The following is a 133,886-nucleotide window of genomic DNA, read 5'->3' as shown; positions in this document are numbered from 1 at the left end:
CGAACAGGAACGCCTCCGGCTCAGAAAGACAAGGAGAAGAAAGATGAGTCCAGCACAAATGCTTTCAGGTAAGCCCATATGGCACCTCGATGAACCTCTGAAAAAGCTAACGGTGCCTTAGTGCTCTTGCCGCTCTTGAGAACGACGGGCCTGGATCACCGCCATCTAATCCCGCATCACCTCCTACGCAAAAGTCTCAGCCAAGCATCGAACGGGAACGATCGAGATCACCGGACAAGAGCGCCGAGTGAAAGCCACATAATCCGATCAAAAAAATGTGTACAACATAATACGATTCGATTACACTAATATCTGACTGACGGCCGCTTGTGGGGATGGATAGAAGAAAAGATGTGCATTGATACCCCGGCGAGAGCAAAGCCACCTGTTTAGCATTTACAGCGCCACGAAAAGCGGACCAGTTGTTTTTACCTTGATTCTCGACCATGCAAGATCACAGCGGATTTGGCAACCATGGATCTGAGAATCGCACTTCGAGCCTTCGATTCGAGCACGCGGGAACGCGGAATAGAGAGTGTGTTTCTAATCAACAGAATACAATATGCATAGGGTTGATTTGAGAATTCGGTGAAGGGCGGGTTTTCCATCTACTGGCTGGTTGGAATCATACTACGGCTTGGAGGAGTAATGGTGGAAAACCGCAAATAGATGTGCCACAGAGAAGTATCCGTCAGGAGAGGATGGCAGAGCCGACGGAAGAACGAGAACGGAGAACTAGCGCGGCCTATTGAGCTCAACCACTCTGCCATCAGCAGGCAACATTCATTTTGAGCTGGATGGGTTCGTGTTGAATCGTCGAGTTTCGATTGATGCATCGGGTTACTCTCATCAATGAGGTCAGTTCAGTGTAGAGGGGCTTCACGGTCGAGAGGGAGAGTTGTGTCGGATGTGTCTTCTTGTATTGTACATTGACGAATTTTCAAAGCCCTTTCGTTCAAAAGTTCCAGCCTGGTCTGCTGTTAGCGTGGCAGTGGTGGCACTATCAGCAGGTAGAGACTGAGCGGATATCTCGGGTCTACAACCTCTCACATTGTTATTGTCTCTGAACAGTACACTATACAAACACTAATGCTCAGTCCTGCACATAAAGTCCCGATGGATTAGCGCGAACCCTCTTCGATCGGACCCGACATCTTTATCCTCTTCCTTCGATCACCCTTTAGAACTGCTCCCCATGCTCGGGCCTCTTCTCCCGCCCGCTTTCTCTCCATCTCGTCCCTCTTGTACTCCTTCTCAATGACTTGTCTATGCCTTTCCTCCCTCTCTCTCCTCTTCACCTCGCGTGTCTTCCTCCTCTTGGCCCGCTCGATGTCCTCGTCCCTCTCATGCTGTGCCTCGTCGCGCAATTTCCTCTGTTCTTCCCGTGTCAATACCCAGGGTCTGGAGAGTGTGGAGGAGAGGAACTGGGTGCGTGAGGCGATCAGTGCCATTTCGTGGGTTGTGGTGGGGAGGATGTTCAGGCGCAGGAGGGAGAGTTGGCGGGTTGAGCGGAACGTGGTGATGGTGCCCTTTGCTTGAACGGTTGTGCCAATATCGAGAAGGGAGAAGGTGTGTTGAAGCTGTTCTTCTTCCGAGGCTTCTTCACCTTCTCCAGAGTTGGGGTTGGACTTTGCGTTCGACCTTGATCTCGAGTCCGACTTTTTCGCGGCGTCGGTTGCCCGCTTTGTCCCTGCATTGTTGCTTGATCCGGCGAGCAGCTCGGCTTGCTTCTTCTCCGGCTTGGGACATGTTACGTCAATAATCGCGCCGCTACTATCGTCGATTTTGAAGAGCCAGAACCTCTCGAAGAAATCCTCCAACGCAACGACCACGCCAATCACCTGGACAAATTGGATGGGATGGTTGAGGTAGAAGAGCAGTAAAGGGGAGTCATTTTGTCGACCCTGGGGATTGCGGCCATCCACGCCAAGGGACGTAGTAACCTGAGAATACTTCTCATGGTGTTCCAACACGGTGTGGATGTCGAGACAGGTCAGTTTCACCCATTTCGACCAGGTTGCCGAGGCCTTGAAAGCGTAGGCTGGATAGAAGGTCAAACGGGTATCGTGGTCCGCAGGCTTTGTTGTCTGGCCTGCGGTGGTGGGTCCGATCCCATCATGCCTCTGAGGTTCAGGTTGGGGAGGAGGATGAGGGTGAGGTCTCTGCATTCATTTGCAAGGCATCACGTAGGGCGCGGTCCGGATTTGTTGCGGATGTGTGTTTGGAGGGACGTGGCGGCAAGTGCGAACATCGGCGGTGACGTGCCGATATGCGCAGCGATGGGCGGTGAGGTGGCAGAAAAACGACTGTGGAGATAAGGCAGAAAGGAACTGGATGGGCGGGATGGGCGGGAGAAAGGCTGAGGAATGGAGAAGAGGAGGTCTAGCCAGCGACGGAGGGTGAGAGGGCCAAGGGGGTGCAGCACAGACCATAGGTACTCGGTACACGGGCCAAAGCACAGGCCTAGGTATACCTACAAGGCCACAAAAGGCCGGAGTCTGTCCGGGTCATCGGCTATAGCGGCAACCCACGAAGTGAACCCCCAATCACCCCCACTGTCCCCCACTGCGGCTGCCCAATTTGTAATGACAGTCTCAAATATGCCACATCTGGTAGAAACGTCACCCAAACGTCAGTCAGTGGGGGAGAATGACAGGCACAAATTCTTTCCTTTACCACCTCCCTCTTCCGGTCTTGCCATTTCCCACTTCCACAACACCAGCCAACCTGCATCATCATTCGGTGACCATCTTCAATCTCTCATCGCCTCAAACTCATGTACGGAGTCCCAAAATTTTTTTGGAGGCCCGCTAGGGCTGCAGTATGGAATTTCGGCCCACTGACTGGGCAGCCAGCCAATACATCCTCACACATTGGACGGTCTCCGTAACCGGCTATTGTGCCTGCGACTTTCGTCTGTCGATGACTTTATCGGCGACATGATGCTATGTTGAATTCTTAGACCTCTATTTCCCCTCTCGATTCCTCGTTCCCTCTCTGTCCTCGGCGTTGTTGAACTTTTGGTCTACGAGCAGAATAGATCCAAAGCCAAGGGACTTGCCATACTTAACCAAGGCAAGAGGCACGCCTATCTAACCTGAGTCCCAGATCCCCGATCGACCCCACCAAATCAACGAGAGACCCAAGCTTTGGCTCACGCGCACACACACACTCTCTCTCGCGTGCATACCGAGCGCCCCGGCTAGACTTGATGTCGGGAGGTGCCTGTTCTGCGGATCAACATGCCTCAAAGATCCCAGCATCACTAAGTGGCCACAGCGCTGCGTGCGAGATTAATAAACACCAACAAACACAGACTGTTCTTGCTCACTCCCAGACTGGGCATGCACCATCGCAAAGTGAGGCCTCTCACTTCCATGACGATGGCTCCCTCGAGAGGATACCCACTGCTCAAGACGAGCTCCCAGACACTGTCCAGGCCGAACGAACAATAACCGATGCAGCTGGTGGACCAATCTATTCCGTCTTCACAAAGAATCAAAAAATCTTCATCGTGTTTATGGCGTCGTGGGCTGGCTTCTTCTCTCCTGTTTCCGGCCAGATCTATTTCCCTGCTTTGAATGCGTTAGCGAGAGATTTGAATGTTTCTAATTCATTGATCAACTTGACCCTGACCTCTTATATGGTATGCTATCTTCTCTCGTAAACCCGTCGCCGAGGAAGTTGACTTGCCTCTCGTATAGATATTCCAAGGCCTTGCTCCTACGTTTGTTGGAGATCTTGCTGATGCTGCTGGTCGGCGTCCCGCATATGCTGGTACGTCCATCAATTTCATGGTGCATTAATGCTTCCATTAACACGCCACCAACAGTTTGCTTTACGATATACATCCTTGCCAACATTGGGCTTGCGCTCCAGAACAGTTATGGGGCGTTGTTTGTCTTGCGCTGTTTCCAGAGCTCAGGTTCGAGCGCCACTATTGCCATGTGCAGTGCCGTTGTGTCCGACGTGGCGACCGCGGCAGAAAGAGGCAGGTATATGGGTTTTACCCTGGCAGGATCTCTGCTTGGCCCAGCCTTGGGCCCCGTCATCGGAGGTGTCCTCGCTCAATTCCTCGGGTGGAGGGCCATTTTCTGGTTCCTGATGATCATGGGCTCCGCGTTCATGGTTGTCTTTGCAATTTTCTTCCCAGAGACAGGTAGGACGCCTCATGGAAGAAGCCTGAATCACTGTTTGTTGACCATTCGATAGCTCGTAAACAGGTCGGCAACGGTTCGATCCCTCCAAAAGGCTGGAATATGTCTCTCATGAATTACCTGGCAATACGTAAAGCCCGAAAACTGCATCCCCAAGATCAGATGTCAACGAAAGACAATCACCCCCAAAAGGAGACTCGTCACAAAAAGAAGTTCCGCTTCCCCAATCCCCTGCGGTCTCTTCATATCATCATGGACAAAGAGAACGCATTGCTTCTGTTCTACAATGCTTTCCTCTTTGCAGCTTTCTACGACGTCACAGCTACCTTACCTTCCCAATTGCAGGCGATCTTTGGCTTCAACGAACTACAGATCGGCTTGTGCTTCATTCCTTTCGGCTGCGGGTCCTTATGTGCTGCCCTGACAAATGGACAACTCTTGGACCGCAACTTTGCTCGTTGGTGCAGGAAGCTTGGCGTGAAGATCCGGAAGGGGAGAAATCAAGACTTGAGCAATTTCCCTATCGAAAAGGTGAGGTTGCAGATTGCCATACCTGCCGCGTATCTTACATCAATGTTGGTTCTTGCGTTCGGCTGGATTCTGGATGTCAATGGGCCCCTCCCAGCCCTACTCGTTGTCCTCTTTTTCACCAGCTTCAGCATGTCTATTGCATTCAACGTCACGAGCACACTCTTGGTTGATTTCTATCCAAGAGCCCCCGCCACAGCGACGGCGGCGAACAACCTCGTCCGGTGCGGCTTAGGTGCAGGCGCTACGGCCGCGGTGATACCAATGATCGATGCGTGGGGCAGAGGCTGGACGTTTACATTTTTGACCTTATCTCTGATCGCGACATCCCCGATGCTTTGGGCTGTCTATTTCTGGGGAATGAAATGGAGGACTGAAAGACGAGAAAGGGAGGCAAGGGCCAGGCAACTGAAAGAAGCAAGGCTGAACCGCCAGAGCTCCGGCGAAAATGGGAGCTTCACAAAGGGGAACGGCGATGAAAAAGTCCCTGTGGAAGGGGGAGCTGTCGAGATGGCCGCCATGGCCGAGAAGGATCAAGAAATGCGATTTACCTTCCAAGAGCCATGCAAGGACATGTCCAAAGCGCACGACGAAGATAAAATCGAGGATCTTGATGATGCTACGAGTCGAGAAGTGCAGGATGTCACGCTATCGAGATCGTTCTCATATGAGTCTGGGTATTGATATCAAACAAATCAAAGAATCCATGAAAAAAAAAAAACAAGGGGAATTTAATGACGCACCTAAACATCCTTCTTTGTTTGTCTAGACGGGAAATCCCGATCGCTTTGAAAGGGCCATGCACATATGCACGCCGCGCTGGTTCGGTTTCTAGGCGCAGGAATATCTACACAAGAAAATGATGGGGGGTGGTCATCCTAAACGAATAGTCAGCCATTGCATACCAAACAAAACTTGCGGGACCACTTCCTTTGGTGAAAGGACTTGAGAAGGCCTCTTCGATAACTAGGCTGACCGTTGTCTCGGTACCGAGTACCGAGAGCACCGAGAGAACAACACACGGCCGCAGGCTGCTGTCCCGGTTCAAATTGCAGTGCAGCGCGTTTGTGCCAGCGAAATCAGCGGCAGGGTGCCAAGGATGAGGCTTCTGGCCACAGCCTTGCCATGTGCAAAGCTAGAACTACCCAGGACGGTACATGGTCCTTGCTTCGTCCAGACTAAAAGTGCAGTGCAGGGCTGAGGACAATGTCTCTCTTTTCTCAAGTAGACTAAAAGTGCAGTGTAGGGCTGACGGCCCACTCCCGCGGAATCTGCGTCTCTTCTCCTCTAGACTATTAAAGGGGCAGTGCATGGCCTAACATTTGAGTGACTCTCAAGACTTTTCTGGTTCACTCCCTCCAAGCTCTCTTTCACGTACACTCCGTCCACGAGACTAAAATGGCAGTTCTCAGACCAAGATATACAATCTTCCCAGTATCTTGGGAGTCCAGGGCCAATTAAAAAGGCCATTCTGCCATGACGGACGTAGATACATGCACATAGATCGAGGGCGCCTCTTCATTTTCACTGAACATTCGGCTCTACCTTTGTAAACTGTGACGCTGTGTCCTTATCCATCGGCGCCCGCCAGCTTTGCTCGATGCACAGTGGGACGGGCTATTTTCGTCGGTGTCCGAGGCCTTTCATTCATTCGGATACATCATGTTCCATCAAGTACCCGCACGAGTAGATGCAAGCCTGCCTCCCGTATTCCCGTGTCGGAATGTGCCATACCTATCCATGCCTTTGTGTATGCCACATCGCCTTATGCCAAATGTGCAGCGCCGAGCGTGGCATGACTGAGCAGCGGTTATCTAGCGCGATTCTCCTGGCGCTCCCCCTTCGCCCCAAGATGCTAAATATGCACCGTTAAGTCAGTGGATGTCTATCTTCTCAACAGTATATACAAATAGCACTTGTGGATCCTGGGGGTTCTGTGGATTGATCTCCTAGAGCCGTTGGACTGGCGCACCTTTACTTGGCGGCTTTCCTTCGCTCCAAGAGACTAAAATTGCAGTGTAGTGTGGTGTGCCGCGTGCATTGATGCCAGCCCCTCTTCCCCTCTCCAAGACACTAAAAGTGCAGTGCCTAGGTCGATTGGAATATTTAGGATCCAAATTTGCCCAGAGACCACTGTGTTCCACTTCCTACTTAAGCAATCCTCCTTACGTGTACATATGCAGGTAGCCGTCCTCTGAGGAATTGCAACAAAGGTACGAAGTAGCTTCCCTTCCTCTCTCTTCGGTCGATTCTCTTGAATTCAAAACACCGCTCCGTGGAATGCTTCGTCTACGGACATCCAACCTGCGAGCGGGACGGGACTTATGATGGAATACGGAATACGGAATATGGGAGTCCTTGCATGCGGAATCTCCACATTTCCCGCTCTGGAGCCAGACTAGAATTGCAGTGGGAATCGAAAAGAAAAGAAAAGTAAAGAAAAAAACCACTGTGGAAACGTTCAGTATTCGGGAGACACATTCGATGCTTCTTTCTTCGTCTTTGGATGCTCTGGCAAAGGTACAGTGCTTTTTGATCTCCGGGGTTCTGTGGATCCATTCCATGCAGCCGTTGCCTGACGTGCCTCCGCCTGGCACTCCCCTCCCTCGCTGTAAGGCGCTAAAAGTGCAGTGCTTGTGATGCCTTTGCGGATCGTGCCCCTTCGCTGTAATGCGCTAAAATGTGCAGTTGTCCCCTGTGAATCCTTGGCACTCTGCAGCTAGACCAATAATCCGGTTGAGTCGTCCAGCCTCGTCGCTTGGTGGCTGTTCGACAGCCTAGTTGCTAGCGGCGGCATTCATATCGCGAAAAAGACACGTCTTTGTCGAAGTCCCCTAAGACTTTGAAGGTTTCCGAGCCTCGCATCTTGAGACCGTTGTCTGTATTCTCTGTTTCGATGGGAGGGCTGAAATGCTTCCTCAGGAAACAAAGTATTACACTGGCCTGATAATCGAGGAGGGTAAATTGTTTGCCGGAAGCTATTAATAGTAATATCCGTTTGACTGTGTTGCTAGTGAGTCAATCGGGGGTGGCGTTGATGCGTGTTGAGAACGTTACCCCGGTCTTTCTTTTGTCCCGACCGTATCCTACGTACTTGGTAGGCAGCGTACGGAGTAGGACAGACGGAACACGGATCGGAGTCCTGCTGAAAGTGCAAGGCTGGTGAACCGAGCGGCGTTGACTCTTCATTTAGCCCCCCAGCCCTGAGCCCTCTCTTTTCGCTTCAAGGCACTACAGGTGCAGTGCTGTAAGCCTACATTTCCAAAGTATACATAGAGCAAGCAGTCCAGGAACTCGGAATACCTACGGAGTGGAGTCCTTCTCCCTCTCCAGACAGACTGAAGTGCAGTGCAGACTAACACTAGCAGTCTGCGGGAACTGTTACCTAGAATCTAGGGCAGTCTGGCCGACTCCTACCGAATCACTGTGCAGACTGCAACATGTAGCACTACGTATGCAACTATGGTGCAAGAAATATTCGACACTGTTCGGGAGAAACATTCAAATCGATAAATGGTCTCCTTGTTCTTCTTTGGATGGCTCTGCAAAAAATAAAGCCGGGCAGATCGCACCACTATCTCCGCCGTCCCTCTTGAGGTTTTTAATCCAATCTTGCCCCAGCCTTGCCCCACAGCTCTAATATCGGGCCTCAGCTCAGCCTTGCCTCCTGGATACTATGTTACAAAGTCTTCAGTAATCCCCGTACACCGTAGCCAGACCAATCGATACGCCAATGTTCGCGGTGAATGACCCAATGACATTCCCTGTATCAAAATCAAGCTTGTCAGCTCCTCTGTCCTGTCCCACCCTCTATCACACTGATGGAATTCTCGTTGCACTTACCAGGCGGCGCGTAGTTGCAGACAGTAAAATACGCCGGAATGGGTGGGCCAGCATTCGCCAACCCACCACTGCTGCAATCCGCGGTATAGCATCCTACGCTGTTTGTCGACTTCCACACAATCTGCGTGAAATGCCCCCACTGGCTCAACGTGTTGAGCGGCGGTTCCATCCCGTAGTAGACGTAGTTGTTTACTTCGCCGTTGTACAGGCCTTCGGTGATGAACTGGCCGATCCCAAGAGGTGTGGCTGGGTAGCCGGCGCCGATGTTCTGGCCATACCCGCCGCCATTAACGTTGCTGAGAAAGGGAATATCAGCTAGGCCAGGCAAAAAGCACACGAAGGAGAGAGATGGAGAAAGAGCCCTTACGTGTTATGTCCATAGATACAGGTCTCAGCGATCACGCGCGCTGTATCGGCTAGGCTAGAGGACCAGACGAGCGGATCAGCCGAGTGGTTCGATCGATGGATGTTGTGGTGGCGCAGGGCTGCGCTGATGTATGCGTCATTGGTGACCACGGGAATTCCGGAAGACGTGGTGGTGGACAAGGTAGAGATTGGGCTCCCTAGTGCATTGGAGGTGGGCGAGGAAGTTATGGTCGACGAGGCTGGAGTGATGGTGTCGGAGGACGGAAGAATAGGTCCACTGAGAGTCGTAGACGTCGTCGTCGTCGTCGTCGTCGTCGTCGTGACAGGGGTCGTCGCTTGAAGGGTCGACAAGCCCGTTGTGCTCGTTGGGCAAGGGCATGTCGTGAAGGTTACGAATTCAAGAGCAGTCTCCGTGAAAGTTGCGGTGTACACGAAGCTGATGCTCTGCGCAGTTGCGCCTGCAGTGAGAAACAAGGGGACGAGGGGTCGCATTTTCGGGGCAAAGGAACGACTAGACAACCAAAAATCAGTAATGAATGATTGCGGTTGGGTCGGGATAGGTCAAGTCTGCAAGAGGGACGAAATCTGGGTGTGTGCAACGTCGTGTTGTATGATTCTTGAGTATCTGGGCCCACATTCCAGAGGAATCAACAACCCAAGGCGTTCCAGACTCGGCACGTATGTTGTCGTCGAGGCCCGCGACCCGCAAATCTTTGTCAAGGGTGCTTGCAATTTCCGTGCATCACAGGTAGACTCTTCCTTGCTCAAGACCATAGTTGATACCATTGCTGGAGCTGCAGACGCAGCGGACAAGGAAATCAGCGGATGCTAGTATGACACGATCGCCCTTTCCACGCCTCGATATTGAAATGGATACTTGCATTGGCACACCATTTGACAGTCAACATTGATTCAAGGGACTCTTAGGAAATGGAGGCGTGAAGTCGAGCCGGTAGACTGTAAACAGCGCATGGCTTTGTATCAAGATGACATAGCATAAAGCAGCCATGCAAATTTCTCATCCCTTGCTCTTTGACATGCTCTGCACAGGCCATCTAACGAGATGAGAGACATGTACTCATCGCCACCGGACTCATAGATTTTCATTCCGTTGTGGCTGCAAGCCTTGCGGTGCTATTTCGCCCGGTGAGTTAGTTGCAAAATCTTCCCGGACAGAGTCTGAGGATGTACCGGGGTCGCCTGGTATGCTGCACTCGTCAAAAATTGGTCATGCTTGTCGATGGTCCGTTCCACCCCAAGCTGTGATGGAGGACGCGTCTGCCTTGCCAATCATTGACTGGGCTTTTCGCCCCTATCTCGAGCGAAGAAGTCCCATCCCAAGGAAGAGGACAGGGTTTAGACATGTCCAAGGTGAAGGGTTTCTATTCTGAGGTTCCAGAGTTGAACCACCAACCAGTTGTTGCAGCGTCGTCGCATCGTTAGGATTGGAGGGCCAACCGTACCTGGGGGGAAACCCAGTTGGGGTCCAGACTCCAGACTATTTCGCAAAGCTTGGATAGTTTTGGGGGCATGGAAATGTCTGGGAACCTAGGCGCAATCAATGAAGCATTTCTCTGTCAAGGTTTGTTCGCAAAGCTGTACTCTTACCTTGAATGTGTGCTATTCTCGTCTTTCAGACTCGGCCACGCGGGCGAAGAAACTGCCGAGACTATGTATTGACATCAGTCTCGGCGACTGTAGACAGGAATATGTGATAGACTCGACGAGTGGTTGTCTTTTCTTCGCATCACCAAGTTCGACTGCGCCAACAAGGCCCAAATGGACTGTAGAGAGATCAATTGGGCATCGGAGCAGGGGCCGACACAGGAAGTTACAGTCAATCAGAACCAGGGGTTCGCATTTCCGGGGTCCTCCACAGTCGTTTGCACAGCTAACAGCCCTCTTTCGGGAAATGGCGCGACGTGTTCACACGGCGTGTTGCTCGTGGTAAATGATGGTGGGGAGTTAAGAAAGCTGTTGCTGTTGAAGCTGAAAAAGGCGAACGAGATCGTGAAGGTGAATGGATGATCGGTTGGTACAGCCGATGTCGCCAGTGCATTGTGCCAGGGGCACGCCATTGAAGCGCTTTAGTGTCGGCGGTCTGCATGCTAAGCAAGCGAGGGCTGAATTCACGGCCACGCTCACAAGCAGACTCAGTCACCGCGATCATGTCTTCGCAAGACCGGCCAAGCACGGATGCGTGGAAGCCGTGTCGGAAGTGCCAGGCGCATTATCATTCTCATCACCAACGCATTTGATGTGAGCGGAATCACAGCTGACGGCAACTGAGGTCCGAAGACAGGCTTTCAGGGGTTGCCAACGTCCAGAGCTGAGTGTGCTATCGTGACCGGATAGACTTTGTGGTTTCAGATCGTCCAATCTGCGTTTAGTCCAGCCTTGGGTTTGCCGTTAGTGCAAGGGGTATTGTTTGCGATCCAATGGCAGCAGCAACAAAAGATTGCCTTAGTGTTGAGAGCTGGGGTCTGTGTCGATATCAGATCATGCCGTTGTTGCATCTACACGGGATATCAAGTTGACTCTCCATGCAACGTTGTCACTGCCATCGGGAGCAGAAGCTCCCGTCCGTATGTGACTCAACGAGAACGTGGTGCCTGTGACTGGGGTATATCGGTCGCTAAGCCCAGAGAAGCAACTGTTCATGTCAAAAGGACCGGGCGGCTCTCTTGCAAGGTTCATATGCTCCATGGGTGAGATCGGTGCAAGATAGCCATTCAGGACGTATGAAGGAAGCAGAGAGACAGGTCCTACTTAGCCTCAGGTGTCAACCGGGCACTCCGACTACTTACCTAACGGGTTTTGAGGCTGAAATCGATTGCGGAGGTATGGCCCGGATCACGAGCCGTCCATCCATTAACGCGAAGAAAAGCCATCTAGCTATATCAGGAAGTCTGGAGAGCCCAGATAGAGACCAAGCGTTTTATATTGATCCTGTGGTGGTATTGACCTTCGCAGACCAATTCCCAAAGCAAGGAAGCACGTCGCAAGGGGTGACTAAAGAGGGGAAGTGACGACGGTATCGCACCAGCCAGCGGGAGGAGCCTGAATTGGAAACCCAGATCGAAGAACTGATGTCCAGATCTGGTTTAGCGGGACTGAAAAAAGGTTGCTATTTTTGCACGCCACATGTCGGAAAATTCCCCACGGATCAACAATCTGGAAAGGCGACTGTTCCCAAGATCTCTGACAATGTCCCGTTGACTGTGGAGTTGTCGGGCCAAGGGGGCCTAGAAGAGCCGGCCGTCGATAGACTCACAAAAGGGATGTGTTTGCTGAGAGTCTGCCTCACAGCATGTAACAGGTAGTGAAAAACGCCTGATTCGGAGTGAGCGCGCTGAGGAAGACAATAGGCCAGTCGGAATAAAGGTTAATCCAGTCCCGGATCGCTGCGCCCCGCCCAGGCGAGTCCCAGCCCCGTGGGAAGATGGAATATCGGTGAGCCGTCAGTGATCACATGTCTAGGTAGCAGCACTGGTACGGAGTACGCAGGAACTTGTCGTCGTCATGGTCGTCATGGTCGTCATGGTCGTCATGGTCGTCATGGTCGTCATGGTCGTCATGGTCGTCATGGTCGTCATCATCGTCATCATCACCGTCCCGATTGCTTGCCCAGACATGCATGGCCCGTTTGTCATGTGGGCTTGCTGTGAGTGCCAAATATTATGCATTCTGTATCGTCATTCGAGGCATTTTCACAGGTCGAGTGGAGACTCCCCATACTCGTATGAGCATGCACCAAGTACAGGTACATAGTAATCCACTCGCTGCGGGTCAGAAAGGCCTTTTCTTAGACGTACGAGATAGGTGAGGAGACCAGCTTCGCGTGGTATTGGGTGCGCGTAACGTTGCTCTTGCGATACGTGCTCACACTGTCTGGGCCTTTCACTTCGCGTATCGCATAGTAGCCTCCTCGCCCGCCAGATCACGAAATAAACCGGTGGATACAAATGCCGTCGGTCATTGCATTCCCGCGCTTTAGCTTGGTCGCCTACCCGGGCGAGAAATGACCAGCGTGATTTAGAATCCGAAGAGTTTCAACAAAAAAGTGAGTGTAACGGGATAGATACTACTGCATGAACGAAGAGACAAGGAAAGGTGATTGGGTCAGGAGACCTGGGGGACACTTTCCTCGTCCAAATGGAGAATTTCTCTGCTTCCTCAACTGCGCCTTTGGTGGGTGGTGTTCAAGTCTCGTGTGAATGGGGTTTGCGCGGAATAGGGTAGGCAGAGTAGAGACAGTGATTGGACGGCCAAGAAGAACTAAGCCAGAAAAAGTTAAAAATCCAAGAACTTTCCCCTTCTGCCGGACTGTGAGCACTAGCGCTGTACCGGCTCCACATCTACCGGGTGCTGGCCTATCCCATACCTCAGCCTGTCCCGCTAATGCATATCGAGGTTGCCTTAACCAGCTCTAAAAGCCACGCCGCCTCGTTGCTCGACTCAATCGTTGAATTTAGCACACCACCCAGATTTTGCGCACCGACTTTCTTTCGCTTGTCGTGCCACCCTCACTGCCCACTCATAAGTGCAACATAACGCCTCCGTCGCCTTTCTTCTCTGTGAATGGTTCCACTCCCCTGCTTAGCTTCCTCGTGTCGGGGCAGGGGATAGTGGACATCGAAGGATAGGGACAAGGGGGCAATGCAGGCCAGGCTCACCCTAAGGCCGTCAGGATCTCCAGGAGGCTGCCTGAGGACTCGGGATCCACAAGCCCCATTGTTTCTTTTTCAAAAGTCCATTTTCTCTGTGCTGGGCGGTCGTCAGCCCTACGAGCATGGCTGCGCTGCTACACAGTAACCTGCGACCCAGGGACCTTTGGTCGCCTGTTTCCCCCCTCCCTCATTCGCTAATGGATCGCATCTCAAGACAAATCTCGCAGCCCATGCACGGTGAGTGTGGACTTCGTCAGCCCCCAAATTTACCTCATCGCGGTCAGGAACCCGGATCCGTCCAGGTTCACCGATCGAATACGCCAACATTTCCTTGTCGGGCCCGTCTGCGTGGGTCGGGCCTACCAACTACCCATCTACGTCCACAAAGATATATATCACTGGCTTTCTCGTCCAAAGATTTCGAATGTTCACTCCTCTACATCAACACACTCCTTCAAGCCAAAACATCTCATTATTTCTTAATCTCTTTCCTTTGTACGCGCATTGCCAGGGTTCCCAGTTCAGCACACAGCCAACTCCAGATTTGAGGTATAGACCATACTTTCCTTATTTCTGTTTTATTTCCTATCTGCTTCAGCACAACAACAGCACCGCTACCGACAACAAACAACAACAGCCCAAAGCCCACTCCCATCTCAATCTATTTCCTTCTATTTGTTTTTTCTTTGTCTCTTATCTCTTCAGTCCCCCCAACTTGTCTGCGACACCCATCCATTTTCGCAGAGCCCAGCGCCGACAAAGCTTTCTCTCAAGCCCAAAGCACACGTCGACCATTTATTTCCTCGTGTTTTTGATCCCAACCACAATCGCACTCACAATGGCCATGGGACGAGGCGGATACAACACCCCAGCTGCTCCCCAGAAGGGCCGCGGTGGTTACAACAGACAGGGCCGTGGCGGATACAACAGAACCCCCGTCGTCCAAGGTCGCGGTGGATACAATCGACAGCAGGCTGCCCAAGGTCGTGGCGGATACAACTGAATTTCCCTCATGTTTCTTTCGTCGCCGATACGACAACCACCCGTCAGGAACCGCGTTCCATCGCCATGCCCATTCATTCGACCTATGACTTGCGTGATCCCGGCTTCGATCACCATCCACTCTCTTGCGACAATGTCCCAGCTCTTGATGAGCATCTGTTTCTCTCGGCAACTTCATTTCCCAACGCAGAACCTGTACAGCACCAAAAGTTCAGTCATCTGCACATATTCCTCATCGACATTTAGCGGCATTTCCAGGCGTTTTTTCTTCTTCTCTCCAATTTGGCATATAATCACACCACTTTGCTCTGGGAGCATGAATAATTCAACAAGGCGCAGGAACGCAAAAAACATTTGATCATTTTCGGGAGTTTCAGGGTACACATGGGATATTAATGGAATCCAGGAAGGGGCATTGCATTGGGGGCAGGTCTTGGCATCGGCGTTTCTTGCAGTCTTTCTTTTGGAACATATTTCCCCATTCTTTTAGAGAGTTGAGGTGGAATCAGGGGGGTTCAATGGGCGAAGCTAGCCCAGAGTGTGGATCAACAGAACAGATGCGACGCCAGAAAGAGCCCCAGAATCTATACAGACACATTGGGAGATAGATACCCCAGCATGAACATGCGATCACGAATGTCACAGTTTTGGACCTTGAAGACCGATTTCTTTTTGCAGAAAGTCTTCCCGATGCAGTAGAAGCAACGACAACAAATGGAAGCGAGAGAAAACCAGAAAGAAGTCTACTCACTTTTCGAAAACGACTCCAAGGATGTCCTCCACATCACCGGATTCTCCTTTACCCGTAATCTTGGCAAGGCAGTCCGCTGCGAAACGGAGATGTTCCGCCGCAGTCACAATATCGACCGCACCATCTGCAGGTCCATCTCCATTCACCTGTACTATATTTGGACCGACGTGGTCATCGTGGCGATCAGGGCGGTAATCACTGGCGGAATTGCACGAATCGGAGATTTCTGTCATTGCTGTATGCAGGTAAGACTGAGGCTGCGACTGGCTCAGGGCAAGGAAGTCCTCAAGATGATGTAAGCACTGCGACAGGTACGTAGTCTGCCGATGCGTGACCGAGAGAGAGGTGGTCCAGTAGGCCCGTGCTTCCACTGGAGTCATTCTGGCATCCGCAATGTCTTCGCCGGTGGATGCTGTCGTCAATTCCACGAAGGAGCTAGTCAGTTTTCTGAGAAATGTTTGGATACCGCCAGGGTCGGAGCCCACTGGGCTGTTTGTCGCACCTTTGCAGGATATCATGCATAACCGTCGCTCAGAGACCGTTGGAAATATCTGACAGATTCGTGCCTGCAGGGCTCTCATGCGTTCTTGTTTTGGACCATCATGCATGTCCAGCAAGTCGATCTTATTCAGAACGACTAGAATAGTCTTCCCGACAGCATTGCATTCTTGCACTGCCTCAAGAACTTGTCCGTTGACAGGGACTTGCGGATTCCCCTCTTCATCCATTTCGACAGACAACAGTACCAAAACAACATCGGATTGCAGGGCCCGTTCTCTTGCTCGACGTATGCCTTCTTGTTCCACCAAGCCGACAGGTTGTTGCTGCTGTCCATCAGGCCCAATGGCGCGGAGACCGGCCATGTCACCCAGCCTGCATAGCCAGCCATTGAGGTCGACCGAGACGTCGACAATGTCTCGAGTAGTCCCTTCTTCGGCACTGACAATGGCAGCTTCTCGCCCGACGATGCGATTGAGCAAGGAACTCTTGCCGGTATTTGGTGCCCCCAGTAAGGCTATGCTGATGCCATTGCGCAGCAGTTCACCCTTAGATGCATTTTGAAGGTGTAGCTCAATCTGTCTCTTCAGCACGCGGACTTGTTTTGAGATCGAGGCCACAAACTCTGCTGGCGACTCATCAAAGTGCTGATCTTCCGAAAAGTCGATCAGAGCCTCTAGCTCTCCTCGAGCGTATAGCAGCATGGTACGCCATTCCTCATATCGTTTGGAGAGTCCACCATCTGCACCGCTAACAGCTAAACGATGCTGTTGCTCTGTCTCGGCTGCGAGGGTTTCGCCCAATGCTTCGGCCTGCGTGAGATTCAATCTCCCATTATAAAATGCCCACTTCGTGAACTCGCCAGGCTCAGCATGTCTCACTGTTCCGCCTCTTCCCTGCGTCAAGCGCCCGCATTTTGATATTGCGTCCAAAACTGAGCGAACAATGGCTCGACCACCGTGGACATGCAGCTCGAGCACATCTTCACCAGTTACTGTGTGAGGAGCGGGGAAGTATAGGACGAGTGCTCCAGGATCAAGGACTCGGAGGCCTGAGGAGTGTGGGTCGTTGGGATCATAAAGTCTTCGTAGCGTCGCGGTGCGAGGTTTTGGTGGTGGACGACTCGGGCATAGCAGTCCGTAGATGTAAAGACATGCTGGGCCAGAGATACGAATGACTGCTATGGCAGCTCGACCTGGGGCAGTTGATAATGCATATATTGTGTCAGAGACGGTATGGTTGCTCGCCCTGGCGTGCCATTCTTCTAGATCAGGGACCGCCGAGAAAGAGGAAGACGAGTGAAGACGCCGGGAAGTTGGAGGCGCGACAATGCGAAGAGCGCTGAAGGCACATGTTCCAACACGATGTTGCCACAAAGCGCAGAAGGGGAGATGGTTTCTTCTGAGGCTTCGGAACCCAATGCGACATGGCATTCGAACGGCTCCCTACAGCTCCTCACTGAATCCGGAGTTTGTTGGAAATGGAATCACGGAAGATTGTACTGGGCGGATTGGGTACAGTCACGTAATAGGCCCTGTAGGGCAAGCCTTGGCACCAATTCGATCGTGTCTACTGTTACTCGGTAATTAGCATCGCCTATGGCTGGATCAGGCTAGTGCAATGCGAGGTAGTGACATTTGTCTCGGCATGCCTTCTAGCATTTCTGCGTCGAGCGACAGCAAGGACCTTTCTCCTCTCTTCTTCTCCTCTTTAGCTTGTTGTTCTTGATAGTAGCAACCCATTGTAATGAAATCGCATCCTCATTTCACACATTCACACCTTCAACATCCCGAGTCTTATTGAATGAGGCAGAGAAGTCAGCCAGTCAAGAACGGAATGAGTTGGCGGTGGTGCCAGGTAATGATGCGGGCGACAAATTGGTCAACCATTTCCATTTTCGTCTGAAGAGGTATGTACTGTACAAAGACAGTGGATAAAGTGACGAAAGCTGATGTTATTTAGCTTCTTGGATTCTTCGAAGTCGTCTAACTCTACCATCAAAACAAAGAATCGTGAATTTCAAAACTCATAAGATAGTCCTGTGTGGCCAGTCAAAGTACTTGTATCGCTTGTTGGATTGCGAGGAGAAGTTATGGCCGAATTCTGTTCAGCCATGCGGAGAACTATCTTGGACACTGACACATAGGCTCTAGGAAACTGTCGATAACATGATCGAGCTTAAAGAAGACGACCAGCGCGCCGTTGAAGCAATGCTCCGCTTTATGTATGGCTGTGATCGCGACAGCGGCATTAATTATGATGGCCCGATATCTCCTATGCTCTTCAATACGGAAGTGTACAAAGTTGCAGATAAATATCGAGTCTCAGCTCTCACACAGCTGTCAAAAAGAAGAATTCAAGTATTGGACGACTGAATGCTGGGATAAGGACGACTTTCCGCGTGTCATCAGAGGCGTCTACGGTCCCTCCCAATGCCAGAAGCCCCAGGAGACGATCGCTCACATTTCCCACGAGCAGATGAAGGTGTTGCAGAAGAAGGACAGCTTTTTGCGCGTTCTTCAGGAAACAAGTGGATTTGCGGCAGACCTCGTTCTGCTCCAAGCCAAAGCAATTACAAGCCAAACATCCCAAATATCGATGCCCCAATTGCGATGGACAGTTCGAAGCGAAACTTCTCGGTGCAAATTATGCTGCCTGATATGCGGCACAGGCCGTCTTGAGTCGGACTTGAGGTTACATTTGCTGTAAGCCAACACCAAGTGACAGATTCTCTATCATGGTACAACAAGTGTGTATCAAATACTTGTGTTCTGGAGAAGCAGGTCACGCTCAAACACGGCTCCTCGTCCATGCTTGCCAGCCATGCATCAATTGACAGGCTGCTTCGGTGCATTTGGCGACTTGACCATGCAGCTCGATTTAGGATAGGGCCTGCCCAAGGTACGATGCGGACCAGTCTTCTCCAGTCTCTACAGCACGATAAATCAATTTGCGTGAAAATCCACCCATCACAACTACCATGAATTCTCCAGATGACGAGATGTCCCGACTATGTAGATTCATGAAGAATCCGGTCAATGTGACGGCCAGCAGCGCTTATATGAAACTGGTACTGCTGCCGACATCGTCATGCTTGATGGAGTTGCAGTCGAAGTTGCCGCACAGCCTAGCGCGGCTCACATGAAGAAGGATGGTTGGGACACATGTTCTTAGTGCTGCGATATTAGATACCCTCCTCAAGACGCAACTTTCCTGAACCATTCTCATTTCGCCAGAGTGAGCATGTCTTTACCGTCCAACACACTATTCCCAAGTAAGTCGTTCTTCGTTTAGCACAGACTTTTCACCTACTCATCTTAGTTACGATAGTTACGAGTGACTCCGGAATCGTTCGACTCCCATGCTAATACATACGGTGGCGCCGGGGAGACTGATATTGTACAGATGGGTGTTGGCATCATCACGCACGTACCAGCACATTCAGAATCAGACTCTTAACATGATACGAGCGTCATTCTTTTATTACATACACAAAACAACCCTATCTCGCTGTCCAGGGTAAATGGAAAAACTGGGACGCCATGACACGTACGATCTGAGAATCAAGTTCGACCAAAACAACAAACACATGATCCAATGACTCTGTTTCGAGCGTCCCCAACTCTTGCCAATTTACCGACTGTATTGACTCTGCGATGTAGGAGGTATGTTGAAGGTGGGGATATAGGTAGAGAGGACGATATCAAGCTGTCGGGGATCGGGATCATGCACTAGTTCCTGTGAGACATTAGCATTCGCGCAGTGGAGTGGAGGTTTGACTGACAATAAGCCGAGAGTCAAGTCGCCGTGGATTTTGGCCTTGAGTTGGACTTCAATGTCCAGATTCAGGTCGAGTCGTAATCTCAGTTGCTCGTTGTCTTCGGAGTCGCCGCCTTCTCCCTCGCCTTCCTTGCCGCCTTTGCTGTGCAGCAGTCCTCCTAGGGCTTCGTGAGGTTTGCTCAAGGTCTTGCCCACGGTGTCGTTCACGAGATTTCCGGCGCCGTCGACGACACCGTTCACTGTGTCGCCGACCTCATCAACTGCGTCGAGTGGTCCGCCGCCGCCGCCGAGGAGGCCGCCCCTCCCTTGCTGTTGTGACTGGGCCTGTGTCTGGGCCTGTGCCTTGCCTCTGTTCCGGTTTCTGTTTCGTCGGCCACCTTTCTGGGAAACGTCGCTTCGATATGCGTTGTCAGCATCACTGGGTGGCTCACTTGAGTCTCGGCCGCGACCTCGGCTACCACGTCGAGACCCGGAGCGGGCTGATGTTGCTGCCTGCGAGTCCATCTTTGGTTGTGGTGTTGGAGGTTGGTCTGGATTGGCGTCTGCTTCGCCTTCGCCGTCTGCAGCTGCTTTTTCACCGTTTGCCTGACCTTTCTGGCCGAGCTTTTTGGGCTTTCGTCTTTCTTCAGACTGCTTTGAGGCGTTTGCTCCAATGCTCGCAGCACCTGAAGCAGATCCAGCGGCGTCAAGGTTTCCGCCGATATGGGTTTCTTCGGTGCTCTTCGTCTCTTGTTCGGATGACATGGTGGGAGATTGAGAAGAAAGATGTGCGAGAGAGGGTGAAGAGGAGGAGTATACAGACAAGGAGAGGACCTCGACGTATGACGACCGGGCTTATTGTCCAGTGAAGGGAATCAAGGTTGGCAAGACGCTGAAGTTGTAGTTGCAACCCCACACAGACGTCAGGGGGGAGACGGCTTGGGCAATGACCTACATTGCTTGTGCCTCTACAGGTACGCCTATGACGTTGATTGTTGCTGCTTTTGAGGGAGGAGCTGTCTGTAACGACACAGATCGGCGACACGATCGACAGAGGGGCTGGTTTTGGACATTGCAAAAGCCAGGTTTCAGCAAGTGGTCAGGCCGATGGCGGCGAAGGAGAATTCCTGTTGGGGGGAATGTGGCTGATGTTTGGCAGGGGTCATGGCAGGATAACGGGACGTCTAACAAACAAAATGGGAAGTGGAAAAGTCAGTAGCCACCAAGCCTTCTCAATCGGCGATGTTGGTGTCAGATTGTGGAGGTCTCTTTGTAGGCTGTTAGCGGCAAGCATTGTTCTTGTACAGATGGATGTTGATTAAGTGGGATTAAGCCGTCGGTGTTTGTCAATATGTTTGGTATAGTCAATCTTTACCTTCCAAGAGTTCCGAGTGTTGATATAAGAGCAGGATCCCCAGTACTCCATGTTCTGCCGCTGATCAGAAGTCCAAAGATGGTTAAGCCAGCGGGAGGACCGTCGACTCGGCGTCCTCCAGCCAGTGTGCCTGTGGATGTCGAAGCGTCAAGTTTGAGTTGCCCAAGGATGTACGGTGGGCAGCCTTCGTGAGATGATGGGAATGTTAGATGCCTTGCGTCATCTTGCAGCGTTCAGTGGCCGTTAGCGGTTGCAGGGCGCCACAAAACGCCACATCCCGCTTCGCCCCACATCCCACGACATCTTGGCATATTTTCAGCCAATAGGGGCGACGGCGCCACATGTCACCCGATCCACCGACCAGGATTCTTCCAAGTTCCGAATTCCTGCATTGAACCTGCTGATGCATCAGCGTCTGCCCAAATCTTGGCCAATGCACAGATCGATCACCGTTGTCGATGCCAGTATCTTCAATCGCGGCGCAGGTAATCCCGCTGCTTCAAAGCAAACAAAGTATCACGACTGAGGAGCGCGAGATAGAACAGGTCTGGGGGAAATCAGACCCTGGTCGTAATGATGTCGTCGTTACAGCATCTTCCCCCGAATGCCTTTTCCGACCTTGCCCTCCCCGTTCCAACGAACGACTCTGCTCACCCGTACCAGTTTCTTTTGGCTCTGATCTCTGTCACTCAATTCATTTGAACACTGTCCTACTTCCCTCCCATATTTTCTAAATCTCCTTTTCCCTTCCGTAACTCTGTGTCCTCCTCATCGCCCTGTAACCACCATGTCAGAGCCGCAGCAAACACCCACACCGGACAACACTCCTGGGGGGAAGAAGCCCAGCCGGCCGGGGCTAGAGCGCAGCAATTCTGATCAGTCGACAACGAGCGCTGACGATCAAGGCTACGAATCACGATCCAGATCCCAGTCCAGACGACGAAGACGGCAGAACCAACGACAGAGACAGGCTCAAGCTCGAGCCCAGGCGGGAAATGCTTCTGCGAACTCGATGGCCTCGATTGACGAGGGCTACGAACCCCAGCAGCAGCAGCAGCAGCAGCAGCAAGTAGCAAGACGAGCACAGCCTTCGAATCTGCATCCAGGAGAACAGGGTCAAAATCCGCAATGGCTGAAGAATCCTGACCCGCGCTCGATAACTGCCTATCAGCCGTTCGAGCGCATCAAACCCCCTTCCGAATCCATGCAGGGCCCGGTGACATACGCACGCATGCTTCGGGGTGAGATCCCGTGGCGAGGACCACCGCCAACCCAACCGTTGGAGACTGCACAACCCATCGACGCAAAGGACAGCAGTGGAAAGGACCCCATGGATCAAGAGTACGCTTATTTCCCAGGGACATTGTGCCCTTGCCTTTTTTTTTTCTTTTCTTTTCTTTTTTTTTTGCTGACGAGGGGAAAAAAAGTGGCTTGAAGCTCAGGCTAGAGCTGAATCTGGACATCGAGATTGAACTCAAGGCTAGCATCCATGGCGATCTCACACTCGCACTCCTGTGAGTACACAAACTCCCCCAATCCCTATCTTTTGTGGTGGACAATTTGGTCCTAAAGGCTAACGAAAGGAATTGATCCTCAGGGCTTGATTTATCTCTGCCGAAAGTCAAGCTGCCCAAACCGAAATTGCCCAAGTTGTTACCAAAAGCCCCGAAGCTGCCCAAGCTGCCCAAGCTACCGACAAAGCTCCCCGAATTGCCTAAGCCCGCCGGGCTCGCTGGGTTATGACAGGAAATGGACCAGAAAAGAAAAAAGGGGCGATAATGCAAGTGTGTACCTAGCAAGTTTTCAAAGTTTCATGTTCGTTAGTCAAACTATCATAAATGTTATGGCAGAACCTAGTCTGGACAGAGGGCGTTGGGAGAGACCGTTTGCTTGTCTGGGCTCAAAGCTGTATCTCTAAATGTACCATCCTTAAAACCCCTTTTCACCCATCATTTCTCATCATGCTGTCCAATAAATCATTGGAAGTGGTCGTCCTGTCCCTTGCCCTTCCAGAACTGAACCGGGCTGCGAGGACTCTTGCTCTCAGGCTCATCGTGGATGGCAGTGTCAAATTGTCCAAACTCGCCCCTCGCACGTTTGACCACCCTCTCAATACCATCAAGGCCCATCTTTAGCTGTTCCATTTTGGGACCATAGCTGACTCGGACAAAATGGTGGCAAGGACTGTCGAAGAGATCGCGTCTCTTTGCTGGGTTCAGGTCGAAGAAGATCCCTGGAACTACGATGGTTCGCTCTTGGAGCTGCAAATCTTTGTTAGCTTGTACCGACCAGCACTGAGGTCATGGCGATAATTTTGGCTAGAATCGAAAAAGTGCTGGAGAATGAAAGGACCGTACCAGTGCGTCAAAGAAAGAAAGTCCGTTGGAGATGTCAAGAGGACTGTTCTTTGGCAATGGCGGCTCGAGCGACGTCAAATCCAACCATATGTAAAAAGTCGATTGCGGGACATTTTGCTCTTTCCATCTGAATCCAATCTCTTCGAGTCTCTTGAGAACGTAGTCCCGCTTCATCTTGAAGTGACTTTGGAGGGCCTTCATTTCAGCCTTGACCTTCGCTTTTGTTCCATGCACGTTAGCGATGTCGTCGAGACGAGCGTCGGACGGTAGGCTTGATCTAGCTTTCATTTTGGTTCGCGCCATTGGGGGAGGGAGACTTACGAGGATCAAGCATTGCGACGGCAGCCTCCTGAAACGGTACGTTGCAGCCACCATCGAGATAGCTACCGCATGAGCTAAGCGCCTTGATGAATTCTTTCGGACCAACAATCCAAGCGACCCTCCACCCTCTGGCCGTGGTGTTAGTGTCGGAGACGAGGTCGGGAAAGACCGAGTTTTGGAACTTTCAAACTTGATTCAGGCATCGAGGAGACTTACGGGAGTCTGAAGCGCTTTGTGAGACCATCAATCAAAATTACATCGTCGCGATCAACGTCAATCTATCGATCATCATTAGGTTACTTTGCCATAATAAAGCTTGAGTGTCTATCAAGATTGACACTTACAACGTTCGATGCAGCAGAAATCGTACTACCGTCGCAGTTGGTGTCATACCTATCTTTCATTAGTGATGAAGAATCACAAGGGGAAGGACGGATATTGGAAAATATGTGCCTGATAAATAGTGCACGTTTCAAAGAAACATTACCTGTAACCGGCGTAGAATTCATCAAAGATCAAGGTCGCTCTGTCCCGACAAATGTCTTGGATCAGGGCAAGCTCTTCAGGATCCAAAGCGTGACCAGTTGGATTGCGAGGATTTGAGGTTAAGATGACACTGGTACCACGCGCCAGCTCGTCGGCGATTTTGTCGGCATGGCTGAACGGTTGTTAGCTTCAAACAACCGTTGCAATAGAGGTGACGTTTCTCCCGTGTCCTTACATATGATATCCATCGGCTTCAGACAAAGGTGTAGGTATGGCTACAAAGTTGCGAAACAGGGATAACATCTGTTATCCGTGTATTAGTCCATGTTGCATAGAAACACTGTTCTCGACCCCGTTACCTCATTGTATGCGGTATAATCAGGAATGAAGAAGCCGAGATACGCGTTGCCCAGGACGGCAGCGATCCTGATCAGCCCGGCTCTCCCTCCTGGCACAATGCAGACATTCTCCCACGAGTATTGGCTCTCCTTGCCCTGACGGTAGTTGTCGTCTTCCAATTCCCTCAGGTTAGCCTCCCCCCCGACTGATTTTGGGCAAGAACTCTGGGCATAACAGAAGGCCAGAGGACAATGTCCGACAGAGAGGAAACGTACTGTACAGCTTTGCCACGGCGGCTCGAAGAGACTTAATGCCTGCTGTTGGCCCATATTCTCGTCCATTGTTGGTCAGAGGAATCGAAGATGGGCGAGGAAAACAGCCTTCCTGCGCTCATTCCCGGGATGTTGTCAGTAACACAACAATCACAATTTCCGTCCAAGCACCGGTAACAAATTGCGGTATCGTCGTGGCTCCTGCCAGGAAAGCTGACAAGATGTTGAGAGGCACTCACAATATCATCGTCAACTTCGGGTGCGCCTTGGCCCAGGTTGGCCCACTTCTGGGGTTCGTCGTGAAAGCCATGGCGCGCTGCTTGCTCGGTGGTCCTAATTCGAGCGTCAGACGTTGATCTGTCCTTGTAGGAAACGAGTGTGGGTCTCAATCACCAGATCACCCCAGTCGAAGCTCTTGAAGTGTCGAGGGCGGCATGCGGTTTGTGGCTCGGGTGGTCACGGAGGGTTCGGTGTGGAGCGGAGATGTTTTCATCTTCAGGATGGATGGAGAATCGGCGACCATCGTGGCTGGCGTGCAGTGCCGACCTGGAGACTCGTCTCGCTGAGAAGCTCATTGTTCACAGGGAGAGTTTGGCTTGCTTGGCCCCTGAAGGGGGTGGAGGAGGTGAGAGGCAGGCGAAGTCTAGCAGTTAGTTAAACGAAGGGCTAGTGACGGGCATCAAACACTTGCGATTTGGACTGCGAGTACCAAGCAGCGGATTCTGGCTCTATTTATTTGCTGTGAGCGGCGAGACTAGAAGACGTGCATCCCGCAGAGACAAAAAGAAAAGAACGGCTTCTTCGTCACTTGGTCGATCGTCCACTGGATGGATTTAAAGGACCTTGATTGCATGGCTAATTTTTTCTGCCGGCGCACGACGTGTGTCTCTCACTCCATCACCAACCAGCCATATTCCCGTCGACAGTCTCGTCCTCAGGCTCATGTCATCAGCATCCACCATTGACTCGTTTGGGAACAACATTCAAGCCCGAGTCACTGGTCCAATCGACGGCAATTCGAAGTTCCTGCCACTCCTACCTTCTTGTCACTCTGGTTGAACTTGTCTCTATCCCCCTGCACCGCCGGGAGGAATGCACGCTGACTGGCACCTATTACTCGCATATCGCCCAATGAAACGGGGACATCTCCAACAGGGTGGGTACCGAGATCCAGCCAATGCAAGAGTCGCAGGGGCGAGCCCAATGTTTATCAATTGATCACAGGGCGTTGCACGAAGATATGTTGATACCTTCTTAACCACGTCCATTATTTAGCGCATCTATACCTTCTCCTGTTTTTCCTGCCCCAAATGAAAGTCGCTGTTGATATGATCAAGAGGCAGATTTGAGCTGTTGATTCTTTGTCGACTACCCTTGTCATTGTTATGGGTTCCTTAGCAGAAACCAGGCAAGTTGCCCTCAGTGCCGCCATCGTCCACGCCTACGGTGAATATGAGTCGAAAAACCCTCAATCTCGCAAATATCATGACGAAGCCTGCAAATACATGCCAGGCGGCAACACGCGAACAGTGCTTCACACAAATCCATTTCCACTGACCATTGACCACGGGAAGGAGTGCTATCTGACAACTGTCGACGGACACTCTTATGTAGATTTCCTAGGCGAGTATACTGCAGGCATCTACGGGCACAACCACCCGGCCATAGTACAAGCGGTCGAGTCCGCCTTGCAGGGTGGCTGGAACTATGGAGGTCACAACAAGATGGAGCCCGAACTCGCAAAGATTGTGTGTGAACGGTTTCCTGCAATGGAGCTGGTCAGGTTTGTCAACTCGGGCACTGAAGCCAATATGATGGCACTTGCTACAGCTCTGGCTTTCACTGGAAAGAAGAAGATCCTCATCTTTTACAAAGGTAAAACCAACGCTCTGACAGAGCCATTGAAAGGGCCTTTCTTTTTAACCCACATAAAACTCAGGATACCACGGTTCAACAATCTCGGGACGGACACCCTCGGACAAAACCTCGATCAACCTTCCGCATGATTTCATCGTCGGCACATACAACGACGTCCAGGGCACCGAATCTCTGGTCAACTCTCTTCCCAAGGATTCCCTCGCCGCCATCTTACTGGAACCCATGCTCGGGTCAGGGGGGTGCTATGCCGCGAGCAGCGAATTCCTTTCCACACTCCGCCGCCTGGCGACCGACCACGGCGCGCTGCTGATTTTCGACGAAGTCATGACTTCGCGCCTTCACTACCATGGCCTCGGCAGCCAAACAGGCATCACCCCGGACCTCATGACGCTAGGCAAGTGGGTGGGTGGCGGGATGAGTTTTGGGGCATTCGGGGGCAGGAGAGAGATCATGAAACTGTACGACCCACGGGATGGAAGACTCCAACACCCGGGCACTTACAATAACAACTGTTTTACCATGAGCGCCGGGATAGCCGGATGCAGACTATTGGACCCAGAGACGATCGACCGCCTGAACGCGCTGGGCGATCGTATGAGGACAGCAATTGAGGCCGTGCTTTCGAAACGGGGCATCTTGCAAGGCAACACGGTCCCGTCAGGCCCAGTCACCGACGACATGCACACCACGCCAGACCACCCGCAGCGGCCGCCCAAGATGTTCATCAAGGGCGTAGGCAGTCTCATGGCAATCCAGTTCGCCGGCCCTGAGGCAGGCACATTGCAAGACCTCTTCTATCACCACATGCTGGAGCAAGGCATCTACCTGGCGGCGAGAGGATTCGTGGCACTCAACATTATGCTCACCGAGGAGCACGTCGCCATGTTCGTTGCTGCCGTTGGGAGGTTTTGCGATACATGGGACGCCGACTTGAAGTGGTGATGGGACTATTTATGAAAATGCCGTGATCCTCGAAAGACTTGCTTGCGCATTCCATCTCGCGTATTATATCATATCGCCCCGGTTGCAAGTCCGTCGGATCATAAATAGCCAGAAGAACAATGAACACTTCTAATGTTTGAGAATAGCCATGGGGATCTACATGGGGTAATGACATTTATCCACGGAAACTGTTTGACACGGGATTATCATCCCTTCTTCTGCACCGTCGCAACACGAAGTGGCGAGACACAATATACCACATGCCATGACAGCGCACTTCATATCCGGTCTTTGGTCACGATCACTCTATGCAAGTTCGTCACCGATATCAGCAGCCAGCCGGCCGTCAAGTTTGTGCGTGGGCGCCTCGAGGAATTGCACAAGGAGCTCCAGAAGAAGTCGGACGGAATGCACATCGGGTAGGCGCTCTTTCCGCTTTCATTGACTACCAGGTACGTCATGCCACATCCCTCTGCGGCCGAAGAAGGGACAGAAAAGACAGTCTAGAGATCCTAAATGTTGGGCTTGAGGGGGAACAGGACGATATATCCGACTTAGGTGGACAGAGAAAGGGCACCCTTTTTCAATGACCACAACTTCGACCATGGTGTGCCCCCTCTACTATGTATCACGAACCTATCACACGGGCGGACGTCTCTTCTAAATATCCGTATGTGACATCAGGGCAATCGGGAGACCTTGATCATAGGGCGTGCGCCTAGTACAGCTTTCTGCGAATCGAAGATCGGGGGAGACATGAGAAACGGACCGTCGACGATTCTCCAGGACGATATTACTAGGTATCTGGGTACATATATAGGCGCCCATCTATACCTCCCCTTCCTGAGGGATCGCCCTCACTACTACGGATAGAAAAGGAGCTTAGCAGAATAGGATTTCACCAATCGACAAAAAAAATGTAAAAACAGGTCGTTGATCCTCTCCCTCATTAGGGCGACAGCAGGCGTCCTCGTCCCCCAATGACCGCCTTCACCACGTCAAGGCTCGATGGACGTCAGTCCATACCTACTGGTACCAACCTCCGTGCCCACCTACGTACTCTGTCCGCCAGTCTGTCTTTTTGTCCGTTTGTCTCTGAATGCAGAAGCTAAACCCAGATCTAAACTCAAACCCAAACCCAAAGCCACCCAAACCGAACAATAACCAGACGGCAAGCAAAGCGGCTCAACAAGGCTCGCACATTCCGTTTTCTCATCGTTCGTTTAAATTGATTGTCACCAGTATGCGCCGCAAGTTGAATCTGCTGATTGCTCGCCCTTGATTCCGCGCGTTTTCGTGGGTCACAATCACTGTGGAACTTTTTTTGCGTTGCTTGCTTGCGTTTGTATCAAAATCCCTTGTTTTTGAACTGCGGACAAACATGCCCTTCAGACACCGACCTATATTTGCCATCATTGCAACCGGTCCCCCTGAAGTCAGCAGACCACAAATTCTACAGCGCTCAAATAGGCCCTAGACGACTTTCATATCCTCGACGAACGGAACCTTGGTTAAATATCATCATCCGGCCATCCACAAAGCGAAACCCAAACAGCTGTCATCGACGTCCCCTGCCTAACCCACCGCGAATCTGACCAACATACAGAAATGAGCACAGTGCTAGGATCGCCCCGGCCACCTTCGTCACAGCCAACCTCAGCGACAAATGGAGAGCCGACGCCCTTCGAAGTCTTGATTGCCATCGGCAATATTCTAACCTGGCTCCTTGCGGTGTATGTGGTCTACCTCCACATCCAGGCAAGATGGGACCTCGACGCCCGTTACCGCGCGCACGTTGAAGCTGAGAGACAGACCTGGAGTGAGGCAGAGAAGTACTGGAGGGACCCCAGCCCTGCAGAGGACCGAGGGCAAGAGCAGAGATTGCAACAGATCCTCGAAGAGGTCGAAGGGGATCAGGATTGGGAAGATGAGATGTTGGAATGGCATGGTGAGATCGAGGGGCCAACGGCAAGGAAGGTTGAGACCGACATCATCGGTGAGATCGAGGAGGGGATGGAAGTTATGGAGATTCCGGGGCAGGAAGAGTTTGAGCGCGATTATGGACGGTTATGCAGATGGTAAAGAGTTGCGCTGTTCATTGGCGAGAGTTGTTGTTGGTAGGTTGTGTGCGCGGAGGCTCCCTTTTCCTCAATGTTCTGAGAGATCGAGCGATCGAATCTAGGGAGGTTATCTCTGGCCTGAAATCTTGTGCTCTGGCCTTTAAGCTAAGAGAGCGATGGTATACATCTCGGCGACTGTGGTGCGAAACAAATGCCGGTGTCAAGGATAGTGTCCAACGCAGCTGGGATGGACTCAATGTGGCGCTTCGATGGAGGATATGCTGCAAGCTGTTCCCCTCCCACTGCGGTACATGGAACGCAGTCTGTTGAATTGTCTCCGCTGGTCTCGATCGTCCAAAGTCGAAGGAGTTGCCGAAAGGCCTGTCGTGGACGCGGCTGTATGTGCTCGATGTCAGTCCGAGCTCAATGCTTTCATTCCGGTGCAGTTTCGATGACTGTGCTGTCTCCTTCCATGATCAAATCAGTCCTCGAATCTCTCATCACATTCATCATCGCCACCAAAACCCTCCTTTCGCTTTGGCTCCATCTTTCTCTCTTTTGCTTTCTTCCTGTTCCTTCCTCTTCCTCTCTGCCTCTACCCTTTCTTTTTCCTCCTGCCGTCTCGTCATCTCAATAACTTCCGTCCTCCGCCTCTCTACGGCAGCAAGCTCCTCCTCCCTCTGCTTCCTCCTTGCCAAAATCCCCTGGAACCACTCTTCCCTCGCTGCATCTTCCTCCGCCTTCGTGGCGTACTGGATCATGCAGCTGTTCATGGCCAAATGTTGGTCGCGGCAATGCCAGGCGACACTGATGGTGCGGCCGCGGGCGCAATCGGCAAAATCTTTAATCACGTCGGCGCATTTTGTGCGGACACGTTTGTGGTAAAGATTGCGAACTTCAGCTTCTTGAGAGGCAGATAGGGGAAGAGGATTATGCAGGTTATTTTGAGGCTGTGGTCTGCTGCTGGTCGGGGGAGATTGTCGGTGTGGTTCAGGGATGATAGACGGAGCCATCTCCATTGTTCAGGAGGCTCTGGATGACGACTAAAATAAGTCAGTCAGCTCTACAGAGTCGGCGGTGATCTGTCCATTGCAGGTCTGTTTTGCGTGCAATGAGGTAGTCGATGGTGAGCGATTAAATTGGTCTGGAGAGCTCCGAGGACACAAGAAGCAGGTGTGGAGAAACCTGCGCATGCGGACTTTCCAGGGTGCACGAAATTTCCCCAAGACATCTGAATATTTTGTTGACATACTACATACAACTACCGCCCTTGGTCTGCCTGCGACCGGTTCTTTTCGAACCCCCACTGTCCTCTTTCGACGACTGCGTGCCCTCCCAGGACCGAAAGGACAGGATGTCTTCCCTCCGCAACGCCGTCTCCCGGCGCCCACACAAAGAACGATCTCAACCCGCCTCTCGCGAAAAATGGGGCTTGCTCGAAAAACACAAGGACTACTCACTCCGAGCACAGGACTATAATCTCAAGAAGAAAAAACTTTCCCAACTGTCGCAAAAGGCCAAGGAGAGAAACCCAGATGAGTTTGCTTTTGGCATGATTAGTCAAGGGAGGGCGGGATTGGGAAAGCACAAATCCAAGCAATCTGGCGAGGGCAACGACGATGATGATAGTGCTGGGATTAAGAAACCAAGAGAAGGTGTCCCGTTGAGTCACGATGCGGTCAAGTTGCTGAAGACTCAGGATATCGGGTACTTGAGGACCGTGGCGGCCAAGGGCAGGAAGGAGATTGAGAGATTGACCCAAGAGGTGGGCATGGACAGTGTTACGCTCGGAAAGTCGAGGACAGGGACGAAGAAGACGTTCGAAGACGATCAAGGTGAAACGGCAGCCAGAGGGAAGAAGCGGGCATTGAATGAAGTGCTACAAGATCAATCTCGAGAAGAGGGCGAAACAGATCAACTTATGCAAGGAACTGAGATTACGACGACGGCGACGACACTGATCCACGTCATTGAGGACAAAGACGATCCACCAAAGCCAAAATCTAAGAAAGCTATCCGAGCGGAACAAGACGCCCTGAGTCGTCTGCGTGTCGAGCGGAAAAGGAGGAAACGCCTTCAGGATATGCGCGTGGCAAAGCTCGAGGCCTTGAAAACTCGACAGCGGGAAGTGCTTGCCGCGGCCGACCAGTTGGAGTTGCAGCGGGCGAAGATGGCGAGGACGGTCGGTGGGGTTAATAAGAATGGAATCAGGTTCAAGATTAGAGAGAGAAAGAAATAAGAACCGGAGGTCCAAGGCATCTCACGACACAAACGAAGAATCGAAATGAACAATGACCTCTAATGGGGCACGATATATTGCTCTCTTCTGGGACAAAGTCCTCTAGCGCTCTTCTATGTGAAGCAATACAGGAGACAGGACTGCTTCTGCTTACACACCAGCAGCCACAGCCTTGGTGATGACCTTGCTGAAATCGGCCTCTCTTCCCAGCAACCAACTCATGCCCTCGACTTGCTCTCGACGAAACTTTTGACTTGCCTCCAAAAAGGGGAAGAATCCCCAATGTCCATGCGGCTGCCCAGGGTAGATATACGTCTTGGTCTTGATCCCATTTTCTTCCCGCAGGACGCGCTCATAGATGATCGCCTCATCTCTCAGCGGGTCCATCCCGTCAATTTGGAACAGTGTAGGGGGCAGATCTTTGTGACCCTTGGGATGGTTGAAGGGAGCGTACCAGACACCATCGTCCTCGTCAGGCTCGTAACCCCGCATGAACATATCTATTGCCGCGACAGGCAGGACCGGGGCGTTTCGATTTTGTTGGTACGACAGGAAATACTGCTCGTACGCCTTTGGGACCTTCTTTTCAGGCAGGACCGCAGGGATTGCCAGGTATTGGCCTGTCAAAGGGGGCGACAATTTCTCGTCTCGCGCGACATGAGCCAGGACTGCCGTTATATTTCCTCCGGCCGAAGTTCCTCCAATGACAAAGCCGAGTGAAGGATCGGCGCCCCAGGACTTTGCGTTCGCCGCGGCCCATTTTAGGCAGTCCCAAGAGTCTTTGGGAGCATATGGAAATTTGAATTGGGGAGCAAGGCGGTACGAGGCTGAGATACAGACGGCACCGAAGGCCTGGACAAAGTTGCGACATGTCTGCTCCTCACCCTCTGGTGCTCCAATACAGAATCCTCCACCATGGTACATGACGATTAAGGGGCTTCCGTTCTTGGGTGGGTTCGCGGGTTGATAGAGCTTTGCACGCAGCTGGGTGCCATCTTCAGTGGGATATTGTAACTCGGTCTGCTTGACTTCTGGGGGAGGTTCGCCCAGGATTTTCATGGCGTCAGCGTTGCGTTTGTCCACCATAGCCTTGAAGTCGTCGAGACTGCTATAGTCTGGCGGAGGCAGATTGGCTTTCTCGAGAAACTAGATGGCTCGGTCAGAGGGGGGCCTCGCAGTGTCTGCTCGTGTACAAACCGCTTTGAGCTCGGGGTCCATCTGCCCCAGGGCGAGAAGAGACTCCTTGTCTGTGTACGACATGATGACCGGGGTTGAAGTCTACTCGTCCTTGGTACCAAAGGCAGCAGGGCTTGGGGAGATTGAAGTTGTGATTGAACTTCTCCTCTTAGCAACGAGGCTATAGCAGCTCCTTTTATATTCTGAGGATGATGACTCTCGGTAGGAGGCCTGTCTTATTAATGTACTTCGTACGTCGAATACTTTTGCAATCCTCCCACTTTGTTCAGCCGCGGGGCTCCTGGCAGTCTATATGACCGGTGGATCAAACCCCCTCAATGACCTCGGCATTTTGTGGCGGCACCGCACGTACTTGAGCCAGTTCATCGTTGTCCCTCATTCGAGATTCATGAGACGCTGCTCGGACATAAGAGTAACGGGACAATGCGGGGGATCTTGTTCTCCTACCCCGGCTACATCCCGATCCGAATTGGTGGTGGTTTATGCCTTCAAACAGATCAGGATCGGAGGCCTCTGCCTGATTGGCCTAGGGAATGCAGATGAATCATTCGATCCTGACAGCCAGCTGGGCATATATATGTTAGTCTTGTCAGCAGTATACATGAACATCTTCGGATCTCAGTGGGGATAAGGTAGTCGTCCAGACTGCGGACGTACGAGTATGTTTCTACCAGGCCCCAATAGCGTGTTCAATTAGATGATTCGAAACACGTCGAGACGCGACGCCAGGCACAAGGGGGGAAGCGCGAAGAGATGGCATCGTGATTGGAGACAAGGCCCTTTGGCGAGCTCATTGACCTCGTTATTCTACTCGTAAGTAGGTGCCTCAAACCTTATCAGGCCCTCAGCTTCCACTTCAGAAGCTTCGTCTTCGTACCCAGTACATACCCCCTGCCTTGTCACCTCCTGGAATGCTGAAACACGGCCTCGACCTAGCTTGACTTCACGTGGGCGTATCCAACGGTCAGCAATTACCTGCTTTTCGAACCCAAGCCACCCAAGTTCAGGTACTTTGAATATGTTTGCTTCTGCCAGGCCGATCGGCAATCCCAGCCATTTTTCATTGGCCATAATCTCCCATTATGAGGTAAGGAAGGGGGATGCGAGGAGAAGTACGGAGGAGCTTGGCCCTGACAGTTGTTGTAGCACGGCAAGCCACCAGATTTCTAGCCGCGAGCCACTAGAACAAGGTTAGTAAAGTTGTTAGGAATGGCCACTCTCGGGGAAAAGAACTGTGATAGCCCGCCCAAGCCCGCCTCGAGTTGGCATCCCGAGAAGCTGGGCGCCAACTACGGTTTTGCCGGAGTTGCCTCGACTGGATCAGGGAAGGGTGAGCAGTCGCGGGCACTGTTTGGGTAAGGACTGGCGTGTTTTGGCGGCGTGAATATGGCGGCGCCATCCCGCGGGAACGGGTCAAGGATGTCTCTGGGGGGCGTTCGGGGCGTTCCATTGTTTTCCAATCGTTCGAGCACAGCACCGGTGGGAAATGTGAGCAGGGGTGTTCAGGGAGACGAGAAGGGTGGGGTTTGGGAGAAGGAACCGGCGGCGGAAAGTGATTTGCGACTCGAGTACCTCGTAAGACGGGGGATGGGGGCTGGAAGAGAGAGTGAGGACAAATCTTGTACTGGGTACTTGAACAATGAGAGTAAGAGTAAGAGTAAGAGTGAGAGTGAGAGCGAGAATGCTTGTATGTTGTGGTGTCGTGGTATGCCGTGAATAAGGAGTAGGTACCGTACTGGGTACTGGGTAGCTCTACCAGGTTGAAGGGCAAGGTGCAGGCAGACCACGCATCACGCATGCGTATGTCACACCTCATTGCGGTTTGGCATCGATCTCGTCTGCTGCTTCTGGAGTCTGCAGCTGCACCCTGCGCCTGCACCTGCATCTACCTCCCACCACTTGCACCAGCAGCACCACCACACCGGGGGTCCCTTACTCGGTACAAGCCCTGCTTCCCAAATGCTCCACATCCTCTTGATCCTCTTGCCTTGTGGTGTGTGTGTGGGCTCTTTTTTTTTCGAAAACGAGAGCTTTTTTTGCTTGCTTGCTTCTCATTCCTGTTCCCTTTCCACACCTCACTGTCAATCCTCTCCCACTGGAGCAGAAATCCGCCACCACAAGCCCAAGCCTCCCACACGCATCACACACCAGAGAGCACAACTTGACTGTCTGTGTCTCTTGGATCTGATTGATTTGATTGCCCGTACTGCCGTACACCTTCCTACGCTATTGAATCTGGGAAATCCTTCCTGGGGGCTGTCCCTCTTGTCGCGCTTCCATCCCTTGCTCACGTCCCATTGATTGGTTCTCTTTGCACCGCAACCACCAACCACACTTGTCCCTTGCTACGGCCGCCATTGATTGAATTGATCAACAGCAGCCAACAATAGCAACCACACGCTGGCCCGCGAGCCTCGTACCATCCCGCCTCCTTCGCTCCCTTTCTGGCCGTCCTATCGCCGTCGCCTGTCTATCTGTGGAACCTGGGGAAGAAACAGAATCTGTCAATTCTTCTTGCTCTGGTGGTATGTCCAATCCCTCCCATTTGCCTCCTTGCTTGCTGCCGTTGCCTCTTTCTCCCTATTACAGACCTGACAATCTGCTCCCAGACATCTCTCGTTATCATCCTCGGCGCTGGTCCGCTCCCTGCTACTCTTCGAGTCTCCCTAGAACTCTCCCACGATCTCTAATCCCAACTTTGCCACGCGCCTTCCAGGCATTCTTGCACTCCCTCGACTGACGGCGTCCCCCTTTTGCTTTCTCAGCGATATCGACCGATCGAGTCCGCAATAACTAGATAATTTGCTCGATCAATGCGCTGACAACCTTACCTTCGAACCTACCCCAACCCATCACAATTTCACCGCGAGAAAGTGCTTCAGCGAATATGCTGGCGTCTCCGCCGGCAATGAATGGTGACCATGGGCCAATGTTGGACAAGAATAACATCATAAACGTAAGAGACGGAGAATCGCTCTACCAAATATGCATCAAACTGCGCCGGCGCTTGTCCGGCGTGCCAGGCTTTCGCCCGTATCTCGAGGAGATGGAAGAGCGGGAGGCAGATGGTTCGACAGACCCAGTGTCTTCTCTATGGCAGTGTTTCCGGAGCGGCTTGCCGCTCCTCACTATTTATAATGCTTCCAACCCGGAAGAAGGCGACCTCACTGTTGACACGAGCCGGCCCGACAGAGTAGGGAAAGAGGCAGCATTTCTGTTCATCAAATCATGCATGCAGCAGATGAACATTCCTGCGGCCGATACCTTCACTGTGACCGATTTGTATAGTGACAATACCACTGGATTTGTGAAAGTCACAAAACTGGTGAACCGAGTGCTGGATATATTGAGACTGAGTGGCAAACTCCATCCGTCAACGGACAGTGAAGATTCTCGTGATGGGACGGATGCTGGTTCGAACGCCCCGGAGCCAAACCCCAAGACAATGACGCGGCGACAATATATTTTGAGAGAACTCGTGGAGACGGAAAGACAGTATGTCCATCACTTGCAAAATCTACAGGCGTTGAAGAAGGAACTGGAAGAAGTAGGCGCTTTGACCGGGGATGCCATCCACAACATTTTCCTCAACCTCAACAATCTATTGGACTTTGCGCAACGATTCTTAATTCGAATTGAGCAACAGAATGAAATGCCGGAAGAGCAACAGAATTGGGGTAAACTCTTTGTTCACTACCGAGATCCCTTCAGACAGTACGAGCCGTTCATCGCCAACCAGAGGAGATGTGAAGCCACTTGCCAACAGGAATGGGACAAGATGGTTGCGACCGCAAGATCACCTCTGACGCAACAGATGCTTGCAAATCCGACAATCCTCAACGGATTTCTCCTCAAACCCTTCCAGAGGTTGACGAAATATCCGCTGTTGTTGAAAGTAGGTACTATCTAAATAACCTGATGGTTCGTTGCTGACTGGCTCAGGACCTGCTTAATCAAATTGAAGACCCAACTCTGAAATCAGATCTGACAAGTGCAATTGCCATCATTCAAGATGTGCTCATGCAGGCGGACGCTTCCATCGACAAGGAAACGCGAGACGACGCCCTACAAGACTTGCAAGAGCGGATAGATGACTGGAAGCAATTGCAAATTTCGGCTCTCGGCGAACTTCTCCTGCTTGGAACGTTCAATGTCATGAAAGAAAGCGCCATCCGATCGGATGAGAAAGAGTATCACATCTACCTCTTCAGCCGGATTCTGGTCATGTGCAAGGATGTGAATGCCAATAAACCGAAGAACAGGCTAGCGAACAACAAGCCGGCGCTCAGCCTACGCGGCAAACCCAAGATGAACTTGAAAGGACGGATCTATTTTGCCAACGTCACCCAGGTCATCCCCCAGACAAGTCCTGGGAATTATTCCCTGCAGATTTCATGGAAAGGCGAGTCAGGCATTGAGACGTTCAATATCAAATTCAAGAACGACGACACACTGCAAAAATGGCATAACTTGATCGAGACTCAACGGTCGGCTTGCATGCTGGAGTCCAAGACAAGAGGCATATCTGAAACCCATCTTCTTTCCTTGCAAGGGGCGAATCTAGAAAACCCGTACCTTGCACAGGACGAGGACGACGACTACAACAGACTTTCTGGCACGACCTATGGCGGGACTGATGCAAACGGTTACTCCGAGTTCAGCATGAGCAGAAACGCCTCAAGCACGAGTCTTCGGTCGCGTTCCGCCACAGGAGGCAGTGGGGGGAGTGGCCCTCAGATGTCGGCGAACCGCATGCGAGTGCCAGCTGGGGAAATAGGGGCTCTTTCCTTGAATACTCGAGGTCTGCCCCTGGCGTCCCCGCAGGAATTTAATGGTGGCTCATACTTTTCTCCCATTGACCGGGATACGCCCCCCGGGTCATCAATGTCTGCTCGGTCGAGTTCACAATCCGCATTTGCGGGATATCAACGAGGAACTACGCCAGTTAGCGGCGGCATGCACCCTCCAGAGTCACATCGAAATACTGCTCCCGCTATGGCTCGAAACCCCAATGGTCAGACAAGTGGAAATCCATATCTGGCCAACGGTCGAGGTCGGGGACAATCGTCCGGTCCAGGTATGGGAGTACCTCGCATGCGATCCGCAAGCAGTCCCGACGTGCACCCCATGGTCCAACAGAGCCGCAAATATACTTCGGCTGAGCATGTCCCCAACGTACCCCCTATCCCTCCCCACATGGCCAAACAGATGGCCCCTCCAAGCAGGAGTCAAAGCAATTCACCTAACAATGCGCCTCCGTCACGGGGAGGTACTCCACATCAACAATTCGGGCTCCCCTCTGCGCCACGGCCCGCCATGCCAAGTCATGGTTATAGTTATGATCAGTCTTATGGGCATGATCCCCGGCGACCTGGACATGCACCGTCCCTATCACAAGGTCGGGCCTTCTCACCCCCAATATCATCGCCTTCAAGTGACGGTGAGCCGTACATTCCAAGTCAACTCAAAGCCAAGGTTTGCTTCGACGAAAATTATGTCTCGATGATCATCGCCAGCAACATTCAGTTCAGATCATTGGCAGATCGGATTGACGCAAAGCTAGCACGGTTCACAAATCATTCGATCGCCTCCGGATCAGTTCGATTGCGTTACCGTGATGAGGACGGCGATTTCATTCTTATCGACAGTGACGAAGCAGTCCATGAAGCTTTACTAGATTGGCGTGAGACGCATGCCGCAAACTCGGCAAACCCGCAAAATGCAGAGCTATTGTTGTTTGCACATGCTGTCCATGGCGAGACCGTAGTGAATGGTTGAAGCAAGAGCGGCAGTCAGGACCACGCAACGTTGGACGGATTGAGTCTTCCACAGGGATGCATTTTCCGACCCCGAGAAGTCTCTCGTGCCTGCTCACCACAAATGACCTGGGTCGTTTTGACCAAGCAGCGTCTCATTCTCATACAGGCGTCTATAAGCCCTAGCGAAGACATTGACAGAGTCGGGCGGCTGATTATATCTCTGGGACAGGGTCAGGAGTACACTGAGACGAGCTATGATGTGATGGGTTATGATGTTGGACATGGTTAAAGAACAAGGAACTGAGAGGGAGTACAGAAGAACAGCGCCACCGTAGCGAGTGGAGGATATTGAAGCCCTGTAGAGGACAAGAGGAGGCACTAGTGGATGGAAGTGAAACTACTCGATATCTCTATCGATAGGTGTTGTCAGAAATTGGCACTATATTACCAGCATCTCTTTTGTTGCCAGGAGAGGATATACGCTGAATGCTTCCGAATTGATATGTTCAACCTTTATTGATACGTACATAAAGTCCCCTCATGCTGCAACGACTTGAACGAGCTCATTGCCAGCATCTGGAAACACCTGCTTGGCTTTCCGGGAACCTCCCTGACATTTCCGTACATGTATTCTGTACAATCCCTGTAGCCTATAATGGGATAGAAAGGGCTAGCGTTCTTTTTGAGGGCGCCGATAGAGACTATGTATTATTTCAGGCACAGTACTCTGTAGATCCTATGTAGCAAGGAAGGAAGTTGGGACGGCGAGCTAGCCGTTTATGAGGCTCGTTCCCAGAGAAAGAGAGAGGGGAAACTGGTAAGCGATAAAGTGGACTATCACAACTTCTTCTCTTCAAAACGATGGTGCACGTCGACAACGTCGTCGTCGCTGCGGCCCTCAGAGGAGCCAAACTTCCTTCCCTGCGCATCGTGCTCTCTGTCCCAAGCCTCCAGCCTGTCCAGCGGAACCTTGACGAGCTTGTGCGTGACCTCGCCGCCGTCCAGGAGCACCTTCTCGTGTCTGACCCGGTAGCCTCTCCAGCGCGGCAAGACGTGCACCCAGAGCACGTAGTAGACGGCGCAGGCGACGAGGATGCCGATGCCTGTCACGACGTAGGTCGCGTACCAGAAACTGACATCCCCTCCCGTCGCGCCGCCCGTCGGCGGATACCACGGCATGATTAGCATGTACAGGTTGACGGCGATGGTGAAGACGACGGCGATGTGCCATGAGCGGAAGCGGTATGCTTTTGACGGCGGAGGCACGTTGAGGCGCCTGCGCTGGTGCCGCACAAAGTAGATCCCGACCGCCATGAGGAAGTTGAAGAACGAGGCAGGGTAGTTGGCGAGGTCGACGACGAAGTTCTAAAAAGCCATTTTCAAGCATGGGTCAGTCAGACAGTTCAGTCAATCAATGGTCGATCCCCCCTTTTTCTCCGACTTCTCTTCGAGCTCTCAGATATGTAACGGTGATGGGAGGGTGTTGTTGCTTACAAAAGCATCGCCTGCGGGTGGTGCGAGGATCATGAGCATTGTCAGCGCCCATTTGACGAAGTAAGGGCCCAGGGGAGTGCCGAAGGGTCGAGTGCTGACCCAGAAATTTGGAAATGGAAGAGTGCCTTGGCTAGACAACTAAGTCAGTAGCTGGAGCAAGCTTTATGCCTGCAGAGGAGGCCGGGCGAGGAGTGAACATACCGCCCACACTCTCTGATCAGTCTCGACTGGCCCAACAACACCGCCACCAGATTGCCAAATGCGCTCAGTGCGATCAGAAAATTGAGACCTCGGACGGCTCCGCTCGACCCAAAAACATGTTGGAAGAACAAACTGGCCGCGACCTGCGATGATTTGACCAATTCTTCCTTCGGCACCGCGGAGAAATAGGCGACATTGGCCAGCACATAGAGCGTCGCCACAATAAGGAGTGACAGGCCACCCGAATTGCGAATGGAGCGGACAGGATTCTTGACCTCATTCACGACATTGAAGGCATTCTCATAGCCTGCGTAAGAGAAGATGATCTTCACCAGGGCGTTTGTCACGCCGTACGCCGAGGCTGATGTGCCTTCAAATCCAGAGAATGCATTGCGAAAGTTGGCGTGGGGATCTGGGACACGGGAGACGTTTCCACCTAGGACGACCAGGCCGGTGATGGCAACAAAGATCAACGTTAGAAGCTTGACAAGACCAATGGCGTTTGAGACACGGTAGGACCAGCGGGTTGAGAAGGCCACAAAGAGGAAAGCCAAAGTGTATCCTGCGACGGCCACGCCTTTTAGTTCCCAGGCCGTTGGAGTGGAGCCGCTGATACGGTACAGGTACTGTGCGAGAACAATCGCATTCGAGGCGCTGAACGAGAGCAACACGGACTGAATCGCGAAGGTGATAGGGAAAAGGTATCGCGGACGTGGGAAGGCCTGTTCCAGATAAACGACTTCACTGCCTGAGCGGTTTGGAAAGTAGCTCGCGAACTCCAGGTAGACCGATAGAGAAGCCCCAGCAATGAGGAAGCCGATAAACCAGTAGATCAGAGCGAGGCCGACACTGCCTGTACCCTTGAGAATGGAAGCCGGTGTTGAGTAGACGCCAGTACCGACCATCTTCGATAGGTTGAGGAACAGAATGGTGACGTTGCCGACATGATAGCCTAGAGGTGAACGGGTCTCGACTGGCGCGCCAGATACTTCTTGGTAAGAAGGCTCGTTGCTGTTCTCACCCTTTTCGACCGCATACTTGAGGTTGCCTTCCGCGAGAAAGGTAGTGGCAGTGAGATCGTTCTGACCGGGAACAGAGGTCGGCGAGTCTACTCGCTTCCTCCACTTCAATGAGACCATGGCTCCGAGAGCTCATATATATCCTCCGACAGCTGGATTGTACATGTCTTTACTTGGCTGGGGGAGGAATTCTCTGCAGGCACTTTATATAGACGAACTCTTGCTCGAAGGTACTTGCGCAATTGCATGGCGATATGCAGAAAGCAATCAACCGCCACAGATTACCACGACAGTACAACTCATGCATGATTGTCGTGCTTTGCAAGGGGTATGGCGTCGTTTGACAACCCAATGGGTCCCTGCAGCAGTTGTCAATCTCGGCATGCATCGACATGTGCTATATCGACGTGCTCAACGTAGCAAATGGTGCAATATGCCGAAAATTGATCTCCCCACCCTCCCATAGCCGAAACTATGGACGCACATCCACACTTCTACAGGGGTAGAATGCGCCGGGTATAGAGTGCGTAGTAGGAATCCGACTCGCTAAACGGAGCGATAGGTGTGGAAATTCTCTATTCTCTCTGCCAAAGTCATCCTAGGATCGTGGCATCGTCGATTGCCATGTGCTGGAGGAATCAATGAGCGACGTTCTATTGAGCGGCCTTCAGAGATCCATTACTAGCGCTTCGCACATACGGCTCCAATGGGAAGACCTGCCTATCTGGGGTCACACCATGGTACAATTGCGCCCATTTCGATTTCAAAGCACTCGGGGTGTCCCAAGAATACTCTGGGTCCCGAAGCCAGAGGCGAACGAGGTGGCGTCTGCCAGCAGCTGTTAGCACAGGGACCTCTGGAAATCTGTCAATGAGACTTACTGCCGCTCCGGGGTGTCCCTGAAACCATCACGAGCGTGAAAAACTGCCAAGTTATTCACGTACTGGATATCACCTTGTTGGAAATCCAGGTCGACATTGAAGCGCTCTCCGAGGAAATGTACCGCATCCAGCGCTTCAGCCTGTGGTTCTGTGATTGGAGGGATTGCCGTTGAACGAGGCAGCGCTCCAAATCCCGTGAAGTATCTTCGAGCATACTGCAGTACCACACGCTCGGGGTTCTGCGCCGTGGCCGGTTGATGAAACAGGAGGGGCTTGGTTACATAGGGCTGCTCAGAATTGCCAAAGTTGTCGGCGATCCAGTCTTGTGAGAGCGTCTCGATGAGATCTGGCCTGGTTGCTGCCAATTCATTGTAGACTCGCCAAGTGCTTGCTAGTCGGCTTTTGCCCCCGTCAGCGGCTGGGCTCAGGCAAAACAATGAGACAATGTCACCACTGTCGGTGTGGAACACTTGCTTGTCAGCCGTGTAAGCGGGGGCGCCAATGCTGGTCCCTTCTTTGCTTGCGCTAAGGTCTTTGATGTGACTGAGGACTACATCTGCCGGCTCACCATTGTACCGACTGTCTTGGCGTGCCCTGAGAGGAGCAATATGCGATGAAAGGCCAGCATAAAGAATGATGTTGTCCTCCCGAGAATACCGTGTGACAGGAATACCCCTGATAACTTTGAAGCCATGGCCGAAATGCAGTTCTCGTGAGATATCACGAAGAGCAGAGTGTAGTTTCGGCAAAGGGAAAGTTGTTTCGTCAATGTAGCCGGGAGGCTTGTTCAACGCTATGTCAAGATCAGTACAAAGCCCTAGGCTCCAGGTCGACTAACATTTAAAGTGTGCAAGGGCGTGTTCTAGTTCCTCAATATGTTCGGGGGTCAGGATAAAGTTCCAATCAAAATCATTTGCAATGGAGGCTCCCTCCCACACTAATTCTGACTTCAACTGTCGTGGGAAGCCTGCAGGCAGGTTTTTGGTGGCAAGAGCCTCCTCGGTCTCAAGTCTGCGCTTTACTCGCGCTGTATACTTGTTGAAGTCAGGTGTGTACTCAATGTCAGGCTGGCGCGCCGTTGCAATCGCTGCTGCTGCCATGTCGATGTTGTGATACAAACAGTATTCAGCATCAGCATGGAAAAGGCGGGTTTATATCGACGACTTGGATGACGCAATCAAACAGATCAATGGCGTGGGCGTGGCACGGTGGAGGCCTTTTGAGGCCTTTTTGTGGATCGTGACCACTGAAGCGGGTGCAAAGAGACAAGTACCGTGCAATAGATGGAGTGCACTGGGGAGCATCCGCAGCGCTGTTGAGACCGAGGAGACCTTGGCAACACATGTCCTGACGACTCGGTATGTGATGGGTTTGTCGAGGTCCAAGGATGCTCAAGATGCTTTCGAAGGCTATTTGTTAGTGGGAAGATTGGAGTTTAAAAAAGGCCTGTCCGCTAGTCCCGAAAAAGGTTGGGCTGACGGCCTTCTTTCGACACCTTCAATTGTTGACCAAGCTCGACCGCCTTCGTCCATCACTCACTTCCGCACAGACAGACAGAGCCTGCCCTTTGTTTCTCGGAAATCAGATTTGCAGTGTGCTTGATTTCACGCGGATAGGTCTACCATTTATCGTGAGGGCACAAAACACTGACACGGCGTCCGTTCATTGACTGAGCGGTTCATTACGATCAATATTGCTGTCGATATCGCAATAGAAACGCGACCTAGATAGCAGTCTCATATACAATCCCCGTTAGATACATCAGGCCACAATGTCCACGACCACTCCTCCAGCTGCCCTCGACATGCCCTCGGCGACGCCCAAACCAACAACGCGCGGACCTCTGGACTCCTCGGCCATGAAGACGCGCATTCTCACCCACATGAACGCAGACCACCAGCTCTCCCTGCGCCTCTACCTACAACACTACTCCCACGTCCCTTCACCCGGCACTCTCTCGGCTCAAATGCTGGACATCACAACAGAGCACATGATCATCTCATCCGGCTTTGGACGTCACATCATCCAATTTGAGCCGCCGATGAAAAGCCTCATGGAAGCCAGAGAGAGACTCGTCACTATGCATGAACTGTGCCTGAAGCAATTAGATCTGTCCGATGTTGTGGTGGAGAGGTACGTGCCACCCGATCGGGCGTGGCAGTGGATGCTGTGCGGGCTTTGTGTGTTGATTTCCACAACATTCCCTTTTCGTGAGTCGCTGAGACTGGAGTCCGGGTCATGGATCTCCAAACTATGGAGTCTCGATGGGGCGGCACCTTGGTTGGCCAGACTGAGCTATACGCTAGCACCAGCAGTGCTGGGTGTGATGGTCACTGTGCACTGCGGTGAGGCAATGTGGTTTATTCAAAGGAGGTTGAGGCGGCATTGGGTTGAATGGGGGTCGGCGACGTGGTGGTGCTGGGTGCTTGACTGTCTCCTTGAAGGAGGCGGGTGTCTCACGAGGTTCGATAGGGTGGTGAAGAGGATGGAGGGGGAGAAGAAGGGAGGAAGCAAGCATTGAGGGAATGGTTCTGAGAGCACATCAGGGGACAAGACGAGACCGAGGCTGCACCTTCGGTCAAGGGCGTAGTGGATATGGTCCATCCTGGGTCGCTGCGAGGCTTTCGCCAATACATGCCTACCTAGCAAGTAGGCGCTCAAGCTGTCCACTTGTAGTTATCGGGATCGCGGAGGGAGGACGGCGGTTTTGTACGGGGTTGTTCTCGGTACCCCGCTTCTCAACCAAGCTTGATTGACGCCCGGCATATGCCGGTCGGGCCGGGAATTAGCGGCTGCTTTGTTGGTCTTGGCCTTGGCAGGTACCTTGTCCGTGATTTCCGCCCTGCATCCTCAACCTCCTTCCCTCTTCCTTCGGTCCATCCTTTCGTGTCAGCCGTCGCCACCATCGCTGCGACCTTGTCGTTATCTGCTCTTCTACCCTTCAATTCAACTTGACAATGCGTTACGACAATAACCGAGATCCCGATTCGGGAATATCTTGAATTTCAATGGCGGAATTGCCCCTGCCAGACATCATGGAAAGTAAGCACTTTGGTGTCCGGATCTCCCTGCCTTTTCCGGACTTGCTGACCCCTTTATCACAGAACCGCCCTCTTCCCACGAAGCCGAGCTCGACAGGCCCAAGAAACAGAGTATCATCCGGCATGTCGCTGCCTTCTACCGCAAGCTTGTCCAACACCCATTCTCCGAGTTCTCCTTTATTCAATGGCACTACTTCTACTTCATCGTCACCTGTCTGGTGTCCAGCCTCATATTCTGGGGCTCATCCACCCCGGCAAAGTCCGTGACGTATATTGACAGTCTATTTCTTTGCGTTTCAGCCATGACAGAGGCCGGATTAAATACGGTCAATCTCTCAACGTTGAATACTTGGCAGCAAGTCATGCTATTCCTTCTCATCATCATAGGCTCCGCAATTTTTGTCTCCTCGTCCATCCTCCACATAAGGAAACGAGCATTTGAGAAGAAATTTGCCGAACTTGCCGAACGGCGCGTAAGAAGACGGCTTCTCAGGCCTCGGACACTTACCTTTTCGTTGTCAAGAAGAGACCACGTCAACGACAGCGAGCGGGAGGCTGCCGTAGCTTCCGGCGCCGTACGTGGACGCCCCATCCTGGATCCTTCCGAGGAGGATGAACAGAAGACTTCGTCTACGTCGCGAGGACGTCAAGGAGCGGCGGGAAGCGGAGCCGGTACACGGCGAAATTCAGCAGCGAATGGGACCGTTTCTGCTATCGATAGGACCACTTCCAGCGACCCAGCCACAAACCACATCAGGTTCATAGACCAGCATCCACCTAGTGAACTTGCTGAGACCCGGTCCCGAAATGTTCGGCGCAATCCAAGTTTCTTTGAGGGAAGGGGTGTTGGTGCTCGAACACTAGACAATCATCCGCGCAACGCCCAACCTTTGGGGTTCGACTCTTCAGTGCCAGAATCGGCCATTGAGGACGAGTTCTTTCCCTCCAGTCCGCTAGCGAACAAGCTCAACAAATATCTTGACACACTCCATGGATATCTTGGAAGGAACTCGCAGTTTCATCATCTTAGTGAAAGGGAGAGGAAAATGTTGGGAGGCATTGAGTATGACGCGATCAGCCTACTTTCCTGGCTCGTGCCCACCTATTTCGTGCTATTCCAGCTGCTAGGTGCCATCGGTGTTGGCGCTTGGATTACCGCTAACCGGCCAAATATGACCCGGAGAAATGGGTAAGCGATCCGAGGACCCGAGCGGACAGAAAATGAGACTCACTTTTGACATAGCCTCGACCCTTTCTGGACCGGCGCCTTTTTTGCAATCAGCGCGTTCAACAACAGCGGCATGGCCCTCCTGGATGCCAACGCAGTCGCTTTGAACAGGAGTTACTACTGCCTTCTGACGCTTAGTCTGCTCATTCTGGCAGGGAATACTTTGTTCCCGCCTTTCCTGCGAGGCATTTTGTGGACATTCAAAAAGCTGATCCCAGAAAACTCTTCCTCACCAAACTGGCAGAGACGAAGGCGCACCATTCAATTCTGCCTTGACCATCCACGAAGAGTCTACACGAACTTGTTCCCCAGTGCGGCAACATGGTGGTTATTTGCCTCGGTCGTTGTTCTGAATGCCGTTGATTGGGTTGCGTTCGAATTACTCAATATTGGAAATCCAGTGGTTGATTCGCTCCCCCCGGGCTTTCGAATTGTGGCTGGATTATTCCAAGCGTTTGCTGTAAGGAGCGGCGGTTTTTATGTTGTCTCCATATCAGGTCTGAGATCCGGGTTGCTGGTGCTGTATGTTCTCATGATGTACCTAAGCGCCTTTCCAGTCACCATGACAATCCGGAACACGAATGTCTACGAAGAGAGATCGCTGGGCATCTTCGCAGACGAACTTCCGGTGTACGAGGAAAACAACGGTGCTGCAGGGGAGGACAAGAAAGGAGGGTTCCTGAGTGGTCTCCGGCGGACCATCACAATGACCCATGGTGGCCAACCCCGCAGCTCTTCTGCCTGGAATCGACAGGATTTTGTCCGACTCCAATTACGTTCGCAATTAGGCCATGACTTATGGTGGATCGCCCTCGCCATCTTCGCCATCACGGCCATCGAGACAGGCCAGTTTGAACGTGACCCTGTCGTTTTCTCGACGTTCAATATCATCTTCGAGGTGGTCAGTGGGTACGGCTGTGTGGGCATAAGTGTGGGCGTGCCTTGGGCTGACTACAGCTTCTGCGGCACGTGGCACCTCGCGAGCAAACTCATCCTGTGCGCAGTCATGCTTCGAGGCCGACACCGCGGACTCCCAGTCAGTATCGACCGTGCTGTCCTCCTTCCAGACGAAAGCCTTGCGTGGGCTGAGGAAGAGGATGCTCACAAGAGAACTTCGAGCTTCCATTCCCCGGGGGTAATGCTCTCGAGAACGCAGACATCCGCAATGACTTCGAGAGACGCCTTGCCGAGGGGTAGGTCGGCGAGCCTTGGTGCGCCTGGACCGAGCGTCCAAGCCGACGACAGAGCGGACAATTGAACAGGTCGCCGAACCTACTAGGGATCACTGCATCTTCGGTTCGTCTGAAATGTGCCCCGATTCGGCCGGAGCTAGAGGCTCCATCTCGTCTGAATTCGAGTGATTCGGATCTTGGGTCTGGGACTCAGACGTACCTGACATTTCTGGTACGCCGGAAAAACGCCTTTGTTTTCTTTTGTTTTTGGCTTCATTGTACTGGGCAGCACTTTGAGCAAGCGTTGGGATTTTAGAGATTGAATTCAGCTTATAGTGTTAGCGGGCAGCACGCACATACATTGAAGGCACATAGAAGGATCAGTTGCTATAGAGGCAGTTGGATACTGGGAGAATTTTTCAGAGCAGTAACCCCCTGACGGAGCAATTCTAGTTCTTCGTTGCAGCAGCCTCTGTCATCCGTGCAGTGCAGGGGAAGCTTGGGTTACCGGCCCCGAGCCATCAGTCGGATTTTGTAGCCAGGTCTGACCCCTTCTATAGATGTCGAAGTTTTCTCGATATATTCCACTTTCTGTGCCTCTGACTTGGAAAGATTTCCTCCTTCTCTGACAACTCACAGCCGCGCCCAAATCTAGATGACATTCTTCAGCTCCTGGCCGGCGAGAAAGCGTCTCAGGTTAGTGGCGATCAGGTTCTCGGCGTCCTGCGGCCTGCCGCCGGCGGCGTGCGGGCTGACGACGCAGTTGGGGGCGTGCCACAGCTTGCTGTCCTGGGGCAGGGGCTCGGTCTCGAAGACGTCAAGCGCGGCACCGCCGATGGTTTTGGTGGTGAGGGCCATGAACAGGGCGTCCTCGTCGATGGAGGTGCCGCGGCCGACATTAATCACCCAGGCGTGATTCGGCAAAAGAGCCAGCCGGTCCGCGTTGAGCGCGTGCTTGGTGCTCTCACTGCCAGGCAGGATCATCACCAGCGCGTCCGTCTCCTTCAGCAGGGTTGGTAGACTGTCTTCGCTGTACACCTCGACGCCGTCACGCACGCCGGCGCTCCGCGCGACGCCCCGAACGTTGGCGCCTAGCAGGCGCAGCATGGGCACCAGTGTCTTTGCGATGTTTCCAAAGCCCCAGACCAGGACGTTGGCGTCGCGCAGTGTCGTAAATTGCCCCTTGGGCCTGTCGGGCTGCGGCCCGCCCAGGTGCGCCGGCCACACGGGTGGATCGCGCATCTGGAAGTCGCGCATCTCGTAGAACTTGCGCGCTCCCACCAGCAAGAGGCCCAGCGTGTGCTCGGCCACGGTGCGGTCGTGCAATCCCGAGCCCGTCGTGATGGTGACTTTTGCCGGGTCGAAGCCCGCGGACAGGACGTCGTTGGGCCCCGCGGCCAGCGACTGGATCCATTTTAGAGACTTCATGTTCTGCGCCGCGTGCTTGAGGTTCGTGGGCGAGTTCGTCCACGTCACCATCATCTCGGCGTCGAGCAGGTCCGAGGGGATCTCCTTCTTCACGTCGTACGCGTGCAGCGACACCGAGAAGCCCTCCAGCTCTTGCACGTTCAAAACCAGCGACGTCGGGTAGAGGAGCTTCATCTTGTCAAAGGCTCCCGCTCGGCTTTCTTGCTCTTGCTCTTTTGAAACGGAATCCTCAATCAAGTCTCTCCCCCAACTCTCGCTCCCGGGGAATGAATATAATAATCAAGAAGAAAATAGAAGAAACCCACCCCTCACTGTGATGCTTGTTGTCCGCGGTCTTTCCCAAGTCAATTGTTTTATTTTCCTTGCTGCCTAGCTCAGGACTTTGTGGTTGGTTGTTTGGGGAGTACCTATTGTTGAGACGTCGAGAGAAAATGATCTAAATATTTGACGACGATATCGACGGCGCAGATCGGCCCTCTTGCCGCAAAGATGCGGAGTTTGGCCGATGCTTTTCAATTGCCGACAGGCCAGTAAGACTTGAAGCCCGGGAAACTTTTAGCCGGCCGGCTTTTGGGGGAGCCTTGTCTGCTCTTTCGTACATGCTCATATTTTATATCTTGGCGGCTGCTGCACCGAGGGGTACGGGAGTTTTATATCCGGCATGCTCGCGGGATGTACTCCGCCCCCCTGTAGAACAAAACGAATGAACTTCACCCTCAATCAAGACGAGATATCCGACAACTCTCGCTAGAACAGATTGGGTCACCATACATATCCCATCTTATGCCTCCCCCAAATCAATCAGACCATAGCAAAATATGGCTGCGAACCTGGTATAACACAAAAGATAGCCTTGTGCCGTATACAAGGCCATTGAAATCCATTTGAAAATCCCCATTTCTTTTGCCCGCAGATTCCATCCACATGTCGCTCCCATGTCGAACTAGTCAGATCATGGCCGTCGTCAGACAGAGATGGCCGAAGAAACTTACAAACTCTTCTCAGACCAGTTTCCCGTGCATCCCTTCACTTTTTTTGGTTCCCTTTTTGGCTCTATCCGACGCCTGTGCGGACCTCACATGACCACACATCTCCCCCCTTTCTTTCCACCGCCTCCTCCCTCCTTGACGCCCCCTGAACTAGTTGGCATGGGCGTTTGACTTCTAGGCACCTCATCGACTTTCTTCCTCTTCCCCTTTTTCTTCTTGCCCGATTCCGCTGAGGTTGGGTCTGATAACACCCGTCTATTGCCGTTTTCGATGGGACTGAACCCGCTTCCAGCCCAGACTCGCGCTTGATGGGTTGGCATTTGTTGATATAGCTGTTGCGGTCCCGATTGGGTCTGCGATGTTAGGTATGGATTTTGGTGCGGATGCGGCATAGGGGGGGCCATCTCTTGCGCGACACTATGCGATCTCGACCCCGGTTCACCTGGTCCGTACGAGGTGGATACGCTATCAATGGTGTCGAGTCTGCCCATTCGCGGTCGTTGAGCCTGAACCGCTGGCGGCGCATGGAGATTTGGCGTAGATGCAGAAATTGGGATTGAATGGCCGCTGCCCTTGGAGTTATTTCTCGTCAGTCCGTTAGGCGTATTGATCGCCTTGTTGAAGGACGGAGATCCTGGCACTCCAGCGGCACCCCATGCGCCTCGCGGTGGTGAGGAAGGCACGCCGGTACTATCCCTAACGTTGCGTGGCGCAGTATTTTGATTGATGGACCCATGGGTGGCGACTTGTGGAACCGGCTTTCGTGTGGTATAGGAGACTCGACGATTAAGGTTAGCCATTTGATCAGCTGTCGGAGGAACAATATTGTAAGACCCATTAGCCTGAATGACGGGCGGTGGTGCGGGTTGCGACGCGACCGGCTGATTAGCAGGTTCGTAAGCCTGTGACAGACGCATTTCATCAAGAGAAGTCGGGGTTGGCGGGACAGGGTGATTGAGACGAGCCTGCAGATTTGCTCCGGTCAGTGTGACAGACCCCGACGACGATGGCTTGTGCGCTGGGGCCATATCGGAAAGATTCTGCACATGCTGTGCGGTATTTAGAGGGGACGGACGTTCAGCCGTCTGTGGTCGCTGAGAGACAGGAGTGAGGTGATAAGGGGACGCTCGGCCTTCATGCGACACCGGTCTCGACGAATCTCCCGACACGGAAGGGGCGAACGGCGCATTTGCTGGATGTATCTGAGAAACCGGGCTTGCACGTTGATACTGCTCAGGTACTGGAGCATATGATGATTGATCATCCGGTGGGGCCGACGCACCATACTGACCGACAGCATGCCTCGGAGCAACATTTTCCGGCATCACATGGATTGGTTGAGGTGTCAAGTGAAGACGCTGTGTAAACTGTGAATTCATGGGATTGCCATGTCCAAAAACTGGATGCACTTGCGGAGTACGACCGTTCTCAGGAATCCCTGTCAATGGGATGGGCATTCCTCCCATCGGACGTGCTTGGACTAAAGGTGAACCCAACGTCATCCCGGGTTGAAGGTGGGGGGACCCTGTGGTATATGGCGGAGGTGGTGATTCCCAACCATCCAACTGCGGCCCGGGCGGCCGCTGATAGATGGCATTCGCAGCGTCTTGTTGCTGCGCCAGAGGTGGTCTAGGTGGATATCGTGCCGTCGAGAAACCAGCAGCTGTGGCAGATCTGTGCAGGTTCGGCGAGGCTTGTGGTGGAGGGAAGGGCGTCGAGTTGGCCAATGCAATTTGTGCGTCTACATCCAACGGCGAGGAAGCCTGGGAGACACTTCTCAAGCGTGATCCATGTGTCGCAGAGGCCGTAGTAATGGAGCGGCCGAGACCGCCTCGCAACCCTCCTCTCATCCCTCCTCTTGCGCGATCTCTGACTGTCCGCCTCCTTTCCATTGCCACCTCAATATCCATATCACCCATTTGTTCTATGAGCAACTCCGGCTCCTTTTCGCCCACTTCGATCGTCAGTTCTCGATCTGCGTCTTTCGATGGCGAATAGTCAAAATCGAGTATAGAGAGGCGTGAGCCATCCACGGGCATGGTTTCGTCTCCGAGTTCTTCCATAAATTGATCGACACCGCCAGGGGCAACGACTACCAGTCTCTTGCCTGTGAACGCGCACGGTCTATCTTCGCACCTTTCCACCCACTTGGCCGCTGTGGCGCCATCAAGTGTCTTAATCTGTTGGCATTTGACGAACAGGCTTTCTCGCCAATCAACTTTTGCAGCCAACGAGTCATCCTCAATGTCCTCGCTGCTTCCAGATATTGAAGGTGAATACGCCATCAAGGGTTCAATATGGCCTGTCGCAGAGGTGAGCGGCACCCTCCCTTGCAGACGCTGTTCGTGCCGCTCAACGACCGATCCCATATCCGGACTGGAATCTAACTTTTCGGGAACGCCGTAAATGCACAGGCCACTTCCAGCAAATCCAGCCACGACAAGAGTCCCGCAAACAGTCGCAGTGGGCGCAGTTGACGGCGCCGGCAAGCTGAATCGTCTGTTCGTCGTCGGATTTAAGAAGTAGGCGACGCCGGTTCGAGTGTCATCAGTGCGGACGGCTCGGTAGGACATGAGGGTATGATCATAAGCAAAAAGCCAGTTCGCGTCGCCTTCTGTGTGACCCTGCAACAGTTCTGCATGACTGCAAATGCTGCTAATTTGTGGGAATAGAATCTGGGTGGTCCACATGCGACTGTGAACCTCCTTTGGTGGTAAATCGTTTTCCGTGTAGAAAGGTGCAGTAATGACAACCGCTGAAGGCTCTTCCAGACTCTGAGTGCTGCCTACAAGCATCGATCCATCGCCGGAGAAGCTTAACATATCAACCCCTTCGCTTCGTACAGCTCTTCGGTCCGTAGAAAGGGCATTTGCAGCAAGCGAAAAGACTTCGACCCCGCCTTCATACGCGGCAGCCAGAACCGTACCTTCAGGAGCCAAGGCGATTGTCCTAGGCGGATTGTCCATGATCAAAACCTGTACATGCTTCACCCCTTCTGGTGTCAACTGATATACGTTCGCTTGATGTTTCGAGGACAGGACGGCTAACGTTGTGCCATCGTCAGTCACTGAAGCAGCCAAAGGTCGTCTCATTGTCTTGAGTTCATGGCGCACGGTGATAGGATCGGTGACAGCGTCGATGACGTATATTCGTGACGAACTGAGCGCGAGAATTGTTTGGCCGTTTGGTGAGAAGGAGAAGCGGAAAGCTTCTGCCCCAGGCAGGGCGGCAGAGGAACTCGCATTGACAGAGATTAGATTGACGAGAGTCTGGCGAGGTCGCAAGTATGCCTCGAACAGATTACGGCGGACCTCCGCTGCGAATTTTGTCTTGAGCCGGTACAGGTCAAATTTCCTAAACGGACCGGTGATGACAGTGTTGGACAAGGCATATGATGGACAACGAGACAGATGATGAGCATAAAGTTCTCGATTTTGGGCAGCCTTGTACCAGTTCTTGTTCAGTATGGCTAACGAGGCAAAGCTGTTGGCATCAACCGTCCATAGTATTCTAGTTCAAGTTAGCAAAACCGTCGGAGATCGGACTAACCACAGTTCTATTTATGGGTGGCGTACCTCTCCAGTACCTGGATGGGGAGTTTGTGAAAAGCAACGGCATCCCTTCTCTCATTATTTGGGACAATAGTATCTGGAGACTTGGGCCAGTTGTCGGCAGCAGCAGGGTCACTGGTTTGGGATATACCTAGGCCTCCCTCACGGCTAGGCTCATGGTCGTCCAGGTCCAGTGGCTGAGGCGGAATATCATCCTCGTGCGAGACAGTCGAACCGGTGTTGGGCGGTGGATACACAATCAGTTGCGGCGACATTGCAGACAGACCGCCGAAGAGGTGGATGGCAGTGCTACACATAAAGGCGCGAAGAAGATGACATGATGATGGTGGCCTCAATATTGCATGCCTCCATGAACGCGTCGGGTCGCGACGGGGAAGAAGGAAAGCTTCCTTCTTTTAGGTCGCCGACGGTTGGGGAGGCTGATGCGAGATGTTGATACCGGGTGTTGTCCAAGTCGTCAAGTCGTAGAGATGGCAACGAGTTGAGATCCGGTATGATGGAGGGCGGCACTATGGAGATGTGAAGGGATGTTGATATCAAAGATGATTGATGAGAAGCGAATGGGTGGTTCGGGAGAGTGTCAGGGTAGTCAGCGTGCGAAGGGAATCTCAGGGCTACCGGGTAGCTAGCAGCGAGTCTAGCCAACTAAGCTGCGAGCAGTTAGCAGCCCTAGTATTGGGAAGGCCACGCCAAACGATCACTTGCGGAGTGCCTATTATTCAGTTTACTGAGCGCGGCCTGGGTACCCTCAGTGCCTCTGACCCCCCCCTTCCCCCCCCATGGCATCCCCCTATTATTCTAGGAGCTACCTGAATTGTTTGTTAATAGACGCAGTGCCAGCACGTTTGTTAGCGAGGCCAGCTGCCAATCGCAGGTGCGCTTAGGCCTTCGGGTCTCGGTTCTAGACAGACTGACCGCCTAACGTCCCTTAAACACCATCATACACGTGCCTGGCCATTTAGGGAGAACCTCCGCATCGAGCCTAGCCTAGCAGGCCATGCGCTACCAGCATCTTTTCTTAGAAAATGTTAAACGAAGATGCATCTTCACCATCACACGACCCCCTGCACCAGCCACAATACTGCGTACAAATACCTACTACCGAGTTCGTATCCAAGTCTGACCCGAGACCTTTCTATGGAGGACGCCCCAGGCACTCATAGACACAGTTCGTCAGACTGAGCAGTGTGACCTACCCCCATTGTTGCATTCACGTCAAACACCATCTACCTCATCATCGTCTTCCCTGTTTTCTCCTCTCTTAGATAGAGTAACACTGCCCGGATCATTTACTACTTCGGGCCATTCAGCAGTTTCAGCTTGACGCTCATCGACACTGACTCTCCACCGAACATCTCATCGTCTCTGGAACTACCCACCTCGCCACCACCCGCAGCGCTCGTTAACCGTTGGGAATCTATCTCACACGCCCAAGCCTCATCCTCGAAATTTGTACGGAGTACACGATGAGAGATGATATATTCTGAATTTGGACCCCCCAGCCCCCAGTCTCATATCTCTGACACGACTGTCACGGCTGTTTCCTCGCCTCAAGTATTTCCACAATTGTTTGTACAATAATATTCTAAAACCCCCGTCAGGAGAACGCAATGGCTTGCAAATGGCAGTCTCTCTCGCTCGGTCGAGAAGGTCAATCATGCTCAATCATGCTCACTTCTGCTCTGCTTCCTCTGCTTTTTTGCCGCCCGACAGACCTGAAAACCAATTACTGGGCTTCATGCTGTTGTACGCCTCTTCTTGGAATCTCTTCTCTTCCGCCTCTCGTTCGGCTAGAAACTTTGCACCTTCCTCTTGAATTTTCTTCTCCAGTTCCATGTATTGTCTTTGACCGCGCTCCCTGATTTGATCCCAAAGCATCTTACCCTCGGACATCCCCTCATCGGAGCCGTGCGCTCCTTCAGGGCTCGACAATCCCAGCATGGACGAGAGTTTTCCCAGACTCTTTTTGGGTCGCTTCTTGCGCTTTTCTGCTTCTTCGGCCTCAAACTTGGCCCGAAGGAGTTTCTCTCTTCGGGCGAACTCAGCAGGTATATACGTTCCTTCGAATGACTTCAAGACTTCTCGTACATCGTCAAATCCCATTGTGGCCAGATATTCCAGGAACGGAATGAATTGAATCAGCGTCTGGTCTTTGGGGTCGCCGTTCCACTTGGGCAGGATGATGGCGTTTTCAGGCTGATGCTTCACATGATGAGGATCAGTGTCCATGATGAGCACTTTCTTCAGGTCTCGGTTGAGATATGAGAGGTCCTATACCATTTAGTGCCGTCCTTCATCACTGCATTTGGCAAACTCACCTTGACATAACCACCGTCTTTGTATACTGTGGCTTCGCGAAACAAGGGCCATCGAATCATGGAATAAGGATCCAACTTTCGAAGCACCTGTTCCACCACTGCCATCGGCTGACTGGTAAAGAGGACTAGTTCATAGTAGCTTGAGAGGTATCGCAGAAAGTAATCCACTCCCGGTCGCTTGGCTATCCGCCAGCCCTTCTCCCGCGTCCACTCAGAATGGACGAGCATGTCCTCCAAGCTTATAACGAGAACAAAAGGATATCGGAAGTTGGGGTCGGGGTCCTCATCTGGCAGAAGTTTCGTCGTGACGGGATCTCGGTAATAACTCAGTGTTGAAGACAGGCGAGCACTAATTCTGTTGTAGAAAGGTCTGAAGCCCCAACCTGACGGGGCATCAGGGTGTTTCTTCTCCTCCTCTTCGTTTTCCCAGTTACGCCCCAAATAGACGGAGAAGCCGACGGAGCCCAACCCCAAGATAATATACATGTATCTGAAGGCCGCGTTCTTCTTTCGGTCGCTAGAAGAGACGTATTCTTCCCGAGGGATGTCGCCACGATCTCGTCCCCGCGCTCCGCTTGGTAGCTCTTCCGAGGGGTCCTCAGTGATGTTGAGGCTCGGGGGGTGATGAGTTTGTTTCGACCTGGCAGCACGAAGCTCCGCGTCCAACGTCGACGGAATGCCCTTGGTCAGGTCGGGTAGAGGTTGCTGTGGTTGGCCCTGTGCTTCCTGCTCTTGTTCTGCAGCAACGTTTTCTGGTTGGGGTACGGCTGGCTCATCCTTCAATTCCCGCTGTTGTCCTTCTTCCCTCAAAGATCTTTTACTTGCTTGGGCTACTGATGCTGAGACATCGTCAAGATCTCGAGCGGGATCGGCACCGAAGGGCGGACGTTGGGGAGGAATCTGCTGTTTCGGAGACGAAACTGATGGACTGGTAGGTGCGGAGTCTGAGGGAGTTTCGGCGTTCGGTGCCTGAGCAGGTTGAACAAAAGGGACTTTTCGCAGGGGTTCCTTTTGATGCGGCGAGTCCTTTGATGTTCCGGGAATCTTATAATCTGCGTCCCTAGTAGGTCGATCTCCTTTGGAATAGCATCGCAACTGAATCTGCGGCAAAGCTTGCGGAACCAGAGGCCAGATGTATCGCGGCCTCAAGAGAGGCAATGCTGCACGTCTTAGCATCTCTCAATCGACATATCCCCAAAGCGAGGAAATTGGCATGAGATGTCGATGAGCTGAAAGATACTTGCAGCTACCGTGGACAGGAGAAAGCGTTTCTGGGTGGGTTGTGGAAATCTGATGATGGTTGAGTCGGCGCATTCGCCAGCGAAATAAATTCTTTCGACTCCGAATCTGCTTGCCTGGACATCGACACATCTTCTCGTCCTTGGCGTCTTCGGGCACGGTTGCCTCCACCGCGGCAACTGACTCCGCATTGCCTTTACTCCTCCTCTTCTTCTTCTTCCTCCTCCTCCTCTTTCTCTTCTCTTCTCTTCTCTTCTCTTCTCTCACAAAGAAAGTTGATTTACACCCAGAATTTTTGACTCGCCGTCCACAGACATACCATATGTTCGAGGAGTTGTATTAGCTGGGCAGAAAAAGTTCGCAACCAGAACCATCGTTCTCCTCAAGAGCGCACGAGAGGCCAGCCCATGATCTTCCAGTCGCCCCGTAAGGACGAGACATCCCTTTTCTTCCTTCACAAAATCATCACGATGAGTGTGTGAAAGTCGCCGTCTCAAGAGTGGTGAACTACACGCGTACCAACATACATCTTGTTCTTACTTCGCTACCCCCCGAATCCAACCTCCGATGCCGGTGTCATGGAAAGAAGGTCTCGTCAACGCCTTTCCGATCCCTCAAGATCGCACGAAGCTGAGATATGTTTCGAAGAAGGACAAACATAACGTGACCATATCGTCGGAGCTCGTTTCTGTTGTGGATTCGTTGGAAACAGTCTCTTTGGAAGGAGACCCTTTCCCGTTCCTCGACCTACCAGGGGAGATCCGTAACAGGATCTACCAATTGGTCTTGTTTGGCAAGCCGGGTTACCGAGTCATTCATGGTCGGATGAGACCTTCTCGCATAGGTATCATGCTTGCCAACAAGCTTACGCACCGCGAAGCCGCCTACGTACTTTACAGCACTTCGAGCTTCCGGATCTTTCCTCTCCAGGATTTTACTCCTGCGCCGGTCATACAAGAGCTCCGGCCCATGTATCGCGACATGGTGACCTCGCTGGAAATGGTGGTCGGCTCAAGCTGGACAAGTCCACCCAAGACCTGGCGCGTAGGTAAACTACTGGCAAAGCGCCTGTCCAAGCTCTCCGCGGTGAACACTCTGAAGATTTTCGTCGAGCTTGATCCAAGCCTGCCGATGTTTGAGAAATATCGCGTCTCCCTGGACTTCTATACTGATTTCTGCGGAGACCTGTTACGAGATGTCCTCGCGTGTATGCCGCATCTGAGCCATATTGAAATGAATGGGAACCCGGGCATTGACACTACTGGGCCACTAGTTTCGAGGTTGCTCAAGGAAGTAGAGGCAAAGGGAAAAACATGTACTTTAGGACCAACGAAGGCGATAGCCACTCCGACTGGGGTGAAACTGGCATTTTGGTAACGGAGAACAAGATTAATACAGTACCTACGTGACAGTTCTTGCGGATCTTTCGGGCACCATTGTGTCTGGTTCATTCGAAAGACCACTTATGAACCTCTTGGTTCTTTCTGTAGCCCAACGCCGTGCATGCATGTCCTGATGGATAGATACAAGTTACAAGCCGCGCCTGCCCTAATGCCCATCTCTGCTCACAGTTCCTCATCCACTTCCATGTCTCCATTCTGCTCCATCCTGTCCCGATGAGTGCCGTTTGTGCCGTTCCCGTTTGCTTGCACAGCCTTCTTCGCCACACTTGCCTCTTTGTCGATCATTTGCCTGCTCACGGCGACAATGTTATCTTCAATCAGCCTCTGCCCGACATCTTCGATGTGTTTCTTCGGATCCACTTTTCCCACGTATCTCGTCTTCAGTTGTTCCGCAGTTAATTCGTTCTCCTCCCGCACGCGTTTCTCGTACCCTTCTGCGAGTTGGACGAGTTGTTGAAGGCCCTCTTCGTTTCTCTTGCGTTCTAAGCCAAAACTAGAGGGCAGTTCGAGGCCTTCAGTCCAGACTTCCTTGTGGAGGTTCATGAGCATGTTCTCTTCCAAGCCAGTCTTGCGGTATTGGATTCCGATGCTGTAGTAATGTCTATTCAAGCCGTGGATCAGCGCTTGTATGGAGGGTTTGTTCAGATGACCTAAATTCGAGGTGGTTTGCCGGGGCTCTTGGCCCATCATGATGGCTTGGGGGTTAATAAGCCGGAATGCGTCGATGACAACTTTGCCCTTGACGGATTGGATGGGGTCGATGACAACAGCCACGGCGCGGGGCGTCAGTTGTTCGAATGATTGTTGCGTGTTGATATCGACTGAGGACAGCCAGCATCCGAACCCTGGGTGGGAATGGTACCAACCCACCACCACCTCGGGCCGACCTGTCTGGCGTAGCATATCCATCATCTTTGTTTGAAAGACCGGGTCGACGGACTCGACAGTGACCGAAGTTCCTGACTGCGGCATCGCAAAGACGTCGACAACTCGGACAGTAAAGTCATCCACGAACTCGCCGAGCATTAGTCCCATTACTTCCATTGGAACACCTGCCCTGCCGTGGCGGAGCATCTTTAGGAGGGCGAGGGAGGAAATGTAGACGGTCTCGGAGTTGTCGACCAAGTTTGTGTCCTGTCCAGTCTGGGTGCCGCCCATGTGTGCGGCGGCGAGCATTCGATTAAAGCGGTCCATAATGACGGGTGGGCCGAGTAGATGTGAAGGCGGAGAGAATAGAAACGTAAAAGGGAGGGAGGAGGGAAGATGTCGAGACTGATAATTCCGATCGAAGTCAATCTGTGGCGGCAGTTTACACCAGCGGGAATCCGAACAGTAGAGAAGCCTGAATCGAGATGGTAGAGGTTCTCCGGGTCGCTGGAATCAATGTGAATTATGACACTCTCCAGAGGGAGATCAACACAGTGGTACGATGCCGCCGTCTCTTGTTTCTTTTCAAGCGAAAATGTGAAGCTGCAAGGCAAGCACGAACTGCGCGTTCACAGTTCATATTCAGATCCCAAAGCGGTTAGCCCGTCCTGCTCGCTCAGCCCGGTTGGCCCGTTGCGCCTCCGCAAATCGTTGGAGACGGAATCATGTCGATGGGCCCGTTTCTGCCCTTTCTGCGCTTTGCCTCGCGCATATGGAATAATTCACCTCCCGCCGATCTTCCTCCTGCTGGCCATTTGCACCTTTCATTCACTTTCCTCGAAAAGTTCGTTTCTCTTGGGCCAAGTGTCCATGTTCAAGGATATCCTTGCGCCTTCTCCGTCTCAAATCTTCCCCTCACTAGACGACTATTCCAGCCTCCTTGCGCCTTTCCCCCACCGATTGACAAGCTCCGTCGAAGCAAGGGGACGGAGGGAGTGGAGCAAGATACTGTGAGGACCTGAAAGGCGCACAATTCTATCCGCGACCCGAATAGTCATTCTTCCTGTTCAATCTATCGCCCTTCCTCTGTTGGCCCGACGGCTCGACAGCCTTTACGCCCAACATGGCATTCGCACCTGTTGACGTTCCGTCATCCTACAAGCGCGAGGACAAGAAAAGAGTTGCATACTTTTACGACTCAGATGTGGGCAACTATGCCTATGTGTCAGGTCATCCCATGAAGCCTCACAGAATACGGCTCGCCCACTCCCTGGTAATGAATTATGGCCTGTACAAGAAGATGGAAATCTATCGCGCAAAGCCCGCCTCCAAGTACGAGATGACCCAGTTCCACACCGACGAGTACATCGATTTCCTTGCAAAAGTCACGCCCGACAACATGGACTCATACCAAAAAGAGCAGCAAAAATATAATGTCGGCGATGATTGTCCTGTCTTTGACGGACTCTTCGAGTTCTGCGGAATCAGCGCAGGTGGTTCCATGGAGGGCGCTGCTAGATTAAACCGTCAGAAAGCAGATATTGCCATCAATTGGGCGGGCGGGCTGCATCACGCGAAGAAATCAGAAGCCAGTGGATTTTGTTATGTCAACGACATCGTTCTCGGCATCATCGAGCTTCTGAGATTCCACAAAAGAGTCCTCTACATCGACACTGATGTCCACCACGGTGACGGTGTCGAAGAAGCCTTCTATACCACTGACAGGGTCATGACTGTGTCTTTCCACAAATATGGAGAATATTTCCCCGGTACCGGCGAACTTAGAGACATCGGCGTGGGCTCGGGCAAATACTATGCCGTCAATTTCCCTCTCCGAGATGGTATAGACGATACATCCTACAAGGGCATTTTCGAGCCCGTTATTCGAGCCACCATGGATTACTATCAACCCTCGGCCGTGGTCCTGCAATGTGGGGGCGATTCTCTCTCCGGTGATCGTCTGGGCTGCTTCAATCTCAGCATGAGAGGTCATGCAAATTGCGTTAGATTTGTCAAGTCCTTCAATCTTCCTACTCTCATCCTTGGGGGCGGTGGTTACACCATGCGTAACGTTGCAAGAACATGGGCATACGAGACTGGGGTTCTGGTTGGCGAGTACATGCAACCAAATCTTCCGTACAACGACTACTATGAGGTCAGCTGTTCTTCGTCGTTTCCCAGGCATTGCTGACCCTTTCTATAGTATTACGCTCCCGATTATGAATTGGATGTCCGTCCTTCAAACATGGAAAATGCAAATTCGAGAGAATATCTCGAGAAAATCCTTGGTCAAGTGCTGGAGAATATGAAGAGGACGGCCCACGCCCCATCAGTGCAAATGACGGATGTACCCAGAGAGTCCCTAGGCATGAATGACGAAGACGAAGCTGCCCTCGACGATCTTGACGAAGACCAAAACCCGGATACACGCATCACTCAGCGCAAGGCAGACAAGTACATACAGAAGAACGGTGAACTCTCTGACAGCGAAGACGAAGAAATGGAAGAAGTGAATGGTCGCCCATCAGCCGCCCGAAAACGACGTATCATGCAGAATTACCGGCATATCATGGATGTAGGCGGCAATGACTCCGGTGTGGAAACGGAAAGTGGGACAGGAACACCACAGCAAGTGTCTAGTCTACCCGACGAAGCGGCAGATGAGATGAATGTGGACGAGGAGCTGGACGACAAGATCGGCCACCAGACACCGAGTCCTCCCAGCGGTGAACAGCGGGTAAACGGCTCTGCTGCCGTTTCAGGTCTCCAATCGCCCGATCATCACGCATCAGCTGAAACTGCTGATGGTGACGTGGAGATGGGGGATGCAGATATGCCGGACGGAGATGCTGCGCCTGCGGATGAAGCTGAAGCTGCCCGACTCACCGAAGCAGAACCAACCACAATAGTCCAACAGCAGCGTACTCCTCCGGATTCGCCACCCACGCCGGAGGCCGAGGAACCCTCGCCCACTCTTCCCAGTGCTGTGGTTCCAGGAACGGCGATGACCGACGCTGAAGATTCAAGCATAGTGACCGTTCCGACTATCGCCGCGGTGCCCACAAAACCCGACGCCACTGGGGTCACGGCCTCGGAAGTGGCTATCAAGGAAGAAGCCGTGGGTGATGACGAAGTCGCAAAGGCGCAGGAAGAAGGGCGCATAGAGAGGGAAATGGCGAACACGGCAGGGGAAGCCCGGACAGAAGCGGTGGCAAAGGTTGAGTCAGACAAGGCAGCCGAGGGCCAACATCAAGAGATCGAGACCACTGCGGAGACAGCAGCTGATTCACCACAAGGATCTTAGGAAGGATCTTGGAGTTTTGAGCTGCTTCTGCGACAACATTGAGGGGGTCCTTTCATCATGGTTGAATCGGGAGGATGTACACACAGAAGGAAGAAGTGAGGGTTTCGAAGCAAGGCGTGTAGGTGGGCATGGTCGGCGCTTCAATGAGGATAGGAGTGTGCAACGACGATTGGGGCTACGCTCGAGGGAAAAGGCTAGTGGCGTAGCATATGGGACAGGAAGAAGCTGGGCTGAACTGGTCGGAATCGATACGCGACGGGGTCTGGGGGCAACTGTCTTATTATTATTTCAAACCCGGATATGCATTGATAGCTTTCCCACGAGTTCAGATTTGTTTGCCTGGTATCTTTGGAAGCATCGGTGCAAGGGGTAATTTTGCCCACATGAGAAAGGAGTCCTCTGCGCTTTCCCCAGTTCTCACCTGCGTCTCATTATTAGAGAGCTCGATTACTGTGTCGCCACTCTCAAGACGACCTTCCCTCCGCCCTTTCGTCCCCTGGCTTCGGCAAACTCCATGGCCTCTCTGCCGTTCTCCAGTCCAAACGCCTGCTGCTGGTGGACGTGTCCCTTCAATTTGCCGGCCGTGACCCACCGCGCAAGGACGTCCAATTCCTCGCCCGATGGTTTCACGACGAAGAATTCGACTTCCTCCACGCCGGCTCTGGCGCAGTTCTGGTGGATCTGCGCGGCGGTTTCGGCGCCGTAGACCTTTATCGGCGCGACGATTGTGATCACGCGGCCGCCTGGGTTTATGATAGTGTTGAGTGCCGGTGTGTCGGTGAGGAGGAGCGTGGAGAGTGTGCTCCCTCCGATGCAGTCGACTACCACATCCACGGGTGGTAGGCTTCGAGAGGCGAAGGAGGACGGCAAAGAGGTGTATGCTTCGGAGGTGTAGTCGATGATAGTGTCTGTGGACACGTCAATGAGGGGTGTTATCAGAGGTGCAGACGCTGAGCTGCATGTTGCGATCACGGAAAATCCAGATGCTTTGGCGAGCTGGAGCGTTGGAAGGCCGACGGAGCCTGCCGAGCCGAGAATGAGCACCCTTTTACGCGGCGCCGACGACGACAACGGGAGCGGTGAGTCCGTCGATGGTAGGGGTAATCTGCCGTGTGTGTAAAGTGCTTGGTATGCTGTCAGTGCTGAGAGCGGGAGAGTCGCCATTTGTTCCACCCAGGCCTCCTCCGAAATGGCAGAGCTATCTGGGTTGCTCGGCGCAAGGCTGAGCTCCTTTTCAAGGGCAAGCGTATACGTTGCTGCTGCACCGTCACGGTCAAAGTCGAGAAGAGCCCAGACTCTGTCCCCGGGTGAGAACTTTGGTTCTGATTGGGCATTTGGGGATATGAGAACTCGATCCACAATGCCAACTACATCGTGGCCTGGGATTGCACCACCATATGGTTGAAAGCGCGACGGCTCGAGGATTTCTTGCCAGGTAAGTTCGCCTCGAGTTAAAGCGGTGGTCAGGACGCGGATCAAGTAGACGTGTTGCGATGGGGTTGAGGAATCGGGGCCGTGGACAGGGGGTTCGGGATAGTCTGCTGCTGTGTATTGAAGGTCTGATGGGCAGGCTGGATTGTCTGGGAAGCGGAAGGGTGGCTCTGCCCCATAGAGGACACCGGGAAGGTGAAGGGAACGCATTGCAATGGAGTAGACGAGTTGGTAGAGCGAAATGACAATGAGATGAACTTGGGACTAGGTTATTCCCCTTTCTCTTCCTTGATATGCCTTCCAGCTCCTGTGGTGGCCGCCCTCGGAGATGATCAAGACCGCGGAAGAGAACCGTTAGTCATCGGGGATGAATGATCAAGGAGTGTCTTCTTGAATTATCTATCACTCGCCAACCATGCTGCAGATGGCAGTTCGTCCCACGTAGAGGAGAGTGCGTGCTTTACGTTCCGTGCAAAGGGCGCATTCTGAGATTCCAGCAGGGACCTGATTTGGTGGAGATGATCTGAGGACGATGAAAGACTCGGGGGTATGGAGCACATGTTAGCCAAGTTATTAGTGGCAAGAAAAGGAAAGAAAAGTGGCTGCGCTGTGCTTGAAATTTGGCCCATCTGGCCCCAATCACCAGTTGTTGTTCAAGTCGTGTAATGCTCGGGACGGAGGACCTTGCACTTGGCTTTGCTGGTGCTACTCCGTATCAACCGTTCGTGTTAACATGGCGCAGCTTCACGTTTATTAGCCACGCAACGACCTTCTTCTTCCCCCATTGCCGGAGCTCTGTATTCCTGTTTTATTTCTTTCTTCCTGCATTTGGCCGTCTTCCATCGGCTCTCACGGTTCTGTTGTGGCCTGCGGGACAACTTTCTCCCTACCGACTCCGGCCTCCCTTCAAGTTCATCTCCACACGTCCGCCTATTGTTTTCTGCTTATCGTGGCCCATTGCACCAGGTTGACGCAGCCTATGTTGACCCGTCAACTCGACCTTGCACGACCTGAAAAGACTCCCTCAGCCTTCTCCGCATTATATTAACGCTCGTCCATCCCATCCGCTTTCGCTGAGCCCGGCCGCAATCTGCTTGTTCGGATCCCCAGGGATCAAAGTGGAGCGCCAACATGCCTCTCTCCGAGTACTTTACGAGTCCTACATCCCTCTATAATCGACAGTTCCTCGGCAAGCTAGTCGCTCGAGACCAGATGCCCTTCGCCGACGATGCATTGCAGGTCCTCAAAAAGACCGCTCCTCATTCGGGCCACCCGAACTTCGCGCACCTCACCCTTCTCGTTTTCGAAGCTGTGTTGGAAGTGGTCTGTGTCAGTCTACCAGGATATATAGTGGCAAGGCAGGGCATGTTCGACGCCGAGGGGCAGAAGTTGATGGCCAATCTGAATGTCATGCTGTTTACGCCATGCCTTATCTTCACAAAGCTAGCGTCACAGCTCACAGCAGAGAAGTTGGCTGATTTGGCCATCATCCCGGCCATCTTCGTCGTCCAAACCTTGGTTTCGTTCCTATGCGCTTGGGCCATTGGGAAGGTGATGAAATTTAAAAAGAGACAAGCCAATTTCGTGATTGCCATGGGCGTGTTCGGCAACTCTAATTCTTTGCCCATTTCGCTCGTCCTATCTTTGTCCAAAACGCTCAAGGGGCTGCATTGGGATAAAGTCCCTAATGACAATGATGAAGAGGTTGGAGCTCGAGGGATCCTCTACCTGCTCATCTTCCAGCAATTGGGCCAGCTACTGCGCTGGAGTTGGGGCTACAATGTCCTGCTCGCTCCACCAGACAGCTACACGGAAGCAGAAGGCGGGACCAAGAAGGAAGATCGCATTGAACGAGGGCGAGGAGAGTTTCGCGAGTACACAGATGAGGATGCCGGAAATCGTCGGCTGCTCAGCCCCAGCTATGATGGGATTCGAGATACCAGCGAGGACTTTGAGGAATACCAGGAGGACGAGGACGAGGACGACGATGTGACTCGAATAGGAACCGAGTCACCGACGACAGCAAAGTCCGACGGTCTCAAAACCCCGCGCACTCCACACAACAGGTCCTCGAGGACTTCCCCCAATAGACAACTGAACGGCTCCGCCCATGATACAACTGATCTCATACATACTTCTCCCAATGAGATGATGGGGCCTCATCACCATGTCGACTACCCTGCGTGGCTGAAATATCCGGAAAACAAAAAGTACGATGAGAATTGCGGAGGCATCAGAGGGTACATCAATCGTGGAAGAAACGCGGCCCGATACCAATTTTTGAGGATTGGGCATTTTATTCGGACAAGGTCGAGGCGGACCTTTGACTCACTTCCTAAGCCAGTGCAGAGAGCCATGTCCTACACCGGGGCAAAGATCGCCGCCTTTCTGGCTGGTGTGTGGGAGTTTATGAATCCGCCGCTGTGGTCCATGTTGGTTGCCATCATTGTGGCATCTGTGCCCTACCTGCAACATCTCTTCTTCGATAAGGGGACGTTCCTGGCAAATTCGGCCACGCGAGCGGTACAACAGAGCGGTGCCGTCGCGGTCCCACTGATTCTGGTGGTGCTTGGAGGGAACCTTGCCCGAAATACCATACCCAAAAATCAACCAGGTGATATCACGGACCCAAAAGAAGAGAATAGGCTGCTCTATGCATCATTGCTGGCGCGGATGGTGTTCCCGACAATTGTGATGGCGCCCTTCCTGGCGTTGGTCGCCAAATACGTCCCTGTCAGCATCGTTGATGACAAGATTTTCATCGTGGTCGCTTTCCTCCTTACCGGGGCACCGTCAGCGCTCCAGCTGAGCGCCATCACACAGACAAACAATGTCTATCCAAAGGTTATGTCGAACATCCTCTTTCAGAGCTACGTGGTTTGGATCCTCCCATCGACACTAATACTGGTTCTTTTGGCCCTGGAAACGGTGGAATGGGCAACGAATTGAAGTTCTGCAATGGCCATTGGGAAGTGTGTTGTGCGGGCGTGATTTGTCGATATCGGGTTGACTTGGGCACGGAGTCATGGAAATGGGTGCTTGTAGGTCGATTGGGCCGTCGTGGCAGCATTGTACTGATACAGCTTGGACGGACGGGTATGGGGATATGGACAGACAAACAACAGATAGGGCCAAAAAGAGACGACGATCAATATCTTCATGTACAATGACTTCATCCTATGCCATAATAGAGGATGGACAACTGACTGTTGGTGGGGGGTGGAGGCGAAGGGGTCTCTGGGCTATTATGTCACTGTGGCTTGTTAACGAGTTGTCATTTGTATTGCGCGGTGTCAATCTTGAATCACGAATAGGTCATGATCCATTAAGTCCATCTTGGCCCATCTTCGTTGGACATCCGCTGAAGCCTCATACGTATCCACTGATGTAGAATGACGTCGGCCGTGAGTGTCTCCTGGGGGGCCAGCAGGGGATTTGGGGGTGCGACGGAAGGGACTACCTGTAGGGGTCCTGGTTTAAAGCCGCGCTTCCCCGGGATACCGAATATGAGGTTTCATTGAAATGCCATACCGCCACACCACCATACCAAGCCCTTCTCTCCCGTTCTTTCTACCAGGTGCCTTGCCTGCCTTAAAGTTAGTTGACCTGCAGCTGCCCAGCGGTAAACAACCCCCGGAAGCTCCCCTACAATAAGTATGTCCGTACCTCTACCTACATGTAGATAATACCCAAGTAGAAAAACCCCCCTCTCCCTCGAGAAGTGATGGGTGCTATACTCGGTTCTATATGGACTAGCTAATGCACCGCAAGCCTCACTCATTTTGCTAAGCCTCACCCGTTTTGTTGTCCTCATGTACCCGCTCGTGTTGTATGGAGCATCGTAGAAACTGATCGACACGTTTGATAGCCACTATGAGCCTGGTCGGTTTTCTATCTTTTGCTTCCCTATCAAGTTCCATCATAATTTCACCTTAAAATACTCCAGACTCGTAGCACATGCCCACACTGCAGTGAGGGTTCGAAAAGTTCCAACCTCAGCTCAGTCTTCAGTCTTCTATCCTCAGTCCTCAGCGCTCGGTGCTAGTGCGCGGTCTTGCCTGAGCCTTAGCCGCTTCCTCCGCTTGCCTTTCCCTCGCCTTGCCGCGCCTCGCCTCCCTATTTGACCTTTATCCTCCCCCCCGGCACGCCAAACAACGCCGTGGTTGCTCAGCAGATCCAGGATCTTGCTTTCCGGGCGAATGAGACGTCGACAGACAGGAACAGCTTCCAACAATTCATTGCGACGACTTCCCCACCACCAACTCACACTCTCGTCTTCATCTCGCCTCTTCCTCTAACCGTCCTCACCACTGCACCCCCCCGTTACTCACTCCTCCCTAATCAAGTGTATAGACCTTGTCTATTGTCACAACCGTTTCACGTCGCATGCCGCCTTGACGAAGCCCCATATCCCACGCGCGACTGCGTGCGCACCGCAGCCACATATCTGCATCCACATCAACCAAGTACGGAACCCATCGCCTTCTTAGTCACCATGGACGACTCATCATCCCAGCAGCCGTCCTCTCCCGAAGCCTCAAATTCTCCTGAACAACCACCTTCAGATTCTACCTCGACCTCCATGGCTTCACGTACAGGCCCTGCGCCACAATCTCCCTCCAGACCTCCCTCGCTGGGCTCGGCAGGAAACAGCATGGCACCCTCAATGAACCCCTCCTCCGCCCCGCTGGGCCCTACCAACGCAGCCAGAAGACCGGGTCCGCTGCCCTCACGTGCAAGCGGGTTGAATTCTGATATTCAGGCAAAGATGAAGGCGTTCTCCTTATCTCGGCAGGGTGCGCCTCCCGCAAAAGCACAAGCAGGCGCGTTTACCGGTCAACAACATGGTGCTTTCGTCGGTGGCGCTCTTGCAGGAGCTCCCCCATCTTCTCCCAACTCTTCTGCTGCCAACCTGCGACTCCCCCCTGGTATGCAACGGCCGAATGCGCCGACGTTCGGCTCCTCGCCTTCTCCGATCACGGGCAGTCCTCGAATGATGAATCCTCACCCTCCCATGGGCGGGCTAGCAGCGAAACGAGGTCTGAAGCCAGGTGGCATGAAATTGTCAGATGCGCATAAGCCTGCCCCTGCTGGTCAGGAGGAGGGGGACAAGACAGACACCGGATCTCAGTTTAACAAGTATTCGAACATCATTGATACGAAGAAAGGCACTTTGAATTTCCAAAACAAGGCGGTTATCCACGGAAGTGGTATTGATTTTGCTGGCGGTAGTACCTTTTCAATTTCTCTGGATGAGGTCGACACCCTATCAGAGTTGGGTAAGGGCAACTATGGCACCGTTTTCAAAGTGAGGCACGCTCGACCCAAGATGAGGCGCCCGGGTTTGGGGTTGCGAGGCAATATGGTTCGGCATTCGTCAGCCTCAATCCCCAAGGTTGATGACGAGACAGACTCGCAATTGGACACGAAAGGGACAAGCGGGCTTGTCATGGCCATGAAAGAGATCCGCCTCGAGCTAGAGGACTCGAAGTTTGCTGCCATCATTATGGAATTGGACATTCTACACCGATGTGTATCGCCTTTCATTATCGATTTCTACGGCGCATTTTTCCAAGAAGGTTCGGTTTATATCTGCATTGAATACATGGACGGCGGCTCGGTGGACAAGTTGTATGGAGACGGAGTCCCCGAAGAAGTGCTCAAGAAAATCACATTGTCCACGGTCATGGGGCTCAAATGTTTAAAGGATGAACACAATATCATCCATCGCGATGTCAAACCAACCAATATTCTGGTAAACACGCGTGGTCAAGTCAAGATCTGCGATTTCGGCGTCAGTGGCAATCTAGTGGCTTCAATAGCCAAAACGAACATTGGGTGCCAGAGCTATATGGCGCCAGAACGCATTTCAGGAGGTGGTATGGCCCAAGTTGGTGCTGGCGGCGGCACCTATAGCGTTCAATCCGACATTTGGTCGCTCGGTCTCACCATCATCGAATGTGCACTGGGCCGATACCCCTATCCCCCTGAAACTTACGATAACATATTCAGCCAGCTTAGTGTAAGTTCTTACGTACCTTTCGATTCAAGGCAGTTGCTAATTAGACTCCCCCTTGATAGGCCATTGTGGATGGTGATCCTCCAGATCTTCCGGCTGATCAATTCTCAGAGGCGGCCATTGATTTTGTCCGAGGATGCCTGAATAAAATTCCCAGGCTCAGACCAACCTACGCCATGCTACTTCGACATGCTTGGCTTGCACCACTTCTGAAGCCACCCACGATTTCCGAGGACGAGGAGGGTGAGCAGGCGGCCGAGGCCGGCATTGAATCAGCCTTCTCAAATGGTGCGGCCCCAGACACTGCCGACAGGGATGTAGCAGAATGGGTGAAGAGCGCACTTGAGAAGAAGCAAGCGGGCAAGTTGGCGTCGCATAAGAAGCCTGCGCTCCATGAAGCGCCGCTAGACGCAGTCCCCGGTAGTCCTCTGGTTGCCCCCGACGGGACCACGCCACTGGCCGGGGATCCCATGGTAACTGATATCAAGGCAAACCTTGGAGTCAAGGTAGATTCACCGGACTTGTTGGCGGCAAAAGTGCAGGGCCTAGATTTTGCTTCATAATCACGCAAGTGTTTGTAGGATGGCAATGGTTTATGACCCAGGTTAGGACCGAAGAAAGTGTAACGATAGCGATGAATGATGAAAATGCATCACTCCCATAGAGAGGCCAAAATACAGAGATACGGAAAGAACTTCCAGTTTTACCTCCCTGCTATACTCGAGTCTACTTTGGCGGTCTATCGCTGGGCTGACACCCACATCAAACCTTGATTGCGTAGAGTCGAACAGGCTTATCGAGACACTCTTCTCTGTCGCATATACAAAACTTATTTGACGTGTGCTTGTGTGACGCCCAATGATGTCAGTGGTTTCCGGCCATTTGCGCGACGCCATGAATTTCTGACATTTCCCTCAACAAGTTCAGACACCCTCAAAGACCACCGACAGCCATCCAAGTATTCAGACTCCAGATAAGCCTGCCCATGGGCCAAGGCTTGATATGCTGCACAGAAGCACCTACGCTCTCGTTAAGCAAAAATGGGCCTTGTCCGCAGACTGCTGATCTGGGCAGCCGTTGATGGCGTCGTCCTTCAAGCTCATGGCTCTACGGAGGCCCCCAAGGCAATCCAGATCGACTACAAGAGCCGTCGGATAAGGGAACTTCAGAAGTCCGATGCATCAGCGAAGAGAACCGCTCCCTTGGAAGCTCACGGCATCGTCGGTAAGGACTCACTCACTGCTCGACAGAGCCCGAGTCGCTCAGACCATTGACAGGATTGCTTTCAATTGCCTCGTCTTCTTTCCTTGTCGCGATCACCCAGCGAGAGCAAGTTGCCCAGATATTTGGAAAACCGATTTATGTCATTACCGACGTTGCCATTCTCCCCCTGTCTTCCCAAGATGAAGCCACTCTAGCCATCACAGCCGCCCTAGAGTCTCAGACGTTAGACTCGTCCTCAACTGACACTGATACCGACGTGACCGATATAGAGGACAACAACACCAATCCACAGGAGCAGGAAGAGCCCGAGACTCCTGTGGAACATGAGCTTCCTGGACAACAGATCTCCAATCCCACCAGTATCGCCAGAGATGTCATTGCTAAGCGAGGCCAATATGGACGATTTGCTGCCCAATGGTTCTCCAGGCAGGGTTGGGGTGGAGGCAAGACCCCAGACACCACATCTGGGACTTCGACAAAGAGTGAAACCTTGAAAACGGCGTCCAGCTCGACGGCCGAATCAGACGCGGTAGTAGCAGCAAATCAACTCGAAGCCAGCGACGACAATGAAGCACAAGAAGAAAAGCATAGTAAGGATGCCGAGCAGCTCCTGAGCGACACCTCCATCACCGAGGCGACTTCCAAAATTCTTAGGAGGACCAAGATGATCTTGACCTCTCGCAGCTATTTCTTCTCGTACGAATTCGATCTGACCCGTAGGCTAGCTGTTATGGGTGGGAGCGCAACTCCTCCTTCACGAGATACCCTTGACCCTATGGTAAGTGTATACCGATCACCGCTCAGAATCGATACTGTCCTAATTGAATCAGTATTTTTGGAACCGACGATTACTAGGCCCATTCATGGACGCAAGACAAGATTCGTTCATGACGCCCATATTGCAAGGGTTTGTAGGTCAGAGAATCTTTACAGTTACGAAAGCAGGGCCCGAGAATCCTCAGTCCGCCTGTGTGGTAGACGCCGAGCATGGTGAGCAGTCAGCAGGGGTACAACACGCCATAAACCATGCCAAACAGGGCCTTGCCAGCATCAGTAATGACATGCAGTCCTATCTGCTAACACTGATCTCACGACGATCGGTTAAGCGGTCGGGCCTTCGATATCTTCGCCGCGGCCTCGACGATGAAGGCAACTGTGCCAACGCGGTCGAGACCGAGCAGATCCTGTCAGCTCCAGATTGGTCTCCTTCTCGGCGAATCCGGTCATTTGTACAGATACGTGCCTCTATACCTCTCTACTTCTCACAGTCGCCCTACTCGCTGAAGCCGACACCGATGCTCCATCAGTCACCATCCAAGAATGATGCAGCGATGAAGAAACATTTTCAGGATCTCAGGCGACGATATGGCGGTGTCCAAGTTGTCTGCTTGGTGGACAAACATGGCCCGGAAGTTATCATCGGCGATGCTTTCGAGAAAAAGGTCCATTCCTTGCAGGAATCTAATCAGCTTGAAGATGTCTTGTATGAATGGTTCGATTTCCATGCCGAGTGCCGTGGAATGAAGTTCGAGAACGTGTCCAGGCTTGTTGACAAGCTCGAAAACACTATCAAGAGATACGGCGAGACTGTGATCTCGAAGGATGGGATGGAGACAAGCCAATCAGGAGTAATTCGAACCAACTGCATGGATTGCTTAGACCGCACCAACGTTGCTCAGAGTGCTTTCGGACAGTACATGCTGCAAAGAGACTTGGGCAGAGAAGGGTTCGAGATCGATCTGCTGCACGACGACAGCACAACCTGGTTCAATACCCTATGGGCTGATAATGGAGACGCCATATCGCGGCAGTATGCATCCACAGCAGCGCTGAAAGGAGACTTTACAAGGACCCGTCGACGGAACTACCGTGGAGCATTGAATGATTTCAGCCTGACCTTGACTCGGTTTTACAACAATATGGTCAATGACTATTTCTCCCAGGCGGTCATTGACTTCCTCCTCGGCAACGTGTCATGGAGAGTGTTTGAAGACTTCGAGAGCAGCATGATGAGCAAAGATCCAGGAATATCAATTGATCAAGCTCGACAAGCGGCGATCGAGAGTTGTGCTAAACAAGTAATACAGGAGCAGGACGAAGACCTCATTCACGGCTGGACAATGTTAGCGCCGGCACACGAGAACACCTTGCGAACCATGCCGTTCGAAGAAGCGGTTGTACTTTTGACAGATGCGGCTCTCTACTGCTGCAGGTTCGACTGGACCACGGAAAAACTTGCCTCTTTTGAGAAAGTTGACCTGCGATCTATATCGAAAATCCGGTATGGAACATATATCACATCAACGTTCAGCGAACGACAGATGAAGGAAGAGCTCAATGCCGGGCTTGTAGTGATATATCAACCTGGAAAAGGAAGCACTATTCGAACAAACACGAGATCCTTACAAAACTATGTTGCACCCAAAACAGACGAATCCGAGAATCGAATCGACGGAGGAACCGGGATCCTGTCGTGGCTTAGTCCCGCTTCAGCTGCACCATCGAGAAAGTTAGCCATGAAGGTAATCCCAGCAGCGACGACAGATTCGGATGGTGTTGCGGGGCATGAGGAACAGGCACCATTGGCAGTCGCTGAGAATATTGCAGATGAAATTCGACGAGCGCTCACGGGGAGCACAGAACATGGTGAGCTGCAAGGCACTGACCTTGTAGAGCAGTCGGCCATTATCTCGTTGGAGGAAGCGAAGAAACGGGTTGGGTATCTCGAGCAGTTGGGTCATTCCATCAAGAAGATGGTCTGGACGTGAGACAGGACATGGAGCATAACAATGCAGTTCACCCCATTATGTCTTAAAAAGCAGATCGTGCACATCTGACGACAGTTCTGCTTCACAGCTGGTGTCTGACATGGCGCACTTTTGTCCCCCTTTGCGATTCTCCCAGGATCCCTGCCTTGAGGACACCAACAACGGGTACATCTTGGGATATTGTAATTCCGCTCCGGCTTAGTCACGATCCCGCAATTGGATGTGATTGGCGGGGAAGAGGGGCGCTAAAGACGATCTGGATCTGGGATCTCGCCATGCCGCAGAGTTTCATCCTCCCAAATCTGCTCTGCATGCAATCGTCCAAAATTCTCCTCCAATCCTACCCTGTCGTGTTGCGTCAAAGCATTGTTGGTGTTGACGGCTGCCGACGGGCTCGGCATGTTTTGATGGGTGTGCACTGTATGACGAATTCTCGGCACCCTGAACGATTTCTGAAGAGTCGGGCCAAGTTTCAACTCAACTGACTTTTGTTCACAGGTGTGAGGAAACCAGTCGGCTAAATTCACGAACAACCAACACCCTACCTCTCTGTGGCCTAGGTTTCGTTGAACATACCGTTCCACCTCGGACAAGCGAGAACGGCAAAGAATACCTGTTCTCTTCGTTTTCCTTCATACCCCTCCCCCGACCCCCAACGTTGGACACTTTTTTCCCCGATCGAAGAGCCTCCGGGCAACGGTGCCCGTCATGACGTGGCAACCGGAGGAGGATGGGTTGAGACAGTTGGCAGAGTATCTGAAGAATTCATTGAGCGGTCATGATAGGAATAAACAAAAAGAAGCTGAGCTGGTGCGTCTTGACTTCCTGTCGTCTGTCTCTTGCCCGAGACAGAAAAAATATCCGGGGTAGAAGATCCCCGCGCGGGTCTCTATCCCGAATCTTTCTGGAAGAGCGTGGTCACTAACGTCGCCATGGAACAAAACAGATGCTCATGAATGCTCGCAACAACAAGGATTATGTCAATTACCTTACCTACATCTTCAGCACCCCGCAGCTGAGCCAGACTTTGAATCTCGCCGCGCCCAGTCTCTTCCTCATTCGCTATGCTGCAGCTGTCAACCTCAAGAATCACATCAAATTGTTCTATAGCCAAATCCCCAAGGATCAGTTGGCTTACATCAAAGCAGCCACACTCAGCGTTCTTCGAGACCAGAATTCGCAGTTGCGCAGTTTCGCCGGAACTGTCATCACCGAGACGGTCCAACAAGGGGGTCTGCTGCAATGGCCTGAGATTCTGCAAGAGCTGCTTGCGCTTGTCAGTAATACCGGCGGAAATGTTGCTGGAGAGACCCAGGAAGGTGCGATGAGCGCTCTGGCGAAGGTTTGTGAGGATAACCGCAAACTTCTCGACAAGGAATTTCAAGGCCAACGCCCGATGACTGTCATTGTGCCGAAACTGCTCGAGTTCGCCAGCCATTCGAACCCCAAAATAAGGGTGTTTGCGCTTAGCACACTGAAATCATTTATTCCGCAAAAGTCGCAGGTCCTCTTTTCCGCGTTGGATGTCTATCTGCAGACCATCTTTCAACTTGCTTCAGATCCAGATGTGCAAGTCAGACGCATAGTGTGCCAATCACTTGTACAACTGGTAGATTCGAGACCAGACATGCTCGCACCTCATCTCGAGGGCTTGGTCAATTATATCCTCACCCAACAACAGTCGACAGATCACCCGGATCTTGCCTTGGACGCCGCCGAGTTCTGGTTGAGTATTGGGGAACAAGATCAATTGCGAGACCAAATGGGGCCTTATCTGGAAAAGATCATTCCTGTGCTTCTCGCGGGGATGGTTTACGGAGAAGAGGATGCTTTCAGACTAGGCGGTGAGGAAAATAATGCCGACGTCGAAGACCGCGCGGAAGATATCAAACCTCAATTTGCGCAGACCAAGGCGGGAAGAGGCGTCGTTTCAGCGGAGAAGGAGGAGAGTCAGCCTGGAACGCCACAAGCAAATGGGACATCACAACCCAAGAAGGATCTGAGCGATGGGGAAGTCGAGGACGAGGATGAAGACGAAGACGAGTGGGATGACGAGGACCCTGAGAACGCGTGGAGTTTGCGCAAATGCTCTGCCGCAGCGCTGGACGTTTTCGCAGTCAACTACCACTCGGCCGTCTTCAACATCATTCTGCCATACCTCAAGGAAAATCTTTCGCACACGCTCTGGCCAAAGCGCGAAGCTGCAGTCCTCGCTCTCGGTGCCATCGCAGACGGTTGCATGGATGTTGTCTCACCTCATCTCCCAGAGCTCGTTCCGTTCCTCATCTCTCTCTTGTCGGATGAGGAACCCGTCGTTCGTCAAATTACCTGTTGGTGTCTTGCGCGTTACTCCGAGTGGGCCGCTCGATTGGACTCCCAGGCTGATAAACAACGCTATTTTGAACCCATGATGGAGGGTCTCCTTCAGCGCATGCTCGACCCGAATAAGAAAGTCCAGGAAGCTGGCGCTAGTTCCTTCGCTTCTCTCGAGGAGAAATCTGGCGACAAGTTGAAACCCTATGTCGAACCTATTTTGCGGCAATTTACAGAGTGCTTTCGGCGGTACAAGGACAAAAACATGTACATCCTCTACGACTGCCTGCAAACCCTCGCCGACAATGTTGGTTCTCAGATCGCCAAACCGGAACTTGTCGACCTGCTCATGCCCGTATTGATCCAACGATGGAACAAAATTCAGGACGATTCCCGCGAAATGTTTCCCTTGCTCGGCTGTCTAGGGTATATCGCCATGGCTTACGGCGACACCTTCGCGCAGTTTGCGCCTCCCATCTTCGATCGGTGCATCAAACTTATTTACGCGAATCTACAACAGCACATGGCTTTCATGAGTGGCCAGACGGTCGATCAGCCAGACAAAGACTTCATCGTGACGGCATTGGATCTTCTTAGCGCGATTATCCAAGCCATCTCGCCAGAGAAGTCGGCGCCGCTGGTGCAGAACTCGCAACCGCAGTTCTTCGAGCTATTGGGTTTCTGTATGGAAGATGCCACCACGGATGTGCGTCAGTCCGCGTACGCGGTTTTGGGTGACTGCGCGATCGCACTCTACCCCAGCTTAGACCCCTACCTGCCCAAACTCATCCCTATTCTGATAAGTCAACTCGACCTCGACAGCATTCCGGATAGCGATTCTGAAAACGCCTTCAACGTCCTCGCGAACGTGTGTTGGAGCATGGGCGAGATCGCCGCAAGAGCGCCGACCAACAGAATCTCGCCTCTGATCGAACCGCTCTATCGTGGCCTGTTGTCGCTGATTACGAATGAAGAAGTCCCTGACGCCGCGAGCGAGAACGCCGCGACCGCGTTGGGAAGACTCGGTCTGCCATGTCCGATGGATCTCGCGCCCTTCTTGTCCGAGTTCGCAGAGCCTTTCTTGCAGTCCATGTCCAAGATAAGTACATCACATGAAAAGGCTTCGGCTTTTATGGGGTTCAACAACATTTTGGAGAAGAACCCTCAAGCCATGGAATCCAGTCTGGCCTTGTACTTCTCCGCGATCGCGCAGTTCCCGCTCAAAGGCCGCCAGGGACAGGAATACAGCGATGTCCGCGCCAGTTTCACCCGCGTCATCAACGGCCTAGCCGGCTTGATCGGACAGGAGAGGTTCGAGGGCTTCATTGCCGGGCTGCCCGTGCCGGTTCGGGCAAAATTGAGGGATGGCTACGGTGTTGGCTCCGGATGAAAAGGAGAACTGACGCGGGACCTGCGCCGTTTGCGGAAAACCCCTACCGCCCGCAAAGATACGTAAGAGCAAACGAGATCGAAATCAAAAATGGGAATGAAATAATGCAGCAACTAACCCCCAATTCCATCAAGTTACGCTGGGTTGTCTGTAGAGAAGGGGGAGAGGGAAGGATATATTCGGAAAAGTCACGTGCTAAGACAACACAGCACGAGCCAGGGCATGAGCATGAGCATGCGATGAGAACGAGACGACACGATCGATCGACGGGGTGGCGAGATGTAATACAGCAAAAATTAGTTTTGAGCAAGCGAGCTGGCTTGGGTTTCATGAGTTGGAAGACACGCGCGGTTCGCAATCACATCAAAGACATAACATCACAATTCCAATTGCCAACGACGACGTCAACCGGGGCTGTCACAAATGAGAGTTGGACCTTGGCATCAGCTGGACAACAGGATGAGCTATCAAAGGGCTTCTTTTCTTTCTCCTTGAAAAGGAAAAACGACAAATTCAACCAAACTCGAGTGGTCTGCCCCGTCTTGCAGGCCAGTGCCGTCTATCCGCGCGACATGAACGAGCTTCTTGGGACCAGGACCAGGAACGGCTAACAGGCACGGGGACATGAGCAGACAGGAGGAGCCTCGATCGATCAATCGATCCATCGAGAACTGAATATGCGCGTGGAGAGAACCAAGAGCCTTGGAATATGCTGAGCATGTGAACTATCTTGAGGCGGATGATATCGATGCAACTGAACCGAACTGATTGATCTGACCTGGTCTGAGCTGAATTGAACGGAGCTGAGTGAGTGAGCTAAGCCGAGCTGAACCGCAATCGATTGGGGGAAAAAACCTGCTTTTTTTTTTTTTTTTTTTTTTTTTATTTTATGTAGAGAGCGTCACCAGCGTGGTCTTTTTTCCTTTCCCTGTTCCCCCCTTTTCACCAGCTCACACCCTTAGTCTTTCTTCTGTAGCGTAGATAGTCTAGAGTAGATAGTGTAGGCACTCCAACCCCCCCCCCCCTCCCCCATAGCATGGCGCGTTTCTAGCGAGTTACATATGTAGTAGTCTGCAGCAGCACTACGAAGGAGGAGACCGCCGGGAAACAATAATCAGAAATATCAAGTTGTGGTCAACAGCAGTGTGGTATTTGAAAGATAACCGAGGGAGAATATGACACCAACCTGTCTTGCACTTACAAGCAAGCAGCCTTGGTATCGAGAATATGCTAAATGCTGCCTTCTCTGTCAAAAGACAAGCCGGTTTAATCCTCTGCCTTCCCTTGCTGTGTCTTTTCAGCTTACTCGGTCGAAAAGCCTCGAGCCGCATCAAATGGTGTTCGAGAAAGCCACCCGTGGTACTCGTTGAAGGTCAAAATATGTTGATAAGTCCGTGTCAGTGGTCCTCCCACCTCACCCATCATCGATCGAATTCTGACTTGTCCCTTTTTCACTCACCAATGACGCCTGATCTGCCATTCCATCCGGTCTTGTACTTGTCGCGAGCGCTTGGAAAAAAGACGAAAGGAGCATGTAAACTGTGAGCTGGACGCCAGTTGCAAGACTTAGCTGAAATTGCTTGCTCCGATTCCCGTCCCCGTCGACAAAATAACTCTTGATGGGGTAGCCTGGAGCAGCACATTGCTGCCCACAGATGCTTAGCGCAAATAAATCGGACAGTCCCTCTCAGACCACAATTGTTTTCTGTGCAGGAGTAAATGCGTACTTTGGCAACATGGCCATCTTCTCTTCAGGACTTGTCTCGTTATCAGAGTAGACCAACCTGGTTGCTTTTGGTTTCTCCTTCTCCTTGTCTTTTCTCGATCCAGCTTTGTCTTCACTGGCTTCCTCTTTGGTGGCTGGGGTAGCAGCTGGCGGAATTCCGGTTTTGGCGGCAGCGGCGGCGGCGGCAGCATCGGCGTCAGCCTGTTTAGAAGCATTTGCGATCAGGTCATCAAGAGAGGACGCGTCTTGAGCTTCAACAGCAGAAGGCTGGTTCGGTACAGGAATTTGGGGCGGAAGTTGCGTAACTGTGCTTCCTAGAGCTTGTCCAGGAGCATACTGCGGCACAATGTTATGGGATTGTGGAGCAGGAATCTGACCTTGATGCATTTGTTGAAATTGGAAAGCATTGACTGGTGGAGCACCAAAAGCGGGTCTCTGTGGCAAGCCCGGAGCACTAGGTAGACTTACACTGCCAGTACGAACTGGTGCAGGAAAATTACCGTTTGTAGCAGGCGAATGAGAGCGTTGTGTGAGAGCTGGAAGCTGCGACGGAAACCCTGGAACTGGAGATCCCGACCCATACGGACGCGGAGGCCCACCTGCCTGGGTGGGATAGGGTTGGCTTGGGTACGGTGACTGATACTGGGAAGGTGAATAACTCGGCTGAGGAGGATAACCCACGGGCGGTGGTGGTTGCTGGGACTGGAAAGACGGTTGCGGTGGCTGAGCGTATGGCTGCTGGGAATATGGGGTCTGCGCGTATCCTGGTTGCCCAGGCTGTGGAGACGTCGAATGTTGGCCGTAACCTCCGACAGCAGGCGGGGAACCGGCAGAAGGATAAACAGGCGGCGCCTGATATGGAGCAGATACAGCAGCTAGGGGCTGGGCGAAAGAAGGGGACTGACTGTACGAACCATTCGTAGGTGGCGCTGCATATGGCTGTTGATATCCGGGGTAGGTTGGAGATGCTGCCTGTGAAGACAAGTATGAGTGAATGTGATATAACAAATGATTCAAACGACTAACCGTGTTTACCTGTGGCTGAGCTTGAACGACAGAGGCCGCAGGCGGATTGGGGGTGGCACCTCCACTACTTCCTCCATCCGCCTGCTCAGCTGCCAACTTGGCGGCCTTGTGTTCAGCCAGGCGTTTCTTGATATCAGAGACAGACTCAATCTTTGGTTTCTTCGGGGCATTCGGGTGCTGAGCACCTTGAGCGATATTACCAGTGGTTGCCTGTCGCTCAGCTTGAGCTTGATGGAAATTGGTCAAGACTCGCTGATTGTGCTGTTGAACAATATCTTCGGGAATTCCCTCCATGCCAAATATTTCAATATCTAGACCCGCTCGGTTAGGAAGGGCATTGTCGACGGCAGTGAGGTTCTCCTTGTGGACTTGACTCATGTGGACACTGAGACCCCCTGCGGTGTTCAATCTTCGACCACATCTTTCGCATTTGAAGTGCTTCGCTTTCTGATGGTTGATCAGAATCTTGAGATCGTCAAAGTCGCGCTCGCAATAGTAGCACCATGGTCGCGCCAGGACCTCCTCGACGTCGGGATGATGACGCTTCTTCTTGGTCATGACGAGGGCGCACTTGTGAGGGATGGAGGCGTATCCGGAATTGCGGCCAGCTGACGAGGTCTCTAGATGAGCGATGAAATTTCTTCCAAGACGCAAGAGAAGAAGGAAACACGCAGGGATAAAGAGGCAAATGTGACGCGATGGCGCGTCGATACCTGATGCTCGTGTGAATTGCAGGAGACGATGTGGAAGGAAAGGAGGTCCGCAGAGCAAAATGTCCGGAGCGCAGTTTCGCTCCTGCCAAGACTCACGGCACTAACGAGGTAAGCCTCTTACCTGACCTTTGAAATTGCAATCCAGCCTTGCAGCCTTGCAGCCTCTTTCCGAATTTAAAAGACTACTGCTTTATAATACTAACACGTACTACGGTAGACAACCTTGGAACGCTTCTCCTGCACTCCCTACGATGCACGTATCAGGTGGTCTGCGGGACACAAACATGGGCCCATCCCACCCGAGTCACTCTCATTTCGTGTCTAAAATGCTGCAGTGAGCATGATTTGCCTTGATGCGGGAACTGTCTACCTACAGTAGCGAATATGGGTCTATATACAGTATCTCAAGCTCTTTACAAATCAAGCACGAGTCTTGTCAGTGAACCGAGCCTAACCACTGGATCTCCTCGCACGGCGCAGCGATCGCCTCGTCAACGGTGCGTTACGCTTGACTACGATTGTCGGGTCAGTCTCTTCGGTTTTCATGCTCGGCCTTCTGAAGGACCGTTCGTTGCCACCTAGGTCTTTGCCGTTCTGTTGGGGCGCTACCTCCTCCTCTCCCCTCGATGGTGGTTCTGTCTCCGTGCCTGCTTGCTTTCCACCACTCGGGCCATTGCGCTTGTCTTGCGGAAAAACCTTGTCTTTGGATGTGGTACCTTCCACACCGACCCCTCTTCTGGAGGACTTTGCTGCTCTTGTGTTCATCCCTAGTTTTGTAGCCTGTGCTGCCACCCCATTGACGGCTTCTGGCGCCGGCGACGTTGCTGGTGTTGATTTCTCGCTATCATCCGCCTTTTTCTGCTTGACTACTCTTCGTTTCGGCTTCTGGTATTCGTTGATATCTTCAATTCCCTTGACTGATTCTTCTGGCTCGGGTGCGTTCTTCTTGGCCCGCGGTCTCTTAGCTTGGTTGGTTACCTGCCAATAGTTCCACTTTAGCAACATGCTGAGGCTGCGAACTGGATTGACGCCGTTCAGAAGCTTCTGCTTCCAATCTTCAGCCCTCTTGGGGTCATCATGCAACCACAGGTGATCTTCTTTGATTGACTCGATCAAGTCCGGATCCGTCCACTTGTGTGTGCGCTTAGACATGGGGGACAACTCTCGCCACGTTGGTTTCGTTGATGATGAGGATGATGACGCCACGGCCTTAGTACTGGCCTGAGCTACAATAGTGCGAGTGACCACCGATTCTCTTTCTTTTGCCTTGGTATACTGATTCGGGTGCTTGGGCTTGGGCTGTTCTGCACCATTAACAGTGAGCTGAATTTTCCGGCGTTTTGAATTGGGCGTATCTTCTCGGGTATCAAGTCCTGAGGGGCTGACACGCTTTCTGCCGCTTGGAGTAGAAGCTGCCGATGGAGCCTCCGACACGTCTCGTGTGGGCGGAAACTTCTTGCCATCGAAGCGGGTTCTGGTCAAGCGTTTGTTGACGGCCTTGTCTGGGGATTCGCCGGGGACTTCGCTGCCTTCGGGAGACTGAGGTCGAATGATCTCACCATTCTCATCCACATTGCGCTTAACATATGTGATGTTGTACTCTTCATGGTGAGTTTGTTGTCGGGGAATGAGTCGTTTGCCATCTCTCTCGATGGGGTTCCAGCCGTCGACGTTCTTTGGATCTTTGGCCTTGGCAACTTTGGCTCTGTACTCCCGTTCCTTGGGCACAAAGCCGCCTTGCTCGAATGGCTCCTGGAAGAAGCGCACATCATGCTTTTCTCTGTCCGTCAGATCATCGGCGGACCTCAGACCGGGAATACCAGCATGAAGGAGAGCAGGGCGATTCGCGTCATACTTGTAGCCGTACAACGCAGCTTCTTTCCGTTCCTCAAAGACATCCGGTGCGGGGAGATTTCGAGGATTTTTGATGGTTTCTTTGCCCTTGATGTTCGCGATGTGGCGCTCCAGCTTCAGGTATTCGGTCTGGGCGTCTAGCATGGCGAGTTGGTTGTTGGCACTCGCGGCATAGAGTTGCTGCTGATTGAGATTTGCCAGATTCATGATGAATTTTTGCGGGTCAGTTAGTGGTCGCCATCCATCGTCGCCCAGCTCTTCTGAACTGTAGGGCAGGGGGCGGATAGCTGACTCGCCAAAGGCGGAGCGCCACAAAGTGTCAATTTCATGGGCTGACATGATGGACAGTGAGAATGGTGACGAGAGAGAAGCGCAAGATTACTTTCCATCTAGGTGATGAGGGATAAATGAAGTCGTGGGTGCCGTGGACGAGCGGATGGAATGGGAGAAAAAGGATGGTTCGGGCGGAAAGCAAAAGGGTAGTAGTTGGGAAGAGAGGTAGCGCGCCACTGAGATTATGCGAGGCAATCAGTGATGCCCAAACAATGGCTAAGGGTCGATCTAGATGAATGAAGCGACTATTCAAAACAACAACAACAACAATCTGAATAGAATGGGAGGCACAGGAGGTCCGGCAGGAGCGCTTTGAGTGCTTCTCGTGGGAGGTGGCCAGGATCCATCCGTGGCTGATGAGCACTTAGGTATTGGGCCGGCCGGCCCAATCACAGCACGCCGTTTGGACCATTCCTGCCCGGCCAATCAGCACCGGCGCTGCATTTGGGCGGCCTTGGCATCCAACTGTCAAAATTTTTCTCTCCTTTTTGTGTGCAGAGTGCGGAGGACCGAGTATACAGAGCATCTCCATCGAGCACAGAAAGACCCCTACTATAGGTGCGTGCGTGGCAACATTCTCGGAGAGGAAAGAGCGACAAGCACGTCTTCAGGTGATTAACGTGCTGTCTCGAGTAGTTGATGGCAGGTCTGCATATAGGCTCTTTGTCTACCCATCTCAAGGCATCGACTAGCCGCAACCCTCCTGCAAAGAGCCGCCGTCATTAGATCCCCTCCATCATAAATATAGGCGATTTCATGGACATCAGCCCTCAGCTTGGTTCCGTCGCTCCCTCACCCGCTTCTCCGTCGCCTTTTTGGCCCCCTCTATCCAGGCATCATAGGATCCGTCCTTGATCTTCATCTTGACCACTCCCTTGAGCACCTCATCCGTAAATCGCACAAAGTTATGCCGCCGGAGCGCATTCTCAAAATCCCACTTGGCTCGCTTTCGTTCCTCTTCGGCGAGCATGTCGGGTTCGTCGAGGTCGCGCCACTTGATCCTCTGGTCTTGGCACACGACCATGAGGTTGAAGCGGATCTCATCTTCTGGGTATCTGGCAATCCTTCTCTGTAGCACAGAGATGATCTTGTCCGGGAATTCGTCATCGGTGCAGTCGCCGTGTGAGATCGGGTAGGGTTGGAGTCCATCGAGTTCATACAATTTGCCGTGATAACGTGTGTAAGCAATAAAGTGGAAGACGTCCTCGGATCCCGCACTGGGGTCACGCAGCGTCTCGTCAACAAATGGACTAGACTTTGCAAAGCTGTTGTGAACAGTTCGGATCATTTCCGAGTTTGAGAGCGACTCTCCCCTGAGCCCTGCATCGAACCCCGTCGTGAAGTCCTTGAACTCTTGTAGCGCCGGTCCGATATCAATTCTTGCCCCCGTCGCCGCATCCGCACCAGACGAAGACGCCTCGACAGACTTGTCATTGTTCAAAACCACCGAGAGAATGGCTTGGGTGCCACAGGCGTTCTGGATGGTCTGGGCCGCAAAGAAGAGTCCCTCGTCCTCGACTGCGGCACGATCGTATGAGCCATCTTGAGGCGTGCCCTTGCTTTCCGACCCTTGCCCGATCCACTTGAAGAGGAAGATGACGCCGTATACAGGACTGTCCACAGACGCATTTTCATGTCAGCATGGCTGGCTTCGAACGAGAACGACAGGGTCGGGAATCAGGGAGGAAGGAAACGGGAGGGGCCTTGGGTGATCTTCGTTGTTACCTTAAAGCACGGATCCAATCTGCATTCAGTGAGAACAGCTCTTCAACCTGCACGTCCTTGACTCCCAGCTGTTCGATCAGAGAGGTGAAGACGCCCTGCAACCCGCATCAGCTTGTCAGCGATCCCATCTTGAGTACAACGACTGAGCGGTCTTGAGCTCGAGCGCGCATCTTGGGGCAGGGAGCCTTGTTGTCGGCTTACTTCGTCGGATTCGATGGTGCTCCAACCACCACTGGCGGCATCATCAGCCATCTGGCTCGCTGACGACCAGAAGGGTCAGGTGCTACCTAGGTAGAGATTCGAGCCTGCGCCGTCCACTCGATGGGTTAGTTCGGTGCTTAGACAACGCACGAATCTGTGTACTCGGTATAGGTAGGCAAATAATATCCGAAGTGGGGGTCAGTTGCGCACGGTCAAACTGCGCTCCAGCAGGTTTGTCAGGTACCGGGCGATGGGGCAGGCGGGTGGTGGAGGTAGCTAGCCCGCTACGTAGGTGCAGGTAGGTGGCACAAGGGGGCACAAGTGGCTCCAGTGGGATGGTTTTGATGAGGCTTGCCTAGATCGGCGTTGAGGCAAATACCTTAGGTACATAGATTGGCACCGCTAGAGACCTAGCCTCTACCTAAGTAAGGCTCACTAGGCTGGTGGGCTACTAGGCCCAGCGAGTGACAAAGGTCAGGGCCAAACTTTTACCTACCGTATGCCGCCCTTGCAGATGTCCCTGTATGGGGAGCACATATAGGGTAGGTAACTTGATGCGTAGGTAGGACAAGAAGAGCAACAGGTCCTGCGCATCTCGTTCGTCGGTCCCCTGTCTCAGGAGGAGCCTTTATCACTCTACCAAGGCCATCGCCCACTGCATGCCCGAGCTGCTTACAATGCCTGTGAATCCTCCTTTGTGCCTGATCAAATACAAGTAAAGGCAGACATGTTTTCATTGGCTTTCGGGTTATTGTGTCATATCTTCTGTAAACATTGGCCCTGGCAATGCACCATGAACCTTGCAGCCGGGACTTTGCTCCTCTTACCTTGCCTTCCCTTCCCTCCCCCGCCTGTTTCAATACGTGGGGTTGATTGAACAAAGGCAGGTCGATCCATACCCGTGGGTCTTTTGGCATTTCCGTTCCTTTCTCCATGGTTCCTTCCTTCTCGTACGTAGCAATACTATGTCCGTTCAGACTGATCTATCCCGTTTCAGGGCTATACTTGGAGTCAGACGAGTATACAAGTTGTCCCTGCAGCAGATGAGACCAAGACCGACATGTCCAGAGCTGGCGACTCGATGCGACATTTGATCTTGTGCTTGATTTGTAACTCTGCAGGCTTCTTGCCACGAGACCGTCCTTGACCTATACCAGTAGTTGTTCTGCTTATATGCGCTTTAAGCTTTCGCTTTATCGTTCTGGCTACCACCCTCGCCACGTGGAACGTCGTGTTCACTGTTGAAGCTCAACATCGGAGGGCGCAGGCGCCGTCCTCGCGTTCCGAGCTGGTCGGTCGTATCTCGGGGACCAGGGGCTTGGGTTTCATCGTACGCTATGACTTACCCCAGACGTATTCAGCCCTCTATGTCGACACGAGCATATGTAATACAGCATCGGTATGAGTCATATGGTTTTTCGAGCGCGCGGGAAAATAGTCTAATGGACGGATGCGCCCGTTGTTCCCAAATTATACACGAATACGAGCATGTTGCCAATAACGACCTTCACGAGACCGTGTTGCTCATCCTTCAACTTGGCATGTATTGTATCGGTTGGTATGCGTCAACCCACTCGTTGAGCCACAGACGAAAGCTGGCCTGGCAGGGCCTCCTGCCAATATAGATGCGGTAGTCATCATCCTTGCAGCCCGAGTCCTTTCCTCGCAGCATAGAACCAGCAAGCAAGCAAGGTACCGAAGGATCAGACCGGATCGTTGAATACACCGACCTGCATGCAGGTAACCCATTCCCAGGAACGCAATGACTCTTTCGTAATCAAAATGATCCACCTGCGTCGGGGTAAAGAGAACCTTCTTCTCCTTCCTGCCGATATGACCGCCGAGGGCCAACGACCAAACCGGTTTGAGACTTTTTCCGCCATATATGGTATTTTACCAACCCTTACTTCCAAAGTTGACTTCACTCCTTTGGCTTGCGGCCTTCTCTGTTCCCCATTGGTTTCTTGCCTGGCCTAACTCCAGCGCCTCGCTAGCCGCCGTGGATTACACCATCTTAGATATCCGCAGTCTCACGTCATCGTCGCCCACCCCCTCCCCGCGTCACTGTTGCCGCTCTTTTCCTTTCTCTTGCTGCCCTTGCTGCCCTTGTTGCTGCATCCTCGGAGACATCGTGGCCGGAGGAGTCCTGTGGGGAAGAAGAATACTCAGTCGAAAGATGTCCGTCAAGTCCAGAGCTGTGAAGGAGCGACGAACCGAGTATTCATGTTCATGCTGCCGTAGGGATTGTACGGTGCTTGAGTTTGCCCAAAGTAGTCCATTCTTGACCCTGGTAGCTCGTGGCTGCTTCGAGGGTGTTGCGTGGCTGGAGACCCATACACCATCCCCATTGTGTGTGGGCTGCTGGAGGCGAGACTCCGGTCACTCATCGAGTGAGCGCGCCCTAGCGATGAAGCCGATGATATCGACGATTCTCGCCGTCCTTCTCCAGGCCCAAGAGCCGCTTGGAAATATGCTGATCCCGGTATCGATAGACTGCCTGGCGCGTGTAAAGGCGAGTTGGGGTAGATGGGTGCTGCTGAGCTGTCTGAGGTAGGAGTAGCCATCGGCATGCGAGGCCCGGCATAGGGGCTCCCTTGAGGAGAATAGTGATAGCCCTCGACGCTCTGACTCCCTTGGCTGTTGTGTCTCTGCCTCATTTTGTACGACGTCATTATTTGTACTGGCACGTCCATAAGAGACAAGGCCGTTTGGACGTTTGCATCCTGAGGCTGCGTCGCCCGTCTTGCCCTCAATATGTCATGAAGTTTCTCCAGTGGAAAGAGGGACATGCTTCCAAGATAGCCGCCACCAATGTCCGGAAACAGTGGCTCAACAGCAAGTGCGCTTGCGTAAAGATGCGAGAGCAGAGCTAATGCGGCTAGATCAGTGTCGGTACCGCGCAGCACCTGCGGTGGCAGCCAGAAGATCATGTCCCGTAGCGGCTGTAACCGGCTGAATGCTTTGTCCGGCGCCTGGGTTGACAAGTCCCGTTGCAAGTCCTGGAGGTAATCAACCAGTCGACCCGCATGTTCTTGAAGCTCTTCGTTTGTCGAAAGCCGCAGTCTCAAATTATGGAGAGCCGTGGTGATTTGTTCTATTCTGCGAAGGTCTTCATGGGGGATAGAAGTTTGAGTGTGCGGCATCGTGGGAGTGGCAGGCGTTCTTGCCCTCACCATGGTTCTCTGGTTCTCCAGGTATCTTACCAGATCCGATTCGTGTATCCACGCCCTCATCGCGCCCAAGACCTGCAAAATGTCAGTGACCCTTACTTGCAAAACGATCCCCCATGACATACAGTCGATACTCCCTGTTGTAGTGATGCCCAGCCGCGCCTGCCAAGTGTTAGCTGTTGTAGAGGTGGGCGACATTAATCTCACCAGTCCGTTGCTTGCCACGAGAGAAGAATCGAGGCAGCAAGAATGGCTTCGGAATTTTCTCTCGAAAATGCCCCGATTGCTTCGTGGAGACCTTTGATGGCTACCCCCCGATGGTGGTACGCTAGATTCTCCGTGTCTGTGTTCTTCGTCTGCCATGCGAGATGTGATGCCGACAACGCAAGCAAGGCACTCATTACGAAGTCATGCGATAAAGCAGCCGAGATCAGTCTAAGCAGAGATTAGCTAAATGTCATCCCGAACGATACGAACTACCGTACGAAGGCATTTTGAAACCCCACGGCGTGCAGGTGCTGTATCCTCGATTGTACATATCGGTCGATAACGTGGTAATATGGTGAACAAGGCGCAAATCAATTGTCGAAAATCGTGTCCAATATATCCTGTCAGGAACTCTTAGCTCCTGCAAAGGAGACTCGCCGGTTATCCGCCAGTTGTCAAGTCGGCGTTGGAGTTCAGGAGACATCAAGAGATCTGGTGGTTTCGTGCCCTTCATAGGTTCCTCTCCGGCTGCTTGCATATCCATATAGTCGCAACGACAGTTGTGTTTCGTGCAATTCCGACATTGTGGAAACGTTTCGTCACAGCGAATGTGCCGCCTCTTGCAGGTCTTGCAGCCCTTTCTCGACTTCGTATGACTCTTACGAGGCGGGCCACCTCCAGGTCCGGCCATTCTTCGAGCCAGATTGAAAGACCCTGTGTTGGTTTGGGGCTTCTAGCACTACCTGTGTCTCTCCCCAGTCCAAGTGCTCCTCGTCCTTTCTGATCAGGGACGCCAAGAAATGGGAACTGGACGGCGAAGGGGTCCTGAACGTTCTGCAACAGTCAAAGCTCTTGCTTCACGCGATGAACTTTTGTGATCTTTGAAGTTATATGTGAAACGTGTGATCGAGAAACATAGTGCTAGGCTAGAGGAAATGTTCTCGTATTAAAGGGCAAGGCTGAAGTAAATTCGACCCCACAAGAAGTTGGCCTTGAAAAATCCGCAGAGCAGGGGAAATGGTATCGAACAGGAAGACAGACAAAACGAAGTGGTTGCTCGTATGACAAGGTTTGGTTCAAGATCCGTCATTCGCGGACCCGATTGTCAGCAGGGACCAGGAGTATGGAGTGTCACATAATAGATGCAGTGCTGAACCTAAGACGTGGTGGAGAGGAGGAAGGGAGAATCTGGGTTGCCACGAGGTGTCATGGCCAGTAAGTACGAATTCGAGGCTTGGAATAGGACTCTTGGTCGCGACATGCAGGCATTTCGGTCTCCAAAGCTACTGCAACGCGTGGAGCTGTAGTTCAAAAGCGTCAGGCAATGGGAAGCCGACGACTCAGCCTCGATTCCTGGCGGCATTTCCCATCAGCCTTTGTCTCTGGGCTGTTGAACTTTGGGAATGTTCGGTTGGGCAAGCGGAAGTGGAAGTTGAAAGCGGCCGTACCAACGACGATTGGTCTTGCCGGACTCACGGAGCCAGCAGACAACAGACCAGCAACGAATTCCCAACTGTTCAGTGGATGCCACCTCTCAGAGGTGGAGGGAATCAGAGGCTACCCGCGGGTCGCCGTGCAGATGCCACTCCCTGGGCTTGGCCTAATGTGACTAGGAGCACCTTGGAAGGTTTTTTTTCTCACCCCCTCCCACCAGCTTGAGAGATGACCCTGTGCGAAACTAGAACATGGGAATCAGGTTAGGATCGAATCACTTTTGGGGGGAGGGGGGCATTGGTCTGACGGAGCATGTTCGCCGAGTTTTAGCTTCCACATAATAACATAGTGGCACCGTCGGGAATCTCAGAGACCATGAGCCAAAACTCTGGAAGCCGGAAGAGAGGGTTGCATAGTCTTGGGGCAGTCACAATGCTGGGATGAAGGGGCGATCTCCAGGCTGACTTGCAAAGTCTTTGGGTCCGGGGATGGATAGCCCCCACCGAGTACTAGAACCGGGTATTTCTCTCGTGTTTGGGAACCAGTCTGATGGATCGAATCTGGCTGGATGGGATGAGATGAGCGCACAGAGCATCAGCCTGACGCTAGAAAAAGATGACTGGCCATGCAACATGATGCATGATGCTGCGAAGGGTGGGTACCTCTCTTTGGAGAGACGAGTAGATTTCGGAGCGCATGGGCCATCTGCAGCCCTGTCAAGCATGGCAGGCTGCATGTCTTGTCCAGGGCAATAGTAATAATAGAGCTCGACAAAAAGATGAAGAAGTCACCGGGGCTTGGCTGGGAAGCGCATGCCAAGGCCAGCTGAAGGCCTCGTGGCTCCCGGTCCGACAGAAGAAATCATCCACTGAGGCGACTAAAAGGGGCAACTGCTGAGGAATGGTTTGTCTGTCGAGTTGGCGTGGTGCTCCTGATTGGACTAAGCCCGAACGCTTGAGTTTTTGAGCTCTTGGGGTCGACCTCGTAGTCCCTGCAGAAGCCGATTTGAGCCCATTTGACAATAGCCTCGAAACCCTTTGACCCCTCCCTGATTACTCTCGTTCTTCTCTATTAGGCTACATGGCGCAGCGTTTGGCGGTGAGCCTCAAGGGCGATTTTGAGGCTGACCATTCTGCTCGCGTCCGTACTGATGTCATTCTGGATCGTTAGATGGATAGATAACTTGAAAAATGGCACTGAGACCCAGGATGTGAAGCGTTGTTGAAGTCGCTACTGGATTCACCTGACGGCTTCTCTGTATGAAACGGGGCGAACATTCTGGGGTTAAGAAGCTCCACTGAATCCCAGGCGCATACCCAATCCGGAGGCAGACGGGCAGACCAACGCCCACAGAGTGAAATCCATAAACAATAATCTGTGAGGCGGGGTTTATGACGGGACGGAGTGCTGGCGCCAGTCTGGCATATCCCTTCGCCTTCGGCCGTCGGTGCAATTTGTTATTGATTGCGTTATAGAACTCCTTCCAATGGCTGCGCTGTACCAGGATGTCGTCCATTTGGCAGTGGACTGACCATTTGGAGCCGAAAAGGTAAATTCACATGGTGTGAGGCTTGATATGCCTGGCGCATTCCTGTTCCAAGCTTGAAAGTCCGCGCATGGGAGCATGTCAAATGCCATCGACCACACCGCACCTGCAGACTGCCCTCCAAATCATGCGGAAAGGTTTTGCTGCTGTTGGGATAGACTGCGACCAGCTCTGCAGACGCGGGGTCGGGGGCCAACAGGATCCATGAGTTGAAGCCTCTTCAAGCAACTAACTTTGTCAAACTTTCCTTGATTCCACGAAGGACACTGGCCTTTCTGGCCCCTGTGGGCACCCTGGAGCTGCTCGGTTGTAGCAGGGAATCTGGACTGGTCTGGCCCCACTGCGCGCCCAGCTAGTGTGGGCTTTGGGAGCGCTCAAAGTTCGACTCTTCTTGCTCCTCGCTTAGGTCCTCCAGATCCTCGCCGATCGCAAACCTCCATTGTGATCGACTTCGATTCGAGATGACGGCCAAACTCTGCCCTGCTTAGATATTTCTTCGAATGGCTCCTTGGTAGGGTTGTGGGGGGGTGGCTAGCCGCAAGGGGAGGGTTGAGGAAAAAGAAGTAGTGCTTGCAAATGGCATGGGTTGTCAAAGGCGACGGCTTCAGGCTGAGAGAGGAGTCGCGAATGCTGCCAGCCCAGTCGGTGGGTTTGAAAGGGCCTGTCTAAGTTAGCCTCTATTCATCACAGCAAGCCACCGAATGACCTCCATCGCGTGAGAGAGCGGGGTCGATTCAAACCCCTCAGAGCGTGTGCTCTGGACTAGCCAAGACAAGCCCTCGTCCCCGGTTTCTGGGGCCTCTGAGACTGTCAAGCAGAACCGATAGTATTAGACAAGACGCAGCTGAACAGAAAGGTATCAGGCTCCGCGCAACCGGCCACTCTCTTGTTTTCTGTGTCGAACCATCAGTTTGTTTCACTGCTGCAGAATGGCATGACAGCTGGAGCCCGAACGATACCTATCACATCCAAGCCGCCGGGAAGTCCCAAAGCCTGACCTCTCCAGACTGCCAGGCATGGTGAAAATATGGACTTGGTTGAATTGGTCCTTGTGATCAGGCGGAGCCGCAACTGCTCTTGCCTTTCTGGGTGCTCATTCTGCTGATCTAGCCTTTGGCTGCTGCATTCGTCCGTTCCTCAGGGCTTGAATGCGTGATTTTGATGGGTGAGTGAGACTAGATGCAGCTAGACAACAGTCTTCAATTTGATTCGAGAACCAAACTCCCGGCACGGAAGTGCGTCCTTGAGGAATGAGCGTGGCCTAGTCAAAGCGGCGGCCAGAACCTAGGAAGTGACTGGGCGCAGTTTACAAGCCTCAGCGTGGTCTTCTAGCCCTCGCCACGTGCAAAGAGCATCTTCGAGGCCTGGTACCTTGAATTAGGGCTACATTTCAGCTCCCCCGCGACATCCATGGCTCGATGGGCAGTCTTCTCTCCAATTGCAGCCAATGCTCAATTCAACAATTCAGCAGGGAATCCCAGTTTTCTCGTCGACTAGTTGGGCCGTATCAAGCGCGCATGCGAATGTGTTCACACATGCATTTCTCTACCAATCCTATCCCGGCCCCCTCGGTGAAAGATTTTAATTCTCTTTGGATGATGCTATCCCCTTGATGCTCAATCGATGCACAGATGGGCCCTTGGGGGACAAACTTCTATGCAGGGTGGACCGTATGATTCTCGGCTCGCCAACCACATATTGTCTGCATTCTCTAGGATTCATTGTTCGTGGCCCGTCGCTCATGACAAAGTGTCCTGCGGTATCGTCTCAACTTCCGCCGACGAGGCAAAAGGATAGCCGTCTTCCCCCTCTCGCAATCCAGGACATGCTTTTTGAATCTTGTCCTTGGCGCAAACGTGACTCCTATGTTCAGCAATCCTTCCTCTTCACATGACGACACCACTGTTGCTGGCAATTCTAGGCCATAATTCAGCAGCCTCCTTGCCCACCGGCCCTGTGATGGCGCTACCCTTCATTTCGCCCTTCGGATTCACGATGACACCGGCGTTGTCTTCGAAGTACAGGTAGATACCATCCGGCCGCCTCCAAGGTTTCGATTGTCTGACTACGACTGCGGGCATGACTAAATGAAGGCGTGAGCCCTTCCATCCATCATGATGAGGGGGTTGGTCCAGCGTACCTTTTTTCCTCAACTCAGGCTTTCCCTTCTTCACTGTGGCCATGACCATGTCTCCCACACCCGCGGCGGGTAATCGGTTCAGTCGAGCACCGATCCCCTTAACGGAAATAATGTAGAGGTTTCGGGCACCCGAGTTATCTGCGCATGACATGACGGCTCCTCTGTTATGCCCCGTCAGTATACAGTCGATAACATAAGGCCAATCCGCATGAAATTGTTCTCCATCAGCAGGTATATGAATTTTCCGTAAACCGCAACATTGAATCCAAATAGACTGCGCCGGCGAGGCATTTGGAGCTGGAAGGCTAGAGTGGTCGGGGGATCTGAACTTTGACAATTTGGATGCACATACACAGGGAGACCGAGAGTCATCTTGAGCTTGTTGCCAGAGGCACCACCGCGACTATTTGAGTATATCAGTGTAGTTCTTCTCAAAAGCAAAAACAGTCGATGAGAGATTTGAGGATCCTCCACGTCCAAAAGGGAACCTGAAGGTGATTCAGAGCCACGTACCCTCGCTTCGACATCCTGGCGACGGTTTGATATCTGGGTTATGTCAAAAGGTTCGGGAGAAGGAGCTGCACAGTGGTCTACTGTCGACGATGATGAAAAGGTCCATCGAAAAATCGTGTGCGGTACAATGCCAAGACAAAAATCTTGGCATTTTTCTATTGGCCGATGGGCAGCTAAGCCTGGGAGGGTAAATGACATGGTCTGACCCGACACTTTCCCTTTTGGGCATGCTTCTACAGGATGAAACAGGTTGATATCCGTCCAAGATCCGTCTTCATTTGCTCTAAAGGTTCCTTTCCATTTGAACAGAAGCATTCTCTGTGTTTTGCATATTAAAGTTCACTCGCTTAAAATGATAGTCACTTCGTTTTTGTTGAGCAGCTTTCTACAGCATTGATTCTTACACGGCGTGTCTTTTAGTCGCTATAAAACCGCTGCTCGATAGCAGCACTCACACGAAGTTGATCTTGTAACTGGTGTGGGATTCCATCTTTTCTGTTTCTCGTGCGGACAACCTGTGTGGCCCCCGCTCAACAGTGGCTGCTGCCTTTGTAACATCCTTACAGCACTGGAACTTGCAGCTGACACTGATGCAGCCTCTAAGTTAATGGGTGGCTCTACGCTTTTTGCCTTACACAATCATTTAGACCTCGAGGCTTATCAAAGCTTTTGTATAGCGATCATATAACAGCCAGACCACGAGATATACATATATACTCAGTATCCTGACAGGACTGGGAAGGATTGTCTGCAGGGGTGCCTGCTTGTCCCCTTATCCCTGAGCGTCCTGAAAGGATGTTTCGTGCACTTCTTTGGTGAGGCTGGGGCCGCTTGTTAGCACGCCATGGTTCCTGCTTTCGTTGCTTTGCAACAGTTTCGAACACATGCCAGGCATGAGCCACGTGTGTTCGAAAGCGTCACACCGTGTCCCAAGGGCTCGCTATTTGATTATTGTGTGTTGATTATTGTGTGTTGATTATTGTGTGTTGATTATTGTGTGTTGATTATTGTGTGTTGATTATTGTGTGTTGATTATTGTGTCTCGGATCGAGGCAAATGTGAGCTTCAAGACCACCAAGACCTGCATTTCTTGTCCCGTAAGCAGTGGTGAGGCTGGCTGATGGCTGAAATTGTACTCCACAGCATCGATGCATTGTGGTGTGACGCAGCCTCCTAGTTACGACGCCTATCGTTCTTGTGGGTTGCCCGAATAGGTGTTCTCTATGACCAAACAACCAGGGGGTGACCGGTTACACGCGGAACGGAAGAAGATTTCTATTTTGAAATCTGAGGATTTCACAAAGTCATACAATCTGTGCTTTCCGAGGCAAGGCAGACAAAGATACCGTGTATCTTCTGATAAGTCAATCGAACAAAAGAACATTGTGAACGTTGGATCTTCAAGTCCCCCGGTTGACGTGCGTATGCTTAAGGTTAGTTAGCCACCGGCTCCTGTCAGTCCCCCCCCGGGTGGCCCCTTAGGCTTGCAGCGATTTAACCAGATTGACACCGGGGGCTGGTTGCATGGGCTGGACCTCGTCATTACCCTGGCTCATGGGCAAGACGCTGATAATTCTCGAGCAGATTTTTGTCGATGATCCATCAAGGGGAGCGATACAGTATTGCAGTCATAACTGAGTCCTACACCTCATTGACGATATACTGTTCCTTCAGGCTTATTATTTGCTTACTGTCGCAGAACCCGTCCTCTCCTGGCCACTTTCTGACCCTTCTCCACTCAAATGACTCTAAAGATATGAAAAAGGCGCCATTGCGCGTGCTGCCGAGGCCGGTCTAGGAGCCAGGGGGCGATGGGCTGAACGTCGCCATTACCACTCGAGGAGCCCCTCGCCAATCAGGATGTTGCTATTGCAGACCACGAGCCCTCGGCCCCCCATGCACCCCTGCTGGTCTTGTGGGCCCAGGAGCCTCAGCTCGAGGCTCAGCTCTCAGTCTTATTCGTCAAGAGAGCGTTGCGAGACTCCTGGGTCTTCGTTTACTGATTTTGCTGCCTTCTCTTCCCACTGCGACACTTCCGGACATTACTCCAGTCTTTGCAGCCTGCGTTCCTTCGACGCCTTATGGGGTCTCGCCTATATAGCTGGGGCCTCTTCCAACCAGGATGGCGCGAAAAAGGAAGCTTTCATCAACTTCTCTTAACGCAATGGACGGCTCGCGTGATCTTCCATCGGGCTCCGGCCAGGATCACGCAGGATACAGAATCAGCACCACGATCAGAAGTTTCTTTGAAAGCATTGCTGGGTCAACTACTGATCCAACCAATACTGTTATCAATGGCGCCACTGTACAGTCCCGGCCCCTTCTAGCCAGAGTGCTTGCCGATGTTGCTTCTCAAGCACCTCGCATAGGAGAGAATATCGGACTTCTTGGTTCTTTGGTTGACACGACACTGTTCGACGGCGGCCTTGTCGATGATCGCCAGTATCAAGTGAGCAACCTCGAGAATAATCCATTCTATCATGTCTAATCTAGCCTATCTGCAGATGGAGAGAATTCTCCAATTGGCAGCTTCGCTGCCTCCCGGGTCCAAGTCTCTTGATGACTTGACCAGCCAATTCATCAAATTGCTTTGGGAGAACTTGGAGCACCCTCCCCTGTCATATCAGGGTGATGAGTACAAATACCGAACCGCTGATGGCTCCAACAACAACATCATGTACCCGCATCTTGGCAAGGCTGGTTCTTATTATGCGAGGACTGTCACTCCTCAAACACTCAAGCCGGGAGTGTTACCTGATCCCGGCGTCATCTTCGATGCCATCTTCGCCCGGGGTGAGGAGCCTAGAGAACACCCGAACAAGATCTCTAGCATGCTCTTCTACCTCGCAACTATAATCATTCATGACTGTTTTCACACCGATGACAACGATTATTCAGTGGTCAAGACGTCTTCCTATTTGGACCTGGCACCTCTCTATGGTAGCAGCCAGGACGAGCAGAACCAGATCAGAACGTTCAAGGACGGTCTCCTGAAGCCCGACAGTTTCTGCGAGAAACGGATTCTCGGCTTTCCGCCAGGCGTTTCTGCCATCATTGTCTGCTTCAACCGCTTCCACAACTACGTTGCCATGCAGCTCAAGGAAATCAACGAAGGAGGTCGCTTTAAGTTGCCAAAGAACGACCAGGATACAGTGGCTATTACTAAACTGGACAACGACCTATTCCAGACGGCCAGACTGGTGACCTGCGGCCTCTATGTCAATATTATTCTTAACGACTATGTCCGAACAATCCTGAATCTCAACCGCACTAATTCGACTTGGACGCTGGATCCACGGAAGAACTTCGCGGATGTTTTTGACAGCGCCGGGATCCCTTCAGGCGTGGGAAATCAAGTCAGTGTGGAGTTCAACCTGGTCTACAGATGGCACTCAGCTATCAGCATCAAGGACGAGAAATGGACGAATGATCTATATCAGTCTCTCTTCCCTGGGAGAGATGTCGCTACCGTCACCGAGTGGGAGCTGCTACCGAGACTGAAAAAGTGGCTGGACGATCGTGGCCCCGACCCTACTAAATGGGAACTTGACTCGGGTAGATACAAACGCACACAGAGAGGGACCTTTCGGGATGAAGATCTCATCAAGATCCTGACCGAAGCCACCGAAGACGTCGCTTGCGCGTTTGGACCGAGGAACGTGCCCCTGGTTATGAAGTTGATTGATGTCTTGGGTATCCAGCAAGCACGAGCCTGGAACGTGGCGACACTCAACGAGTTCAGGAAGTTCTTCAAACTTGAGCCTCACAAGACCTTCTCCGACATTACCAAGAATGCGGAAGTCGCACGTTCATTAAAAGCTCTCTATGAGCACCCTGACTACGTCGAACTGTATCCTGGCATAGTTGCCGAAGATGCAAAGGATCCATTGGAGCCTGGATCCGGTCTATGTCCTGGCTATACTATCTCTCGAACCATTCTGGCAGACGCCGTAGCTCTTACTAGGGGCGATCGATTCTATACCGTCGACTACACTCCTGCGAACCTGACCAATTGGGGTTGGTCTCAAGTCAAATCAGACCCCACCGTTGCACAGGGAGGCTGCTTCTATACCTTGCTCATGCGAGCTCTACCATTTTACTACCGGGGAAATTCAGTCTATGCCATGTTTCCATTGACAGTTCCTGAAGAGAACCGCAAGATCCTGACCAAGCTTGGTAAAGAGCAGGATTACAACTTCGATCGACCGACTTACGTCGGCGTGCCAACATCGATTCGGTCATGGAAGGCTGTCACAGGAGTTCTCGCGGATCAGGCTGCTTTCTCCGTGCCATGGGGTCCACATACTTTCTACTTGACTCACCAAGATTACATGCTGAGCGGAGATAGCGAGGCCAACGCCACCCAACGGAAGGAAGTCCAGAACGCCCTCTACTGCCCGGTCAACGGTCTTGCACAGGTCCAAAAATTCTACGAAGACCTAACCACTCAACTTGTGGTTGCCCGCTCTGAACGGCTCCGAGGAGAGTGGTACCAGCTTGACGCTTGTCGCGATGTCGGCAACCCGTCACATGCTATATTCGTCGCTCGCATGTTCCACTTGCCGCTTAAGAAGCCCGGAGATGTGAACCCGGTCGGAGTCGAGGTCGATCAGCTCTACCTTGCGTTATCCATCATGTTCGCTTACGTCTTCCTGGATCTCGATACTGCAAGCTCTTTCAAACTGCGAGCAAGTGCAAAGACGGCGAATGATCAACTCTCCAAGCTTGTCAAGATCGTTTGCGAGGCGGTCAAAGTTGGTGGAGTACTCCGTATCCGCGACTTGTTCTCTATGGGAACTACTGGAGAGCTACTCGGCGACTATGGGACCCTTCTCCTGCAACGCCTCTTTGAAGGAGGCAAGTCGGTTGAGGAGGTTGTGTCAACCATCATCCCCACCGCTGCGGCCGCTGTTGCCACCCAGGCCCAACATTTCATTCAGATGTTGGACGTTTACTTGTCGGACGAATACAAGGAGCACTGGCCCGAGATCCAACGATGTGCTTGGTCAAACGATCCTGCCGATTTCGAGAAGCTCAAGGGATACGCTCTTGAAGCTAATCGATTGGCACCGGCGGCATTTGGGCTCCTTCGCAAGGCAAACATAGACGCTGTGATCCCCGACAACGGCCAGAAAGTCGAAGTCAAATCCGGCGACCAAATCTACGTCGACTTCATTGCGGCCGGCTTAGACGAGAGCGTCTTCCCGAACCCGCGCGAGATTGATCCCACCAGGGATCGAGCTCTGTACATTCATCACGGATACGGTCCACATGCGTGCCTCGGCCGCCCGATGGTTGAGATGGCCATGGCAGCTCAACTGAAGGTATTTGCGAAGTTGAAGAACCTCAGACGTGCGCCAGGACCACAAGGGCAGCTCAAGAAGACGGTGCCGGCGCCCAATCCCACCAGCAGCGACCCGAAGTCAAACCCAGGTACCGTTGAGGTGTTCATGTTGGAGGACTGGAGTTCTTGGTACCCATTCCCAACTAGTGAGTTCACCCCCTTCGTTTCCCACTGTCGGTAAATGCTAATTAGAACGATTACAGGCATGAAAGTCCACCACGAGGGGCTCTGGAAGGACCAACCCGAAGCACTCGCAGGCGAGACTGGTGTGCCGGGCATCCAGGAGGAGATCATGAACAGTGACATGGCCGAAGCAAACGGATTGAATGGAGATTATATGGAAGAGGACACGGCTTGAAGGCAAGCCAGTGACATATGGTTGTCTTATGTGGAGTAATCCTCTTGAAATGGGTTACCGGGGGAAGTATTTCATGGGCAAATTAACCAAGAAGCTAGGAGGGAAACAACCACTCCCTTTTGTACAAGAGATGGATATTGACCTAACACGCGGGAGTTGGTATGATGTTTAGTGGGATTCCCTTTTTGCTGCAAATTGGGCCCTTCGTCTTGCACACCACTTTATACTATTGACTTGTTTCTTTTCGTTCACCCATTCATCCATCAATCCGATTTTAGTAAGCGACCTCTTCAGCACCCAGGCAACCTGGCCCGTGCTGGGCCGTGTTTCTTGGTGCCCCACACAATGCCCAATAATTATTAGGTATCAACGGAGCACATCTCACTTTGCTGTACTCCGTCCCAACGATTAAGTTATTATGTAGGTAGCTTTCCGAATGCAGGCAGCCGTACTTGATGGATGACACAATCAGTCCGGTGACTAAGCGTCTTGCATGTGGAATGGAAGCCCATGACAGTCTCTATTGTTGATGTTCATTCTTTTTTCATTGTTTTGGCTATTTCGAGATAAAAATGATGACGGGTTGAATACTATACAAGAGGCATAGGCTCCAGAGGTACCTATCGTGTCGATGAAAGCGACCGCGAGGACCTGGCGAGCTCATAAGGTCATCATCGACTTCAGCCTTTCACGCGCTGCGTCTGCTTCGTTGCTCCAGGGCGGACCGCTACCCCATATTGAGAGGAGGCGATCCATCGTGACGACCATGACAAGCCACTATGAGGCCATCGTGGTGGGCTCCGGCCAGGGCGGAGGACCGCTGGCCCAGGCCTTTGCCAAAGCTGGTCATCGCACTGCGCTCGTCGAGGCCACTCACGTGGGCGGGACGTGCATCAACGAAGGCTGCACACCGACGAAGACCATGGTGGCCAGTGCGCGCATCGCCCACCTGGCGTGCCGCGCGCAGAGTTACGGCGTCCAGTTCAAGCGGTCCAGCCTCGTGCTAAACATGGAGACGGTGCGGAAGCGGAAGCGCGACATCGTCGACAGTTTCCGCGGCGGCAGCGAGACCCGCATCAAGAACACCGACAACCTCGACCTCATCATGGGCAAAGCAAGATTCACGGGGCCTAAGGAGCTGGAAGTCGTCGTGACCCGCGACGGCGGCGGGAAGACGCAGACCGTCACTATTACTGGCGATCAGATCTTCATTAACGCCGGGTGTTCGCCCGCGAAGCTGACAGTCAAGAACGCCGAGAGGACAGAGGGCCTCCTGAACTCGACGACGATCATGGAGCTGGGCGAGGTGCCCCCGCATCTAGCCATTATCGGGGGAGGAGCTGTCGGGTGCGAGTTTGCGCAGATGATGAAACGCTTTGGGGCGCGGGTCAGCCTGGTTCAACAGAACGCCCAGCTCCTGCCCAAGGAAGACGCCGACGTGTCGGAGGAGATCCGCAACATCTTTGTGGGCGCGGGGATCGACGTGTACCTGAGCGCGACGGTCAAGGAGGTCTCGAACGTAACGCTAGGCCAGATCGTGGTCTCGCTGACGCAGGGCGACGGCACGCCGAAATCGCTGCTATGCTCGCACGTCCTGGTCGCCACAGGCCGGACGCCCAACACGGTGGACCTGGGCCTCGAGAGCGCCGGCGTCGAGGTCGACAGCAAGGGCTTCATCAAGGTCGACGAGCACCTGGCGACCACGGCCCCAAATGTCTATGCCCTCGGCGACATCAAGGGCGGGATGCAGCAGACGCACGTCAGCTACGACGACTTCCGCGTCCTGCGCCAGAACCTGATCACGCACGCACACAGCGGCGAGATTGCCTCCATCCGCGGCCGCCTCGTACCCTACACGACTTTCATCGACCCGCAGCTCGGCCGCGTCGGCATGACGGAGAAAGAAGCCCGCTCTCTCAAACCTCCACGGAACATCAAGGTGGCCAAGATGCCCATGTCGTACGTGGCGAGAGCACTGGAGATGGACGAGACTAAAGGTTTCATGAAAGCCGTGGTCGACGCCGACACGAAGGAGATCTTGGGCTTTGCTTGTCTGGGCATCGAAGGCGGGGAGATCATGAGCATGGTCCAGTTGGCCATGTTGGGTGGCTGTAAGTCTTCTCCTCTCTTTCTTTCTCGATCTCCCCCTCCTCTTCTTCTGTGTTACGCCACCACTCTCCTAGCCAAAGGAGTTGCTCCCATCAAACTTGGTGGTAGTGCGCCGTATCCGCTGACACACTTTTATTTCGACGCATCTACAGTGACGTACGACGAGCTAGAAAATGCCATTTTTGCGCACCCTTGTTTGAGCGAGAGCCTCAACAACCTCTGGGGATTTCTAAAGTGAGAGCCAGTGGCGAACAGAAAGGATGCAGAACAGAGGCCGTCAGCCAACCTTGTGGCTGATTGGGAATTTCTTCTGACGGCAGCGGCGACGACGACGGGGAGAACTGCGGTAGCAGACAAATAGGAATACGAATGTACGGCGCCAGACGCGCGAGACTCTATTGATTGATATTTCCCCGAAGGTCAACTTCTGGCATGCGGGATGGACGTCCAATATATAGTTATGAGTCCATCATCACTACCAGATGCTTGGTTCCATATCACAACTCCCCGCCGTCCGACACCGCTCTCCAGTTCCCCGTCTCGTGCCTTCGTTCCCCTTCATAAACAGGCAAAGGCGTGCCCATCAGCTCCGCCTTGATCTGCAAAGCCACATGGCGTGAGAAATACCTCGCGTGCCCAATCGTCCCGCCCATGTAGTACAAGTTTGGATGATTATTCCGCTTGAACACGCCCTTGAGTTCCCCTTCGCTGTCGAGGCCCCAGAAATCGTCCACCCGGGACGCGACCTTCTTGCCGAATATGCGGGCCACGTCCGTGCGCATGTTGCCCACGAATCCTGTGCAGAAGATTATTACGGACGCGGGAATTTCGCTGCCGTCGCTGAAGGACAGGCCCGTGCGGGTGAAATGTGTGGGCAGGGCGTTGGATTGCATTTTAATCTGGGAAAGAAGGTCCAGGAGTGTTAGCTAAGGGACAAGCGGTGCGAGAGGGGTCTGTAAGGATTGAGTGATGCAAAGGAGGCAAGCTTACCAAACCCTTTGCGATCAATTCGGAACAACCCACGTCCATGTAATGTCCTATGGACATTGATTAGCTTAACATGTTTTTGATGGAGTGTAATGTCTCGATGGTGCTCCGAGTTCGAGACCGTCTTGAGAATAGGACGGTGACTTACCACCTAACTTCTCACAGATATGCCACATGATATCGCCATATCTCTCGACTCTAAAACCAGCCCGTTCCAGCGCCTCGAACCGTTCAGGCTCTTTGGCTGCCATCCCATGCAGGGCTTTCCGACTCAGGAGCCTCGTCACCGCATACGGCATCTGCAAGTGCTGGTCAGCTTGCATCGTGGTGGGCATTGACCCCTGGCGAGAAAGAAACAAAGTCTCAACGTGGAAACATCCTTACCGAATACTGCGCTCTATCAGCATCGGCCGTTGGCACATCTGCGTTGTACGACCGATCGGAAATCACTTTGAAATATTCACACGGCAGCACGTACGTGCGGGAACGTTGGACCATGGTGATCTGTGAGAGCCCTGCTTCTACCATGTCCTCGGCGACATCGTGAGCCGTGTTTGCCGTGCCGACTACAATACCCGCCTTGCCGCGCCAGGGCTCGGCGGATTTGTAGTCGGCGGAATGGAGGACTGTGCCTTGGAAGATGTCGCGGCCAGGGTACTGCGGCATGATGGGAATCTGCCCCCCGCCACCGGTGGCCATTATGACGTGTCGACAGGTGAGGCTCTGGGTCGAACCATCTGAACGACGGATGTGCAATGTCCATACCCTGCGTTCTTCATCCCATGACCCCGACTCAAGAGTCGTGTTGAACCAGATGTGCTTGTCGATTCCAAATTTCTTAACCCAGTCTTTATATCCTCTCGCAAGGTCGTATTTTGTGAGGAATTCTTGATATGGTAGTGGAAATGTCCGGTCAAAGGGCAAGTGGTTGTATTCGCGAGCAGTGTGCAGCCTGGCGGAATCGTACCGTGTCATCCAGTTGTCGCCGATTTGAGCGTTCTTGTCGAGCACCACGTAGGAGACCCCTAGGGCTTGCAGCCGGCCTGCTGAGCCTAGGCCTGCTTGACCAGCTCCTATGACGCAACAATCGAAGTATCTGAGAGTGCTGTTGGCCCCGTTCGTCGCCATGTGGCTCCCATTGACGCCATTGATGCCGTCTGGTTGCAGTTTATTCCCGTTCACTCCGTCTGACATTGTTTGGACAACTGGAAGGATATCAACGTTCTCACACCCCTCTAATTGCTCGAGGATAGTTCTTATGAGCCAAATCCTCCAGTTTCCATCTTCTTCCAGAACCAGGGAAAGGACTCCTCTGCAAGCGGAAGCAGGGGTCCGTCGATTACGGAATGTGAAGGAGACATCCACCCATCCGATGTCCTTGTCCAGCCGTGTTGCCTTTGCCGATCCTTGGATGGGCACAAAATCACCAGCCTGTCTGGATGTGCATGTCTCAGTCCAGGCCTTCAAGATTGAGTCGGCCGAGTAGAATGTTCGCATAGTGCCCGTCAGGGCGAAGACATCCCGCCATATTGATGTTGAAGAGAGCTTTGCTGTCGTAAGATTTCCCAGCGATTGTATTAGCGGAGGGGCAATACTTTCAAAATCAATATCGTTGTCAAATTGCGATATGGGTAAACTGCATGGGAGCGTCTCTAATACACTTCGTGGTTCGTATGGAGCGATATTCGACTCGATGCCTAAGTCGCTCATTGCAGCTTTGCGGGCAAGCGTTTATGCTTCGGAGATCGTGTCAAGGATATCGAAAGTTCCAGGGCCTTCGCTTTATTCCAATGGGCTCTAATCTTCGACAAGCAAAGAAAGACAATCAGTTCAATATCAAGTCAACTTCAAGTGTCTCTGAAAAGCAAGGACTTAGCCAGCTTACTTTTCGTTGCGGGGATGTCTGAAGATGAATATATATCGAATCTGGCCGGGTGTTGATCATATTGCCGTAACGCCGTCTGGGAGGTCGAGATTCTGGTGAATAAGTGGATTGTATGGAGGTGGCCTCAGAACCACAACTGCCGACCTAGGACCCTGATGTGGTGGAGTTGGAGTTATGGACGCATTGTACATTCTGGGGTTGAGGGATGGGTACATGTGGAGTCATGCAATGAATCTGGCCACCCTACATAACGGCCCTGCTTATCTTGGGTAAGCGTAACTCGGAAGCCTTTGCGCGGCTGAAAGTGAATCCAAGGCCGGAACAGTCAAGACATGTCGGGGCAAAGGCAGTTCAGAGGATGGGCTGAGAGGCAGATGCAGATGTATATGTACGTTGGAACTCATGAGGAAATCTTAAAGGTATGCATAGACCGAAATGTTCACCGCGTTTGACGCGGTTGCCGCTCCAAATCAGTCGTCCATCAAGCAACATGATCCCCAACCATTGAACCGTTAGCTTGCACGCGCGGTTGATCCCCATTAGCTTGAGATTCCTTGATCTTGACATGCTCGGTATCGACTGGTATTGTCAGCGACTTCTGCGGCTTCATGCCCAGCAGATTTGTGGCATCGATCAAGCGAGCATTGGGATTCAATTCAAGCCCAAATCCTGGCCTATCCAATACACTAACGTCCAAGAAACCCTCTGTGGGAATCGGCTCGTTCAGGAAGAGGTCCCCAAAGACGGGTAGAACGCTCTGCCCATCAGGGCTATTTGCTAGATATTCTTGGAAGGGAGAGTTATGTTGGCTGACAACGAAATGGTAGGAATAAGGGCCGGAGGCATGCGGGATTACTGGGATGTCGTACGCCGCTGCCATCGAAGAAACTTTGAGAAGTTCCGTCAGGCCACCAAGCCACATCACGTCCGGTTGGATAATATCGACATTGCGGCCTTCGATAAGTTTGCGAAATCCATATCGTGAGTATTCGTGTTCCTAGGAATAGTTCAGTCATGGAAATGCGAGATGCTCATGAGTATGAGGGGTGACTCACCCCTGTCGTGAACTTGGTGTCTGGATGTGCCCTCTTCAACAGTTGGAACCCATCAAAGTCGTCTGGCGACAGTACCTCCTCCCACCAATCTATTCGGATATCCTGCCTCTTGGCCTCGGACACGAGCTCAATGGTGTAGGGAACATTCAAGGACATCCAGCAATCGACTCTCAAAGGGAAGTCTGGGCCGACTGCTTCCCTTTGCTTCTTCAAATATGCGATGTTCTTTTTGAGGCTATCTGGCTCGTCGGCGCTGTAGGGCAGGGGCACCTTACCAGCAATAAAGCCCATTTCTTTTGCAGCTGCGGGCTCAGGACCAGTGCAATAGAAGTGAAGTCTGTCTCTGGTAGCACCACCGATCATTTTGTAGACTGGCTCGTTCCTGATCTTGCCCAAAAGATCCCACAGAGCCAGGTCAATTACAGAGATGACCGCTACGGGGAGACCCTTCCGTCCGTAGAACATGGAACCTTTGTACATGAGCTCGTACATATCGTTCACGTCTCGCGGATCTCGTCCCAGAAGGAATCGTTCGAAATGTTGTTGAACTAGCCAACAGCCAGGCGGTCCACCGAATCCCGTAGCGAAGCCTTTGGTGCCATCCGTGGCTTCGATCTCAACACAAAAGGAGCCAAGCACATTGATGCCAAAGGAGGTTCGAGAAGTTCGATATCGATCCCATTTGGACATGGGTGTCGCGATTTTGTTGTCGATCAGCCAGTGTCCGCCTTTGACATTGTGATAGTCGCCGCCGGAACCCACGCCGTCGACAACGAAGGTCCGAACGGCCTTGATGGTAGGAAAGGGCTTGACCCTCGACATTGGGGGGTGTCAATCTCTTTTGTTTTATTTCTCGAGTTAGGTATGGGAGATCGGGTTACGGAGGGTGATAATGCAGAGATAGTAGTAGAAGGTTTGAAGAGAGTAAAGCACAAAACGACGGCGGCAGACAATGCGCCATGACTGTCCCGGAGGGGTCAAAATGCACAAATAAGAGAAAATAGTCCAAAGTCGCCCGGAGGACTGGGTTTCGCTGATCGGTACAGCTTCAACCGGGCTCGGAGCAATGACGGACTTGCCCTGAGCGATGAGTCCTGAGATTTCAGCCGTGAGAGATTGAGTGGGTTGGGCACATGGGGATCAATGGACAATATCGCGTCTCCATGGGATTGCTCCATTAGCCGAATTGTGCCGGACCAGCAGCATCCGTGAGGATGATGAGCGGGATGAGGAAGATGAGATGGAAGACGCAGGGACGAAGATCGCAGGTAGATGGACTCCCCTTTCGGGCGTAGCGGGGTTGAGGATAATTCGATTCCGTCTGGCAAGGCATATCCCGCAGTTTTTCTTGGTACATCCTCTGTACGTCCTTTGGGACATGCCTGGGACATGAGAATACAGTACAAGCACATCAAGTCAGTCGGCGCCAGTAATTGTTTTTGTCAGACACAAATTTCCAATTCCTGGTGGCAAGGCGGTGGGGTGACTTTGGGAGACGGAGCAGTGCCAATGTTTGCTGACTTTGTGTTCCCCAGCTTTTCTTTCTGTCTTTGCTTCAACCTTTTTCTCCATCCTCGGCCTCTTCTCAACCGACTCTCGGCTTACGGGGCAATGCCGCCAGTGCCACACGGGCAAAAGAAAGCCAACAGCAACTGCTAGCAGATCATGATGAACGCGACGAAGCTCGAGCTCTATGACCATCATTCAGGAAGCAATGGCCACGTCCACGTCACGTCTACAGCCCTGGGCCCCATGGGCACCCTAGGGCCATCGTCCAACACCCCATCAGACTCTGACTCGGGCGTAGATGACGACCGAGATGGCTCCAAAAAGCGCAAGAGACCCATGAACGTCACGTACGTGCTGGCAATTCCCACTTTTGCTCCATTGCCTTTCCCTTTCCATTCCATCGTCCCATAGTCATGTGCATCCTCACTAATGCCCGAGCTTGACAGCTGCGAAGCCTGCAAGGTCCGTATGAATAAGCTCCTGGGTCAATTGCATTTACTTACCTGGTGGGAACAGCAGCGGAAAGTGAAATGTGACCGTGCCCAGCCTGCTTGCGGCTGGTGCTCTCGCAATGATCATCCTTGTGAATACAAAGAGCGGAAGAAGCCAGGCCTTCGAGCTGGTTATGGTAGGGAGCTCGAAGGCAGACTCGATCGCCTCGAAGCCCTGTTGAATGAACAAAGCCGCCAGTTGGCGGCCCATCTTGCAGAATCATGCACTATTGCCGCGGGAATCAACCCCGCTAGCAGTAGGCCCAGTGTGCAAGGCTTAGGTCCCGACGTTGCTCAGTCACGCTCCTCGTACGATGCGCAGGGTATTAATGTCGCTGGAGATCTCCAGCAACAGATCATCGACCCCAACTTGCATGCTTCTACCTCTCGACATGGTTCTCTACAGTATCAACAGGGAGCCCCAGACCAGCAAATGGCACAGCAGAGCCATTACACTCCATCCGCTCATTCACATGCACTCACCTCACCTCATTCCACGACAGGATATCAGGGTACCCAAATGTACAATGAGTACTCGGCCATGCTTCCTCCGTACGATCTCCTTTATGCTTTGGTGGACCTTTACTTCAAACACATCAACATATGGCTGCCTTTGTTGGATAGGAAGACCACCCTAGACACACTATTCGGAGCTTCGACCCTCGACGAAGCAGACAGGGTGCTTCTGCATGCCATTGTAGCAACCACTCTACGCTTCTCGCAGGACCCTCGGCTGACCCCTGAAGGTCGCCAGCACTACCATGATACCTCCAAGCAACGTGTCCAGTTGTTTGGATTGGAAAATTCGAATGTTCGAGCTCTCCAGGCACTCGTCATTCTGGCCTTAGATGTGACTGGGTCGACAAATGGTCCGCCGGCATGGAATCTTCTTGCATTAATCAGCAGAAGCATGGTACAACTGGGTCTTGCAGTGGAGTCCGGCTCTGCACTTGCCTCACCTATGTATCCCTCCATTGCAACTCTCAGGGCCTCTGTTCTGCCAGAGCCCAAATCATGGATCGAAGATGAAGAACGACGCAGGCTCTTCTGGGCCGTGTACCTGCTTGACCGATACGCGACCATTGCCACAGCATTCGAATTCGCGCTGGATGAGAAAGAGGTTGATCGCCGTCTGCCTTGCAGAGATGACCTCTTTGCAGCGAACAAGCCGGTCGAGACTAGGTGGTTCCGCCCCCCAGAGCGGCCTCGATATGCAACAGGCATGGCCGACACTCACGGGCATTTTTCCTGTCACTGCGAGCTCATGGCTATTCTGGGTCACATTCACCAATTCCTGAAACGGCCCGTGGACATTGGGTCGTTGACCGACGTGGAGCAGTGGCAGGGCTCGTACCGAGCCCTCGACAGCGATCTAAACGCGTGGCACTTTAGTCTGCCCGACGAGTTTGCCAACATCACTCGGCTTCTAAAATCCAATGTGCCGGCTAAAAATACAAACTGTGGCTGGATCATGCTGCATGCGGCGTATTGTCTAACGGTCATTCGCTTGAACTCGTCGGCGGCATACCCCAGCCAGAGTTCGCCCATCTTCTCCTCATCCTACAGTGCCATGCAGCGGTGCCTATCGGCCGTCGAGAACTTGCGTCAGCTCTGTCGCTTCGTTAAGCTCAGTGGCCTGCTGGACCGCTTCGGGCCCCCTTTTGCCTTCGCCATCTGGGTCGGGGCACGGGTCATGTTGGTGCACGGATCGACCATGGATCACGAAGTGGACCCAGACATTGACTTCTTCGTGACGACCCTCGCCGAGATGGGGGAGAATTGGCTAGTTGCTAAACGATACAGCGAGATTCTAAACCGGGTTCTAGGGGAATATCGACAGTCGCAGCGAGCTAGTGGAGTGACAGGGGAGAGAGTGACTCCGTCTACGGTGAAAATCCTCGCCGATATGCGCCGGTAAGACGGTTCTGAAACGTGATTGGATACAGGCTAAGTTCACTGAAACAGATGTGCCTACGATCTCGACTTTCTCATCTCTCGCCAGCCGCATGCTGCGGCCGTCAAATCATACCACCCGACCCGAGCAAACACCCCGGCCCCCAACGAACTCGAGTATCTCGATGTTTTTGACCTTTTCAACTTCCCTCGAGTCCCCACGACACAGGAGGGGGTAGAAAACGGAAACGCACAGGCCCTGGGCCAAGCTGCGCCCCCGGATCTCGCGGCGATGAACGCTGCCATGATTCCGAATTTTGCAGTCCCCAATCCGGAAGCTGATTGGCTCTTCCATACAAATTAATGCCATGATTTGGCGGAGAGGCACAAAGACTTGCTTGCGTATTCTCTGACGTACCCCTGATATGACCGGGTCTACCAAGCAAGGTTTGCACGCAAGGGACGTCCCCAAGGGCTTCCTCCGAGTTGGAGATTGGTCAGTGAAGTCAAGTCAGTTCCGCATTCATCTACATGATTTGGAATTCGGTTCCAAGCCCTAGAGCTAGCAGTAGCGGTGGTGGGAGGCAAACTGGAAGAACCTTTCGAGGTGCAAAACGTTCGGCAGCGAGGACTGATGATTCCCGAAAAAGGTGGGACGGGATCTTTGTTTGCTCTGCGACTGGAATAACAGCGGTGGACAGATGTGTGATAAGTGTCAGCAACGAACGGGGGGTGGCGGGGAGGGAAAGAACGTGACACTGCCCATAGTATTTTTGTCCCTATTGTTATGGTGAGGTTTGATCGAGTCAGCCTTACCCGATACCGGATCGGGTGAGAAAGGGAGTCCTAAGAAGGGGATAGGCTGGGTTCGGGCCAGAGCCCCAAAGCAACAAAAGTCTTGGTAATGAATCGGGGGGGGCATGCCTTGCGATATAATGTGATGGTATGGCCAAGTTATGTGTGACGTTAAAAATTCCAGTTGAAAGGTTCCCCGAAACCTGCAGATTACGAGCGGACCAACGAGACGAGAAGGCGGGGGTATGAGAAGCGACACCATGAGTAAACAGCAGTTGTAATATTTCTCAGCCCATGGGAGAGTGAGATGATGGGGGGAGGAGGATGAGGAAAGACAAAAGGATGAGAGAGGATGAGAGTGATGACACCGACTAACCTGTTCCTTTGTGCTGGGTCTTATTTTGTGGGTTCGCGCTGCCATTCGCTTCCACTTGCCTTTCGATTAAGTTTGTGAATACCTAACAAGGACTTGTTCAAGTACTCAAAGGACAAAGTAACAAGTACCAAGTACTACTGGTTCCTCGGTAGCATACGGAATGCTACTCCCGCACTACAAGTAGTTGCCGCGTAGTACTATCAAGTACTGGGTACTTGTTACATCCCCTTGCTTCTACCAAGTACGAGTAGTACGGAGAATTGCCACCTATCGGGCCTAGTACATTTGCTAATAACGTTCTCAATCCCGAACGGCCGAGGAGGTCAAGTGACATCACATGACCGTCTTTATTCTGTCCAGTGCTTGGTACAACTCTAATTCACTCCTCGGGCTTCACTTTTCTCCCTCTTCCGCCCGCCTGTCATCATGCCCTTGGGTCTTCCCATCAGAACATTGCCATTTTCTTATTCTTATCCTCTTTCTGTATCGCTCTGACTGAATTGCTGACCTGATTCTCTCCTCCCCCACCCCCAAATGTGGCGAAATGATGCCCCATGTCCCCTGTCCATTAGGTACGGTATCTTTTGCGAACAAGCCATGTCCACCATGTCCCCAAGACTCCCTCAGGGCTACGCAGGTACTTTGGCCCAAGTCCCTAAAAACCCACACCCCAGTCTTCCGCCCCTTCTTGCCCTGCCAATTCCCTCTCGCAAATGGCCTTCTGGTCTGTTCGGTGCTCCTGACTCAATGACTCCCTCGTCCATCGGTTTGGTTCCTAGTCTCCTTGGACTCTCATTCCTTCCATGGCCATTCAAGCTCCTTGGTCGTTGGGCCGGATGGGAGCTTCGGGCTGCTAACTACTGGTTAGACCCTCAGTCTTGGGTCGTGAACCACCTCTCAGCACCGCCCGCCCTACGCCCAATGTGTTCAAGCCTCTTTCAGCCTCAGACCCATTCCAATCATCAGTCAACCCAGATGCTGCAATCGAAAAAAACCCGCAACTTCGTGGGACCACCGCTTCGGCTTCGTTCGTGACAGGGTAGGTGACGACGTGAGTCCCGCTCCCTCGGCACGCGGATAACTGCTGTTTCCTGCATCGAACAAACGTTCCATCTCGTGTGCATAGTGATCGATCAACCACCACGTTTCGGACCCAAATTCCCTCGTTCCCAACTTCGCAAACAACACCTTACCGCCGTACTCAGCGTTGCCGTCACTGGGCTTAGTCCTCAAATCAGGCCGGATTCTTATTTGGTCGACATCGTTCACCTTGACCATTCTATTGGTACTGGTTCTATTCTCAAAACGTGGCCAACCGGGGTCTTGGTTGGTGCTTTGCTCTTCCTCTCAGAAATGCACCGTCCCTGTTCGTTCTGATTCCGACTACGCAGAATACTTCTCATCTTTGGAGTACTCATGTCTTTCGATCGTCCTATTGGACCAATTTTGGCCCTCGACACATGACTCCCATGGGTTGCTACTTTCCTATTTTCCCCGCCTAACCGCATCGGTCGAATGATTGGTTCCTTCCTAAGGCTACCGTTATGACTTCCCTGATATAAGACTCTGGAAACACCAGTTGCCTACTTCAACTCACCATTGTGTATTCAATCGTTCCTGCACATATTTCAAACCTACTCTTTTTTCCCCACTCAAGTGATTTTTCCCGCTACAGTTTTTTGGTCCTTTCGCAATCCTCTCCGTTGTACAAATACTGCTGAAGCTATTTCAAGACCAGAGCAAGCATGTGCTATCAGATCGTCGAAAGATACGCGGTGTGCCGCTGTCTATATCACAAGCATTCGGTTGACCCATGCCAACGATATGGTCAACGAGGTCATTCTACCACAGAGAAGACGGTTCTGGTCGGATTCGCCTGTCCAAATCACTCGGCCAAGAGGCGTCCAGATCACGCATCGTCGTCATCATCACCCCCCTCTGATTCTAAACCCTCGGGGGGTCGTCCATGGCACGATTCTGGTTACTCTAGCGGCGGCTATCATTCAACGTCCGGCCGCCGGTGAAACAATCGAGTCCTTCGACATTGAACCCATTCTCGCGAGCCAACTCCAAGAGCTATCTGAGGCATTTCCTCACTTGATGGGATCGGACACACAACAGAAACACGCCGTCCGGTATGCGGCCAGTTGGCAGAATCATCGACTCGGATGTCTACGTCATTCGCTTTTTATCTCCGTCGCAGGTCGACACAGATGACCCATCATATGTTGCTTTGATTTACAAAGGGCGCAGTGCATTTCTCAGCGCGCCCAAGGACTGCAAGTGGCTGAGCTTTCTGTTTGTGCTGAACTGGGACCGCAACTATGAGCCTCAAGCATCCACCCACGTGAGGCGCTCGTGGCAAAACGTCAACAGCGGCAAGCATGACAAATACTGGGAGCACCGAATGATGATGCGTTTCTCAGCAGCGGAAAGAGGCGCATTTCAGATGTCTGTTTGAGTATTCAACTCTGGGCACTCGACAATCCTCAGCTACGTTGACGCTCGACACACGTCACACTCCACTCATTTCTTCGAGGGTGCGAATTTCGAGTTAAGAGACCCGATCTCGCAATGGCATCAGGGCCGGAGTGTATGGGTGATGAGGCGCAGGCGCCTCCTAGTATGTACATCTTACCGGGTGAAAAGGAAAGGAAGGGCGCTATTTCCGGGTACTTTCCTGGAGATCTTTTGATCTGGTTACGGTGTTGGGGTTCCCCATATGCAGGGCATTAGGGAAGATTGCATGGGCGAAGCCACATTGATTACTACGAGCATGAGTCTACGACAGGAACGGCGGACTGGTATATTTTGGGATTGAGTCATCGATTTGATATATGTATTACTCTGCAGCTGGTGCTCTTAAGCGGAGGACCGGAGGGACTAGTTAGTATCACAGATGTCTGGAACATCTCTTGGCCGGGGATACCTTAACAGGCGCACAATCATCAGGCAACCAGAATCCACCGCAGTGCAGCATCTTTACTTTTAGATACTTCTGTCCTCTTGCCGGCTCGGGGGACAGGCAGCAGCAAGGCTTCCACTGTGTTGGGGTCTGTGTTTCGGCCTTAGCAGCGATGACAAAGTTTGTAGGCTTGGAATTTTTGATGCCTTTTGGCCCTGTGACGGATCTGATCTTCGAACCGCAGAGGCGCCGGGGACGAGGGCGCAACCGGGCTTCCGCAAGCCGCGAAATAGGCATTGATCATGTCGATTACTCCCGGAGCGGACCACATACGCTTCTGTCTGTGCTACTGCATGGGCATACGCAAGACACTAGATGACGCACATCGTGGCCGTCGTGGTCCAGGAAGTCGAGTCGACAATGTCATACCGAGTCGGAAACGATGCATAAAAGAGCAGGCCGCTTGGCGAGGTCCGTGCCACTCATGCTCTCTGGTCTCTCGAATCACTGGGCGCCCACGGCTCTTACTGTCAATCCCAATCCGCCGGATATTACTATTACTACAGTCTCGGACGGCGCTACCACTGGACAAGCAGAACTACTCCAGACAGAGAGTAATATCCGAAGTCACCACGATCGGGGCGCAAAAGTTGCGCTCAAAGTCTTCCGCAGCTTTTCCAATTCAAGAGCCAGCAGTTGGGGGCGGAAAATAGCGCCCAGCAAAGCCACAGCTCCCCTCATCTTCAGCCGCAATGATTCAATCTAGGCCAGGATACTGTTTTCCCGTCCTCGCTAAAGGAAGCAGGATTCGGTGGTACCTTGCACCGCGGTACTCAGGGATGCATGCACATTTGCTTGTACTGGAATGTTTCCAGACTAACTAGATCCCTCGGTTCTTGGGGGTATCCGATCCTTCTTGCTACCAACCGAGCAACCTTTCCAGGTAGTGGCTGTGGCTGAACATTATAGCCAGCATGAGCGAGATAGGATTTTGGCCGGCCAAGCGAAAATATCATCTCTAACGATGGCGAGAACGACTAGCCATCGACGGTCAGCAACTATACCTGCAAAGCACTGATCAAAAAGATCCGAGTCATGCGACTTTCGAGCATGTACACGCACCAATCTGGGGTCGCTACTGCTCCTCCTGCTGGAGGGCCTCGGAGTTATGTCATCGGTGTGCGCAAGAGCCATGGCAGGCCCAAAATCCTTCTACTGACGTGCTGCATCTTTCTGTGTTGTATGGTTTATGTCTGTCCAAGGGTCACTCTTCAATGGAGATGGCATACTCCTGCCTGTCCGCCCTCTGACCTTGGCTCGTCAGAAGACAACTTCAACGGGTCTTTCGAAAAAATTCCGGCACCTCCTCTCTCGGCCGTGCCCAAGCGCAGATGTGGATGCCAAAGTCCAACGGACGAGAAGACGCAAAGCTGATGCCACAGAGGCTGCGTGTTGCCGCTCTGCCCGCTGACCGACGATTGAACGTAAGCATATTGAGGCTGATGTGAAACCTCAAAGGTTTTCGTGATTTACGGACAGGAATGATGTTTGCCTGGCACAGTAGCCTTCACCGTTTTCGCGGAAGACGCGCACCAAAACGAGTTCACCCTTCGTGAGATTGACTGTCGGTTCGAGTTGTGGCAATTTAATCCCGCTAGGTATGCATGTGATTTTCCACCGCTTCTCAAGGTACGTTAAACCTTTTGGTGAGATAGACGCAGAACTTTGGGCCGACGGAAGAATTCAAGGATCGATATGTCCGGCGGTTTGGAAGGCAGTTATACTCACTCCTGCTTCTGCCGAAATGCGTTGGGCATCGAAAGGCGAGGGGGGTGTTGTCGATATCGTCTGATTTGATGGGACCCTGGGTTTGGATATGATCATTCCCTCTCTCTCTCTATCTCTAGATTTCTGCTCATTCTATTGTCTCGCAGCTCAAGAAACAAAAACAGGAGGTCTGGTTGACCTCTCTGCGATGGCGCCACCCTCCGAACGGCGGCAACAGCTTCTCAGAAGAACCAGCTGAGTGCCATTCAGGCAGAGAATGTCCTACCACAGCCACTGGCGTTGTGAAGTCCCGGATATCTTCATTCTCTTTGAAGCCCATAAATTTGCAAGCCGCGGAAACCAGAAATCTCTCTCCTCTCTGGTCGTTACTGACGCTGTGGACACGCGAGACACCATCTATTGCTCAATTTAAAGCGTATCACCCTCCCCTCGAGGCATCTACCCTCAATCGTCAGACCGTCCTAGCGATCTCGCATAGACTCCAGATCGGTGGTCGATCTTTTGGGTGCAGATTGGCCCCTTATGCTAGGGCTCATGGAATCCAGCCATCGCGTGGTCTATTACGACCCGTCGCAGCTGAACGCTCCTTTGAACAGGTTTTATGGGAAAGCCATTTGTCTATCCAGAAGCGTGTGGCCATCGCCTGCACAGTCAGTCAAAACGTGAGTCACATGGCGGTTAATATAAAGCATCAATTGCGGACTCGATGACACAACTTCCTATGCAAGCCCTGCTCTTCTGGACGCGGCGCATGCCTTTTCACCACGGCTCAGATAAAGCCTCCAGTTGGCGAGAGAAGTCCTGTGGAATATGCTGGAAAGGCTCGTCGCTGTTTGTGCCGCAGCGTAAGCTCTCTCGGAAGGCCCAAAAGAAACAGAGGGAGACGAGGGCAGAGATGACAGGAAGCACGCGCTTCGGTGTCGACGGTGCGATGTTCCCCCGAGAGAGCACCACGCATTCCTTCTCACTTAGTCCTACATAACACGTACTACTTCGTACATACTACATTCTATGCCCCTCGGGGGCCCCTCCCTTTCTCCTTTCGCCTGCAATCCCCCCGACGATGAACACCAACTAACTGGCCCGGGCAAATACTCGACGAAAGCGTTGCGCAAAGAAATAGTCCGCCATGCAGTCTGGGGATCGAAGACGAAAACATCAACGTCGCATTCTTGCCCGTTTGTGCTTCGGATGTGATCCGGCATTGCTGTGAGCAGTTGCCACGTCCACGCACATATACATATGTACCTAGGTATATACGCCTGCACATATATATACTCTGTACAGGGTGTGAGTGGGCCGTGGAGACACCATCGACAGCAGCAGCAGGTGTGATTTACAAGGCGCGAACTCTTGACCCATCCTCTAATTTTACAATACGTCTCGCCAGGTCTGAGGAGACTCCAGTGTCAATATATCTCGGGGGCTGTAGGTGCAACAGGACCTAACAAGGCTGCATAACACAAAACTACCACACTATAGATTACCGCAGCAAACTAAAGCATCCGATACCATACTATCTTATATCATACCACAAAACGAAGAGCAACAATGACGCTCCCACCCCTCCTCGCCGGGCAAGTCTGCGCAATAACCGGAGGACTCACGGGCATCGGACGAGCAATTGCCCTCCTCTTCCTTTCGCACGGCGCCAAAGTCGCGATCAACTATTTGCCGTCTCACAATCAAGACGAAGAGGGTCTGCTCACGTCGCTGCGTACCGAGGCATTTGACGCCATAAAATCACGGGCGCAATCGTCGTCGCTGATGAACCTCCAAGATGTGCCCCTGCTGACGGTCCCGGGAGATATCTCGCAGCCTGAGACAGGCCAGGAATTCGTCGCTCAGACAGTCTCCCGCTTCGGGCGGCTGGACACATTCGTCTCCAACGCGGGCATCTGCAAATTCGAAGAGTTCCTCGACATCTCCCCTGACAGCTTCCAGCGCCACCTCAACACGAACCTGTCTGGCGCCTTCTACGCCGTCCAAGCGGCGGCCCAGCAGATGGTCCGCCAGTCATTTCCACAGGGTGGGAGCATCATTGGGATCTCGTCCATCTCGGCGCTCGTCGGTGGTGCGCAGCAGTGCCACTACACGCCCACCAAGGCCGGCGTCTTGAGCCTCATGCAGTCCACCGCCACCGCGCTGGGCAAGTACAACATCCGCTGCAACGCCCTCCTCCCTGGCACGATCCGGACGCAGCTCAATGACGAGGACCTGAAGGACGCCAGCGACAAGAAGGCCTACATGGAGGGACGCATCCCTCTTGGACGCCTGGGGAAGCCTGATGACTTGGCCGGCCCCGCACTCTTTCTTGCCCAGCCTGAGTTGAGCGGCTATGTTACCGGAGCGGCCATCTTGGTGGATGGAGGCGCGTTTGTGAATTTCCAGTGATGTATGTTTCCATGTACATAGTACATATATACACACATTCACAAAGGACGTTAAAATTCATTGCCGGTCTTAAGATGTCGGTAGTATAATGCTGTATGCTTTAATAGCTGTGCCAGACCAGATTTGTGCCCTCTCGTCGGGTGTCAGATTCTGCGAAGTGAGAATCGCTTCCACCAGGGCGTGCCAATGGCTCCATGACTTGGCAATACCGGGACCGCCGACGTTACACACTGGCCAGTCCGAGCCGAACATTATCCTGGAGGGCCTAAAGGCCCTGAAGACGACGTCAACCCAGGGTTTCGTGCGTGCGACAAGAGCTGCGACGTCCGTCGGATCGGCCTCGTCCTGCTCCGGCAGTTCCGAGAAAAGGCCCGAAAGTTTCATGTAGGTCGACTGATGTCGGGCCATTTGCTCGATGCATTCTTTCCATCTCATGAAGTCCGGGTGGCTGCCGAGCCCGTCACCGCTCGCGGGGGATTCCTGGGCAGCGGACAGCCGCAGGTTCGGCTTGCAGAAATGATTGATGACTATTTTCAGGGCGTTCCCACTGCCGCCGGCGTCGGTGTAGAGCCGCTCCATCATCGTACATGCCTCCTGGAGCTGGTACATCCCCCCAGACCGGGCGTCGACTCCCAGATCGAATGTGAGGCCGTGAGTTCCCAGCCATTGCAGTCCGCTGATGAACTCCTCCTCCAGCATCACCCCGGCGGGCTTATCCTGGACGAGATACCGGAACCCCTTGATCAGAGGCCATTCTTTGTCGGCACGCTCTTGGACCTGTCGAACGTAGTTTGCAAGACCCTCTTTGCCGGCCTGCACCGGTGCCCACGGCACAATTCCCAAGACTAACTTGGCGTCTTCGGGCTGGTGACCTTCGCCTTCTCGAGGGTTGCCTCGGGCGATTCGGACCAAAAAGTCGACTTCTGCGAGGGCGTCCTGCCATTGAGTATCTGGGAGACCTGATTTGCGGTCTGTCTCGAGGAAGACGAAGCCTCGTAGTTCTTCAGAGTGGTCCTGTGTGGCGGCGCGGTACTCATCGAGCGAGTACTGTCTATTTAGCCGGTGGCTTTTGGCGAGATCGCGTGCCCAGTTCAGCGACGGGATGTGTGATGCTGCGTACAGGTGGATGTGCGAGTCTATTACGTATTTTGTGGCGCTGCTGACTAGATGAGAAGCCATATTTCTAGATTCGATATGGAGGCTGGTCTTATGAGCTTTTTGTTATACGTAACCACTGCCAACCTTGAGATGAGGGATGGGATGACCCTTTCAGATGGAGGAATGACATAGCCTATAATTTAAAACATTCAGCTTTTACCCAATCCACCCTGTTGATCTTTTTGGACAGAAGTTAGCTCGTGTGCCTTCGGTGTTTCGGGATAATGTTTGTAGAGGTTCATTCTATCATTGCGTTGGCACAGAACTTTGAGCGGCTCCTGTAAATGGGCCCTCATCAAGGTAGGCTCTCTGCTCTCGGCGCATTTTGTAAATGGGATATTAATCCCAAAACATGGGCTGATGCGAAACTTGACCTGGTGGTGTCACTAGTACTGGGTATTGTTGTGCCAGTCTTGGCAAGTTCTGTCAAATGTCAGTGTCATTTGAAACACTCCGCGGACGGGGGACGACAAGACCAAGGCGAGAAGGTCTTCAACTGAGGTGGCCTGACCATCTGCAGTTCTGTTGCCTTCACGATTCCATATTTTCCCTGCTATTCTGTGCCCGAAGAGTATATAACTCACGGTCGACTCTCTTGACATCGAAGAGAGTGATTTTACGTTGACAATGGTTACCCATATCCTATTTACCACTAGACAAAGTGCGCTTTGAAGCACAGTCTGAACGTGATGACGGCTCTGTTTCCCGCGACCATGGATCGTTCACAGACTCATCGTCTCCCGACTCCTCCTGCTTCTGCAGCCTCTCATGTCCCGAGCACTGCCTCGATAGGAACTCGAACGTCTGCCTTACCGACCCCGCGTTTGCACCGTCTGCAGCCTGGATCGCAGAAAGAGATTGCTTTGATTAACTACCTGGACGATCGCATTTTGAAGATCACGAGGAGATATGCCAAAAAGTTCAGTCATGAGGGGCCCGAGAAAGATGACACGCCAGGGTACACTACGTATGACCAGTTTGTGGTCGACGTTGATCCTCTGGTGGACGTTGTGTGGATAAGTGGCACGCCAACCATCCAAATCCCCTACCTCCTGTCTCTGGCTGGGCTTGCTTGTTCCTATCTCCAAGCTTTTCCCTTCTCTACCTCTGTGTTTGCTCTCACTAGCAAGATTGATCAGGGTTTTGCTACTCTGCTACAACCCCCGGAGAATGGCCCCTCGTCAGTTGCCATTCCCTACCACGTCTCCATGACTGACAAAGTTCGCATTAAGTCACTAATTGAAGAGACGCGTGTCGCCGCTGTGAATGCAGCTTCTGGCAGTGGTCACGATGCCAGGATACATGACCTTTCTGAGACGGAGACAGAGGATGATGAGAAGGACACAGAGGAAGACGATGAGGGCGAGGATCTACCGCAGAACATGTCCATATCTCTTGGACTGTCGCGGATATTCAAAAGAACATTGGAGATCCTGGGTGACTCGCTAGTTGCTGATGTCCCGCCTCAAGCACAAGACAATGATTGAGATGTTGTCGACTCGACAGAGCACTCCCAGCGAGAGGAGGGGAAGCTATGAGTTCGGGGATTCACAGATCCATGAACCCGGCACTTCCATCGTACCAATGACTTCTGTTTGTTCTGGAATCAGCGGCCGGTCTCAACCCTGGGAGCGACGACGCCGATGGCGCATCCAAAAGATGCAAGAAGACTTTGAGCACCTTCTCGATTTCTGCATATCGAACGGCAGGATATCACATTCTTCACCCTCTCAAGCTTCTTGTCCCTGCATGTAGGCCAATGTGAAGCTGGCGATGGTCTCTAGCTGCAGCTTTGGGCGGCCTCGAATGCTTCCGAGGCAACCAATCAGCCTTGGCCACGCTTGTCCGCCTTGCGCTCACCGACATCAGCCACACTGCACCAGGTACCAGGATTGCCAGGAACAGGAAACTCTATTGAATGGCCCGATTTTCAATTGATGCCCGAGAAGCTCTTGGGTCGCACAAATCAATTCACTGCGATGTCACAGGCCATGCAACTTAAATTTTTGCGAGTTTGGAGAGCTGGGCGGGCAGAGCTCCCCCGGCTTTGTCTCTTAACTCTGAAAGTCGACCTCCCACCCTACCACTTCGCATATCGCAGCACTTTCTAAATATCCAAGATGGGGTGGTTTACATTCGTCTTGTTCATTCAAACTGCGCTCAGCTTCGCGATCACACCACTGCCGCGACAAACCGAGGAACTACTCGTCCCGACGACAACACCGACAGAAATTGTTACTTCAATTGCCCCCACGACATTTTGGACAGCTACTTCAACTGCCACTCCAACTAGATCTCAGCTCCAATTATCGGCTCTCATCACCATTGCGCCCTTGTCAGTAAATCCTCTCGAAAAGCGACAGTGTTGTTGGAATGACCAAGGTTTTCGGGTGGATTGCGCCCAGTGGACCGGCTACTACTATACTTGGGGACCGCCAGGCGATCCCTATCAAGGAGGACCCCCGGGCTGTGGACAGTCTGGCGGTGGAGGAGGCTCTGGAAGTCCTGGAACCGTGGTTGTTTACCAGAATGGTGGAAACCAAATGGACCTTGCCAGTTGGTCCGCAATCTTGGGAACGCTTTGCCTTGTGCTTCTCATATTCATATGAAGCCTCTCGCTTTCTGGAAGAGCAGCTTGGAAGGTCGGAAAGTCGTCTCCGATCCTGTCGATCCTGTCGATCCTGTTCAATGTAAAGACATGGCTTCTGTGAAGCGTCAAACTAAATGTCACAAATTTTCAACAGCCGGATTAGTCCCTTTCGCAGTCGCCTTTCATATTCTTCACGATGAGATTGAGGTCCGATGGTCTTGTGAGCAACCACCATGATCTAGGAATCGGTTTATTCGTCACCAGCCGTGGCACATGCGCTGCGTTTGCGTCGGTGATGGGTGGTAGGTCAACCATATATGACCCCTTTTCTGTCCTCTGCTTTTGGCTTTTGGCTTATTCGGACCGTAATCTACTCACGAGGAACCAACAACCCCCTACATCGCAACTTACAAACTGCTTGGAATAAAACATAGAGATCTCTTCTGCAGCATCGTGCTGACTAGAGTCCACCCGGATATCCTCTTCGACTCTCGGCAAATTAACTTCCTACGGCAATCAACCCATGCTTCTGGTTAAACGAAACCAGTTGTGTCTGCAAAAATGCTCGAGTCCAATTTGCGCCTAACGGCTGCGAGGCTCTCCTTCCGAGCCATGCTTTGGGGGATGCTTCTTACCCTCAGTCAATCTTCCGATATGGAGGCGGGCAGTCTGAGCGACAATGCCGCTCGGGTTGTTCCTGTGGCTCCCCTGACCGGACCCGGTGTATCAACATTGACGGATCCAAACACCGTCTCCAGTCCGGTGACCCCTTCTTTTACGAGCGTATTCAGCTCAACACCTACCGTTGCTAATGGCTGGTGGTCCTCATTCTGGTCTGTAGACTCTACGTCATGGGATGGCGATGGGTTTGGGACCACTGATTTCGTTCTCACATTGTATCCGACCGATTCAACCACCACTGATTCTGCCGGGATGGTGAACCCCCGGCCTTCAACAACAGTCACAGGGACACTGTCTGCAAGTATTCCAAGTTCTACCTCCGTTGCCCATGGATCAGAGTCGCTCACTTCATCGGGGTCTATCGTCGTTTCGGCTCTTCCCTCCAACTCCATGTCACCCGATGCATCAGCTGTTGCCGAGTCGTTGTCATCTGATAAGACAACCACTACTACGCTCACAACACGAGTTAAGACCACATTGTATGTGACAAATGTCACCACGGCTCCCCGTTTGTCCGCTACGCCAGCAACTTCTATGCGGAGCTGGAGCGGTTGGACAATACCCATCCACAGTTTGAGCCGTTCCTGGCCAGCTTGGTTGAATTCCACTGCCTCACAAAGCATCTCGACTGCTCACAAAAGTACCGCGGACTCGCTTTCGACGGCCTCGAGTGCGGCCCCAGAATCTCTGCCTGAGGTCACAGTCACAGTCTATGTCACACCACCTTTGCCGACAAGACCGTCAACCGCGACACTTATCGTGACTGTATTAGCCACATCGACGAGGACAACTCTGGATAGCTGGACTACAGATTCAGATGTGGCTCTAACGTCGGGCTCGATGACCATCAGTCCCATCAGCCCCCACACGAGCGCCGTGTCCGTAGCCAGTGTTCATACGCCGTCATCCACCTTGTTGCCTGTCCGCAATGCTACAATTAGCCCCAATGTCGAATCGACTCTCTCTCTTCGGTTGCCCAGCAGAGTGTTCATGTCGACAGAGACAAACGGGGTGGTCTACTCATCCAGTGGCTATAAATCGGCGAACACCACCCACTACGTCAGCCTTCCGGAGCCCGTAACTACAACTTGCGTTCCGACGACTACAGTGACCTATTATAATGCGCGAGGAAGTCCTACTCAAACCATTCCCCAGTGTGAAACCGGTATCGGCCCTGATGTGACCCCGGGATTCGGGTCCGCAAGTCTACACGTACAAGTAGACAACACTGCGACACCGCATTTGACGACAACACCGTCCACTTCGCCACCAAATGCAAGCCCGTTGCCGACAGCCCCTGCTGCGTTGCCGGTGTCTCCTGAGAACCCTGCTCCCACACGAGTGACCACGAGCCTTGACAGCTCTCTAGCGTGCAGCCTTGTTTTCGGCAATTCCACGCCGCCAGGCTGCACCTTATCGCGAGCTATCACGAGCCACGCTCACGGAATTGTTCCCGGCAGTGAGACTCCTCCTTCCCGACTATGGCGAGACGGCAGTGAGCTTGAAATCGCTGAACGCGTTTCTTCTCGCACTACTGCAGTCAATCGAGATCGGGATGATCGACCGCGGCGAACTCTGGTTGTTAATAGGACCTTCCTGAGCGGCAGTGAGCCCGTTGGAGGACAGCGACCAAGCACCACACTGATCACCGTGCCTCGATCGAGCTAAGAGCTTATCTCCTGCGCCTTCCCACGTGAGATACGCGGCCACGACCGTATCTGAACGAGCTTTCTCGCTCCGTTTTCGCATGCGGGGACGAAGGCACCGTCTTCAACGAGGAAGAGCGGGACAAAGCGATGCCACGCCATGCCACGCGATACATCACGATCTGGGAGGGGACAGGATCTGACCGTGTCGGGGGACGTCCATGTATACGTACATAATAATTAACACCCCAGCTAGGCGTCGATGACTCGAAACAAGACGATCGGGGTCTCGACAATGAGTTGCTCCGATAGTTGCGCGCAAGCAGCGCCTGTGCACATATGCACCTCGCTTAGGCGATGGATTTGAGGAATCGTGCTGAGCCTTTGTAGATGGGCCGAGGAGGATGGACAGGACCGGACAGGGCATGGCTTGGCATGGCTATGCACCTGTCCCTGTCCCTGTATATGCACATGCGCTTGCCCTTGTTATGTACCTACGTTACGTGTCTGTAGCGCAAAAATGGGAATATCCCCCGTCCTTGGAGATTTCAGATCTCAAATCCCACATCTCATTTGATCCCATGCTGGCGTCACTACCTTCCTAACCTACCTACGAATCCTTTTGGTTGCGGTGTGCAAGCACTGACCGAAACATTGTGATGCTAGGGCTAGGGAGACTTAAGTTTTATCCTTGACATCAAAGGGGTGCCGCGACCCCGACAAAGCAGATGGTATATACATTTGTTTTTCTCTTAATTCATCCACTGTCAATATTGGACACAGCCGTTGTTCATTAGGCTAGGTAGCCAGCAATGTGGCCTCCGTGGTCGGTCGAGGATTGTACTTTCACACGACGTCATTTCCTCACCTCCAAAGGGCGAGAGAGAATACGCATCACCAGCACAAGCGACTCACTCTTGTTCTATTCCTGTAAGCCTGGTGCAACCGGTCTGGCTTCCTCAGTCGATCGAATCGATCTCGACCTCGAGCCATGGTCAGTCTTTCTTATGGTCGTCAGCGTCGTCGTTGGGCTGGAAATTGAGCTGGTTGCCGTTATAAAACTGCTGGTCTCTCTTCGCAGCCTCTTCGGCGCGTTGATCAGCCAGTGTGCGGATCCGGACGTTGTTCCCAGTCCCAGAACCACCAGCGCCCGGAGGATGATGATCCGCTTTCTCACTTCGACCGCCGGCAGCCGATATCTGTTCTGCATTCTCCGAGCCATACCCAAGCAGTGAGCGTACGCCTCCAAAGACCATCCCCGCCGCCCCGCTGACGAGATTATACCCTCCCGTCACCACTCCTCCGAGCAGTCCGCTTCCCATACCGCCGGAAGAATACGACTCAACGTATCCTGTTACCGGGACCATGACAAAGGTGCAACTCCCCACGATGCCTAGGTCGGAGAGCTCGGCCTCTTCTTCCCCCGCTTCAATTGTGCGATTGGGGAGGGGCGTCAGGATGAGCTTGAGATTGTATGGCACGCCGCTTGTCCTGTCGGGTGAAGAGGAAGAGCTGGCAGAGTCGATCCAGGGACGAATTTCTTTCGTGATGGTTGAGGTGGGAGGGAATGTGTTGCGCAAGGTTGACCCATCAAATGTGCGGACTTGCACCCTCACATCCGCCCGGGCATTCGTTCTTGATGTTTTTGATCTACCATACGAAGAGGAGGCTGAAGAAGTTGGATTCTCCTGCGTTTGACCATGCTTCTTCATCTCATCCATCAACCGCCTCTCCTCCCGATCCGCTTTGATTTGAGCTTTGATCCTTTCACGCTCCTCGCGTTGTTTCTGTTCGCGCTCTCGTTGCATTTTGATGTACTCTGCCCTTTGGGCTTTTTGTTTGGAGTCAATTTCCGCATTAGAGCTCGATGGTGGCGGAATGGGAGCTGGAGCTGGAGGTTCGGTGTGTGTTGACCGTGCTGATGAAGGGGAAGGCGACAATGTCGCGCGAGTCTGTGGAGGATAAACTCGTTCTCCTGCGGGCACGGGCACTTGTGGATTTGACGACGGTCGTGACGGCATAGATTGATACGATTCAGGGGAAGTAGTGGCTTGTGACGGAGTAAGGCCATCCTGCACCGGGATCCCGAGGGCAGCAGCTGGAAGCCGCAGAAGTCTTGATCTAGCATATTCCGACAGTTCTTTTATGTGTCGCAAGCGTCCCAATTCTGCGCGAAGGATGGGGATATTGCTAAGAAGCGCCAATTGGGTCTGAAAAATCTCTGCAGGAGAATTGCCGTCGTTTAGGAGCTTCTGGGTATGGTTTCGCAGGGCGTCGTAGGCATTGTTCGGATCCCCAGACGCGGGCTCAAGGTGGAGGTACTCGTCGGACTCGTCTTCAGGTTCAGATTGCTGGGGCCTATTGACAGATCAGCGTCGAACAGTGTCTGGGGCACCAGAGTTGCATACTCGGGCTGCTGAACAGACCCTCCGTCTCCATCTTGTTGGATGCCAAAAGCAGAGGCCAGGCGAGACTTCAGCTGCTCGGTCGATACGTCTGCGGACTGGAGATTTTCTTGGACCCGCGCATTCCTGCTCTTGTCAACATGTGGACTGCTTCTCCCAAATCATCTCCTACTTGATCACGATGATTGCAGGTGTGCTGTTAATGGGGCAGATTGAGGTGAGGAAGCCGGCTTCTGTAGAGTCCTTGTAGAGCAGAACCGCGACAGCTTGCGAGGTCACGGCCGGGGATATCTGCGCAATACCGTCAGCGATTTGAAGCAAGGGCCCGACGGAGATGGCTCACGGATGGATCCCTCAAGACTGCTTCCCATTCCGTGCTGGCTTGTGTACTGCGATCTGATCACGGTTAGAAACACTGGCCTGCGGTGTCAACATACGGCTTACCAGACACAAAGCACAGAACAGCCTTTCTTTCGCGAAGAGCCGTTTCTATGGCACTCTGCAAATCTCCATTGTAGAACATCGTGCAAGCAGGGCTTGTTGCGAGTAGCTCAGGTCTTGTGTCGGAAGCCAAAGTATTGGAATCTATATTTCCTATGGAGATGGCGCTACGAGCGTTCCGTATATTATGTTCCGCACTTGGAGACGTCATTAGAGATCATCAGCCCCGAGTACAAATTAATTGCAACTCTCCTACCCAGTTTGCCCAGCTTGCCCAGTACTCTTGTCAGCTTCCCAAAGCCTCATCTGCCAGCAGTATGTGCTTGCCACCTCACTACTTAGTCACATTGCTCGCTCCGTAATGCGCACTTTGTCAAGATGCATCACTGCTACACGAGTTTGCAGCTCTAGGCGCAGAGTCTTGCGAATCTCGTTGAATATCCCGCTTCCTGCGGTCCACCACACTCGGTCCTCGATGATGCCCCGACGGTGTGAGCCACGATATCGAATGAGTCCCAGGTTTCCCTTGGCTTGGTGCCTGATCCGCCACATGCACAGGAGCATATGGACTATCTTCGAACCCGTGCGGACACACTTGATTTCACACCTGAGTGGCATCGAGAACAATGAATGAGGCAGAGAGGTGAACACTGTCAAAACTGGGATGACTTGTCATTTGGAGAGGCCATAAGTGTGAAAAATTCAATCCTTGCGTGAGTAGCGAATTGTGGAAACGGACTCGCCAAGTGCCTGTGAATAAGGGAGAGTGGTATACACGATCCCGAGGACCCCGCCCTCGCCGTCAAGTATGCAAGTACAATGGTGCTTCCCGGGGAATCTTTCTAGGTATGTCACATGGTTCTAGGAGCCTTTCTGACGAAACAGAGATTGCCGCCTCTGAGAGACTCGAGCAAGGGCCAAGTGAGAGTGTCTGAGGAAGAACACGAAACAGGTCTAGAAACCCATCGAACAGGGAAGGATAGCAGAAGCTGCGATGCGAATATTTACGCACTGGGGTCTTCAGAGGTCTAGTGGCTAACTTCGCTTAGGTCCTTGCTCTCTTTTACAGCTCTGCTCATGGTTGCTGTGCTCATCGTGTCCATGGCCGGTCTCGCTTTTGCTGTTTTTCAGAGCTGCTTCAGAACCAGACATTGCAGGCAAGCGAAAAACAGCGTTGCTGTGCGGGAATCAACAGGTCGAGTAAGAGAGGGTCCTAGAAAGCCCAGAGGTATCAAAACTGAACGAGGTATAGGGTGCTCGGTACTCCGCACGTATCTCAACACCAATGGCGACTCCCTACCTACCCTCGCTACAGGGTACCCAGTACTAGGTACCGCGTCCATACCAATAGGCGCCTAGGTAGGTGGAGACTCGCTATATCCGAAAGTTAATTATCAAAGCCCAGACAAATCCGTATTGGCGCTACCATTCGCACAGACCTCAATTTGAAGGTCTATCATAGATATTATACAACCTGATGAGGCTGTCTGCATATTGCCTGGTTGCAGCGCTCTCCCTCCTGGTGGTCGTGCGGTACGCGCCATGGGCACGTACCGTACCCGAACGGCTAAGTGGCTCACCCCCCCAACCAACAGCCTCACCAGTCCGAAAGGCGACGACTGAGGGCCTTGTGCTGGCCCCCTTTTGAGCCAATTGCAGTTTCTGTGGCTGGCCTTCCAGGCCATCGCTGAAACACACTCTTTGAGCCTCATCCTGGTGTCAGTGTCACACGAACTTGAAGGGCGGACGGTAAATGCAAAGTACTGGAATCTGGCATCCCGAGCACCCACGATTCTCTCCTGGCTGATAAAGGTTCCAATTCCCATCCCATGACTCACTTCTCTGCTTTTACCTCTAACCCACTCCCAATATCTTGTTGTCTTTTGTCCGAGCAACCTCCATGGCCTCTGGATCCTCTGGAGGGCGCATTTTGCGCCAGGGCACCGCCACTTCACACAGACCGCCGTTGTGATCCAATCTTGGGTCATAGGATCTGCGCCTGCTGTACCACGGCAAGACCACTTCACGCCTGGTAGTTACCATATCTACAATTTGGCCTGGTCCGACCTGAAAGCTTGGTTGGAAAGAAAATTTGCTATTGAAAAGCCTGCTCGAGAAGAGGTATGCCTCCGACACCATGGCGCCCTGGGGGCCACAAGGGGGAAATGCAGCGGATGTGCTTACTGAACCCGGAACAGATTAGGAAGGATGCTTATGTGTTTAACATTCCTCGGAAACTCAGCAATGTAAGTCTAGGCATCTATGCTCTACCACTGCTGCAGCGAGTACTCATTGCCTCTTGCAGGACGACAGGACGAGAATAGTAATGCGAGATGAAATCCACCGCCCGCAGGGAAATGGCTGCTGCCGCCGCAAACGCTCTCAACAACTCGAACACCCAAGCCGCCTACAACGCTCGAGGACGTGTGAGATCGCCAGAGCGTCAAAGGCGCTATTAACCGACAGTGTCTGTGCCAGTACGATTCTGCTGGCAGGTTTGGCTTTCTTGAATGGTTCCACATGTTACAATGCATGGAATTCTATGGAATACCTATCGGGGCACGCGATTTGGAGGGGGTGATCCCGTTTATGTATTTGCCCTGGATGCCTATGCAAGAACAGCCATGCGCTGTCCCAGGCGTTTTCCACTGCCCATTTCCACTCTCCAAGCCTCGATTGGTGGCAGTGATTTGGACTATGTACCGGGACAGCGCTTGACCGAGCCACAATTTTGAAGAGGAGGTTTCCGTGAACTTCTTTGAGAGAGTAGTATCGTGACTCCGTACACGTTGTTTCTGAATCACTCGTAAATTGTCTTCGCTGTTTGATGACATTGTACAACAATGACGAATCTAAGTCCGCAGCTTTTCCTAGACACCATTCTGCAATTATGTATCATGCATATCCGCCACTGCCTGGAGCGGTAAATACAGGAACATTCCCAATGGGAGCAACACCCGTCTTTCGTCAACGAAGAATTTTTCCTCGATAGGCAACCATAAACCACATATTACGCCGTCCTTCGGGGTATCCCTCGCAAATCATAAGCTCGTGTCGTGATCACTATCGTTTACTCCAGTTTCGTATCCAACCCATCCTATGGCGAAAAAGAAGTGGTAGCGGCTGCCTTCCGTCTTTGTGCGGTTGTCAAAGCGCAAGCTGATGGGGGGTGCGGTCGTCAATCTGGCGTACCGGGGTCCATGGACGAGTAGACGCTCTAGCGCCGAAGGTGTTCGCGACCGAGCTGAAGCATTCATGGTGATCTGCTTTGGGGGCTGCTCTGTATTTCATGCTCGGAGACCATGATGGACGGGGCCGGCGGCGAGCTCGCTGACAGAGTGCTAAGTTCGTCATATTCTGCAACAAAGCTGCCTATAAGCATCTTATAAACATCAACCAGAGACGTTACTGTGTCAATAATATCCCTAAGATCGTTAGCCTGTAACCTGGAAATGAAGTTACGATAGACTCACGGGGCCCTTCACGTTCGAACTGCAGCTCGTTATCCAGGTATCCCAGGCGCAGAGTCGCTTCGGGATCGTCCCCGAACTGAACAATCTGGATGCCCATTGAACGGCTTTGGATATTATTGCGATCCAACCCTTGCCACTCATTCACAAAGTCTTTGATGACTTCCGAAGCTTTGTTGTGTTCCCACTTGCCGTCGGTAAGGACGATAATAGTTTGCTTTCCGGCCTTATTAACGCCCACGTCCTGAAGGTGCTTGATGTACTTGTCAAGCAAAAACCCCAGGATCAAGCTCATATCTGTCTTGACTTCAGGAATAGGCTTCGAGTCGGCGACTTTCATTGCTTTCTTAAACTCGGTCGCATCGTTTTTGCCGTCGACGTTTGCAAATGTAGGTGCTCTTACGAGCTCGCCATGAGCTCCTTCCGAAGTCCAATGGCTCGAGGGACCAACTCACTATATCACGATGTTCAAAATATTCCGCTAGGAATGGGTCCTTTTTGCGATTGGAGGACACTTTTTCCAGGATTTTGATGGCCATGCTTTTATGTTCTGCGAGTTCCTCCAATTCATGGCGGGCTTGAAACACATCATGCGGCTTACGTTGGTTCGTTGATATACGCTTGAGTGGTGCGCTTGACTGACGTAACTCGTTGCTCGCACCTCTGCCGCCCGGTACAGAAGCTCCGACCTGGCCTGTCGAAGAATGCTTTAGGCGAGACTAGCCATTCCGGTTGGCGCCAGAATCAGCCGAGAGGCGATGTTGGGAAGCACTTGTCTCCGGCTGGTCGCGAGAGGTTGAGGGCGCTATGAAGGATCGCGCGCCAGGGGCACCAAAGTATCCCGACCTCATTCGTGCCATGTGCACATTGTACGACTTCCGCATATCTCTGGCTGCGAGACCTTGGATAGGACCCTCCTTTTGGTGGCTGCTGGGTTCTAGAACACCTTGAGTGTGGAGTTGCTCATTTTGGGTCTGCAGTTGATTCAAGGCTTTTTGCACATCAGGAAGCGCGCCGAAATTGGGGTTCTTGGGACAAGACTCAAGGATAGATGTCAATCTGGTTCACAAGTCACTAGCGCTGAGCCGCCGGCTAGGGCTGCCCTGCGGCATGCTATCGGTGACCAAGTCAAGAACCTGCTCTGTTACGCTGTCTGTCTTCCTGATGTACTGGCGGACGGCACTATGCCAATGCCGGACAGCCTTTAGCACATTCGATCCATCATGAAAATAGTCACCTTTGGGCCGCTTTTCATCGCCTAGCTGGTTGGAGCGATCTGGTTGGCTGGGATGATCTGGCTGGCTGGGGGTCTCTTGGCCTGTTGAACGCTCGAGATAACCTTGATCGCATCTTCGCGGAGTCTTTCATACACGAGGATACCTTTGTAGCCAAGTGCGACCCATGTAGCGGCTATTGAGAAAACACACCCAAACGACCAGATATCGATTGACTGAGAGACAGGATCTGGTGCTTTACTTTTTGGGCTGCGCTCCAACTCAGGTGCACCTGTTACCAGATCAGCGAGAGGCCATATGGGAGGCTATTCACGGACCGTAAGTTGAGGTACCACCTGAAAGGTAGGTAGTGTTGTTGGGTTTCTTCAGTACAAACTTCGCAAATCCCGGGTGCTGAGCCTGAAACTCGATTGCACTCGAAGTATGTTGTCTGGCTTAATGTCGGCAGGCCACCTAATTGTTCAGCATTCAGAGAATGAAACCTGATTCTTGGTGCGCAAGACTTACCCATTAAACTCTCGTCCAGTACTCTTCTCCTTGAAATTGTGTATCCTCCGAAGTGCTTCAGCCACACCAAACAGCTATCTCCAGAAAATCCTTACTTCGGATCCCAAGACAGGTGGCTCGCGTTCAGCAAAAAAGCTCTCCAGATCGGTCTCACCCCATTCCAAAAGGATGTTGGTGGTCATTCTGCCAACACACTCCCCTGGAGCAGCTGCCATGCTTGTCGTAGTCCCATCATCTGTAATGATTTCGCTTGTACCGAACGTGCTTGAGCCTTTTTCTTGCTTGGGTTGACAGCTCGGGTCGCATGGGTGCGAGAAATCCCCTAGATGTCTGATCATTCCGTCATGTTCCCGTAGGGCCATAAAAACATCACATTCCCATTTGAAGAATTCAGTATTGCCGTCTCGAAAGGTCTTGAGCGGGCTAACAAACTCCTCCTGTACGGCTATCTGCCATAAAAGGGCCGTTCCTCCCTTCTTACTGAGTACTCCTCTTCCGCAGATGGGTACGATTTCCTTTGTACATTTGGATGTACTTGACCAATCGAACGTGATAGGATAGAAGGCCCACTGGCGCTCGTCGAACTTGATGGCCAGGAGAGTCGCGTTATCGATCGACCCATGTTTCAATTCGTTTTCGAGCTCAAAGAGCGATGCGGTCGATATTGGCAGTTTGGTATCCGTGAGGCTCCGGCGTTGAAAGTCCCGAATCAGGTTCGGCGCACCAATGTCGTACAGGATGCCTCAACACCAGAAGACATTCACGGCCAGGTGCATTTATGTCGTTGAGAGACAATGAGCCGGCGTTGTACCCTTGACTGGCTGCGTAGAGGCACAGATCGGCCCGTGTTGTGTCTGTCTTTGATGAAGACTTCTCTTTCAGCCAACTCCGCAACTTCTCGACCTGTATGTAGGGACGACCGCAACCAGAACATTCGTAGCATTGAGGCGTGGTTCGAATAGAGTCGCAGGAGCTTCACAAACAACGGTGCAATTCCAATTGCTAGCCATACTGAGAGTGATGCTATTCAGCAACGAATGAAGCAACGGGTAAGACATTGAGAGTGTTGCGCAAGATGGAAGAAAAAGCTGCTGCCGAAGAGACTTGTACTCGCAGCAAGGCGAAAGGTCTTTGCGCCTCCCCATGAATGAGCCCAGTCCTACATCCAGGCCTGAC

The 133,886-nt window shown here is 52.5% G+C and overlaps 47 protein-coding genes across 47 annotated transcripts in view; 22 read left to right on the top strand and 25 right to left on the bottom strand.

Annotated features, from left to right (window-relative positions):
• Positions 1–251, top strand: part of Z519_05613 (uncharacterized protein) — a gene marked incomplete at both ends in the record, with an annotated part of 4,703 nt that extends 4,452 nt beyond the window's left edge. Inside the window, 2 exons of the mRNA XM_016763353.1 lie at positions 1–68; positions 122–251. The exon at positions 1–68 is cut by the window's left edge and continues 3,933 nt beyond it. Coding sequence (XP_016620966.1) covers positions 1–68; positions 122–251 — 198 coding nt within the window. The remainder of the gene's footprint in view (positions 69–121) is intronic.
• An 870-nt stretch (positions 252–1,121) lies between these two features.
• On the bottom strand, positions 1,122–2,168 carry Z519_05612 (uncharacterized protein; the record flags this gene model as incomplete). Its single annotated transcript, XM_016763352.1, has 1 exon — positions 1,122–2,168. The coding sequence occupies one exon, from the start codon at positions 2,166–2,168 to the stop codon at positions 1,122–1,124; it is 1,047 nt and encodes a 348-aa protein (XP_016620965.1).
• Positions 2,169–3,211: 1,043 nt separating this feature from the next.
• On the top strand, positions 3,212–5,369 carry Z519_05611 (uncharacterized protein; the record flags this gene model as incomplete). Its single annotated transcript, XM_016763351.1, has 4 exons — positions 3,212–3,646; positions 3,705–3,777; positions 3,833–4,159; positions 4,213–5,369. 4 exons carry the CDS (start codon positions 3,212–3,214, stop codon positions 5,367–5,369), a joined length of 1,992 nt encoding a protein of 663 aa, XP_016620964.1.
• A 3,006-nt stretch (positions 5,370–8,375) lies between these two features.
• On the bottom strand, positions 8,376–9,386 carry Z519_05610 (uncharacterized protein; the record flags this gene model as incomplete). The annotated part of the gene is made up of 3 exons (XM_016763350.1): positions 8,376–8,449; positions 8,529–8,824; positions 8,896–9,386. 3 exons carry the CDS (start codon positions 9,384–9,386, stop codon positions 8,376–8,378), a joined length of 861 nt encoding a protein of 286 aa, XP_016620963.1.
• A 5,927-nt stretch (positions 9,387–15,313) lies between these two features.
• Z519_05609 (tRNA modification GTPase TrmE) lies at positions 15,314–17,248 on the bottom strand (the record flags this gene model as incomplete). Its single annotated transcript, XM_016763349.1, has 1 exon — positions 15,314–17,248. The coding sequence occupies one exon, from the start codon at positions 17,246–17,248 to the stop codon at positions 15,314–15,316; it is 1,935 nt and encodes a 644-aa protein (XP_016620962.1).
• Positions 17,249–17,983: 735 nt separating this feature from the next.
• On the top strand, positions 17,984–18,524 carry Z519_05608 (uncharacterized protein; the record flags this gene model as incomplete). Its single annotated transcript, XM_016763348.1, has 2 exons — positions 17,984–18,175; positions 18,204–18,524. The coding sequence occupies 2 exons, from the start codon at positions 17,984–17,986 to the stop codon at positions 18,522–18,524; spliced, it is 513 nt and encodes a 170-aa protein (XP_016620961.1).
• Positions 18,525–19,546: 1,022 nt separating this feature from the next.
• Positions 19,547–20,339, bottom strand: Z519_05607 (uncharacterized protein; the record flags this gene model as incomplete). The annotated part of the gene is made up of 2 exons (XM_016763347.1): positions 19,547–19,553; positions 19,600–20,339. 2 exons carry the CDS (start codon positions 20,337–20,339, stop codon positions 19,547–19,549), a joined length of 747 nt encoding a protein of 248 aa, XP_016620960.1.
• Positions 20,340–21,736: 1,397 nt separating this feature from the next.
• Z519_05606 (uncharacterized protein) lies at positions 21,737–22,467 on the top strand (the record flags this gene model as incomplete). Its single annotated transcript, XM_016763346.1, has 2 exons — positions 21,737–22,290; positions 22,377–22,467. The coding sequence occupies 2 exons, from the start codon at positions 21,737–21,739 to the stop codon at positions 22,465–22,467; spliced, it is 645 nt and encodes a 214-aa protein (XP_016620959.1).
• Positions 22,468–22,925: 458 nt separating this feature from the next.
• On the bottom strand, positions 22,926–25,299 carry Z519_05605 (uncharacterized protein; the record flags this gene model as incomplete). The annotated part of the gene is made up of 11 exons (XM_016763345.1): positions 22,926–23,210; positions 23,307–23,524; positions 23,628–23,755; positions 23,844–23,905; positions 23,972–24,020; positions 24,115–24,285; positions 24,349–24,416; positions 24,473–24,624; positions 24,728–24,836; positions 24,964–25,057; positions 25,118–25,299. 11 exons carry the CDS (start codon positions 25,297–25,299, stop codon positions 22,926–22,928), a joined length of 1,518 nt encoding a protein of 505 aa, XP_016620958.1.
• An 810-nt stretch (positions 25,300–26,109) lies between these two features.
• On the top strand, positions 26,110–27,544 carry Z519_05604 (uncharacterized protein; the record flags this gene model as incomplete). The annotated part of the gene is made up of 2 exons (XM_016763344.1): positions 26,110–26,599; positions 26,664–27,544. 2 exons carry the CDS (start codon positions 26,110–26,112, stop codon positions 27,542–27,544), a joined length of 1,371 nt encoding a protein of 456 aa, XP_016620957.1.
• A 1,608-nt stretch (positions 27,545–29,152) lies between these two features.
• Positions 29,153–29,626, top strand: Z519_05603 (uncharacterized protein; the record flags this gene model as incomplete). The annotated part of the gene is made up of 1 exon (XM_016763343.1): positions 29,153–29,626. The coding sequence occupies one exon, from the start codon at positions 29,153–29,155 to the stop codon at positions 29,624–29,626; it is 474 nt and encodes a 157-aa protein (XP_016620956.1).
• A 487-nt stretch (positions 29,627–30,113) lies between these two features.
• Positions 30,114–30,623, bottom strand: Z519_05602 (uncharacterized protein; the record flags this gene model as incomplete). The annotated part of the gene is made up of 1 exon (XM_016763342.1): positions 30,114–30,623. The coding sequence occupies one exon, from the start codon at positions 30,621–30,623 to the stop codon at positions 30,114–30,116; it is 510 nt and encodes a 169-aa protein (XP_016620955.1).
• A 335-nt stretch (positions 30,624–30,958) lies between these two features.
• Positions 30,959–31,843, top strand: Z519_05601 (uncharacterized protein; the record flags this gene model as incomplete). Its single annotated transcript, XM_016763341.1, has 1 exon — positions 30,959–31,843. One exon carries the CDS (start codon positions 30,959–30,961, stop codon positions 31,841–31,843), a length of 885 nt encoding a protein of 294 aa, XP_016620954.1.
• A 150-nt stretch (positions 31,844–31,993) lies between these two features.
• On the bottom strand, positions 31,994–33,103 carry Z519_05600 (uncharacterized protein; the record flags this gene model as incomplete). The annotated part of the gene is made up of 2 exons (XM_016763340.1): positions 31,994–32,989; positions 33,041–33,103. 2 exons carry the CDS (start codon positions 33,101–33,103, stop codon positions 31,994–31,996), a joined length of 1,059 nt encoding a protein of 352 aa, XP_016620953.1.
• Positions 33,104–35,927: 2,824 nt separating this feature from the next.
• Positions 35,928–38,818, top strand: Z519_05599 (uncharacterized protein; the record flags this gene model as incomplete). The annotated part of the gene is made up of 2 exons (XM_016763339.1): positions 35,928–36,935; positions 36,983–38,818. 2 exons carry the CDS (start codon positions 35,928–35,930, stop codon positions 38,816–38,818), a joined length of 2,844 nt encoding a protein of 947 aa, XP_016620952.1.
• Positions 38,819–39,636: 818 nt separating this feature from the next.
• Positions 39,637–41,633, bottom strand: Z519_05598 (uncharacterized protein; the record flags this gene model as incomplete). Its single annotated transcript, XM_016763338.1, has 3 exons — positions 39,637–40,164; positions 40,294–40,423; positions 40,495–41,633. The coding sequence occupies 3 exons, from the start codon at positions 41,631–41,633 to the stop codon at positions 39,637–39,639; spliced, it is 1,797 nt and encodes a 598-aa protein (XP_016620951.1).
• A 533-nt stretch (positions 41,634–42,166) lies between these two features.
• On the bottom strand, positions 42,167–43,494 carry Z519_05597 (uncharacterized protein; the record flags this gene model as incomplete). Its single annotated transcript, XM_016763337.1, has 3 exons — positions 42,167–42,341; positions 42,395–43,187; positions 43,233–43,494. The coding sequence occupies 3 exons, from the start codon at positions 43,492–43,494 to the stop codon at positions 42,167–42,169; spliced, it is 1,230 nt and encodes a 409-aa protein (XP_016620950.1).
• Positions 43,495–44,165: 671 nt separating this feature from the next.
• On the top strand, positions 44,166–44,915 carry Z519_05596 (uncharacterized protein; the record flags this gene model as incomplete). Its single annotated transcript, XM_016763336.1, has 1 exon — positions 44,166–44,915. One exon carries the CDS (start codon positions 44,166–44,168, stop codon positions 44,913–44,915), a length of 750 nt encoding a protein of 249 aa, XP_016620949.1.
• Positions 44,916–45,429: 514 nt separating this feature from the next.
• Positions 45,430–47,921, top strand: Z519_05595 (uncharacterized protein; the record flags this gene model as incomplete). The annotated part of the gene is made up of 3 exons (XM_016763335.1): positions 45,430–45,436; positions 45,499–46,624; positions 46,679–47,921. The coding sequence occupies 3 exons, from the start codon at positions 45,430–45,432 to the stop codon at positions 47,919–47,921; spliced, it is 2,376 nt and encodes a 791-aa protein (XP_016620948.1).
• Positions 47,922–48,486: 565 nt separating this feature from the next.
• Z519_05594 (uncharacterized protein) lies at positions 48,487–49,437 on the bottom strand (the record flags this gene model as incomplete). Its single annotated transcript, XM_016763334.1, has 1 exon — positions 48,487–49,437. The coding sequence occupies one exon, from the start codon at positions 49,435–49,437 to the stop codon at positions 48,487–48,489; it is 951 nt and encodes a 316-aa protein (XP_016620947.1).
• Positions 49,438–50,338: 901 nt separating this feature from the next.
• Positions 50,339–54,078, bottom strand: Z519_05593 (uncharacterized protein; the record flags this gene model as incomplete). The annotated part of the gene is made up of 2 exons (XM_016763333.1): positions 50,339–53,762; positions 53,828–54,078. 2 exons carry the CDS (start codon positions 54,076–54,078, stop codon positions 50,339–50,341), a joined length of 3,675 nt encoding a protein of 1,224 aa, XP_016620946.1.
• Positions 54,079–55,495: 1,417 nt separating this feature from the next.
• Z519_05592 (uncharacterized protein) lies at positions 55,496–57,318 on the bottom strand (the record flags this gene model as incomplete). Its single annotated transcript, XM_016763332.1, has 2 exons — positions 55,496–56,095; positions 56,143–57,318. 2 exons carry the CDS (start codon positions 57,316–57,318, stop codon positions 55,496–55,498), a joined length of 1,776 nt encoding a protein of 591 aa, XP_016620945.1.
• Positions 57,319–57,948: 630 nt separating this feature from the next.
• On the top strand, positions 57,949–58,758 carry Z519_05591 (uncharacterized protein; the record flags this gene model as incomplete). Its single annotated transcript, XM_016763331.1, has 1 exon — positions 57,949–58,758. The coding sequence occupies one exon, from the start codon at positions 57,949–57,951 to the stop codon at positions 58,756–58,758; it is 810 nt and encodes a 269-aa protein (XP_016620944.1).
• A 188-nt stretch (positions 58,759–58,946) lies between these two features.
• Positions 58,947–59,978, bottom strand: Z519_05590 (uncharacterized protein; the record flags this gene model as incomplete). The annotated part of the gene is made up of 1 exon (XM_016763330.1): positions 58,947–59,978. The coding sequence occupies one exon, from the start codon at positions 59,976–59,978 to the stop codon at positions 58,947–58,949; it is 1,032 nt and encodes a 343-aa protein (XP_016620943.1).
• Positions 59,979–60,774: 796 nt separating this feature from the next.
• Z519_05589 (histone deacetylase RPD3) lies at positions 60,775–62,955 on the top strand (the record flags this gene model as incomplete). The annotated part of the gene is made up of 2 exons (XM_016763329.1): positions 60,775–61,806; positions 61,855–62,955. The coding sequence occupies 2 exons, from the start codon at positions 60,775–60,777 to the stop codon at positions 62,953–62,955; spliced, it is 2,133 nt and encodes a 710-aa protein (XP_016620942.1).
• Positions 62,956–63,402: 447 nt separating this feature from the next.
• Z519_05588 (uncharacterized protein) lies at positions 63,403–64,596 on the bottom strand (the record flags this gene model as incomplete). The annotated part of the gene is made up of 1 exon (XM_016763328.1): positions 63,403–64,596. One exon carries the CDS (start codon positions 64,594–64,596, stop codon positions 63,403–63,405), a length of 1,194 nt encoding a protein of 397 aa, XP_016620941.1.
• A 921-nt stretch (positions 64,597–65,517) lies between these two features.
• Z519_05587 (uncharacterized protein) lies at positions 65,518–67,335 on the top strand (the record flags this gene model as incomplete). The annotated part of the gene is made up of 1 exon (XM_016763327.1): positions 65,518–67,335. One exon carries the CDS (start codon positions 65,518–65,520, stop codon positions 67,333–67,335), a length of 1,818 nt encoding a protein of 605 aa, XP_016620940.1.
• Positions 67,336–68,881: 1,546 nt separating this feature from the next.
• Positions 68,882–70,968, top strand: Z519_05586 (uncharacterized protein; the record flags this gene model as incomplete). The annotated part of the gene is made up of 2 exons (XM_016763326.1): positions 68,882–70,408; positions 70,468–70,968. The coding sequence occupies 2 exons, from the start codon at positions 68,882–68,884 to the stop codon at positions 70,966–70,968; spliced, it is 2,028 nt and encodes a 675-aa protein (XP_016620939.1).
• A 477-nt stretch (positions 70,969–71,445) lies between these two features.
• Positions 71,446–74,397, top strand: Z519_05585 (uncharacterized protein; the record flags this gene model as incomplete). The annotated part of the gene is made up of 3 exons (XM_016763325.1): positions 71,446–71,629; positions 71,683–72,407; positions 72,460–74,397. 3 exons carry the CDS (start codon positions 71,446–71,448, stop codon positions 74,395–74,397), a joined length of 2,847 nt encoding a protein of 948 aa, XP_016620938.1.
• A 708-nt stretch (positions 74,398–75,105) lies between these two features.
• Positions 75,106–78,100, top strand: Z519_05584 (uncharacterized protein; the record flags this gene model as incomplete). Its single annotated transcript, XM_016763324.1, has 2 exons — positions 75,106–75,207; positions 75,344–78,100. 2 exons carry the CDS (start codon positions 75,106–75,108, stop codon positions 78,098–78,100), a joined length of 2,859 nt encoding a protein of 952 aa, XP_016620937.1.
• Positions 78,101–79,787: 1,687 nt separating this feature from the next.
• Positions 79,788–81,410, bottom strand: Z519_05583 (uncharacterized protein; the record flags this gene model as incomplete). The annotated part of the gene is made up of 2 exons (XM_016763323.1): positions 79,788–80,798; positions 80,853–81,410. The coding sequence occupies 2 exons, from the start codon at positions 81,408–81,410 to the stop codon at positions 79,788–79,790; spliced, it is 1,569 nt and encodes a 522-aa protein (XP_016620936.1).
• Positions 81,411–82,015: 605 nt separating this feature from the next.
• Z519_05582 (uncharacterized protein) lies at positions 82,016–83,758 on the bottom strand (the record flags this gene model as incomplete). Its single annotated transcript, XM_016763322.1, has 1 exon — positions 82,016–83,758. The coding sequence occupies one exon, from the start codon at positions 83,756–83,758 to the stop codon at positions 82,016–82,018; it is 1,743 nt and encodes a 580-aa protein (XP_016620935.1).
• Positions 83,759–84,515: 757 nt separating this feature from the next.
• On the bottom strand, positions 84,516–85,729 carry Z519_05581 (uncharacterized protein; the record flags this gene model as incomplete). Its single annotated transcript, XM_016763321.1, has 3 exons — positions 84,516–85,365; positions 85,478–85,572; positions 85,679–85,729. 3 exons carry the CDS (start codon positions 85,727–85,729, stop codon positions 84,516–84,518), a joined length of 996 nt encoding a protein of 331 aa, XP_016620934.1.
• A 2,132-nt stretch (positions 85,730–87,861) lies between these two features.
• Positions 87,862–89,249, bottom strand: Z519_05580 (uncharacterized protein; the record flags this gene model as incomplete). The annotated part of the gene is made up of 3 exons (XM_016763320.1): positions 87,862–88,923; positions 88,974–89,010; positions 89,056–89,249. 3 exons carry the CDS (start codon positions 89,247–89,249, stop codon positions 87,862–87,864), a joined length of 1,293 nt encoding a protein of 430 aa, XP_016620933.1.
• Positions 89,250–93,921: 4,672 nt separating this feature from the next.
• Z519_05579 (60S ribosomal protein L23-B) lies at positions 93,922–94,326 on the bottom strand (the record flags this gene model as incomplete). The annotated part of the gene is made up of 2 exons (XM_016763319.1): positions 93,922–94,118; positions 94,176–94,326. 2 exons carry the CDS (start codon positions 94,324–94,326, stop codon positions 93,922–93,924), a joined length of 348 nt encoding a protein of 115 aa, XP_016620932.1.
• Positions 94,327–96,852: 2,526 nt separating this feature from the next.
• On the top strand, positions 96,853–100,390 carry Z519_05578 (uncharacterized protein; the record flags this gene model as incomplete). The annotated part of the gene is made up of 3 exons (XM_016763318.1): positions 96,853–97,137; positions 97,193–100,178; positions 100,236–100,390. 3 exons carry the CDS (start codon positions 96,853–96,855, stop codon positions 100,388–100,390), a joined length of 3,426 nt encoding a protein of 1,141 aa, XP_016620931.1.
• A 766-nt stretch (positions 100,391–101,156) lies between these two features.
• Z519_05577 (uncharacterized protein) lies at positions 101,157–102,737 on the top strand (the record flags this gene model as incomplete). The annotated part of the gene is made up of 1 exon (XM_016763317.1): positions 101,157–102,737. One exon carries the CDS (start codon positions 101,157–101,159, stop codon positions 102,735–102,737), a length of 1,581 nt encoding a protein of 526 aa, XP_016620930.1.
• A 259-nt stretch (positions 102,738–102,996) lies between these two features.
• Positions 102,997–105,196, bottom strand: Z519_05576 (uncharacterized protein; the record flags this gene model as incomplete). Its single annotated transcript, XM_016763316.1, has 4 exons — positions 102,997–103,398; positions 103,490–103,536; positions 103,635–103,785; positions 103,871–105,196. 4 exons carry the CDS (start codon positions 105,194–105,196, stop codon positions 102,997–102,999), a joined length of 1,926 nt encoding a protein of 641 aa, XP_016620929.1.
• Positions 105,197–105,852: 656 nt separating this feature from the next.
• Positions 105,853–107,248, bottom strand: Z519_05575 (uncharacterized protein; the record flags this gene model as incomplete). Its single annotated transcript, XM_016763315.1, has 2 exons — positions 105,853–106,368; positions 106,427–107,248. 2 exons carry the CDS (start codon positions 107,246–107,248, stop codon positions 105,853–105,855), a joined length of 1,338 nt encoding a protein of 445 aa, XP_016620928.1.
• Positions 107,249–108,094: 846 nt separating this feature from the next.
• Z519_05574 (uncharacterized protein) lies at positions 108,095–110,683 on the top strand (the record flags this gene model as incomplete). Its single annotated transcript, XM_016763314.1, has 4 exons — positions 108,095–108,282; positions 108,382–108,397; positions 108,452–110,340; positions 110,392–110,683. 4 exons carry the CDS (start codon positions 108,095–108,097, stop codon positions 110,681–110,683), a joined length of 2,385 nt encoding a protein of 794 aa, XP_016620927.1.
• A 7,051-nt stretch (positions 110,684–117,734) lies between these two features.
• On the top strand, positions 117,735–118,577 carry Z519_05573 (uncharacterized protein; the record flags this gene model as incomplete). The annotated part of the gene is made up of 1 exon (XM_016763313.1): positions 117,735–118,577. One exon carries the CDS (start codon positions 117,735–117,737, stop codon positions 118,575–118,577), a length of 843 nt encoding a protein of 280 aa, XP_016620926.1.
• Positions 118,578–118,646: 69 nt separating this feature from the next.
• Positions 118,647–119,756, bottom strand: Z519_05572 (uncharacterized protein; the record flags this gene model as incomplete). Its single annotated transcript, XM_016763312.1, has 1 exon — positions 118,647–119,756. The coding sequence occupies one exon, from the start codon at positions 119,754–119,756 to the stop codon at positions 118,647–118,649; it is 1,110 nt and encodes a 369-aa protein (XP_016620925.1).
• Positions 119,757–120,448: 692 nt separating this feature from the next.
• On the top strand, positions 120,449–121,222 carry Z519_05571 (uncharacterized protein; the record flags this gene model as incomplete). Its single annotated transcript, XM_016763311.1, has 1 exon — positions 120,449–121,222. The coding sequence occupies one exon, from the start codon at positions 120,449–120,451 to the stop codon at positions 121,220–121,222; it is 774 nt and encodes a 257-aa protein (XP_016620924.1).
• A 1,757-nt stretch (positions 121,223–122,979) lies between these two features.
• On the top strand, positions 122,980–124,674 carry Z519_05570 (uncharacterized protein; the record flags this gene model as incomplete). Its single annotated transcript, XM_016763310.1, has 1 exon — positions 122,980–124,674. One exon carries the CDS (start codon positions 122,980–122,982, stop codon positions 124,672–124,674), a length of 1,695 nt encoding a protein of 564 aa, XP_016620923.1.
• Positions 124,675–125,647: 973 nt separating this feature from the next.
• On the bottom strand, positions 125,648–127,580 carry Z519_05569 (uncharacterized protein; the record flags this gene model as incomplete). The annotated part of the gene is made up of 5 exons (XM_016763309.1): positions 125,648–127,010; positions 127,061–127,183; positions 127,230–127,348; positions 127,401–127,453; positions 127,502–127,580. 5 exons carry the CDS (start codon positions 127,578–127,580, stop codon positions 125,648–125,650), a joined length of 1,737 nt encoding a protein of 578 aa, XP_016620922.1.
• A 3,323-nt stretch (positions 127,581–130,903) lies between these two features.
• Positions 130,904–131,308, bottom strand: Z519_05568 (uncharacterized protein; the record flags this gene model as incomplete). The annotated part of the gene is made up of 2 exons (XM_016763308.1): positions 130,904–130,923; positions 130,972–131,308. 2 exons carry the CDS (start codon positions 131,306–131,308, stop codon positions 130,904–130,906), a joined length of 357 nt encoding a protein of 118 aa, XP_016620921.1.
• Positions 131,309–132,226: 918 nt separating this feature from the next.
• On the bottom strand, positions 132,227–132,925 carry Z519_05567 (uncharacterized protein; the record flags this gene model as incomplete). Its single annotated transcript, XM_016763307.1, has 4 exons — positions 132,227–132,474; positions 132,521–132,633; positions 132,711–132,739; positions 132,806–132,925. 4 exons carry the CDS (start codon positions 132,923–132,925, stop codon positions 132,227–132,229), a joined length of 510 nt encoding a protein of 169 aa, XP_016620920.1.
• Positions 132,926–133,886: the final 961 nt, after the last annotated feature.

The sequence above is a fragment of the Cladophialophora bantiana genome (genome assembly GCF_000835475.1).
Source record: "Cladophialophora bantiana CBS 173.52 unplaced genomic scaffold supercont1.7, whole genome shotgun sequence".
Taxonomy (NCBI): domain Eukaryota; kingdom Fungi; phylum Ascomycota; class Eurotiomycetes; order Chaetothyriales; family Herpotrichiellaceae; genus Cladophialophora; species Cladophialophora bantiana.
This window is presented reverse-complemented; position numbering and strand designations above follow the sequence as displayed.